Source organism: Lycium ferocissimum, chromosome 7 (assembly GCF_029784015.1).
Source record: "Lycium ferocissimum isolate CSIRO_LF1 chromosome 7, AGI_CSIRO_Lferr_CH_V1, whole genome shotgun sequence".
In the NCBI taxonomy this organism is placed as follows: domain Eukaryota; kingdom Viridiplantae; phylum Streptophyta; class Magnoliopsida; order Solanales; family Solanaceae; genus Lycium; species Lycium ferocissimum.
Window position 1 is genome coordinate 31,593,498 of NC_081348.1, and position 142,395 is coordinate 31,735,892.

At 34.2% G+C, this 142,395-nt stretch overlaps 14 protein-coding genes, 1 non-coding gene and 1 pseudogene across 20 annotated transcripts; 7 read left to right on the forward strand and 9 right to left on the reverse strand.

The window, feature by feature from the left end:
* Positions 1–1,524: 1,524 nt before the first annotated feature.
* LOC132064382 (rhodanese-like domain-containing protein 6) lies at positions 1,525–9,069 on the forward strand. The gene is made up of 9 exons (XM_059457338.1): positions 1,525–1,864; positions 2,572–2,733; positions 4,177–4,282; positions 4,426–4,624; positions 5,528–5,609; positions 6,042–6,124; positions 6,713–6,845; positions 7,564–7,726; positions 8,201–9,069. Exons 1-9 carry the CDS (start codon positions 1,688–1,690, stop codon positions 8,935–8,937), a joined length of 1,842 nt encoding a protein of 613 aa, XP_059313321.1. The 5' UTR covers positions 1,525–1,687; the 3' UTR covers positions 8,938–9,069.
* Positions 9,070–9,758: 689 nt separating this feature from the next.
* LOC132064383 (intermediate cleaving peptidase 55, mitochondrial) lies at positions 9,759–19,457 on the forward strand. The gene is made up of 14 exons (XM_059457339.1): positions 9,759–9,887; positions 10,160–10,234; positions 10,424–10,687; positions 10,889–10,981; positions 12,482–12,688; positions 13,555–13,658; positions 13,931–13,997; positions 14,110–14,217; positions 15,486–15,578; positions 16,341–16,431; positions 16,632–16,702; positions 18,198–18,253; positions 18,753–18,813; positions 19,009–19,457. Exons 1-14 carry the CDS (start codon positions 9,831–9,833, stop codon positions 19,108–19,110), a joined length of 1,449 nt encoding a protein of 482 aa, XP_059313322.1. The 5' UTR covers positions 9,759–9,830; the 3' UTR covers positions 19,111–19,457.
* Positions 19,458–28,751: 9,294 nt separating this feature from the next.
* LOC132064384 (uncharacterized) lies at positions 28,752–29,561 on the forward strand. The gene has a single exon (XM_059457340.1). It carries the CDS (start codon positions 28,839–28,841, stop codon positions 29,349–29,351), a length of 513 nt encoding a protein of 170 aa, XP_059313323.1. The 5' UTR covers positions 28,752–28,838; the 3' UTR covers positions 29,352–29,561.
* A 3,835-nt stretch (positions 29,562–33,396) lies between these two features.
* LOC132064385 (phenylacetaldehyde synthase-like) lies at positions 33,397–35,403 on the reverse strand. The gene is given in 1 exon segment (XM_059457341.1): positions 33,397–35,403. A coding segment is annotated over 1 exon segment (1,524 nt). The 5' UTR covers positions 35,180–35,403; the 3' UTR covers positions 33,397–33,655.
* A 6,803-nt stretch (positions 35,404–42,206) lies between these two features.
* Positions 42,207–48,655, reverse strand: LOC132064390 (protein AGENET DOMAIN (AGD)-CONTAINING P1). 3 transcript variants are annotated; one of them, XM_059457347.1, is made up of 5 exons: positions 47,891–48,655; positions 44,074–44,523; positions 43,819–43,917; positions 43,016–43,092; positions 42,207–42,503 (listed from the first exon to the last, which is right to left on the reverse strand). In XM_059457347.1, exons 1-3 carry the CDS (start codon positions 48,413–48,415, stop codon positions 43,888–43,890), a joined length of 1,005 nt encoding a protein of 334 aa, XP_059313330.1. In that variant the 5' UTR covers positions 48,416–48,655; the 3' UTR covers positions 42,207–42,503; positions 43,016–43,092; positions 43,819–43,887. The 3 variants fall into 3 exon arrangements, with proteins under 3 accessions (XP_059313330.1, XP_059313332.1, XP_059313331.1); XM_059457349.1 differs by lacking the exon at positions 43,819–43,917 and adding an exon at positions 42,691–42,723 and having other exon boundaries at positions 47,891–48,652; XM_059457348.1 differs by lacking the exon at positions 43,819–43,917 and having other exon boundaries at positions 47,891–48,651.
* Positions 48,656–52,779: 4,124 nt separating this feature from the next.
* On the forward strand, positions 52,780–55,802 carry LOC132064386 (pentatricopeptide repeat-containing protein At3g62890-like). Its single transcript, XM_059457342.1, has one exon. It carries the CDS (start codon positions 53,020–53,022, stop codon positions 55,405–55,407), a length of 2,388 nt encoding a protein of 795 aa, XP_059313325.1. The 5' UTR covers positions 52,780–53,019; the 3' UTR covers positions 55,408–55,802.
* Positions 55,803–56,364: 562 nt separating this feature from the next.
* LOC132064387 (putative pentatricopeptide repeat-containing protein At1g56570) lies at positions 56,365–61,676 on the reverse strand. The gene is made up of 3 exons (XM_059457343.1): positions 60,900–61,676; positions 58,653–60,561; positions 56,365–56,888 (listed from the first exon to the last, which is right to left on the reverse strand). Exons 1-2 carry the CDS (start codon positions 61,512–61,514, stop codon positions 59,350–59,352), a joined length of 1,827 nt encoding a protein of 608 aa, XP_059313326.1. The 5' UTR covers positions 61,515–61,676; the 3' UTR covers positions 56,365–56,888; positions 58,653–59,349.
* Positions 61,677–62,582: 906 nt separating this feature from the next.
* LOC132064388 (alkaline/neutral invertase A, mitochondrial-like) lies at positions 62,583–67,794 on the reverse strand. Its single transcript, XM_059457344.1, has 6 exons — positions 66,639–67,794; positions 65,739–65,898; positions 65,018–65,229; positions 64,093–64,586; positions 63,939–63,987; positions 62,583–63,203 (listed from the first exon to the last, which is right to left on the reverse strand). Exons 1-6 carry the CDS (start codon positions 67,335–67,337, stop codon positions 62,877–62,879), a joined length of 1,941 nt encoding a protein of 646 aa, XP_059313327.1. The 5' UTR covers positions 67,338–67,794; the 3' UTR covers positions 62,583–62,876.
* A 7,264-nt stretch (positions 67,795–75,058) lies between these two features.
* Positions 75,059–83,546, reverse strand: LOC132064389 (AP-3 complex subunit mu). Of its 2 annotated transcripts, none has more exons than XM_059457345.1 (8): positions 83,394–83,545; positions 83,146–83,245; positions 82,878–82,988; positions 81,505–81,594; positions 78,652–78,899; positions 76,561–76,770; positions 75,751–75,958; positions 75,059–75,571 (listed from the first exon to the last, which is right to left on the reverse strand). In XM_059457345.1, the coding sequence occupies exons 1-8, from the start codon at positions 83,426–83,428 to the stop codon at positions 75,326–75,328; spliced, it is 1,248 nt and encodes a 415-aa protein (XP_059313328.1). In that variant the 5' UTR covers positions 83,429–83,545; the 3' UTR covers positions 75,059–75,325. The 2 variants fall into 2 exon arrangements, with proteins under 2 accessions (XP_059313328.1, XP_059313329.1); XM_059457346.1 differs by having other exon boundaries at positions 75,466–75,604; positions 83,394–83,546.
* A 7,438-nt stretch (positions 83,547–90,984) lies between these two features.
* LOC132064391 (galactinol synthase 1-like) lies at positions 90,985–93,471 on the forward strand. Its single transcript, XM_059457350.1, has 3 exons — positions 90,985–91,435; positions 92,112–92,399; positions 92,828–93,471. The coding sequence occupies exons 1-3, from the start codon at positions 91,100–91,102 to the stop codon at positions 93,194–93,196; spliced, it is 993 nt and encodes a 330-aa protein (XP_059313333.1). The 5' UTR covers positions 90,985–91,099; the 3' UTR covers positions 93,197–93,471.
* A 91-nt stretch (positions 93,472–93,562) lies between these two features.
* Positions 93,563–100,903, reverse strand: LOC132064392 (uncharacterized). 3 transcript variants are annotated; one of them, XM_059457352.1, is made up of 5 exons: positions 100,753–100,903; positions 100,557–100,618; positions 100,105–100,254; positions 99,646–99,814; positions 93,563–93,955 (listed from the first exon to the last, which is right to left on the reverse strand). In XM_059457352.1, exons 3-5 carry the CDS (start codon positions 100,162–100,164, stop codon positions 93,759–93,761), a joined length of 426 nt encoding a protein of 141 aa, XP_059313335.1. In that variant the 5' UTR covers positions 100,165–100,254; positions 100,557–100,618; positions 100,753–100,903; the 3' UTR covers positions 93,563–93,758. The 3 variants fall into 3 exon arrangements, with proteins under 3 accessions (XP_059313335.1, XP_059313334.1, XP_059313336.1); XM_059457351.1 differs by having other exon boundaries at positions 100,105–100,273; XM_059457353.1 differs by having other exon boundaries at positions 100,557–100,855.
* TRNAF-GAA (transfer RNA phenylalanine (anticodon GAA)) lies at positions 100,725–100,797 on the reverse strand. The gene has a single exon. It is a non-coding gene; the product is annotated as a tRNA-Phe (tRNA).
* Positions 100,904–101,571: 668 nt separating the features above from the next.
* LOC132064394 (ABC transporter I family member 20) lies at positions 101,572–105,794 on the forward strand. The gene is made up of 7 exons (XM_059457354.1): positions 101,572–101,960; positions 102,834–102,967; positions 103,434–103,553; positions 104,346–104,441; positions 104,546–104,698; positions 104,792–104,869; positions 105,285–105,794. Exons 1-7 carry the CDS (start codon positions 101,792–101,794, stop codon positions 105,522–105,524), a joined length of 990 nt encoding a protein of 329 aa, XP_059313337.1. The 5' UTR covers positions 101,572–101,791; the 3' UTR covers positions 105,525–105,794.
* A 1,364-nt stretch (positions 105,795–107,158) lies between these two features.
* Positions 107,159–110,020, reverse strand: LOC132064395 (ADP-ribosylation factor 1-like). Its single transcript, XM_059457355.1, has 6 exons — positions 109,861–110,020; positions 108,607–108,677; positions 107,972–108,091; positions 107,711–107,829; positions 107,513–107,594; positions 107,159–107,433 (listed from the first exon to the last, which is right to left on the reverse strand). Exons 1-6 carry the CDS (start codon positions 110,006–110,008, stop codon positions 107,428–107,430), a joined length of 546 nt encoding a protein of 181 aa, XP_059313338.1. The 5' UTR covers positions 110,009–110,020; the 3' UTR covers positions 107,159–107,427.
* Positions 110,021–114,226: 4,206 nt separating this feature from the next.
* LOC132064396 (WAT1-related protein At1g09380-like) lies at positions 114,227–117,592 on the reverse strand. Its single transcript, XM_059457356.1, has 7 exons — positions 117,267–117,592; positions 116,245–116,307; positions 116,036–116,152; positions 115,503–115,755; positions 115,257–115,415; positions 114,832–114,983; positions 114,227–114,732 (listed from the first exon to the last, which is right to left on the reverse strand). Exons 1-7 carry the CDS (start codon positions 117,440–117,442, stop codon positions 114,531–114,533), a joined length of 1,122 nt encoding a protein of 373 aa, XP_059313339.1. The 5' UTR covers positions 117,443–117,592; the 3' UTR covers positions 114,227–114,530.
* Positions 117,593–130,021: 12,429 nt separating this feature from the next.
* LOC132062129 (WAT1-related protein At1g09380-like) lies at positions 130,022–142,044 on the forward strand (annotated as a pseudogene).
* The last annotated feature ends 351 nt before the right edge of the window (positions 142,045–142,395 follow it).

The following is a 142,395-nucleotide window of genomic DNA, read 5'->3' on the forward strand; positions in this document are numbered from 1 at the left end:
CGGCACTCAATGAATGAGGGAGAATAAATATGTGAGATTCTTCTCTGCTGCAAATGTTCTTGAAAGGTAAAGGGAGCCAACCCTCCCAAAGGAGGGGGTGTCCTATTTATAGTCCCCCCGCGTCCGTACAATGTGAACTAAATAAAATAATAATAACAAGGACAGCCAAACGGATTTGGTGGGATTAGGGGCGGCGGCGCCGTCGACACACGCGTATTTTTGGCGACGCCAGCTAACGACGCGTGGCTCGCGTGCGCGAAACCGACCAACGACCGCACGGACCGACGGCTACACGGAACAACGGCTACGGACCAAGCGCTAAACCTAGACAACGCGCCGTGCGGATCGACGGCTATCTGGGACCAACGACCATTCGGACCGACGATAAAGGTGGTGGACTGGTGTCCTTGCTCGGCTACGGTCTAGCGCCCTCCGGTTCGGTTCGAATGTCGCCGGGCACGTTCCTCTCTTCTTTCCCTCGGTCCTCATTTCATCGGTTTACGTTATATCCGGTATTGACCGTATACAAAATGAGGGAAGTAAAATGTGAATAGATTGAAGTGTGTCATACGAATACATTCTGTAAAGCAAAATATTTGTATTTGCATGCATGAATGGTATGTTCGGTTAAGGAGGAAAACAATTTTCAGTTGATGTTTTTAATTATCTCATGTTTGGTGGGTTAAAATTTTTGAAAAGTAAGTTCCTTTAAAATGAAAAAAATAGATCCAATGGAAATAGGGAAAACAAGTTCCTTAAAAATGAAAAAAATAGATCCAATGGAAATAGGGAAAACAAGTTTACAAGCAATATTTCATATTAATTGTCTCTTCCCTACTCTCGAACTCACACCACTCTCCACACCCACCCCACGACCCCATTGGCGGGTTGCTTTCTTTTGAAAAGATTTCACCCTTTCCGGCTTCTCCTACATGCTTCAATTGTCGATGCCCTGATTTTGAGTCTTAATCGAGTTATAAGAAAGGGAATCCTTTTAGCTGCGACAATAGATATAGACCTATCCACCCCACCTCCCACTACCCCTACCCCCCAACCCACCACCCCTTACCCCTCCACCCGACTACCTATCACCCACAACCCCTCACCCCATCATCCACTAAGAATTTTTTTCTATTTTTTATAATTTTTTTATAAAAGTAAAATAAAATATATAAAATAGAAATTTGGGGGTGTGAGGGTTGGTATGAATTTGGGTGGAGGTGGGGATGCTTGGACGTGGATATTTTTCGAAAAATGTTTTTCGCTAACCAATCGAACATGAGAAAATAAATTCACTTATTTTTTCAAAAACACATTTTCCATGAAAAACATTTTCCTCTATACCAAACACACCCGAAATATTGTTTCAAAAAAAAAAAAGAGTTTAGTGAACATAGCTTTTGGTCTATGGTTATGAGGATATTAGTTATGTTAAAAAGAAAAATTGAATCAACCAATCAAACGAATATTTATTTATGTGAAAAGAAAAAATGAAATCAAATATTTTATAGTAAGTTTTATACGCCGTTTATCAGCGTAAATCCCGAACCAAACATCTCCCAAGATCTGCAATGCTACAACAAAATACAGGGGGCTAATTCGCAATAAACCAAAGAAGAAGGACCTTGCAGGATCACGAACCACAAAGGGTTTAAGCAAATCACCAGAAGCGAGACTGAAAGCATCAATGGCGAATCAAGAAACAAAGCAAGAAAACCAAGAAGAAGATTATGGGGTGTTGTTATACTACAAGTACACTACTATTCTTGACCTTGAACAACTATTCAACTTCTATGAATCAAACTGCAACTCTCTTTCCCTTTTGGGTCGTGTTCGCCTCTCTCCCAATGGCGTCAACGTCACTGTAACTTCTCTCTCTTTCCCTCATTTAAATGGAACATGAAAACCCCATTTGTTCAAAACTGTGAATTTGTTGCATATCATTTGCATTGCATAAAAGACTTATGCTTCAATTTGTTTGACAGTGTTTAATATCTGGAGAGTTGAACAATTTTTTCTTTGAGCTGAATTTATCAGACATCTCTAAACTTTTAAGTATTGTGAGGTATGGAGTATCTTTTACTCAGTCTGGTTCAATTTGTTTGTCTTACTTTCCTTTTTAGTCTGTTTAAAATACAATGTGGCTTTCTTTTTTTGGCAACTCTTTAATTTCTACTTTCCACGTGACATGTTTAAGAAAGACGAGATTAAGGGGCATTTTGGTACATTCTACTCATCTTTAATTTAAGTTCACAAGAGTCAAAAGTTTTTTATTTTCTTAAACTCCGTGCCAAGTCAAAATCGACAAACAAATTGAAACGAACCTAGTATATAGTTTTTATATCAGTAGGAATCACTGTTCCTATTCCTATTCTCTCATAATTAGATATGATTTCGAACGTCACATTTCTTTTTGAATGGAAGGAGTATTATATAACCGGTAACATCTGTACGTGCACTCATGTGTTTTGCTTAACAAATAGTGTATAACGAAAAGTACAAAGTTTTCACATTTCAGTGTTATGAATGTCCTAGTGTGATGATTATGAAATATTAGGTGGTTTTCTGCAGGTCGGGGGCAAGTTATCAGCTTTGGAGGAGCACATTGCTGCAATGAAGTTGAATTCTTTGTTTGAAGGGACAGACTTCAAGCTTGCTTCTTGCCATGAACCATCAAACGATAGGGTTGCCAAGGAATGTGGATTTACCTCCCTCTCCATACGTATAGTTAAGGTTGGATTACTAATTTCCTATTGTTTTCTTTTTTCTGTGTTCATTTTGCAGAAATCTGGTTAGTTGTCTGAGCAGGTCATATTTATGGAAGTTTGTGTTGCATTAGTTGCAAAATAGTAAGTAAATTGAATGAAAACTTGCCCATGTTTTGACTTTTTCTATAAAAAGAAGTGTGGGTGCTACTTTCAGTATGATGGAATCAAAGCGACATGAATGTGTGGGATTTAATTGGAATTTTTTGATCCACAAAAAAAAAAAAAAAAGTGTGGGCAATCAGCATGATCTTGCTCAGCAATTGGAAATTGGGAGATTGCATGTAAATTGCTACTCACTGTTCCTGACTTGCACCCTCACGGTTGCATTTCACAAATTTAATAACTTAAATGATCAGTCAGTGAAGTCCACCTTTCGGTAGAAGTTCCTATCAGACTATGGATATACTACAACGTACAAGCTCCCAAGTCATTTGGAGTATTCTGAAGGTGAACTTGCATTTGTTTCTAATTTAGCAGTTAGAAATTTGAACTATAGGGAAGATTGATGTGCCCAAAAAGAAAAATAAATATCTGCAATGAATATGTAAATTGTATGTATTCATCGACCTATTAGTCTTGACACCTCTATTGATTTTTTTCCCAATCCATAAAAGTTGCTAAGGAATATAGGATCACAAAAAGCTATAGCGATCTCCGCCAAAGCCTTAGATGATTCTTCTTTGTGAAGACAACCCATTGGACCAATGTTCCGGAGAAATTGCACGTGAACTTTGCAAGGTATTGAGTTTGAACCACTGGGGAGTATGGCCTGCCCTTCTACCGTAGTCCAACTTAAATATCAGATTTTTGTTCGTGGCAGGATTCGAACACGTGACATGCACCTAATCCATACATGACGAACTGCATCTTTACCTTTGACCAATGCCCTTTGGGCATACCATTGTAACAATGTAGAAGTAGGCTATTGTGATGCTATTCTGTCCTGGTCCTAGCTTTGCTTAAATGCCATCGTGGGTCTTGGTATTTGATTAGCATCTTCTACATACTCATGATATTGCTGATATTTCGAACCAAAAGGAAAAACAATTAGGGTGTGCCTAACATTGGTGTTTGCTAAAGAAAGCGAAATGCTGCTAGCTTCGGCTATCCATTTAACATCGCAAGCAAAGCTTGGACATGATGGAGTGGACTTCTGTATGGACTATGGAGTGAAATTGACTATAATCAGGATGTTGAACTTGGTCTACTCTAATAAAGAGACAGATAGATTTTGAATAAAAAGCAATTGTGTAAGCATAAATAACAGGAAATGTGTTAGATTTTCTTCTACGAAGAGGAATATGGCTAGTGTTTGTTGAGTAATTGACTTGTGGTGAAGTTTGTTTGTCTTTATCGTTTTCTAGATTGCTTTCTTTCCAAGTGATGCTAACCTCACCTTCTCACTCAGGAATTGGTAACTTTAAGTTCCTGTCCCCTGCCAAGGTCACCTGAAATTTCAAATGCGGGGAAGCATCTCTCTGCAGCTGAATTCCACTCTGTCCTTCACAATGTTGGTTTGTACTCCACCTCTCTGATGAAGCTTAATCCATGCGCCTATAAGTTAACTATGATGGTTCTGATGTTCTCACATTGAGAATTGTAGGAGGAATCTGCATATTTCTCTAGCAGCTGTTTAATTCTCAGTTTCTTTTATTAGGGAATTCTCAAGACAAACTGATTCCAAGCAGTGATAGAGGAACAGTCCTGATTGATGCAAGGAATTTATATGAGACTAGAATCGGGAAGTTCTATCCTCCAAATGTGGAGACTTTGGATCCAGAAATCCGGCAATACAGTGACCTTCCTTCCTGGATAGATAATAACTCCGAGAAGTTGCGTGGGAACAATGTTCTTATGTAAGTGTTGTTTGACAACATTGTATCATTGTCGGGTGGTTAATAATTCTGATCAACCGCATGGAATATTTCTCTTATGTTCATTCTTGTGATTTTGTGATATTCCATTTTTATTCAATGGTATCTTGTGTATCTACATTGTGAAGAAACTGTATAGGGCTTACTTATGCTCAGTTAAAGCGTTGCTGTTTTCCTGCTTCACTATTTTGTTCCCTTTAAAATTTTCAATCTCCCATTGGCTTTATGTTACATTGCAGGCGATGATTTATTCTAAACTTCGAATCTGTGGCACTTTGCCTGCATGTTATTATACAGTAGTGAAGTAAAACCTTTGTTTCTTTTGTTGATAATATGTTAATATGTACAACTTCAACTATGAAGTGTTGGACATAGTGTCTGCTGTCTAGTTGCAACAACGTCCATGCTTCATTCCTCTTGCTAAGTATTTTCTTAAACATTGCTTTCTTCTTCTGTTTTCTTGGATATGGCTAAAACGGTACATTACAATCAGTAGATTTTGGTGCATGGAAAAGTTTCATTAGGAGGAAAAAATGGATGTAATTTCCAATGGATAGTGCAAAATGAATTTAATTCAGAATTAAGATGTAAAATAGCATTATGTTGATTCTTAACTATAAGATTATACTTGCATGCATTGTAATATGTTGGTAATCTAGATAATTTCTTTAGGAATATGAGGATTTGGGAGGAAAAAAATGGACGAGACATCACAGAGGACATTATGTTAAATGCATGACTCAGACTTAAAGATGTAAAATAGCAGCACATAGACTGTTAATTATCAGATTTAACACTGTATGAATAGCATGCATTCTAGTAGTGATCTACACTCCACTGTTGTCTGACCATCTGGGTTTCTTATCACTCGTTGATGTTTTTCAGGTATTGTACTGGAGGAATTAGATGCGAGATGGCATCAGCCTATATTAGGTCTAAAGGTGATGGCTTTGAAAATGTTTTCCAGGTAAACTTTTATATGAATCAGATCCTCTTAGTGCACTTGCTCGACATTGTTGGGCCTTTTCTGGCATTGGAAAGTTAAATTAAAATATGATCAATATTTTAATAACTGCTATTCTGTGGAATTTGGAATGTGAAATCTTATGTCAATGGTTAACTTAATAAAATTTTGTTTTGAAACCATGAAGTTGATCTTTTAAGCTTTGCCTGTTTGCCATGGTAAGACTGAGATTTCATAATGCCTAGATGGCTGTGTTTTGAAATATCCATGTTTTGCTTTCTAAAGAATTTCTTATGGGGAACAATCAGATTCATTTTAAATTCCGTCTTTAAGAAATTCCATTTCAAGATCATCGGTATCTTTGAACTGTGCGTAAATTCTGGTTTACGGACTAAATAATGTTGAATATTGACTCAAAGTATTTACTTTCCACAGCTTTATGGTGGGATCCAACGTTATCTGGAGCAATTTCCTGATGGTGGGTTTTTCAGAGGAAAGAATTTTGTCTTTGACCACAGGTATGGTCCTGTACTTCCATGCTTCTTAGTAAAGCCCTACTTGAATTCTTGGTTTCACTGATCCAGCATTCTTACTGATGTGATTACAACCTCATCAGTAATCTTTATCCAAAATATGTGTGTATCCAGGGGCCGCGCTAGCGTGCCTATTACGGGTTTGCCAAAACACAGTAACTTTGATGCAGATTCTGTATTTGTGTTTAAAAATCCACTTAATGTATATAATTTTTTTTTTTATCAAGAACCCATAGCGTTCTCTTTTTAAGATCTAGAACCCATAAACTCCAAATCCAGCTCCGCGTCTGTGTGTATCTGCACTTATTCTCACAGGAAATAACCACAAAATAACAAATAATGCTGGCTCTCCATTTTGGCACATTAAGCATATGTAGATCTTTAACTCGATTTGAGCTGTATATATATATATTTCCGAAGGATGCATATTACCAGATTCTTTTTTACTGTGTCAGTATCCATGCCATAATACTCATTTGGTAATGCTGTGCTGGGTGTTAGTTTACTTCCTTTGTACAGTATCCATAGGAGGCCTTCTAAATGTTTTGCCCTACATCTTTCTGGTTTTGGCAGGGTTTCAGTTGGAAGCTCAGATTCAAGAATTTTGGGTACTTGTCTTCTCTGTAGTTCTCCTTTCGATGATTACTCGTCACGGAGCCGGTGCACGTACTGTAGGATGCTTGTATTAGTCTGTGATAATTGCAGGGTGAGTATCACTAGGAAGATTGATCTTGCAACCCTCTTGATCGCATTAGATTAATTGGGTACCTAAAACTATTTGTTGGCTCAGAAATTCAATGCATTCCTTATCTTGTGAACAAATTTGAGAAAGAACTTTCAATTGTATTTGCTTAGACTCTCGTATGACCACTTCACCAAGTTTGAAGATTTTCAGGGCATGCATACCTAGTAAATATTTTTGGGTTGATTCTCCTAAGTAATTGATGACTAAGGGCCTATCTTCACTTCTACGTTTGTTTGGACTTCCAGCGAACTACCAGATATCTGCCTTTCAGTTAGAAGTACCTGATCTGTGGTGTGGGCTAACTAGTACTGCAGTTACCTCCCCATCCAAGTCTCGTTTAGTTTCATCTGCTTTATACTTTTATTATATGTCCCACAAAGAATGACCTGTTCCTTTAATAGAAATCAACTTTAGAAAAAAATCGAATTAATATAATAATATAAAGCTATATTGCTTTATATTATTTAGATTGATGTAACATCTATATACCCTTCTCAAATATTCAAAGTACCAAATTACATCATTAACATAATGGTCTTGTCTCAACCAATCTTGGAAGTCAACTCTGTCTGGTCAATTTGGGACCTGAGGAGTATTTCCTTTTCTATTGTTTTGTCATCTTTTCTTCACCTCTCTCTTCCTTTTGTAAATGTTTATCCTGTCTTGCCCTGTCTTGCAGGAGAAGGATTCTTCTTATGTTTGTGAACTGTGCCAGAAAAACAGCCAGTGTATTCAGCCAATTTCAACAACAGAGTTTGACAGCTCAGTGGAAATATCAGAAATCAGGGAGCTTGAAGCTGTCTCTAACTTGGATAGACTAGCACTACCTCCCTTGGTTTCAGGTAATAGTATGTTTCTACTTTCTAGTATTGATTTTTGAGTTGCAGGTTTCTCCTCTTTTTGGTATACCACTTGTATATGGCCAACATGGCCTTGTTAATATCAATGAAACTTTTTACTTGATTAAAAAAAAGTATTGACTTTCAAGTTCAGCTTTTCTTGCACTCTTTGAACTTTTGATCTAAGGGAGGCCGTGTGACTATAAAAAATAGTCGAGTGGATATCCACCCTATCAATTTTGATTTAAGCAATGCTGTTTGACAATCCAAAAATTCTATAGTAAACCATCTGACATTGTCCTGTTTCCTTTATTCCTCGTGGCTCAGTGTTTGGGATTGTTTCTCGAGTCCCATACTTTGTTGCAAGCATAAACATTTACAGGAAAATTAATTCAGAGATATGCTTTTAAAATACTTCTTTTCTCCCGCTTGGTGTTTCAAGGCACTCTTGACATTATGTTGAGGAATACACTGCAGGACCCAAGACATTACGAAAATTGAGAATTCTCTGCCTCCATGGGTTTCGCCAGAATGCTTCTGGTTTCAAAGGTAGAACTGCATCTTTAGCCAAGAAACTCAAGAGCATTGCTGAGCTTGTTTTTGTGGATGCACCCCATGAATTGTCTTTCATTTATCAAATTCGTCGAAACTGCGATTCTGCATCAGAAATGGAAAATAACCATCCACCAACGGAGAGTTGCAATAAAAAGTTCTCATGGTTAGTTGCACCTGACCACAAGGGGGAGAACGATTCTGATTGGAAGATAGCTGATGGTCCATTTGATCCTCTTCAGTACCAGAAACAAACTGAAGGTTTCGACAAATCAATTGCATATCTAAAAGCATTATATTCTAAAGCAGGCCCATTTGATGGGATATTGGGTTTTTCACAAGGAGCTGCAATGGCTGCTTTAGTTTGCCTGCATCAACAGAAGCTAAAAGGAGAGATGGAATTCAGATTTGCAATCCTCTGCTCCGGATTTCCTGTCAATATGAACAATTGTGAGCAGGGATCGATCAATGTTCCTTCGCTTCACATATTTGGCAACGACAAGGGTAAAGATAGGCAGATAGAGAACCAAGCTAGTAGACACCTTGCTTCTGTGTTTGAGAATGGCTGCTCTGTTGTTATTGAACATGACTTTGGTCATATAATTCCAACAAGAGCTCCATATATAGATCAGATAAAAGATTTCCTCCAGCGTTTTCTGTAAGTTAGCTTTGCCTAAGGTAACTCGGGCTTCTTGATATAAACCATCTTTTGCTGTAAAAGATGTGGGATTTTATGCTTAGCTTGTACCCGATGTTATAATTTGTAAACTATTAATCAGAGTCCCTTTTCCAAAGGTGCGTAATTTTGTTCGCAAGATCACATCATTCATCTACTAAGCAAAGTTGTAGTAGTTTATAAAAATGTTTCTTTTTTGTTAATTTAATGAGATTGGATAATGGGCCTGCCCCTTTATCATTCTCCACTGGAGTGTACCAGACTTTTGTCAACAATAAGGTTCAAACTTGTGACATGTGCTTAACTCACACATCATGTGTTGCGTTCTTACCACTAGACCAAAGTCTTAGTATACCATTACATTACCGTCAAGATCATATCGTCCTTTGATTTTTGAATCCTTAACCAAGTTTTTAGTTTGAAAGAAAAAGATTGTTACTTCAAAAAATACGTATAGAAGCAACCACGATTCATAGTAAATGGCTTGTATGCTTTTCTAGAATTTTGTGAAAAATGTATGAAAATTCTTTTCCTTCTTTCTTTCAATGACAAAATATGACAATAATAGTTTATATGTTGAAGTGAAAACTGATTTGTACTAAAATTAAGAATCAAAAGACAATTAAGTCAATATTTGAAATACCCTCGCCCAAAAGAAAAAGAAAAAGAAAGAAAAGGGGGTTTGGGGTTGCTGTTTCACCAAAAAGAAGGGAGCCAAATCTGAAATAGCCAATTAAGTGGGTGGGTGGTGCAAATATAAGAACTCGTAGGGACCTTAAACCCCAAAGGGAGAAAAGTCAAGAAACAAGAACCCCTAGTTCTGTACAAGACGAACACGAACAAGAAGACACACCAAGAGTAAAGGCAACAAGCAACAGCATGCAGGTTTTACGAAGAAACCCACTTAACAGAATCTCCTCAAGATTCCTTAATCAAGTTCGTTATCTTTTCTCTTCCTCTGAACCTTGTCTGTTTCAGTGCCAAATTAGAGCAAGCTTTTCACCCCATTTTTTCCCTGTTTGTAATTCTTTTTTCCGAGTACTTTAGTTTTGGTAATGCAGTAGAATATCCCCCCTTTCTTAGGTCAAACTATCATTTTTTTTTTTTTGTTTAAAGTTGATTTGTGATGTCTAAATTTACAAAGTCTTTTTTTTGTAATTCAATTTATTTGGGTTTGCTGCTGATATCTTATGAATTGGATGTGATAGGTAATCAAAACCAGTGCATATTCTACCAAGAAAATTTATGATGCTGGACAGCCGACTCCTGCCACTCACCCTCAGGTACTTCTACTGTTCTACACAGCATATGTAGCATTAGTATTTGGTAACATGAAAGTAGGGCTGTATGTAAGAATTGAATAAAATATAAAATCTTGTTTTGGTGGGATTCTTTTATTGTATGAGATATGCCCGCCTTTCTAGGGAACCCAGTTAGGAATTGTATGTAAAATTTTTGGTCATTTCATGCAGTTAATGAAGGAAGGGGAGATTACTCCTGGCATTACCAGTGAAGAATATATGCAGAGAAGGAAGAAATTATTGGAGTTTCTTCCGGAAAATAGTTTAGCTATTGTTTCAGCGGCTCCCACAAAAATGATGACTGATGTTGTACCTTACAATTTTAGGCAGGATGCTGACTATTTATACATCACCGGATGCCAACAACCTGGTGGTATCGCAGTTCTAGGGCATGACTGTGGTTTATGCATGTTCATGCCAGAACCAACCCTCCAGGTACTTCAGGAACCATTCACTTGCTTCGTTCTTGTTGACAGAAGCTGTTAATACGTGAAAAGCTTTGTCCTATTTATAGAACAAATTATCTCAATTTAGTGACATTTTCTTTAGGTTCAGCTGTTACTATGGTATTATGGTTAGTATACATTGTAGCAAGTTAAAGATTGCTTCCATTCTAAAAGTTAAAAGTATTTTTAGGATGTTCTTTGGCAAGGAGAAGTGGCTGGGGTTGATGCTGCTTTACAGATATTCAAGGCTGACCTTGCTTACCCTATTAGCAGATTGCCTGAGGTAATTGTTCTAAAGATCATATCTCCAACTGCAAATAAGTTTGAGATTCTTGTTAGAAGAAAATGCCTCTCACGCTGATAAGTATAACGGCATAGGGTAACATCCCTTCTGTTAGTCCTTTCAATAGGACAATAGGGTACTTTATCAGAAAGGGAATGGAAACCCTATTGTTACCTTTCTGAAACCAAAAAAATAAGGTAATGGAAACCCTATTTATCTTCTTTCCTCTGGATTATAGTTAGAGTATCGACCTAAGAAAAATGGCTTATAGATTCCTTTTTTTTTTTTTTTTTTTTTTTTTTTTTTGAGAAAGTAACAGTTGTATGTATTTGACTAAGTCAGTACATAGGTTGTACTGAAAACCATATTTACATCATAGCAAAAATCAGGAAACTAGTCCATAAAGAAATGGCAAGAATTGCATCAACAGTCAAAGAGAATCAATAGTCAATAGATTCTCTTTGACTATTGATGCAATTCTGAGAATCACCTCCTTCAAAACACCCTCTTTTTCTCTTCTCTTGCCTGGAAAAGAAATATTTTTCCTCCTTTAATATGTGTAAAAGGTATAGAGGGAACAAAATGGAGAGGCATGTCAAAGTTTTCACATATATAGGAGTCAGGCTTGCCTTATTACTATAACTTCATGTTTGATAGCACCTATCACTGGATGTAGCTTTTCCTCATAATATTGGAAATCAAGCAGGCATCATGTTAGGATGCGTTGAGAACAGAGACGAATCTAGGATTTTTGGAGCATGGGTTCACCACTAAAAAAAAAAAAAAGAAGAAGAAGAAAAAAATGTATTAAGCGGAATTGATCCCTAGTCCTCTAGGTAAATAACTTAACTTTCAACCAAGTGCACCATTTAGTCTTTTGTAGTATGTGTTCCGGTAGGTAGTATTATACTAATTTTAGAAAACATATACATAAAATACCTAGTTTTACGGCGAGACCATGTGTTCACGCGCTCCAAAAATAGAGCCTAAAACTGCCCCTGGTTGAAAATATAATATTATGAGCATGAAATTGAAGAGTGAAGGTTAACACTTTGCGCCAATGAAGTGGGCACTATTTTCCAAATGGAACTAGGATGATTTAGGCAGAGGGAATAGTTGTTGGTTGGCTGTATTTAGCTGTCAGGTTAATTGCTTAGACTACATAATGACAGTTAATATTTAAATTGACAACACAGAGTACAGCGAAGGAGATATATATATAACTGAGTGTTATTTGTAAAGAACCATATTATGGTGTAGGTTCTCTACTTATTGTATACCACATGCATGTGAGAGCTTAAATCCAGAAAAATCGATAAATTCTTACCTTATAAAAAAGACCAGGAAATGAAGATGTGATGCCCGTATCATCATTATCTCTATGTCGGCAAGGAAAGTATGTCAATTATTTTTCCTGTACATGGCTTCAGTGTAGTGACTTTATTTCACTTGCTCCATGTTACAATTTCTCTGTTCTCTAATTTTTGCGGGACTTGTCAGATGCTCTCCAGGATGATAGAAACTTCTTCCACTGTGTTCCATAATGTGAAGACAAGGATTTCATCTTACATGGAATTAGAGGCCTACAAAAAAGCAGTCAACAATTGCAAAGTGAAAGATTTCTCTGTTTACACTCATGAAGCCCGATTGGCGAAGTCTCCTGCAGAGCTTAAATTGATGAGAGATTCTGCATCAATAGCCTGCCAGGTAATGGTAATTCTTTCATTTTTGTCAGGTTTTTGGGTGAGAGTGGTAGTTCTTTCTCACGGAGGTTCATTTTCTGATTGGACACGGAAAAGTAGTCTCTGAGTGTACAGCCGACTTTACTTTTGTATGTATTTGTCTTCTTTTGAAGTTGATACTCTTCACACCGTTAACAGGTGACTAAGGTATTGAGATATCACCGAGCTTTTTTCAAAATTATAAAAAGCATTGTTTGCATATCAGCTGATAGCATCATAACTGAAATGTTTGTCATTTTGTTGTATGACAAATTTTCTTTAAAAGGTAAAATAGGTGTTTGCATTTCCCTTTATTTCCTCTTCTTTCATGTCAAGGGTGGTGTCTTCAGGTTGAAGATACTACATTCCGAAGATCCAGAAGCTATTCACAAAAGGAAAAAGGGTACAGATAAAAGGATAGATCACCAGTCTAAAATAAGACGGTTCTTAATATTCCAAAAAATTGGAGTCTGTACTTGCTTCTTGCTTATTTGCATCAACATATTTTTTTCTCTAATTGTGAAGGAACTGTTCTTGCATGTACAATCCTTTCTTTGATAATGTGCTTCTGTGTTAAGTGGGTCAGAAGCTCTAGACATGCTGAAAGAAAAAGATGTGTGTATACTACCCATTCGTCTAATTTCTCAATCATGATTTGCATGTTTACTTATGAGAGACTGGTCTGGAAAATGTTTCTTCCTATTCCTGAAATTTGTATGCAGTTGTCTAGCCATATAGTTGGGAGTTATATGGGAGTGTAGATATTTTCCTTTCACTAGTTCAGTCCTTATTTATACTGTATAAAAGATAAGTTTTTGTTTCTTGATGTTCTAATGTATATGTTTTTGGTAGGCGCTTATCCAGACCATGTTATACTCAAAGTTGTTTCCTGATGAAGGGATGCTGTCAGCCAAATTCGAATATGAATGCAGAGTTAGAGGTGCCCAAAGAATGGCGTAAGTTTTTTCTTGTATTATCTTTGGAATTTTGTATGTGGAGAGGGGAGCGACTCGCAATTTTTAAGTACTTTAATCAAACATGGGCTTCAGCAGAGTGAATCAAAATGCCTTTAAAGCCTCATGTCTAAACCTGCAATTGATTTTCTTTTTCCTATGTTCTCTGAGTTTCTGATAGTTTCATTGTTTTTTCCTGACTGTTTTCCTTTTTGGTCATACTTCTGGCGGAGATCATTTCAAGGATTATTCATTTTTCTTTTCTTGTTCCACAGGTTTAACCCTGTCGTTGGTGGCGGACCTAATGGAAGTGTCATTCATTATTCTCGTAATGACCAGAAAGTAAGTTTAGTATCTTCAAGCGCAGTTAGATTTGAATATCAAGCATATTAAATACTAGTATCTAATTTGTTGTTTTAACAGATTGAAGATGGGGACTTTCTTGTTTTAACAGATTGAAGATGGTAACCTTGTCTTGATGGATGTTGGATGCGAGCTCCACGGCTATGTCAGTGATCTTACTCGTACTTGGCCACCCTTTGGCAAATTTTCTCCTGTTCATGTAAGTATAAAATCCACGATTATCTTCAGTTTTTCCCCCTTGCAAACTTAGACTGTTGACATCTCCAAATGTTTTCAAGATTATGGTTATCAAGTACTTTACCACTAGGGCAATATATGATAGTCCCTGGTAAAGTGAAAAATTGAATGCGACTCTCTACTTGTTAACTTCTTTCATCAAATTTCGTAGTCAATGGAAAAAAATTACAGCTTAAACCATAACAGACACGTTCCAGATATTTTTAACCGTTCTATTATTTTTACTAGTTAAGCTCTCTAACCCTCGAGTTATCTTGCTGATAAATATTAAGAGCTTCTGATAATGGTTCTTTAACTGGCTTCATGTTTTACTAACAATTATAACCAACCTTTTTTTTTCTCATTGTGGAGAGATGTCCATGAATTTTCGAAAGATTTTCTTTTCATCCGTTTCACACTATGTGAAGATGCTGAAATTGTTTAGATCAAGGGTAGTAATGAAGAGGAGCTTATGCAGGTAAATATATAAATGGCTCTGCGTACCACCCATTGCTTCAATCCTGAGCTCTGAGTTTAGTGAAGTCCACCCAGAATAACTAGGTATATCTTCTCAGTCTGGATCCTGAGATTCTGCTTTCTATGTGTAGTAGATGTATCCATGGGCCCCTTTTCACTCTTAGCGCCGGTACTAACCTAGCACCCTGCAAGCAAACTTCTTACCTGGTCTGAATGTCTAGCTAGACTGTTTTGCTTAACTGTAGGCTTGCTCCAAATTTGTAACATCTATTGTCTATCACCAATTCTGAAGTGTGAAGCACCATTACCCTAGGAGAGAAAAAATCTGTCCAGGTTGTGTTTCTCTCATGAGAATTTGTCCATCATATGTCCATTGACAGCCAGTGAATTTTGGGCACTTAGGATGCAATGTTTGGGTGCCAAGACTTATCCACCTTGATTCAAATATGTTGGAACCCTTGCTACACATTGAAGGCTTTCAAAAGCTAGATATTGATTTCCAGCACTTCGATTGGTGGTATCAGTTCTGAATCTAAATTCCAGATCCTAAATGGCCTTGCTAATCTGGATGTGAAGAATGAGAATGATAATAAAATTCATCTTATTGAAATACAAAATCTTGATTTGACTTCTTCGCTACAGATTATGTTTGAGAAATAAATTCTTCCCTTGATACGGTTTTCGATTGCTAGTTTTCTGTAATATAATCTCTATACACATTTGTTGTTTCTGGAACTTGGTGATAAGCTCCAAGACTTGATCTGTTCCTTTCAGGAGGAACTTTATGATCTTATTTTGGAGACAAACAAGGAATGCGTGGAGATGTGCAGACCTGGCACAAGCATCCGAGAAATACACCACTACTCGGTACTATTTTAGTTAATCCATCTCGTAATTTCTTTTGGTTTATAATCCAGGGGTAGGTGGGACCAGGAATTTAATTTTATCCTCTTTTCTTGCCTTTCAACTTTCACAGTCTTAGACCCAGTTATATTGCCAAGTTACATTGGTATTCCAGTCTCAGTATTTTGGGTACAGTTTTTGAGACCATAATTTTTTTTCGTGTTTTGCATAATTGTCTAGTTACACTGACTTCCACCTCCTGTTGCGAATAGCAATGAAGCTTCGAGGTTTTCATTTGCATGAGCTGAGGGAAATGAGGCTTGATGATATTTTCGAAGTTATGGGCAAAGATTTAATTCCTTTTAAGACTTTTGAGTTTAGTGATGTTGGGGAGAGACAGATGCCTTTTGGTTGCCTCTCACTTGATCTGAAAATAGTATTTGTTCGCCCATTTCTTCATATATGATGAGCTGTAATGCTATGGTAAAGATAAGCCTGTAAGGTTAGAGGTGTCTAATTAATGTAGTGTGCTTTGTTAACTGATTCTCTATGAAGGGTAGCACTACTTGGATAATGCAAATAATGGTTTTACTTTATTACAGAAGGGTCATTCTTTGTGTTTGTTGTTAGGGAAGCTGTTAAAGGTCTTATTACTGTTCAAGATATGGGGATATATGATATACATTCTGTAGTGAGTAATTGCCCCACACCAGCATACTCTTTTCTTTAGATACTTTAAGGAGTGCCAAGGTCTCATTCTTGTTTTTCTTTTTTGATGTGGGATAGGTAGAAAAGCTGCGAAGAGGATACAAGGAGATTGGGATACTAAAAAATGATCGGCGTGGGAGATATGAAATGTTAAATCCTACGAATATAGGTTATTCCTTTTATCCGTTACTCTTCCGCTGCAGATATAAGAAAATGCATGCGCAATAGAAACAGAAACTTGCTCCCTTTTAATTGGCCTCTCAGTTGCTATTCCTATTGTGTTATTTGCTGAAAAGATAAATGATTTCTTGTTCCACTGTGAGTCTGCTACCATCTCTGAGTGAATTTGGTTTGTCAATATATTTCCAGGTCACTTTCTAGGAATGGACGTTCATGATTCTTCTACAATTGGATATGATCGACCTCTGAAACCTGGTGTAGTAAGTTTCCTCCCTTACTGATGATTGCTTTGATTTCTGAAAATAATTAGGGAACCGCAAGGTGTGCTGAAGAAATTGGTTGTCATTCTTTTGAAATCCTCCTCGCAATGAGCATCAGTGACTTGTTCATTTGAAAACAAATGAGATTTGCCATAATGCATCATTCTCTTTCAGCAATTCACGATGAGTTTTTCCCCAACGAATAGATCAAACATTCTCTCCTTGCTTCTTGACTGAATTAAAATATAAACCATGTAACCATGCTTATGCTTTTAGAGCCATATGGTCAAATTTCCCTTTTCCTTTCCCTTTCTCAGTTTTATAGAAATGCCAAGGATTAAAATAGAAAATTGCATGATGATATGTATGCATATTTTCTATACTGATTTTGTCATGTGATCCTCTTTGGTCCTATTGCGTCTAATTTCATCACTTCTATAGAAGGTAATTACATTTGGATAATAATGATTTTTTGAAACTCTGACGTTAATTAAGAAATGAAAAATATCTTTTGTTGGTCTCTAGGTTGTTTACATATCTTGTCAGTCTGGTTGCAGGATGCATTTGCATAATAATGATTTTTTGAAATCTCTGACGGTCTAATTAAGCAGAAAGATCAAAATATCTTTTGCTTTTCTCTCTAGGTTTGTTTTCTTTCTTGTATATCTTATCAGTCTGAGTTGCAGGGAATGTTTATTCCTGCGAAACATGTAATGTTATATGCAATTGCAACAAAAAAGATTTAGTAGCTCGTCCATCTTGATTTCAAGTTGGTAGTACAAACTGTTCTTATACTTCATGTATAATGCATTTCATGACAAGTACCTCACTCTTGAAAGTGATTGTGCTGGTTTGATGAGTCTTAATTTATTTTGTCCAACACACTTGCTTCCATGCAATCAGAAAAATCAATAAGTCATTAGAAAGAGTCCCATTGTTTTCCTTTTCCCTTTTTGTTAATATGGTACACTCATCTGATGCTATCATAATTAATAATTGGAATATGCTACGATCTGTTAAAATAGAAGAAGCAACCTGTCTGATATGACAAGAAAAACATACACAATATATAATGCTATGTGCAAAACTACTGAATGTAACTCCAATGATAAACTAATTGGTATAGGTGGTAGATTTAAGTTATTTATGCTTTAACTGAGGTCTATATTGCCAGTGATATCTGCATCTATGCATGTGTTTTTAGTCCAATTGTGAAACATGCTTTACCCTTTTCTGAAAAATGATGACAGAGACGCATATACCTCAGAATGATCAGATGAAATTAGACAAAGCTAATAGTCTTGGATAAAATTGCCTGGTCATTATTTAGACATTTGTAAGCTCCTGCTCTATCTGGTGGTTTCTACATTTAACCTTGATGAAGCGGTGATTGATAAGAGGAATTCCTGGCCACAAAAAAAGATGAGTCCTTTTGATGTTAGCTTCTAATTACTTGTGATTTCTGCAAGAGCCAATCATTGACTTTTATATGTAGGTCATCACAATTGAACCAGGAGTATACATCCCTTCGTGCTTTGATTGTCCAGAAAGGTATACTTGTTACTTCATCAAACTAATGTTCCTTTTGACATGCATTCAGATTACTGTATCTTTGATTATCCTCAAGCTCCTTAGAGATTCTCGTTTTATTAAACTGATTGTATCTGCCAAATTATGTTCTGATGGATGGACGAAGAGTTGCTCTTTTATGTACAAAAGATAGAGAGAAAACCGTATACCGATGTCTTTTCTAGGTTGGTCCTCAAAAGAAATATTCCATATAGAAATGGCACTTTCAGGTTGTCCCATTCAAGGGAAAATGGTTGCTTTTGTCATAAATATTGGGGAGAAAGAATAATTGCTCAGTTGAACTAAGTAGCTGTCAAATCTACATTTCTGTTGTCTGGCGATTCATCTGTAGTTAAGGAGTTACATTATTCTCTTACCCCCATTAAGGAAAAAAAGGCGCGCTTGTTTCTTTAAAATTCTTTATTTTATACTCACTTCTATATGCTTAATCTCATCGTCTATAATCACTTCTGTCATTCAGGTTCCGAGGCATTGGGATTAGGATCGAAGATGAAGTCCTTATTACAGAATCAGGTTATGAGGTATGTTTACAGAAATCACTCAATTGGTTTTAGTACCAGTCCATATTACTTCTGACCCTATGATCATGTCCGAAACTTATTAGCACTCACTGCCTAATTAAGTTGGTTTTATAGCATTGCAAGTAGAGGTCAGATACTCAATGAATCTTTAGCCATAGGTCTGACCATTACAATTTTCTACCTCACTGGATACAGGTACTCACTGCTTCCATACCAAAGGAAATTAAACACCTTGAGTCCTTGTTGAACAACTTTGGCAGTGGAAGGGGAACAGAGACTAGAGCTGCTCTCAGTTAATTTTAAAATCTCCGAGCTTCGACACCATCAATCAAATAACAACTCCGGAATCCGAGCTTCCATACCGTAGGCTGTCTACATCACACCCCTTGGGGTGCGGCCCTTCCCCGAATCCTACTAACACGGGATGCTTTGTGCACCGGACTGCCGTTTTAATCTGAGCGATTATCATGCTTGTCTTCTTCAGAACTTTATGTGCGCTCCTTGTTCTTTCCAGAGCCTCTACTCTAATAGCTAGAACGTGTTGAAATTTGATGTTTTTAGTGTTGAATAATAATTTATGTTATTAGTTATGATTTTCTAATAAGAACAGTTGCATTGAATTATACTCCTAGAGAGTAAGTAGCTTGAGTTGAAGGGTCATTTGGAAGCATTTCTTTGTCATACAGTTGTCTTCTTGCAAAATATTACTGCCAATATTTTCAAAATAACATAGTTATATGTACATTTTAAAAATGTCAAATTTATTCTTTTATAAAAATTATTACATAAGGTTCATAATAAACCCCAAAAACTACCAAGAATTGGTAATTTTGTCGTCCTAATTTTGCTTTAGGGATATATATTACCCTAAAAGAATAATCATTTTTTTCAATCCTCATTTATTGATAAATTTTTTTCTATTTTTGGTTCTTCCATTCAAATTGTAAGTGGGTGTGAAAATTTGTTTACTTAATCATTTCCTTATATTTATACTTTAACCGGGAAGTGTTTAAAAAAAAATTGTACTAAAATGATTTTTAGTTATAATTTTAAAAATGAGATCTAAAACTAAGGTTAAAAATGGATTTAACCAAAAGATAAACCCTTAACACAAAATAATGTGACAATAAAATCAAAACAGATTTGTTTTTATCTATAAATAAAATCACACGCTCACAAATTCACAAAAGTATGAAAATATTTTTCGATTTACGATTTTTGCAAGTTGTAATTATCCTACTTTATCATCTTAGTTTAGGATATCGAATCACTTGTGTCCCTTTGAGATTTGCTAATTTTTCTACTTAACTTTCTTCCTCATAAATAAAGTTTTCGTTAAAAATCATCTAATTGTGTGATGAAGAAACTTTAATAATTATAAAACTTATTAATAAGATATCATTAACCCAAATACATTAAATAAGTTATCCGTGTATAATTGTATATGGATTAGTTGGGAAAATGATTTGAATGAGTAATAAATCATTTTATTAAGGGTAAAAGAGGAAGTTTTAAGCTAGATTATTTCTAAATATAGAAATTTTTCTTTTTACCATTAAAAAATATGTGAAAATTGTAAAAATAGCGAATAATTTAATAAAAGATTATATTTTTATATTTTAAAAGCCCGGGCCTTTCATAACTAGTCATAGTTATATGTACACATTGGATTCTTTTATAAAGTAAGGTTCATAATAAACCCCTAAAACTACCAAGAATTGGTAATTTCTTCCTCCTAATTTTGCTTTAGGGATAATAGCACATTCAATCCTCATTTATTGATAAATTCTATTTTTGATTCTTCCATTCAAATTGTATTTTTATTTCAAGGAAGGGGAGTTGGCACATTAACTAGCTATCAACAAAAAAAAAAAAAAATTGAAAGCATGTCAGGCGGGTAATTGTTTGGCTACTACTGGTTAAATGTAATATAGGAGTCCTGGCTCCCTCAGGATTTCTATCGCTATTTTTAGCACGGTAATAAATATTCATCCATATTTGTTCAACAGACCTCCTTTTATAGCCAGTGTACCAACTGAGCTATTACTTCCTTGGACAAATAACCTCTCATTTTTTACTAGGAAAATGATTAAATCTGCTCATGTACTGTATACAATTGAGCAAGTTTGTCTTGGTGTTAAACTTTTCATCTAATATTACTCTCTTCGTTAAAGAAAGTCTTCTATTTTGCCGTTGTTTCCTAATAGAGATTTTAAACTATAGTAAAAAAGTCAAGGGTAAATGTGGACTTCTTTCTCAAACAATTTGGACACTAGGAATCTACTCATTCAACGTTGCAACTCCACTAATGATAAGTACGAAATAATTTGCTAGAGACAAGAATATGAATGAACTAAAAGTATATCGGAGATATTTCTTAAACCTTTTTCCTTTTGACTATCTTTTAATCAAGATAAATGTGTCGTGCAGTAATAGCCAGTTTTAAAAAATCTGAAATTGAAGACAAATCTTTTTAACTTCTCACTTTTAAGTAAGATCTTATCATTTTCTTTCTCTGCATCAAAATTAATTAATTAATTAAGATTGTACTTTGGACAAAGCAAGCAGGTATTTTGAAATGCTTAATGGTCCTATTTAGTGACATTATAGCAGTGATCAAACTTAATAATTAGGGGTCATACTAAACTTTCTCAATTCTTCTGTAGGATTCTTTGTAAAATGTTAATAACTAACTGATATGTTCAAGGAGATAAAACTGGAGTTGTAATTAATTTGGACAAATATAGGTTATTAAATATCTTTCTCAAGTGTGGTGCAAAAATCTTGAAAGATAGGTATCTAATATTGGACCGGAGGTAGTAGTATTTCATAAGTGTGGCTAGCCTCATACACTGCAATTTTCATAGGATAGCTGAACCACAATTATTAAACATGTAGAGACGTAGTCTTTCATTATTTTCTTTTGCTTCATAGTATAGACAAACTATAATATATACGAACGTCACCACTAGGTAGTAGAGATCGAATTTAACGTTTTAATTAATGAGGCTCCCTTATAATACGCATTTGATTTCTCTTGCCTACCTTTCATAGAAATGTTATTTTCGCATTAAGATACATGGTAACCTTTGTCTCTCCTGGCCTCTCTTGCATGCTATGTGTAAATTAAAGACCACCGCTTATCTTTTGTATGCTTTGTTAAAATAGCAAAAACGTGCTTGTTATATAGTATTCTTTTCTAGGATCAGTGTTTGAAGGTTGATTTATTCTTTGAAGTGGTTTTAATTGAATTATAAGGTTGGAAACTATTTCATATCAATGACATTATAATATCTATGTACTACTACTATATGCAATAGTTAGAGAACATAAGATGAAGGAAAATGAAAAAGAGAAAACCATATGTTAAACCAAAACCTCAAACATCTTTGTAGTATAAAACAATTTCGTGAACTTAACATTTTTTTCCCAAAAGTACAAGAGGAGAGGTGTAAAAAATTATTAGCACCTCCCTGGTAGGCCTACTTAGATTAGGGTTCTAAACCTCATTGATTATACCACCCTCTAATGTGTAATCTACATTCTTTTAATTAGAATTCGGTCGGATGAGAATCATTGATTCTCTTTGCTGTTAATTTCTAATCCATTTTGTTCAGCTAGTGCCCAGTAAATGCATAAATGTGTCTTTATATAAATTCCTAATAGTTAACCATGATTAACTAATAGTACTTTCTCCGTCTCAAATCATTTGTCATGTTTCTCTTTTACATGTCCCTTGAAAAAACATTAATTAGGAGTTTTTATAGAAAAAAAAATTACCCTTATTTGTGTCTTAAAATATAATCTCTCTTTATTGAATACTTACTCTATTCATGTGTTATAGTTAAGGTGTTTGTAGTCTTCAAGAACAATTACTACGAAGGATAAAATGAAAAAAATAATTATTTTTATCTTGAACCTCTAAAATAATAAATAATTAGATAACTATTTTTAGAAATCATCACAAATAATTTGAGGCGAAGGGAGTATACATCTTCACTTCACTTTAATCACTTTAACTGTATTAAATTAATATTCAAAACATTTGATATAACACACCTCGGCTTTGAGGGGTCTATGACCCCGGACTTATTTTTTGGGTATTATTTTCTAGCTTGGAGGTCACAGATGTTTTGATTTGGTTCATAAAATTAAAATCGTGGGGTCATTTTCATTATTTTGGTTTCCAAAATTTGAAATCCAAAATTCTCTCTCATAATTTGCTGCTTCTGAGGATTTTAAAGATGGGGAATCATAGTTAAACTAACTTTAAACATGCGGTGGATTTTGACCAGCCGAAATATAGATTGATCTTTCCAACTTTTAGACTACAAAATGGATGGTTCTTGTTCTTTGTCGATTTGTACGCATAAAGTTTATTTTTTTCCATATTATATAGGATTTATGGAATTGTCGTATGAATTTCTAGGGTTTGTTAAAAAATTATGGGTTTTTCCTAGTTTAAATTGGGGTTATTTGGGGTTAAGAGATGTGTAATCTTATGTCGTGTAGTATTACTGTTGTAATTGCGTCCAATTTATTTTCAAAAATGTGATTTTATACCCTTTTGGCCTTGTTTGTAGTATATATATATATATATATATATATTTGATGTGTGTGTGGGTTAGTATTGTTGTTGACCATATTGTATATATGTGTATATAAATTTATATTCTTGAATTGTAATTTTATATATTTTGTATTAGTAACATTGATATATATATATATTAAGGTTTTGGATGTTAAGTAATGGCCAACATATAGGGTGGACAAATATACTAAGAATATATTGATGTGGATAGGTTGTCCTTTTTTTGAACTAAGGGATTATATTAAAGAACTTATACTAAACTTGTTCATTTTGTGTTAGGATACCTAATAGTGATAGTGTTGTAGAAATCCAACTTAGGGACATTTTCGAAATTTCACAAACTTTTGAAAATGGGGATACTATTGAAATAAATATATATGGTTGATAATTTAGATATGTATATATATACTTATATAACTTATATATATCTTTGTTTGTTAATAAAGAACTATATATACTTAAATGGGTTTTAAGCTTTTAATGTATTAATTATAACTTAAATAAATATATATGTTTAAGTTATATGTATATATATATACTTATATAACTTATATATATATGTTTAAGTTATAGGTATCTTTATATACTTATATATATATATATATATATATATATATATATATATATATATATATATATATATATATGAAAGGATATGTAATATATGTTTAAATTTTTTTGATTTTTTGACAAGCTTGAAAGGTAAGGTTTTGGGGATGAGCGGTGTATGTCGATTCCGATGCATATAGTGTTGATATATGAGTCGAAAGGAGGGCTAGGAGAAGGATAATTTTTGACAAAGCTGTTGAAAAAGTGATGTGGGAGTTGGGGATGGTTTTTGAGGATGTGAATGAGTTTAGGGATCTTTGTTACAAAATATGCACTTCAAGGGGTGTGCAATTAGATTTGTCATGGTAAAGGTAGGGTGAGGTGTAGGGATATATATATATATCTTGACAAGAAGACTATGATTTTATTCTATATCCTAAACATATGTGTCAAGACTACTAGAAATTACATGTGCAATGCTTTCTTGTCTAAACATTACAAGAATAGAATTTTAGGACCATTAGGATTTTCAAGTTTCCATTGATTGGGAAGAACTTAATATACATGTTGGAAAAACTCTGATCAGCTAAAGTACTCCAATCTTTGGTGATCATGTGTTAGAGTTTGGAAGACAATTTGACTATAGGGATGAAATGTTGAGGACTAATCTGAAGTACTTGTGTTGTTAAATGACTGCGAAAAGTGGTAGGTTGGTGTTTGAAAGTTTTTATATTTGCTTTGATGCTTTGAAAAAATGCTTTTTAAATTGACTAAAGTAGGAAATTATTGGTTTGGATTTGATCAAAGGAATAACACTTAATAGGACGGTATTGGTCTTGTTGCTAAAGATGCTAATAATCATGTTCTTTGGGCTATAGTGGAATATGAGAATAAGAACACTTGGACATGGTTTTTGAAATTGTTGATACGGGAATGGGAGATTTGTTAAACTGTAGTACATGCAATAATTAAACACACATTTTTTTCTTCATTTGACGTGTCATTTTTCTATATAAAATTTCTCAAAATATTAATTATTACTCTAATTGTTTTTTCCTACGTTTGTGCTTATTAAAATTGTATTTCATAAAAAGATCGGGAGAAAAATACGCTTTGTATATATAGATATATATACTGGTATATATAAAGATAAGTGTATAATTAGATGATTATTAAATTAATTATCGGTTATTTTACCTAAATAATTTTCTCATACAGTACATATACTGGGATTGTTTGAACGTCAAAAACCATTTCTAGTCGCTTGAAGAGATTAGAGTTAAGGTAATGGGCGGTGGTTGATTAGTCGTGTAAAATTAACAACCATTGGTGTATTATATGCACAAGTTCATACATTTTTCATGTTTAATGAGAGTACCAAGTTTTTGATGCACTCTTAACAAATTGAAAAAATTTCACACCAAATAAAAAGTCTTGTTTAACCTTGATCAACCATGTGCTAAATGGTTTGAAAATGCAACAAGTTATGCACCAAACCCAAGGGTCAACTCTCATATTCCCATCTATATATTAGACCAGCCTCTTTTACCGATCCATCTCATTCCACAACATTTCTTTCATTACAAATATTGGGAGACCAAAAAACCTCTCAAGCTTCAATTTTCCAGTAATGAAAAAAAACTCTCTAGTGACAGATGAGATATTTGGGATTTACAACATACAACTGAATATTTGTTGGATTGATATTTGCGAAGAGTTTACTAACTCCAATTGTTTTGCTTTGTTAACTGACAGTGGCTTGCCAAAGTAGGATAATTGATCTTTGCAAGACATGCTAGAATGTCGGCTATGTCAAGGAAACAGGCTTTGTTTGAGGTGGAATAAGAAATAAACTGAGAGATGAGGGTAAATAAAATTGGAAAAAAAGTGTCCAATATGCAACTGAAGTCACAGCCTATGTTGGTAGTTGGTACAAGATCAATGTAACTTACTGGGGTCAAAGCCAAAGAGCTACTAAAGTAGTTGTGCTTAGATGTTTGTTTTGTGACATTATGATCCACCAACTGGGAAAATCCATGAAGACTCCAACAAACTTTATTGGACTTTCCCTATATCAGCTTTTGATTGATGAGCCCAAAAAAGAAGTCAAAGAAGAGGTCAAAGAAGAAGTTGAAAAGAGTTGCTGCTGTTGCTGCAGTGGAAGTGAAAGAGGTGTAAGAAAAAATGCTTGGACCAATCTAATTATTCTAATCTTTGCTTATTATTGAGGAAAAAAAAGTTTTATTTTGATCAAAAAAAGTAATGTTGTACCAAATTAAGTTGAGGATGATGATCATCTATCCATCTTGATGTACTCATCAAGTGGCTAATTATATCATCTCTTCCTTGAATTTAGTGACATTATTAATAAACTTCATTAAATCAAGAGTTTATTTTCGTGAGTCTTGGTCATATTTCCTTATCATGATGCTTATTTGGGAATCTCTCTTAATTTATGCTTAATTTCAATTTTATGTATTTCGTATATTACTATGACCTTCCTAGTTTGTAGTGTTCATGTAGAATGAGTGAATTTCAACCAAAAAAAAAAAGTCAAATGATTATTCAACTTGATCAATTTATCGAAATCGCTTTTCTTAAAGATTGTTCTTTATCAATAAACTCACATAACTAGATCAGTGGTTTCTCTAAAAAATCAATCACGCCGGAGTCAAAAGAAACCACCGAAACCTAGTTTAATACAGTTGGTGCCATTGAGACTGAAATCAATCTAACGGATTCGGAAAATGATAAGTCAAGCTGATGAAAAGAGCCTGAGACACACTGCATTGTGAAAGATTGATCATGAAATTGATCAACCAGTGTTTTCAGAAAATGTGCTGTCCGATTTCTAGAAAGTCTCTCAGATTTCAAAACTTAGACCATGAAAAACAAGAAAGGATTCCTAACGTCCACTAATAAAATGGAAAAGTAGTTCTTACTGAACATTAACTGCACTGAAAGACATTTTCCAAGATCTCCTAAATCTAAACAGTAAACTGATTTTACTTCAAAAATAAAAAAAAAAAATTTCTCAACTTTTCAATATGAAAATTTCCCTACGCTTTTTTCCAAGAGATTGTTCCAAATACCAAAACAAAACAAGATAAAAATGTCAAATTTGGCTAAATTGTTGATCCATTGATCTCAATTTCGCAGGAAAATCACACTAGATTGTTCTTCCATCTCCTTCTAGTAGTGGCACTTCTAAGAAGATTAATCTTCCATTTCAATCTCTTTCAACATCTCTAGAACTTCCACATCCTTCTTCCATCTCCTTAATTTTCTTTCTTTATGATGACAAAAAAATTCATTTGTTCACCAACTTTGGAATAATGTATATCTTTCACTGAAAAATCCCTCCATCAAAAAGTCAAAAAAAAAAATTTCTCCATTTTTCAAAAGTAAAAAATGCCCCACTAAGAAAAATTCTCTTCACTCATCTCTCACCTTCCATACAAAGCTTATTCTCCAATCTTGTGCTTCCATGGGAATGAGGGGAAAAATTATCCATCTTGGGTAAACAACGTCCATAAAAGAAATTTACCATTTGATGTCGTGGAAGAAGAGAAGAAATCTAGCCGTTTGTCCGTTATCTTGATACTGTATTGTTTCTCCATATAGTTTTTATCATCTCTTCTAGTATTTTGAAGAGAACTTGCTTAATCTTTCATTTGACAAGAGCTGTCAGCTTCAGTTGTTGTTATGATGTATGTGTTTTGATCTTTAATTTATTAATATGATTTGATATAAATATCGAGTGCGAGATAGTATTTATCGGGTTAGCTAGCATGGAGGGTGCAGATGTTTTGATTTTATTCTTGGTGTGAATGTGGTGGTTGACATTGATTGGTCTGATGAGTTATAATTTCTTAAAATTTATACAAAAAGATGGGGTGCAAATTGGGATTCTTCCAGCAGAAATATAGGTAAACCCTTTCCAACTACTCACATTACATATGCATGGTTGCTAGGAGCCTAGAGTATTGGTTACTCCTTCCAACTGCATTTTTAATTCTGCATTAAATGTATACAACCCCTTCATTTTAAAATTCAATTTTTAGCACACCCTTCCATGGTCCCATATTGTATATAATGCTCTGATCATCCTTTTAATCTTGAGGACTGACCAAACTAATTGCCTTCACACAATTTGGGGAAAAAGGACAAAGAAGTATTTGTTAAACTGTAGTACTCAATAATTAAACACACATTTTCAGATTCTAAACTCTGATATGTTATTTTCTCTATCAAACTAAAATATTAATTATTACTCTAATTGTTTTCTAATAAACAATTTTTTGATTGGTATACATAATTAAACACACATTTTTCAGAACGCATTTATATATAAATATATATATAGTATATATAAAGATATAGATGTGTATGTATTAGATATATATGTTTAAATAAAGAAAATATAATTAGATGATTACTAAATTAATTTTCGGTTATTTTACCTAAATAATTTTCTCATACAGTACATATATTGGGATTGTTTGAACGTCAAAATTTTTTCTAGTCATCCCTTAATAGAATTGAGCCTTTCAATTGAGCAGTGGTTGATTAGTCGTGTAAAATTAACAACCATTGGTGTATTATATGCACAAGTTCATACATTTTTCATGTTTAATGAGAGTACCAAGTTTTTGATGTACCCTTAATAAAATTGAAAAAATTTCACACCAAATAAAAAGTCTTGTTTAACCTTGATATCATAATGGCATTTGAGAAATTTGACCCAAACCCAAGGGTCAACTCTCATATTCCCATCTATATATTAGAAGCCCTTTTACCGATCCATCTCATTCCACAACATTTCTTTCATTACAAATATTGTAAGCCAAAATCCAAGTTCAATTTTCCAGTGCAAAAAAAAAAAATGTCTCTAGTGACAGATGAGATCAGGGCCAGTGCAACTGAATTCTACACTGGAAATGATATCTGCCAAGAGAAATCCAAGTTCTTGTTAACTGAAATGGGCCTCCCTAATGGCCTACTCCCTTTGCAAGACATGCTAGAATGTGGCTATGTCAAGGAAACAGGCTTTGTTTGGCTCAAATCCAAGAAAAAAACTGAGCACAAGTTTGAGAAAATTGGGAAATTCGTCCAATATGCAACTGAAGTCACAGCCTATGTTGAGCTCCACAAGATCAAGAAACTTACTGGGGTCAAAGCCAAAGAGCTACTAATGTGGCTCACACCTAATGAAATTTGCGTTGATGATCCACCAACTGGGAAAATCCATTTCAAGACTCCAACTGGACTTTCTAGGACTTTCCCTGTATCAGCTTTTGAACTTGATGAGCCCAAAAAAGAAGTCAAAGAAGAGGTCAAAGAAGAAGTCAAAGAAAAGAGTGCTGCTGTTGCTGCAGTGGAAGTGAAAGAGGTGTAAGAAAAATGCTTGGCCTAATCTAATTATTCTAATCTTTGCTTATTATTGAGGAAAAAAAAGTTTTATTTTGATCAAAAAAGTTGTTGTACTACTTAAGTTGAGGATGATGATCATCTATCCATCTTGATGTACTCATCAAGTGGCTAATTATATCATCTCTTCCTTGAATTTAGTGACATTATTAATAAACTTCATTAAATCAAGAGTTTATTTTCGTGAGTCTTGGTCATATTTCCTTATCATGATGCTTATTTGGGAATCTCTTAATTTATGCTTAATTTCAATTTTATGTATTTCGTTGATTACTATGACCTTCCTAGTTTGTAGTGTTCATGTAGAATGAGTGAATTTCTCAAATGGTTATTCAACTTGATCAATTTATCTAAATCGCTTTTCTTTGTTCTTTATCAATAAAGTCACATAACTAGATCAGTGGTTTCTCTAAAAATCAATCACGCCGGAAAGTCAAAAGAAACCACCGAAAAACTGCCTTGTTTAATAACTTGCTGCCATTGAGACTGAAACTAGCTCGTAAGACTCGGAAATGAAGTGAAGTCAAGCTGATGAAAAGAGCCTGAGAGTTCTGCATCTGAAAGATTGATCTCAGAAATTGATCAACCAGTATTGCAGAAAATAGCTGTCCGATTACAGAAAGTCTCTCAGATTGGAAATAGACCATGAATTCAAGAAAGAACGCCACTAAAAAAATCACTAGTTTCCCACTGAAAAATGTTCGGATTTTCCACACAACTATTCAAAAAAAAAATATACATGTATTATTTTACATGGAAAAATTAAAAAAAAAAAAATTTCTCAACTTTTCAATATATGATGGGTTAAAGTTTTCGGTGAGATTGTTCCGAAAATGAGGTTTTATATTTTATAGCACAAATTTACCATTAATGTCGGTGGGAAAACCTAGCTCTGTTTCTAGTAGTGGAACTAGAAGATAAAGTTAATCTTCCATTTGACAAGAGCTTCAGCTTCAGTTCTTGTTGATGATGTGATCCCTTAATTATAATTTACGGATGTGAAAAAGAAATACCACATGCAGAATGTAAACTACGTTACTATGAGAAGTTGTCATTTCTACTAATAGAATTATTTATGTTAATGATGTACGTAAGAAGAGTACATTTTCCTTTGGTTTTATAAAGAGTAGGTTATTAATAGCAGTTTTTTGGTGGCTTTATTTAAGATTTTGGTATGATTCGGGGGATGGTAGGTGTTGGAGTAGCCTAAATGGCATAAATTGTGGACCAAAATATCAACGTATATGGAATGGGTTGTGCCTACGCAATAAACCAAAATGGGTTAATCGGTAATGTATATATTGTATTTTTAAAAAATATATGTATTTAAAAAAAAAAAATAAAGGGGGAAATCTTATACCAACACGATTTAATTAATAATTTTGGCAAATATTTTACACACTTTTATATATTATCCCATGTACAAAAAATTCAATAATATATATAAGTTTAATAATGAGTATATACACTAAAATATATAATTATACACGAAAATATGAACGTATTTAGCTAAACATTTAATCACTATATGACAATAAAAAATATAATTATACAATATTATACATACAAATACATTATACAAATATTGTATAAAAAAAGGTATAAAAAATATAATTATATAATATTATAAACAAACTATTCAAAAATTATACATTATTATACACATGATATACAACATTACAAAACTATTTTTTTCACAACAATGTTTAAATTAACTGGATATTGAATAAGGAAATAACAGTACATTTAACTGAAGCTGTAATTATTCCAAAAAGAAATACCACATGCAGAATGTAAAGTACGCTGCTATGAGAAGTCATGTCTACTAGTAATAGAATTATTTATGTTAATAAAGTACGTAAGAAGAGTAAATTTTCCTTTGGTTTTATAAAGAGTAAGTTATTAATAACAGTTTTTCGGTTGCTGTATTTAAGTTTTTGGCGTGATTCAGGGCGGATCTAGATTTCTTATTCAAACATGTTTTATTTAGATTAATATATGTATTAAAATATTCAAAATATCTATAAATATTTTGTGAACCCAAATATGAAAGTATAAAAGGTAAACTTTATACTCCACGAATCCGCTATAATTGATTTTAGAAAACAATTGAATAGTTAAGTGACATTATTGATACAAAAAAAAAAAAAAGTTTTGATAAATTATCGAAGTTGAATATACATTTTGAGATAATGAAATATCTGTCATTTGTCTACCATTCAAATTATTAGTGTAAGGAACTTTTTTAAAATTTACAATATTTTACTAATTTAATATATTGATTTTTTATAAATGGATTTATATTGTAAATTATAATTTATCAATCATCTAATGTTTACTTCTTATATAGTTTTGCATGTCATCTCCATTAATAACAATATTTGCCCTTTAAATATTATTTGGGTAGGAAAAAATTATCCAAAAATTATTTAATTTTGTTTCTTAAATTCATAAAACGATTTAAATTTAATTCTCAAATATATGCATAGTTCACTAATTAATAATTAAAAATAGTTCAAAACCGAAATTTTGAAAAAATAATATAAATCATACACTTTAATAGTACTATAAATTTACTCCTATATAAGAAACGAAAAAAAGTAAGAAACACTGTAGACGATAATAACTTTTTTTTAAAAAAAGATGTAAGTACTATACTAATAAAAATCTCAAATACATGCATACTTCACTAATTAATAATTAAAAATAGTTCAAAACTGAAATCTTGAAAAAATAATATTAATCATACACTTTATATTAAACAGAAAAGTGGTGTATAGTAGAGTGCTATAAATTTACTCCTATTTAAGAAATGAAAAAACAATAAGAAAGAACTGTAGAAGATAAAAAAATGTAAGTACTATACTAATAAAAACTTCTAAGAATACAGCTTCAACCACTATTTCCTCATAACTCACCCAGCACTATATTGAAATAAGGAAATAGAGTACAAATCACTACATTTTTTTCTAGAAAGATAAAAAAGAGATATTATATATCCTCATTGTCAAAAATGGGAATGAGTGCAAACAAATGCACCATTTTCTCAATCATCTCTTCCTTGTTCATAATTTTTCAATACATGTAAACAACATATAGTCAATGGACCAAATATGTAATATAAAATCTCGAAATACTAATTTAGAAAATTCAAGTATATCATTACCGTAACAACAACTAAAAGTAGGACATAATTAACAGAAAAGATCAGATATGTCTAATTAATTATGATGTACGATCGAAGAAACCAAGCATATTTAATTGAATTATTGTAGTTCTCAACTCTTTTTTAAATTTTGGTCCAAATTTGCTACCAAATCTTTTAGGCTCCATGTTTGACACAAGGAATCATAAAGACTTTGGGTCGTTTGGTATGACGGATGGTTCAGAATGGAAGAACTCTTTATTTATAGATTACTATATGTATTAAAATATTCACCAAATATCTATAAATATTTGAATGTGAACCCAATTATTATTATATATTAACTTGAAGTTGATAAAGGAACCTATAAACTTTGAATCCTGAATATCCGCTTCGTAATTGACTTTTAGAAAACAATTGAATAGTTAAGTGACATTATTGATACAAAACAAAGAAAAATATTTTACTAGATAAATCTATCGAATTGAATGACCATTTGAGAAATTTTACTCATTTAGGTACTCATTCACTAGGCTTTTGTGTTTTAGAAAAGGAAACTCTACTTATTAAACTAATCCAAACAATTTTATACTAGTATTAATTAAAGGTAGCTATCATGGTGCTGAATTGTTGTAAAACTTATTTCTTATGCAAATGGAATAGTACAAAAGTAAATATTACACATGAGGGTTATTAAAAGCTTTTAAGATCAATCAATATGAAATAAACTATTCAACATTGAATGGATAAAATGAGTGAATTAGAAGAAAAATAGTTTTACAATGATCATATAAACCAAACATGGGTGAAGCTCGTGGTCACTTTATTGGCATTTTAAAATATTTTCATGCATATATAATACAATTTAGTAAAACTTATGTGCTTAGCAAATGGAATAGTACAAAAGTAAATATTATACACTGTTGCAATAAGGTGCTGACCACCGTATCGCTGCCTCAAAACTGAACAAGGCTTTCTTTTCTTTATATTGGAATCTAAAAACAAAAAGGTTGTAAAAGTTTACCCTAGTTTTTGAATAAATAACTACACTAATAGTGTAAAAATCGTCCACACTAAGTAAAAATCGTCCACACTATGAGTGTATATAATTCAAATCCTAAAAGAAATCAGAGCGAGCCCTGATTTAGTAGGGCGTTGGTATGGTCTTGTATCATTTTCCAAGCTATGTCAACATGCCTATAATCTGTAAGAGAAGCACCAATGGCAAATCGAATAATATAAGTGCCTCCAACAACTCCATGAGTCAAATAGAGTTGACTAGATGAATTAATAGATTCCACCAACTTAGTGTTAAACTTGTTCACTTCTTCCTCATGATCAAATTTGGTTGAAATTACTGATGGGGAAATCCTAAAACACACCATAGCAAATTTTCAAGGCACAAAGATTTCAAACCTTGTGTCCATAGCTATAAGCCCTTCAAAATGCTTGGCCATGTTCACATGACTTCTTATCAAGTTTCTGAGATTAGTTACCCCATAACTTCTCAAAACTAACCATAGCTTCAGTGCTCTAAATCTCCTGCTCAATGCGATTTGCCAGTCCTTATAATCAATCACTTGATTTAACTCTGTGGCCTTGTTTCTTAAGCACTCAGGATTAGTCGATAAAGCTTTTGTAAGTGCACTTGGATCCTTAACCCAAAGGCAGCAACAATCCAACGTGGAAAAGAACCATTTGTGTGCATTGAGACTGAAAGAATTTGCATTTTCAACACCATCAAGAAAGCGCTGAAACTCAGGGCAAATACAAGCACTTCCTGCATAGGCTGCATCCACATGTACCCAAATGCCAAATTCCTTAGCAATTTCACAGAGAGCACGCAATGGATCAACAGAAGTTGTTGAAGTTGTCCCAATGGTCACGCACAAGAATAAGGGAACCTTCCCTTCTTTAATGTCATTCAAGATTGCTAAACGTAGCGATTTTGGGTACAAGGTAAACTCATCAACCTTTGTTGTTGGGATAACTCGAAAATTCTCGGGGTCTATCCCAGCTATGTGGGCAGCTTTCTTGAGAGAAAAATGTGTCTGATCAGATGCATAAACCACCAATTTGCCAAAATTCTCTCTACCAAATTTCCTCAGCATTTGGTCTCTAGCTGCCACTATAGTGCACAACATGGCTTCACAAGTTGTACCTTGTAGTACACCTCCACCACCACCAGAGAATAGGAAATGATTGGGAAGATTTAGCATTTTCCCAAACCAATCCATCACAATGCTCTCAAGTTCAGTGGCAGCAGGGGATGATATCCAATTGAACCCTACAACATTAAATCCAACGCTTAACATTTCACCTAGGAATCCAGCAGTACTTCCCGAAGAAGGAAAATAAGCAAAAAAATTAGGACTTTGCCAATGAGTTATCCCTGGAATAATATCCCTTTTGACATCTTGAAGAATTTTTTCGAGTGGCTCGGGGTCACTAGGGGCAGAATTTGGTACAAGTTTTTGGAGATAGCCTGGATTGACTTGGCTACAAACTGGATATTGTTCAATGTTTTGGTAGTAATCAGCAAGGAAATTCACAATCCTGTGACCTTGCCTTCTAAATTCTTCAGGATCCAAAGGGTTTATGTTGTTGAAAATTTGGTCATCAAGTTCATGGTTGATGTTGAGGGTACCCATTGTTTCAATTTGTGTGTGTTGTCCTCCCAGAAAAAGTAATGGTTGGTTTTATAGACGTAAAGAACTAAATTATTTTGCCATAAATGTTCTTGCAGCTTGAGATTATTTTTGCGGCCTATAGTTGGCCATGTATCTATCTCTTGAAGAAGTTGGTTTTAAGTATGTGCCAATGGAGCCCGCAGTTTAATGGTCACCCACTAACTAATTAGTTCACTTCTAATTATGATGTGTTTGAATGTTCAGCTTTCAATTTCTCTCGAGGATATGTAATAACCCCATCGAGATGCAAATCTTTTTGAGTTGTGTGGAATCAATAATCCTAAATTGTTATACTGTAACAAAGATGATTACCTTTGAGGATCAATAATAAAGAAGTGCCTGTCGATCGGTACTAGTTGTGACTTGTGACAGATATAACCAATAACATTAATTTAAACTACGGGTTCTATCTCTTCTTCAACTTATTTGGCTTGCAGGGAAATTAATAAATGGGGCAGAATTTTGAGATGACGGATCAAGTTAACATATTTATTACAGAAGAAAAATAAATTAATAATCGTAATAAAAAAAATACTTCTAAGAATTTTCATTCAATATAAATATTGCTGGGGAACTCTTAGAGAGTGGATGTGTCGAGAACGCACAATTTCTGCTGCCCTGAAAAGGTTGAGTTTGGTAAGAAATTTTTAAAAAATAGTGCAGAGGATTCCAATAGTGTAGAATAGAAAAGAAGAAAGATAGATTACGTTTGACAAGAACAGAAAAAAGAAAAGAAAAAAAAGGTCAAATATACACCTATACTTTTATAAATTGGCTATTTTGATCCTCCGTTACAAGTTGGGGCCAAATCTACCCCTCTCGTTACAAGTTAGGGCCAAATATAACCCTATCGTTAGCAAAGTTTCAAAAATACCCTCATTTCTAACATATTCCCACATTAGCAAGCCTAGTAATTAGAATTGGGTGACATAGACGCCACATGGAATTTAACTTATTATATTTGGTGTCTACGTGAAATTTTTTTAATAAACAATCTTTTAAAAAATCTAGAAAAAATGGCTTTTATTAAAAATCTGAAACTTTTTTGATTTTATAAAACCCGTTTTTAAAAAATATATTCTCGAAAATTGGATTTTTTCTGAAAAACTGTGAAGTATTTTTTTTTTTAAAAGTGTCCTAAATATCTTTTTTTTTTTTTAAATCTGGATTAATTTTTAAAAATTTTGAAAAAACTTATTTAAAAAAAATCATTTTCCAGATTTTTTAATTAAAAAATCCAATTTTCTAGATTTTTTTTTAAGAACGGGGTTTTATAAAAAAAAAAAATCAGATTTTTAATAAAAGCCATTTTTTCTAGATTTATTTATTTAAAAAATAATTTTTCAAATTGTTACTAAAAAGTTTGTCACATAGGCACCACATATAATAAATTAAATGTCGTGTGGCGTCCATGTCACTTAATTCCAATGACTAGGCTTGCTTATGTGGGAACATATTAGAAATGAGTATTTTTAAAACTTTACTAAAGATAGGGGTATATCTGGCTCCAACTTGTAACGGGAGGGGTAGATTTGGCCCCAACTTGTAATGGAGGGTAAAAATAGCCAATTTATGAAAATAGAGGGGTTGTTTTAACCCTTTTCCCGAAAAAAAAAATGGTTTAGACTCAAGTAGATGTCCTAATTAAATATTCATCACGTAACAATTATTAATTGGTACGTAACTCATTAAGACATGAGCAATGATCAGTCTTCTTGTTGGAAAACACCAACACGTACACTGTTTTGTTTATACTTCATCAATCTGCCACGTTTCTTGTTGTCCCAGAATTGAGCAACTTCCTGAATTGGACTACTCTTGGTTGTTGAGAAGTAATGTTAATCACTTAATTGCGTGATAGTTCAATTTGACTTAATTTTCGGGATGCAACGTTTAGCTAATTTGGGCTAAGCTCTCGTAATTAATCAAGATGTAATGATCAAAGTTGTTAGCTGGTGAGATTTAATATATTGGTAGCCTGTCATTTTTCAATCGATATGCATTATTAGCAAGTAATTTTCTTGGTTATAATTGTTCTATTGACTCCTGAGTTCACGTCTTCAAAGAGAGAAATTTAAACATGATATGACATACGAAAGAAAAACGTCATACTCATTTTCAGTAATAATCTCAATGGCTATATATATGAGTGTCAAATGGGATTGAAATGAAATTTCAATTAAAATGGTGAAGTAAATGGTTAGCAACATTAACATTAAAAAGTTACTTTGATCAAATGGGTTGGGTTGAAATGGGCTAAAAATGGGTTGGGTCATGACCCGCCCAACTTGACCCAATTTTTTTGAAGGGTCTATTTTCTAGAAAAACATTTTCCGTGGTAAATATTTTCGAGAAAAACATTTTTCGTGAAAAATATTTCCCTTCATATTAAACAAATTTTCGTGAAAAATATTTCCCTTCATATTAAACATACCACAAACTTACAAAATACATAATACAAGAAAAGTGTATATATAAAAAAAAATAAAGTAACTCAAGCAATAAACACAAATTTAAGTAAATCTTAAAAATGGGCTAGAATTTGGCTAAGTTGGAGATTTTTTTTGTGCGGATTGCCCTTCATTTGGGGTGGTCTTTAATTTTTTCCCTTCAAATTGGTGGTCTTTAAGTTTTGCCCCTAAATGCACCCCGAGGTGTGGGATCAAACCCACCCTCGGTGTTAAAAAAAAAAAAAAAATCACAAGGCGAAGTTGGAAAATTCGCCCGAGGTAGAATTTTGCAACCGCCATGCAAGTTTTATTTTATTTGGGCCTTAAGCGAATTTGCATGGGCACGGCACTCGCCCATGCAAATCGCCTTGGCGAAATGATGCCTCGTGCCATGTAAATTTTGCTGAAGGATGAATTTAAAGACCACCATTTTCGAGGGGTAAAATTAAAGACTACCCCCAACGAAGGGTAATCAAATTGCCCGTTATATCACTTTAAATAAATTTATGTTGGATTGAAATTAAAATCAGCCCAATATAAAAATATCTTAAGCCCAACCCATAAAATTTTGGACGGGTTGGACGGACCATCACCTTTTGGGCCAAATTTTGACACCCCTACCTATATATCAAGCTCAAGTCACGTTATACTCATTTTTAGTAATAATCTCAATGGCTATATATCAAGCTCAAGTCAACCAGCTGTCGAGAAAGATACTACTTTTAAATACTTGGTTTCAAATTGTACTCCGATCCCTTCTATTTTAAAAATTAGTCATTTTTCAAATTTACCCTTATTGTTTCAATAAATTAAGTATTAATTAAGTGAGATATTTAATGCTAGATAAAAAGTAATTTAGATAAATGTTCTTATGATTAAAACTATTAAATATCTTCGTTAAGGAGTGTAAAAACTTAAAAGACACATAACTTGACCGGAAATAGGGCAAAAACATAGAGTTCAGAGCCTAAAAGGCACTATTTTGAAGCCAAAAAATCAAAAGAGATTGTGGGATTTGGGATAAACCAAAAGGGATTTATCGCATACCCCTCTACGACTTGCAGCAACTTTAACGACCCACAGCAAACGACGTTTGATCTGTGGGCCCCCTTTTTTTTCTTCTAAATTTTCTTTATAACTCGTGGTCCACTCCACGAGTCTTTTTGGATTGGTATACTCCTTGATACGGTTCTTTTTTAAAGAAATTAATTAATAACTCGTGGAGACCAACACAAGTTACAACTTAATTATAACTCGTGTCTTCTTCATTCTTGTGCTCTTTACTTTCTCGATTTTCTTTTTTTTTTTTTATTTAAAATAGAAAGAATCTTCCCCGTATTTCATATGTGGAAACATATAATCTACTCTAGTTGTTAGAAATTTCAAATAGTTTCAAAAAAATAAAGTAGATATTGTGTTTTAAATATACATGTATCTATTTTAATAGTTTATAAGTCGTGTACAAGGCTACGAGTTGCAAATATATCCCTCAACTTTGCGACTGAAACCAGATATACTCTTCGCCAAAAAATATACTCCTGTCGTTACACAAATGACGCAAATATATCTTTTTCACTGACGGAAACTTTTAAAAAAATTCATTTAGCTTGTTTTTAAATTAAACAAATGTCACGTGGCTTTAAAAAATTAGTCTACCCATTTTTTAAATGAACATGACAGTTTTTCGAAAACGTCCCTTCTAAATATTTTATAAAAAAATGTAAGTCTGTCCTAGTACACGACTTATTAAATATGTTTTTTAAAACGGGAAAAGATGCAAATATATCTCTCGTTAAAAAAGTGATGTATCTATACCCCTGCCGTTTAACAAATTTGAAAATATACCCCTTGCGCTGATGAATTTTTAAAAAATAAATCATTTAGCTTATCTTTTAATTAAAAAAATGTCACGTGGCTTTAGAAAAATAAGTCTACCCATATCGTTTGAGTGGAATTACTACGTGGCAACTTTTCTTTGAGTGGGTTGTCTGTTTCGTTTAAAAAAGTATCTCTGTGGCTTTTAAAAAAAATAAGTCTATCTATTCTTTAAATGAACTAGACCCGACCCACTAGGAAAAAAAAATTACCACATGGCTTTAAAAAAGGGCAACTTACACAAATGACTACACTTTGGGTTTTTTTAAGGCATAGCTACACTTTTGTTAATTACATTTCATAGCTACAGTAACGTGTATTCAAATTCGACTGTATTCCAATTCGGTTGTATTTCGTTGTATTCAATTCGGATGTATTCAATTTGGTTGTATTCATTCGCAACAACTTTTACACTGTATTCAACTTATTGTATTTAAATTCAGTTGTATTCAAACAACATAAATGCAAAAAAAATACAAGGATATTCAGCTGTATTCCAAAATTCACTGTATTCATTTGTGTATAAAAAATCTCCTTCGAAATACAAGCGAAAAATACATAAAGAAACACTCTATTTTACACTAAATAAATAACGAATACACTGAAATACACTCAGATCTGAGATACCAGAATTATTGCTATGTTGATGGATTGTAATACTCCTAATTCTTTACAAATGGCTGCTGGTTCAAGACTTTTCCTCGCTCTTCTCTGCCTTAATTTGGTCCTTTCGCAATTGCTTTTGCCAATTGTTTCATCGCCCTTATTCTCTACAAATACTCCGTTGGAGAAGATGACCAGCAGCGGCTGGCCGACGGAGAAGAGAGAGTTGAGGGAGGAGAGAGAAGGGGTTGAAGGAAAAGATTGATACATTGGAATAAGAGGAGATGGGTTTTAAATTAGTTACCTTGTGTAATTGAAATATAACATTTAGCTCCCACATGTAATTAAACTAAAGTGTAGTTACTAAATATATATATCTTTATATGTTCTCTACACTATGTAAAATTCCCTTAAAAAAAATAAGTCTATTAAAAAAATGGGTAGACTTATTTTTTTAAAGCCACGTGACATTTTTTAATTAAAAACAAGCTAAATAATTTTTTAAAAAGTTTTCGTCAGCGAAAATGATATATTTGCGTCATTTGTGTAACGGCAGGAGTATATATATGCACCATTTTTCACGAGGAGTATATATGCTATCAACCGCAAAGTTGAAGGGTATATTTGCACCTTTTCCCTTAAAAGAATAATTGCAACTCGTAGGCTTGTACACGACTTATAAGCTAATAAAATAGATACTTGTATATTTAAAACACAATATTTACTTTCTTTTTTAAACTATTTGAAATTTCTAACAACTAGAGTAGAGTACATGTTTCCACATATTAAATACGGGGAAGATTCTTTCCTTTTAAAATTAAAAAAAAAATAAAAAAATAGAGAGAGTAAAGAGTAAAAGAACGAAGAAGACATGAGTTATAATTAAGTTGTAACTCGCGTTGGTCTCCACGAGTTATCAGTTAATTTCTAAAAAAGAATTGTAGCAAGCAATATACCAATCCAAAAAAAATGTTGTAACTCGTGGAGTGGTCCACGAGTTATAAAGAAAATTTAGAAGAAAAAACGGGAGCCACAGATCAAATGTCATTTGGTGTGGATCGTTAAAGTCATAAAGGGGTATGCGATAAACCCTTTTTGGTTTATCCCAAATTCCACAACCTCCTTTAATTTTTTGGCTCCAAAACAGTGCCTTAGGCTCCAGACTCCAAAAACATACATCCAATTCCTTTAGTTATTTGTTAGCTTCATATATGTTTAAGAAAATAAAAACGGCACGTATGCAAAATAATTTTTAACAGATAAATTGATAATTTATTTTTCTCTTATCTTTTAAAACTAATACACAACTATCTTGCGTGCAGGGACATAGATAAATGAAGTCCAGTCTTGCTACTCAACACTTCGCACGAGGGGAAAAAACCTTACTCACACCGAATGTTTACATCTACTTATTGAATTAGGGTAAACATCGATATTTTTTCTTCACTAAGCATTCAACTCCATCAACAGGCTGACATATATAGGGTAGTATAATCTCCTTGGCGCAGTCTGACACCTACGATAAGTGCACGATTCATAAGATTATTTTGATGATAAACTTACATGATAGTACTGAAAATGTCAATAATACTACCGTCCCACAAAGATTAGAAGATTCAGGAAATTAAGAACAAAAGAATAAAAGAATTACAAAATTTCTGTAACTGGCGGAAAGTGCATGAAGATAGCAGTGTTATCAAAAGCGAAAAGCGCAAAAAAGCTCTAAGGTCAGCTGGGGCTTTAAGCGCAAAGCGCAAATAAAGCGTGGGTTTTAATGAAAGAAGGCGCAATGGTGCAAAAATAAAAATACATATATGTTTAGCCCAAGACTAATAATAATAAGCATGAATAACAAATATATGGACTAACAAATTGTAAAAACATAACGATAAAGTGAAATATCAATTATCTAGTGTCATCTCTTCAAGAGAGGCTCATTGGCAAAGAAAAGTATGTCTTGGAGCCTTGATAATGACACTGAAGCGCACATAAAGCGAGGCGAAGCGCTTAACATGTTTTGAGCCTCACTTCAGGGCTTAAGCGCGCCTTTGACAACACTGGAAGATAGTTCTTTAATGATTAAAGTTGACAACAACTAAAGTTATGCATAGGCTTGGCTTACACTACACACACAATTGAAATTAACACAACAATATTGAGACATGGAAAGACCTTAGGTTTCTCTCGAGGAGTAATACAGAGTTCATTTTCATATTCTTGAAGGCCTATATTTTAAATCCAAGAAGGCACATCCTATATATGTAATACAAATTACTATTTTCATGGAAGGCATTCATTGATTGGGTTGAGGCTCCCAACAAGTTACAATCCTAAACAAACTGCAGAATCTGTCAAACCTACAGACAAAAATAAATGAGAGATTAGATATGGCTAAACTAGAAAACATACATAATAAAGAGCTGTCAATGCGAACAGTCTACACATGAAACACTAAATTAGCCCAAAAGTTGCACAAACATTGTAAAAAAATGCATGTAGTAAAGACACATTGTGACAGACTCGGATAAAAGTAAAAGAACCAACCTTACTAGGCTTACGAACCAAGACTTGAGGAAGCTATTGAAACAATGAAATGAAGTATGAAACGTGGTTAGTCTCTCTACAGTTTGAAGAGAAAATTAGAATTTCACACTAAGAAAACTGTTGGAATCAACAATAGCGGAAGACCAATTTTTAGCCCATAAGAAATAAAGCACTAGGAATATACTATTGCCACCAAAATGAGAATTTCCCTGCTTCTCAGACAGGAAGACAGTATGTACCTAACGTACATTTCTATCACACCACAAACAGCACAACTTCAGTACAACATGAATGATGAACAAACGATTAAGACAAAAGCATATACCATTCAGAAGCTACATTACAAATCCTGATTGCAGATCTCCCAACGTTGCAATTTCTCGAAGATCACAACTTCAATGCCTGGACAAATCAAGTATGTCAATATTGGTCAACTGAATGTAAGATACACAACTAAGATGTATGTTGATAGCTTTAAAATAATGATGTTAGCTAAGGAGTTCATATGTGCAGCAAAGTATTAGTCCAGTTCACATACAAGTACCAAACATCTCTTAGAAAATGTGAGTCATGGTATTGTGCCATACCAAATTTCTACAAACTCTCATGATATTGAAGTGTATTACAAAAACTCCTAAGGCTAGCAGCTATCAGCTAGAGCAAGGAGAAGTAACCAAATGTGAATGAACGAGCACCATACTGAACAGGAGCTATGCAGTCTATGACAGCTAGCTCTGGATCCTGTTGGAGTCTCTTTAGCATCACATATAGTGTGCTGATCCAGAAATTGGCGCAAAAGCATCTAGGATTGTACTAAGATAATGAATTCCCTTCAAATAACAAAATGTATGATTCACAACAATGACGGAGTTCATATTGGGTTTCATTCTATTTGGTTACAGAGGAAAGAACCAAAAGTTTCTCAGCCCAATTGCTGAAATCTTGCTAGATAGTCACTAGCAAGCACTAACCTTAAGCAGGAAGAGTTTGCCTATGCACTTTGCCTTTATATCAATTCCGGTGAGACTGAAACTAAACACTACTTAGACTATTTGAGAGAAGGATGGTCATGTCTGGGTCAAGGGGATGGGTGGCCTAAACCCTGTTCCTCCAGTTAGAGCTATCTACCTTCTGTTGTTTGTCTCTCCACACACATTACAGTATCACAGTGTTTAGCCAAGCTGGGGTTCAGAAGGTCTATGAGTACACACAGGAATCAAACACAACCTGCAAACTACTTTCCAGTTTATTAGCAAGTATGTCACATAACAATACAGGAATCACTATAGAAGATCTTTTCCCAGGAGCGAAATGCATGCTCTTCCATGCCAAAAAAATAAATCTAATTCATGAATTTTTGAATTCAGTCATTCAGAAAACTACCTGGGAAGCTCTGACCCATTTGCCGTTAATCCAGTCCAGATGCAGCCTTATATCAGCATGTTTAAACTCCAACTCCTCGTTGTTCCCCTTAAAGTAAACCTTGTATCTCTGACCTTTAAGTACTTTAGAAATCACACCCACCCACCAGCCATCATTGTGCTGAGCATCAACTTCTTCGAGGACTTTGAAGCTTTTAAAAGGTCCAATATCAGGTGGAGGTGGTCGTACATGCAAACGATCAGTTTCTTCTTGCAAAAAATCTGTATCGTCATTGTTTCTTAGGTTGTGATACTCAATCAGGTAGTTACCATTATCTAAAAGCTTAACAACAGTTGCAGCAAACCAAGCACCCTCAAAACCTTCTTCATCACTGCTGACCTCGACTAATGACCCTACACTAAAATTTTCTGCAGCTTCGTTGTTGGGTCTAATTTCAGTAGGTACAAGTTTCTGTATTTCATGCCGAAGCCAAAATAAGTGGGAGAGAAAAGAAACAAATCAAAAAGTGAAACACATAAACAGAATTGAGAGAAAGTCTAAAACTTGAAAAATGCAATGCCCTATTTAAATAACTGCTTCGTTATGTGTTATCTCATACAGACATGTATAATCATGAAAAGAAATGGAAAATATAGATATATCTCAGATGAACTTAAGAAGTGCCAGATTTGCTCATCAGTTAAATGTAATAATAGAAACATGCTTCCAACTCCCATTTTGTTCCTGGGTATGTGTGTTTAGGTGCATCCATGCCGCAGCTAGATTGGTCACAAGAGATGATTGAAGCTTGGCTTAGAATAATTATTTCATCAATGACAATGCTATTTATATCTCCTATACTCTTGCATAGTCATCCCTTACTACTTGTTTTCAATAGTATTCCACCTGATTGGTCAAGAGGATTTGAGTAATGATGCAGAATCTCTGTCAGACACACTTGAATCCATGTTGATTTGATGTGAAGCTGGATCTTTTTGTAAATAATCAAGCACAATTCGGGCTGCTTATAATATAATTACCCTTTTCTCAACAAGTATTCCACCTGATTGGTCAAGAGGATTTGAATAATGATGCAGAATCTCTGTCAGACACAATTGAATCCATGTTGATTTGATGTGAAGCTGGATCTTTTTGTAAATAATCAAGCACAATTCGGGCTGCTTTTATTATACTTAACCTTTTCTCAACAAGAAAAAAGATTATGCTCAATTGGGAAGGCTTTCTTTTTCAGGAGTTATCTCCACTCTATCTAGTGGAGGAAAGAACCTATGTCACACAGACACAAGTGTATGTATGTATTCATGCAACATGTACAGGTGTACAAATAGTGACAACGGATTCATTTAACTTAACGAGTTTTGGTACAATTAAAGGATTTAATGAATTATCCATCCCTATAACTTACCTATTTGAGACGAGTACATCAAGACGAATGAGGAGTTCTAATGTAGGATGCTATATGTTGGAAAAGGTTTCCATATTAGGGGATGAACTATGAAGGTCAATATTCTTTTTAGAAACAAAAAAAATGGAGAAAGTAGATAGTAAGCTTATCATAAGCAATATTGGACTGTTGACTACATAACCTAAACTTCTTTCAAGTTTGCAGCATGAGTTTGCTTAGCTGGGTTGAGAAAGGTGCGAAACCAGCAAGTAGACTTCTTTGAGCTTCCAAGTTTCCCTTGATCAGCTGAAAATAAGAACACCCTATTCCAAGAAGTGTAAACTGATTCTACAATATGCTGTTCAATGCTCCTATATCTACAAAGTTCCAATGCATATTCACATGTCCTCCCCCTCAAGCCCTCAAATCAACTATCCCAAGAAATGCAACACATCTAAAATGTATGTGTTGATGTATTGTAGAAAAACAATAGATCAAAGACAAAAAAATGACAATCGATCAGTCAAATATGCCTCAATCTTAGACATAGTTGTGGCTAACTATATAAATATTATGAATAATGCTCTATTCAGGCAATTTTCATTTCAATACTAAATAATTTGTCTTTATTGAAAACTAGAAGTTCTCGAAATCTCATACTTATCCCTACACTGATACACGAGTCTCTAGCCGAAGTAAAGGGATTCCTAACAAGCACAAGACTTGGTGTAAGTGTAACAAGAAAAAGTATGCTTTAATCAACAGTATTATAATGATTCTGACTCAATGCTATATTATTATCCTTTAATACCACAACTTGTATTACCTATCTTTCTATCCTTTTTGATTAAACTTAGTCTTGGGTAAATATAATCCTTTTCAAGGTAATTACTGATTTTGTTGACTTCCCCGCTAACAAGCCTATGTTCCAACTATATATCTGAAACCAACTCTCTAGGACTAACTTCTTCACCATCATCCGCCCAATAAGATGCAGGTATCCTCCCCCTGTAGCACAATATCTAGGAACAGATGTTATGGAACTACTTTTATACCCACACCAGATCATGTTTGGGGACCCTGGAAGATTTCTTTCTTTTGGTAATTGAGGCTGCAAATTTACAATCTTGAATAACCAATAAGCTATTCGCAAAAACATAACCATCTAGAAAGAGTACTTTCTGGTCTAATTTTCTCAGCTTCATGCGAGGTAAATGAAGAGCTAAAACACATTGGTAACACTGTGGTATGCAGTGGCGGAACCAGGATTTCCGCCGAGGGGGTTCAAAATATAAAAAAGTAAACATACGAAGAAGCCTAAGGGGGTTCAACATCTACTATATATACATAAAAAAATAATTTTAACCTTGTAAAAACAGTGTTTTTTTCCGCCGAGGAGGTTCAGATGAACACCCTCGGCTCTATGTGGCTCCGCCACTGATGGTATGTGATAAAAATCCTAAAGATCTATCCGTTCTTTCTAAAGACCTTTCTGCTATGATTTTTATAGAGAGAGATGCAAGCAGCAAGGTAGAAAATATGAATGAAAATCTGTCTCATATAAATTTTATCAATTATAAGCCTTTATATGGGCACATAAACAAAGTAGTAGACTCCTCCTCCAACACCTAAAGTATTAGACTCTTTTTTTTTTTTTTTTTTGATGAAGTAAAGTATTAGACTCTTACTAAAACTAAGAAACGGAATATTCTACTAAATCAACTATAGCGTCCTTTAACTAAACAACTAATTATTCTAGAAAACCAGTAACAGATGCAAACATCAACACCTTCCGAATGGGATTTAGGAGATCCAAAAGAAAAGAAAGAAGCCAGATAATGTTTCATATTAACTCCATAACATCCTTCAAACATGACTTTGCAAGTTCTCTAACACAATTTCTTGATCAATTAGGAAAAAGATTTCTTTCTTTTGGTCATTGAAACTGCAAATTCACATGCTTTAGATATCCAATAAGCTATTCACAAGAACATAACCATCAGGAAGGAGTATTTTCCAGTCTAATTTTCTCAGCTTCATACAAGGTAAATGGAGAGCTAAAACACATCGACAACCCTATGGTATGTGATAAAAATCCTATTAAATCAACTATTAGACTACTCCTATAACTAAACAACTAATTATTCTAGAAATCCAGTAACAGATGCAACATCCAACACCATAGGAAACCCAAAAGAAAAGTAAGAAGACAGATAATGTTTCATATTAACTCCATAACATCCTTCAAGAATGACTTCCCAAGTACATTCTCTTGATCAATTAGCAAGTTTTCTCTATGACCAGTCATAAGAACCACATTTCTTGGAATTAGACGCTAGCGAGGTGCTTTCCACGTAAAAATACTGTGTTGTTACTTTATTATTCACCAGCTCATCAAGACACAAGAATATCGGAGAGGAAAAAGGAACATACCGCCTTATCTTCATTTTCTTGGCCTTCTCCTACTTCGTTAAACGGTGGGGTCCACTCGCCATTAGCCCACTCGCGATGTATACGCATCTGTGACTCATCAAATTCAAGCTGATCTCTTGTTCCTCTAAAGAACACAGAATACCTCCCATTACCCAACACTTCCATAACCACACCTTCCCACCACCCATCATTGTAATTAGCATCCACTTCTTCACTAACCTTAAACTTCCTTTTCTTTTCAGGTGGTGGTCGTGGTCGTAGTTGAATTAAACTCATAGTTTCTTTCAATGGTTTTTTCCCTTTTTTATCAGCCATTAGTGTTTTGTACTCAACCAAGACACGTAGCTTCTTGTTACTTTCGTCGTCATCGTTGTTGTTTCTTCTTTGTTTCTTGAGAATGGGGCGTATGACTCTTCCTTCATACCACGCCCCTCGAAAGCCTTCTTCGTCACTGCTGATTTCAATTTCTGTGCCATTTGTGAAGTAAGTGTTGAGTAACTCCGTTTCATCTTGGTCTTTTACCATGATTCTTGAATTTGAAAAGATTGTTTGGCGGTTATGAGATTTGAATGAATTTATCTTTGTTGGATTTTGGCGGAGAGAAGATAGGAATTTGGTGAATTATTCACAAAGAGGGGGCTCTACTTGTTGGAAATTGCGGAAAGTATTTTTTTTGGGTTTTGGGGTTTTTCAAGACTAGCTAGGAAGAAGAACGAAGGAGGCTTTTTGAGGTAGGGGTTTTGTAGGAGTTGGGTCTAATTCATAGATAACTTGACCCACCCATATTTATTTACAACAACAACAAACCTGGTGTAATTTCACAGGTGGGAGTCTGGAGAGGGTGGAGTGTATGAAGACTTTATCTCTATTGGGAAGTAGAGAGATTCTTATCGATAGACCCTCAGCTCAAAGAGCCACCCGTATTTATTTACAAAGAACAATACACTTGATGTAATTTCATAGGTGGAGTCTGAGGAGGGTGGAGTCTATGTAGACCTATCACTGCCTTGGAAGGTAGAGAGGTTGTTTCTAATAGACCCTCGGCTCAAAGATCCACCCGTATTTATTTGTTCGAAATTGTTGGGGCTGAATTTCTAAGATTTCACCATTATTAAAGAGATGAAGAAGATGAAATGAACTTGGATTTGGAGTCAATTGAAATTCATTTACATCGATTTTGAACTAAAAATCACAGCTTCAGACGAATGAGGCATTGTTATCTTTTTAATTAATTCAGTCATAAAACGTGAAGTATTAAAAGAACTGAGTACGAACAAGTGATTTCTAATTATTTTGATTAACTCGAATAGGTGAGTTATTTACTATTAGGGCCATGAGGTTCAATGATTAAGTATCACATATTTTATTAAAGCCCTACATGTGTTATCTCATAATTCGGTTAAAAGGAGAGGTATTTTTAACTCCAAAATTAATGTTAATTGAAATTGGGTCTAATAAGTAGGAGGGGTAATTTCTTTTTTTTGCGCGGAGTGCCTTCTTTTTTTCGGTCTTTATATTTTGCCCCTCATTTATGTCTTCTTTAAATTTTGCCTCTTCACTGTTTAATGAAAGTTTTTGACGAAATTATCCTTACCCCATTAAAATCCTTTTTATTTCGTCATTTGCCCCCTTTTTTTTTTTTGCTTCTTCTTTCCTCCTCTGTTTTGTGTTTGTCTCATATGTTCTAAAACGTAGGTACGAATTTGGATCTTTTGCTCGTTTCAATATTTGTTTTTATGTTAAATTGTTATTTGTTGAATTAATATCTTTGTCTTCATCGTTTTTTATATTTAATTGATCCTTTTTTATTTAAAATGATAATGTCTTGTTATAGTGTCGTATGATTTTTTGAACTTTAGTTTCATTCCCCATGTATATATTTTAGTTTTTTGAATGTCGTATTATGAATGTCGTAATATGTTTTAGTTGATTTTGATATGCGTTTTGGTTTTCTCTTTGTTGAATCATTGAAGTTTTGCCTGTGAACTGTTTGTTTTATGTTGTTGCTTCTTGTTTTTATTTAATAATCTGGTTTTTGTGAAGAATGTGTTTGTTTGAGGCAACATATGCAGGTCCGTGAGTTATTGATTTTTGAAATCGAAGTTATCTTGGGATTAGCATAAAGTTATGCTTGTTCCGCATAACTTCATGAATTAAGTTAATTTATGTGTGCTTGGTTTTATGGTGTTTTCTTGTTAATAATTTTGATTTTTATGCAATCTTATGTGTTTTTGGTGTTGTTTTGTTAATAATGTTTTGTTTTGATTATGAAAAATGAAAGTTTGCCTCTCACGGCATACTTTGTAATTTTTTAAAGTGAACTTCTTTTTAACACTTGTGTATTTTTTTGTTTTGGTTATGAAAAATGAAAGTTTGCCTCTCACGGCATACTTTGTAATTTTTTAAAGTGAACTAACTTGTCTAATTCTTAACACTTGTGTATTTTTTTGTTTTGGTTATGAAAAATGAATACTTTGTAATTTTTAAAAGTGAACTTCCCCCTCACTTGTCTAATTCTTAACACTTGTGTATTTTTTTGTTTTTTATGAAAAATGAAAGTTTGCCTCTCCACGGCATACTTTGTAATTTTTTAAAGTGAACTTCTGTCCTCCCGTGAGACTTGTCTAATTCTTAACACTTGTGTATTTTTTTGTTTTGGTTATGAAAAATGAAAGTTTGCCTCTCACGCATACTTTGTAATTTTTTAAAGTGAACTTCTGCCCCCTCTCCGGACTTGTCTAATTCTTAACACTTGTGTATTTTTTTATTTTGCTTATGAAAATGAAAGTTTGCCGTAACATACTTTGATACTTTGTTCTTTTGTAAAGAGAACTTCGCCTCCTCCCATGCAGACTTGTCTAAATCTTAACACTTGTGTACTTTTTTATTTTGCTTATGAAAATGAAAGTTGCCTCTAACAAAGATACTTTGTTCTTTTGTAAAGTGAACTTCGCCTCCTCGGGCATACTTTTCTAGTTCTTAACACTTGCGTAAATTTTTGTTTTGCTCATGAAAATGAAAGTTTGCCTCTAACAAAGATACTTGCCTCTAACAAAGATACTTTGTTCTTTTGTAAAGTGAAATTCCGCTCTCCTCCGCATACTTGTCTAATTCTTAACACTTGTGTAATTTTTTATTTTGCTTATGAAAATGAAAGTTGCCTATAACAAAGATACTTTGTTCTTTTGTAAAGTGAACTTCACTCCTCCGACATACTTTTTTAGTTCTTAACACTTGCGTAAATTTTTATTTTGCTCATAAAAATGAAAGTTTGCCGCTAACAAAGATACTTTGTTCTTTTCTAATGTAAACTTCGCCTCCTCCGGCATACTTGTCTAATTCTTAATACTTGTGTATTTTTTTTTTTTGCTTATGAAAATGAAATTTGCCTCTAACAAGATACTTTGTTCTTTTGTAAAGTAAACTTCTTCGCCTCCGACATACTTGTTCGAACTTTGCACGATTATTTTTTGTCAACCGAAGTTACTATAATTTCAAGTCTAAGTCATTGAGCATTGTATACTAATCAAATGGAACGTATAAACTAATAAAAATCGAACAAAGCAATAAATTTGATCAATTCTATGTTGTTGAGTAAAATTATGATTCGCAATGTTGAATCTCAACCGCATATCGCTTGTTTAGTTCATAGAAGATGATTTGTTGTTATTTTCAAATATTAACAAATCTAAACTTAATAAAGCATGAAATTGAGTTGAATTACATTCAATTGAAACGCTATATATTATATATTTTATCTTTTTTCGATGTTGTAGCAAAGAAATCAATGGAGATTTCTCCGTGAAATATTGGAACGATGGAACGATTGAAGGTTTGTTGTTGAAATGATGGATAGGTTTAATTGGATGTTTGGGGTTCATTACGACTTTTAGATTTTTATATGTTATGGGTAGGGATAGTAAAGTCTTTTTCTTATTATCTTTTAGCTTAGAAGGGCAAATATTAAAGACCACGCATTACGGGGGCAAAAATTAAAGACCAGCGCATTTGAAGGGCATTCGCGCCAATTGCCCGGGTAATTTTAGGGAAAATTATGATGGGTGTCTCTAGACCCATCTAGTTTGCCATTTTTGGCCCAACTACACTCAACTTACCCGCTTTGGCCCAATTTGGCTACAGTTACAGTAATTTACATCCAACGTTCACAAACAATAAGCTTCCAAAAGTAGGAGGGGGCATTTTTAAGCCATAAATTTATGTTAAAATAATTATCTTTTTCTCTTTTACCCCTCCTAGGAGCTGCCTCTCCCCAAGAGCTCCCTCTTTTTGCTCCCTTGGTAACTCGAACTTACAACTTTCAATGTGGAGGTGGAGGGTGCTTACTATCTGAGCAAACCCCTTTTGTCACATTAAGGACAATTATCGTCCAATAGTAAAAGGAGCAACCCCTATTGTCACGTTAAGGACAAATTTGAACCATTTTCAATACGGATTTTCGACCCTTTTTTGATTTCTAAATTATTGGAATCTCAATTTTAAAGTAATTGGCTACTCCCTCCGTTCCATAATAAGTGGTGTTTTAGGCTTTTCATTTTGTTACAAAATAAGTGGTGCTTTAAGATTTTAAGAAGAAATTGATCTTATTCTTCCAAAATTACCCTTATTTACAAAATAAAGAATCATTAAACAACTTTTCTTTTCTAAGCATTTAATTAGGGGTAAGTTAGTAAAAACACTCCTAATTTTCTAAGAGTGAGCACTTTCTTTAGGGGTATGCATAAGCAAAAAAATCACTTATTATGAAACGGAGGGAGTATTATTTTAGGTAACATTTGTTTCATTTTTTATTTTATTTTTCTGGTTGAAAGTAGTAGTATTTGTTTCATACATGAGACAAAATTGAGGGTGACTAAAATATCCTACCAAAAAATGATGCAAGTGAATGCAATTTAAATTTCTATAGCCCCCCCGCTCACAAATCACAATAACAAAACAAGAAAGGCGCGAAAACCAAACTGGAAAAAACCCAAACACAAATCTCCGATCATCGGACCCAATGCTCCGGCGATATCTCCGGTCATCTCCTCCCTAAATTTTTCCACTATTTTTAACAATCCCTAGCTCATTTCATTACTTTATTTACTTTTTATAAACAAGGACATAACTATATGAATTTGACAAAAGTATGTGCCTTTTCACCCTTCAAGTCAAATCTTGTTCAAAACCCCACCTCAAAAACAACCATTAACCTCTCAATCTTGGAGTTTCTTCTACTAAAATGTCAAAATTACAAACATTTTGGGCAAATTCTTACACAAATGATCTCCACTGGTTTCATCAAAGATACATATGCTGCAAGTAGGATTCTCAAGTTTTCCACTGACTCACTTTTTGTTCATGTTAATTACTCTCATAAAATCTTTGATTACATTGAAAACCCAAATGGATTTATTTGTAATACTATGATGAGAGCTTATTTACAGCGAAATCAGCCTAAAAATACGATCTTTTTGTATAAATCAATGTTGAAAAATAATGTATGTATTGATAATTATACGTTTCCGCTTTTGGTTCAAGCTAGCACAGTTAGATTGTCTGAAACGGAGGGAAAAGAGTTTCATAATCATGTTATTAAAATGGGATTTGGGTTGGATGTTTATGTAAAGAACACTTTGATTAACATGTATGCTGTTTGTGAAAACATGGTTGATGCAAGAAAGGTGTTTGATGGAAGTCCTGTTTTGGATTCGGTTTCGTGGAATTCGATATTGGCAGGATATGTTCAGGTTGGTAATGTTGAAGAAGCAAAAGTGATTTTCGATAAGATGCCTATGAAGAATGTAATTGCATCCAATTCTATGATTGTATTGTTGGGTAGGTCTGGTAGGATGAGTGAGGCTTGTCAATTATTCGATGAAATGATGGAGAAAGATGTGGTTTCTTGGACTGCTTTAATTTCTTGCTATGAGCAACATGGGATGTACACACAGGCCCTGGATTTATTTATGCAAATGTGTGCGAATGGCATTTCTATAGATGAGGTTGTTGCGGTAAGTGTGCTGTCTGCATGTGCACACTTGATGGTTGTTCAGAGTGGGGAATCAGTGCATGGATTGGTAATAAGAGTTGGTTTTGAATCTTATGTTAACCTTCAAAATGCTTTAATCCATATGTACTCTACCTGTGGAGATGTAATGGCTGCACAAAGATTGTTTGATACGAGTAGTCATCTAGACCAGATATCTTGGAATTCAATGATCTCTGGCTACTTGAAATGTGGCTCTGTGGATAAGGCTAGAAAATTATTCGATTCCATGCCCGAGAAGGATGTTGTGTCATGGACTACAGTGATTTCTGGTTATGCACAACATGATCATTTCTCGGAGACTTTGGCACTATTTCAGGAGATGCTGCATGAGGAAAATAAGCCTGACGAAACTACTTTGGTTAGTGTTCTTTCGGCTTGCACCCACTTGTCTGCCCTTGATCAAGGAAAATGGATTCACGCTTACATACGAAAGAATGGGCTCAAAGTGAATATCATTCTTGGTACAACTCTTGTTGACATGTACATGAAATGTGGATGTGTGGAGAATGCATTGGAAGTCTTCAATGGAATGGAAGAAAAAGGGGTTTCTACTTGGAATGCTTTAATTCTTGGATTGGCCATGAATGGACAGGTGGAAAGATCACTAGACATGTTTCAGGAGATGAAGGAATGTGGTGTAACCCCTAATGAGGTTACTTTTGTTGCAGTTCTTGGTGCCTGTCGACATATGGGCCTAGTAGATGAGGGGCGCTCCTACTTTGATGCTATGACCAGATATTACAATGTTGAACCTAATATCAAGCACTATGGGTGCATGGTTGATCTACTTGCGCGTGCAGGGTTGCTCAAAGAAGCTGAGACGCTTATTGACAGTATGCCTATAGCTCCTGATGTTGCCACTTGGGGTGCTCTTCTTGGAGCTTGCAGAAAACATGGTAATAGTGAAATGGGAGAGAGGGTTGGAACGAAGCTCCTTGAACTTCAGCCAGATCATGATGGATTTCATGTGTTACTGTCCAATATATATGCTTCAAGAGGTAATTGGGATAGTGTTCTGGATATTAGAGGAGCAATGACACGGCAGGGTGTCGTTAAAGTTCCTGGCTGCAGTATGATTGAAGCAAATGGTGCTGCTCATGAGTTCTTGGCAGGAGACAAGTCTCATCCCCAGATAAATGAAATTGAAGAAATGCTGGCTGAAATGGAAAAGCGGTTGAAAGTAATGGGCTATGCTCCAGGCACAGATGAGGTTTTACTTGATATTGATGAGGAAGAAAAAGAATGTACCCTGTTTAGACATAGTGAAAAGCTTGCAATTGCTTATGGGCTCATTTCCATTGCTCCTCCAACTCCTATAAGAATAATCAAGAACTTACGAATATGTAGTGATTGTCATACAGCAGCAAAACTAATATCAAAAGCGTTTAATCGGGAAATAGTGGTTAGAGATAGGCACCGGTTTCATCATTTTAAGAATGGCTCTTGTTCCTGCATGGAATTTTGGTAGCTAATACTCTGTTGTTGGCCTGTAAAGAACTATTATCAAGGTTGTTCAACTTTAATGCCTCAATCTTCCTTGCAACATTAACTGGCTAGTGGTCATCATTCATGTATGAACCCTGCACAGGCTCCAACAAGGCTATCATCTCCATTATGGCCAAACCTGCATGCTAATTCAATCTTCATTTTGTTGAACCTGACGTTGGATATGGATAGTAAGGCAAGGGCTCTGATGCTTACACTGCTTTTTGGCTCTAAAGCTCTTTTGGTCTTTCACCCCTCGTGTTCTCATTTTCTACCGGATCTCTTCACATATTTCAGATTGTACCATATGATAATCTTAATTAGATTTTGGACTGTAACATAAAAGGAACTCATAATCAAAATTGAAATTTTTGGCCACTCACTCTACCAGGTACTTGTATATTGTTGCTATGTTGTAGTCACAACTGCAGTGCAATACTACATCACACTGCAGGGACTGGAATAAGTCGTATGTATCTAATAGTGCACTTGAAGGGGCCGCCACCTAAAGTGCAGTGGAAGCTTGTCTTTATAAGCAGCTTCTTTACGTATTTAATCAAAGCATTTACCCCATTCTTGAAGCTTTATTGAAGCAGAACAGGTGAATAAGATTTAGTATACTGCTGTTATAATGGGTTTAAACCTTTTCAACATTTAATATAGACATGCCTATTTCAATTTGGGTACTCAAAGCTAGCTTCACTTACCAGCACTTGTTCACAGAAGAAATAGGACTTCTTTGGAGTAGTCTGTTTTATATAACAATGCAAGTTGGTTACTTTAAGTTCTTGAACCAGAAGAAACTTCTCTGCATTCAAGTCATATAGTTCTTTTGGCACAATTTTTGGTGCTACTCAGCTAACCATGTAGTTTGTCACTTGTCAGTAATCGAAGAAGAATTGACCTGTTTCATTGTTTGTTTTCCTGGTTTCTTTACAGTTGATGGACAAAATGAATTATAGATCTGATTTCCTTACTGAATTGGAGAGACAACCAGAGGCTGTTCATTTTCAGCATACGGAACTAGGGTGACATCTCTATGTTATTTTTGCAATACATCGAAGAATTTCTGTAGTAGTTCATGAACAAGTTTATGCATATAGGGCAGAAGCAAATGGGTTGGGGCTATCAGTGGAATTATACGGCCAAATGTACCAGCAATACTCTTGTAAAACTGCCATGCAACATGATATTCTTATTTCTCAGAATCACTTTTTTCTCTCTAGATAGAGAATGTTATAAAGCAGCAAGAAGGTTTCATGATCTTAAGCTTGTATTGATGACATTTTGCTCCCTTTGTAGTTGTATGATGTATATTATCAACTAGGAGAACGAACTTGAAATTGTACATCTCTACCCAAGGGGCACAAGACTCAAAACTTGAACACTAGCATAGTATCATCTGTTCTGTTTTGTTGTTTCACCGCAGCCTATGATTTTCGTGAATGTCACTTATGTGCCCACCTATCTAGGTGTTGACTTTTGATGTTACAATTTTTCCCAAGACAATGGACTATTGCAACACTGGTTCAGAAACATAGCCATTCAACAATACCCTCCAGACCACTCAATCTTAACCACCGATGTAAATGTGTTTCACCTCCTAAAGAATGGTTATTTTAGTATATGGAACTGAGACTTAGCAATACCACTTCAGCAATTTTCTTCCCAGAATGGCAAAGACAGCAGATGCAGATGCGAATCTGCTCTTAAGAAATACAAGTTCAAGAAGATCATAGAGTTATTCAATCTTCCCATAATAACAATGTCCCCTCGCCGGATCTTCCAAGAGCATTTTAGAACTCAGAAAATTCACTATACTCCAAGTTCAGAATAATCAAGAGCTTGATTTCCATGAACTTCACATGTAGTTATGTACTGCATCATGGCAAAGAATGACTTTACTTGGTTAGGTAACCTACTAGGTCCAGTATCAACTATTGAACAAAAGTGATTGCTTATCCTCCCTCAACTTTCTTTAACAGATCTCTTTTTGTACAGAAGGCAATGTGGCTTCTGAAGCAAATGAATCTATCTTCTTTTGCATCACAACTGCACCAAAAGAATAAATGATTATACCAACATAGACAACAGAATCAATCATTGCTGTTATTTTCAAGTATCTTCTAAGTCATGTATAAAGAAGTCCAAATCTATATCGATATAGATTTTTACTTCATCAACACAACCTGCAGTGATTGGAATAATTATTAAGTATCTAATAATGCACTTGATATAGACTAAGGGGCCGCCACCTAAAGTGCAATGGAAGCTTGTCTCTATAAGCAGCTTCTTTGCGTATTTAATCGAAGCATTTACCTCATTCTTGAAGCTGAACAGGTGAATAAGATTTTGCATACTGCTGTTATAATGGGTTTAACCTTTTCAACATTTAATATACACATGCCTATTTCAATTTGGAAACTCAACGCTAGCTTCACGTACCAGCATTTCATTCACAGAAGAAATAGCACTTCTTTGGAGTATTCTGTTTTATATAACAACGCAAGTTGGCTACTTAAGTTCTTGAACCAGAAGTAACTTCTCTACATTCAAGTCATATAGTTCTTGTGGCACAATTTTTGATGCTACTCAGCTAACCATGTAGGTTGTCACTTGTCAGTAATAGAAGAAGAATTGACCCGTTTCATTGTTTGCTTTCCTGGTTTCTTTACAGTTGATGGACAAAATGATTTGTAGACCTGATTTCCTTAGACTGAATTGCAGAGACAACCAGAGGCTGTTCATTTTCAGCATACGGAACTAGGGTGACATGTCTATGTTATTTTTGCAATATGTTGAAGAATTTCTGTAGTAGTTAATAAACAAGTTTATGCATATATGGTGGAAGCAAATGGGTTAGGGCTATCAGTGGAATTATACGGCCAAATGTACCAGCAATACTCTTGTAAAACTCATGATGTTCTTATTTCTCAGAATCACTTTTTTTCTCTCTGGATAAGATAAGAGAATGCTACAAAGCAGCAAGAAGGTTTCATGACCTCCAGCTTGTATTTGTGATATTTTGCTCCCTTTGTAGTTGTATGATGTATTTTATCAACTGGGAGAACGAACTTGAAATTGTACATCTCTGCCCAAGGGGCACAAGACTCAACCTTGAACACTAGCATAGATAATCTGTTCTGTTTTGTTGTATCACCGCAGCATATGATTTACATGAATGTCACTTATGTGCCCACCTATCTAAGTTGTCACTTATGTGCCCACCTATCTAAGTGTCAACCGGTGCATGTCGTGAATGATACATTTTTCACAAGACAATGGACTATTGGAACTGACTGGTTCAGAAACATAGCCATTCAACAATACTCTCCAGACCACTAAGGACCCAATCTTAACCACCAATTTACAAGTAGAATGTGTTTCACCTCCTAAAGAATGGTTATTTTAGTATATGGAACTGAGACTTAGCAATACCACTTCAGCAATTTTCTTCCCAGAATAGCAAAGACAGCAGATGTGAATCTGCTCTTAAGAAATACAAATTCAAGAAGATCATAGAGTTATTCAATCTTCCCATAATAACAATGTCCCCTCGCCGGATCTTCCAAGAGCATTTTAGAACTCAGCAAATTCACTACACCCAAGTTCAGAATAATCAAGAGCTTGGTTTCCATGAACTTCACATGTAACGTACTACATCATGGCAAAGAATGACTTTACTTGGTTAGGTAACCTACTAGGTCCTTTTCTCACAGTATCAACTATTGAACAAAAGTGATTCCTTATCCTCCCTCAACTTTCTTTAACAGATCTCTTTTTGTATAGAATGCAATGTGGCTTCTGAAGCAAATGAATCTATCTTCTTTTGCATCTAATTGAATTCAACTGCACCAAAAGAATAAATGAATTATACCAACATAGACAACAGCAAGTCACTTTTGACCCTCATTGCTGTTACTTTTCAAGTTCCATCTTCTAAGTCATGTATAAAGAAGTCCAAATCAGGAATATATCGTGCGTCTCTCATATGTTCGACCAGCATTTTTACAACTTCATCAACACAATCCATATGTGAACCCATCTTATCTCCAGCAACGAAACTATAATTCTGATTCTTTAACTCCACCGAACTTCTCCCAGCCTCTTTCTTGGTAGTCATCCTTCTCATCAACTTCCTCATTTTTGCAGAGTCACCCCATTTACCATCAGCTGCATAGATATTTGACAAAACTACATAGGTTGCTGCAATTTTTGGTTTCAAAGCCAACACCTTTCTTATAGCCAGCTTGCCCAAATCTGGATGATTGTGTGCTTTACATGCTCCTAGGAATGCTCCCCAAACAGATTCATCGGGATCAAATGGCATACTCTCTATCAACTTAAAAGCCTCCTCAACTCGTCCAGCACGTCCTAGCAAATCTACTAAGCTCCCAAATATCTCCAGATCTGGAGCTATTTTGTAATCACCAACCATTGAGATAAAATACCTTAACCCTTTGTCCACAAACCCAGCATGGCTACATGCATTTAAAACTGCCACAAATGCTATCCTATCTGGCCTGACTTTAAATTTAACCATCTCTTCAAAAAAGTCAACAGCTTCATTTCCATATCCATGGCTTCCATAACCAATCATCATTGAGGTCCACGAAACCAGATTTTTCTTGGGCATTTCATCAAAAATTCTACGTGCACTTGCAATATTTCCAGACTTTGCGTACATGTCTATTAAGGCGTTGTCCAACTCCAAGTTCCCTCCGACGCCTCTCTTTATGATTCTTCCATGAATCTGCTCTCCACAACTCAAAATTGCCAAATTGGCCACAGCTGCTATAATGCTGGAAAATGTGAAGCAATTGGGGCTGAGACCTTCTGACTCCATACTCGAGTATGTGCTGATAGATTCATATGGATCAGATTTCTCATATCCAGCAATCAAAGTGTTCCACGTGATTGAATCCCTTTGAATCATTTCATCGAAGCATTGCTTTGCATCATTTAAGCTGCTACACCTACAATACATATCTAAAATAGAATTCATTACGGGTAGATTAAAATCCAACCCATGTTTGACTATTGCAGCATGAAGTTGCTTCCCATATGTACATGAATGGACCGAGGCACAGGCTCTAACCGCAATTGAAAAGGTAAATGGGTTTGATTCACCCTCTTCCTGTCCATCAAAAAAACAAAAACAAAAAAACATGAAAAGTTAGAACAAAATAGCCATTCAATTGCGTCGACAACTTATTTTTATTGCAGCAACTAGGTAAGGCTTTCACCAGGTCCAAGCACTGATTTACATGTTTATGAGTATCACTTTTTTGAATTTTAAGAGGTAGCTTTCAAATTAAACTACAAGAAATACCAGCCCAATACATTTTCAAGTCATAAAGGACTTGCTGCAAGTAACTTCATTCTTTAGAGTAAATGATAAGAGTCTACCAACAGATGACACTAAATTTTGTACGCGTTAACAGGCCTTCTGCCCGAAAATATCTAAATACGTACCAATAACATTCTTCTGAAAACATTAAGTGCCATATAGCCATCACCACGATGAGTATATCCTGCGATTAAAGTAGTCCAAGACACATCATTTTTCCCTCTTATCTCATGAAAAACCGCATACGCTTCATCCATATCAACGCAACACGTCGCATAAACATCCAAGAGTGCATTGGAAACATAAAGACTCCCACTCATGCCTTGCTTAAGTACCAAACCATGAACTAAAGCTCCACGAGACGAAGAGTTTATCCCTTTACAAGCCTTCAATATACAAGATAATGTGAACTCATTGGGGCTCACATTTGTACACCTCATCATCTCACAGAAAACTACCCAAGCACGTCCATGAAGATTGCATGAAGTGTAACCAGAAATCATGGTTGTCCAAGCAACAACATCTCTTTCAGGCATTTCATCGAACAGTGTACGTGCTTCTCTAATTAGACCCCTTTCGAAGTAGGATTTGAGGAGACCAGTGGCTAATATTGAAGGGGGTTTTGGTAAAAATGGTGGGTTTAAATTGGGTGGGTTGATTGCAGCACAAAGGAGAGAGTTTCTAATTGTTTGAGGAATTTGAGTATAATGAGTTTGGGATACTAGTTTTCTTGCATTCATTGCTTAAATATAGTATTAGAAACATAAACTTAGGATTAACATAAATGGGTTTAACGAATGTGCGTTGATTACGGAAAGAAGGAGTCTTTGATTCATTATGTATAGCAGTATATAAATGTATAAAGATGTGTCTCATTTGTCCAGTCGCAACTGGTATTTGTCTCTCCTATAGGTCCAGCAGTCCAGCATGCACTTGGTGGTAATGTTACTTTATTGTGAATTTTAACTCTTTTTTTGGAGTAAGATTTTGCTTATTTTTTCCTTTTTAGGTTTGGGAAACAACTTTTCTTAAAATGAAGAGTGAAAAAACACCTCTTAATCATAAAGTCAAAACAATCAAAATGAACGATAAGATGTTTGAATACATTTAGGTGGAATACATTTAGTCAAAACACCTCTTATACATGTTTGAATAAGATGTTTGAATTATGATATGTGTCAATTGAGCATTTGCACATATGAAAAAGTATTAATATTAGACACTTTCAACTAATATTTTGAACACACTTTTGTGCGTGATTGAATACTTGCACGCATGACAATATATTCATAATTAGACATTTGCAACTAAAATTTTAAAAAAAACTTCTAAACGCTATCTCAAGCATTAGTACGTAGACATACCACATCCTTTAATACACATCCCAACTACAATACTCTCTTTTTGGCTGTCGACGTTAATGTTAAAGGGGATGCCTCCATTCATTCAAGAAGTAAAGGAGCTATTTTTGTTTTCAAACTCAAAAGGTTAAAGGGGTAAATGCATTTTTTTTCTAATTTTTACCAATATTATTAAACTGACAATGAAGATGAAAACTGGAAAAGTTTTGAAGCAAAAATAAAGCCTAGTCGTGTCACCCCTTTGTCCTGGTGACAGGTCGTGCCGAAGGGTTATTGGTTTAAATATATGAATTTGCATATGAATAATTGGTGATTTACAAGAACAAACAAACAATGACTGAGCTAATATAAAGACTAAGGAACCAGCATATACAGATTAAGAAGAAGTGACCACAAGTATCATTCATAGAGAAACATAAAAACTCTCCTGTTGCATCTTACGCAAAGTTTAAGAAACAAATACAAACATGCCAATCATCATAGTATAATATGTATATACAGATTAATTCCTGTAGATACCTGTTATGAAGGTATCAAAATTACGTGGTTTCATTTCCTAATTTGATGAACTAATACAACTGACTGGCTTACAAAATAATGGTAATTCCATAATGCTATGTGAGAAAATATTCTCCTTTTGTTTAAAGTCTTGAGGTTGAAAAACCCTCCAGACATACCCTTATCCTAACTATTTTCTGTACATGTAAAATGTGTTAAACCTCTGAAAGAATGATGGTTAACTCATACAAGAATCTGAGATTTGGCCGCACCGCGTGAGCACTTTTTCCTTCCAGATTTCTTAAGAGCACAGACACAAATCTCAAGAAGATCATAGTCTTCTTCCCAGAATAACAATGAAGCCTGCTCTGGATTTTCCAACAGCATTTTAGATGTCAGAAAACCAGCTATAGTCCATGTTTGGTACAGCCGGGCTTGCTTTCCTGTAAATTTGCCATACCTTGTATCATAATATTCAGGCCACTGATCCACCCGAAGCTTTTTCTCAGCTAAATCGACTGCCTTCTTAGCAAGATCAATCTTATTCATCTTGATGCATGCCAGTGTGAACTGAACGGACAGAAAGAGCAACATCATAAAACAGTACAGCTGGGGCAAACTAGCGATGTTTGTTACAATAGCTTTCGGCTAACATTACTTTATCATCTTAAACAACAATTCAGAAACCAACAAACTGATCAAAAATACGGAGCAGACAGTAAGAGGCGAAAGTTAATGTGTACGGCCTTATGGAATTCTGTACAAGTTTCCACATCCATTTATAAAGAATCATTATAGATTTCAGTCATTTTAAATTGAGCATTCAGCTGCTACATCATCTTAAATTAATCAAAAGGAGGGAAAGAGAACTTTTAATTTGGTTCTTTCTTTTCATTCAAGAAATTTAAGTTGCTTCTTCAGTCTGCCAAATGGGTACATAATACGGAGAAATGGAGAATTTTGGGCTTTTCATATAAATCTGTGGTTAAATTTACTATGACAAAACTAAGATCACTGTTCCAATTTCCTATTTATCCAGGACAATTGCAATTGTAATGAAAAGATAAAAACGTTTAAAAGCATACTGGATTACTGCTCAGCCCCCTAGCACTCCAAAGACAATAAAAATACAGGCAGAGAGAGATAAAATAATTGCATTGTAGTCACAGTATCTAAGGGAAAGCAGTCAAATGGAACTTGAGTTAAAAACATAAAATCATTTCAACTTCTGATCGCAGAAAGAAAGAGAGATCATTAAGGAAGAGAAAATCATCAATCAACCACGAGAAGAGAATGTGACCTTACCTGCCAGAGAAGAGTTGGCCAAGAACCCCCATTATGATATGACCAAGGTCTGCAACAGTCAAATTGGAAAACTTAGTAACTTGATACCTTATATGCCCAAAAATAACACACATACATAATATATATTATATAGCGAGAGAGAGAGAGAGCTCACGTGTTCTTAGGGTCACTACCAGTGATTATACGCCACTCTTCATTTTCCAGAGCTGGGTAACATATCTTAAGGGGCATAAGACCCACAAGATCGTCCCACTTAGCTTCGACCAGATTCAGGATTGACTCATTCTGTTTTGGGGTACCCAAAGATGACACAATGGACCACAGATTTCCAAGAGTGAAGAATCTAAAGTCCATGTGGGCAGGCTGTAAATTGCCAATAAGATAACCACCTTCCTCAGGAATCCAATCCATCAACCAATGAGGGATTTGTTCAGGGTAGATGTTAAACTTGTTAGTGGCTTCAGTGGAATACTCCTCTGTCTTATATCGGTATATTTCATTGATCTTCTTCATATCAACCCAATAATATTCTCTAATGTGAAATGACAAAGCACTAAGTCTGTTGTTTATGGCATTCACCAAATTCTTGGATCCTTCATCCATAGAAAGCATCTCACGGGAGCATCTAAGTGCTGAGTAAAATAACGCCTGCAACATCAAACATGTCAAGCCAGAAAAGATCAAACAGAGAATCATAGAAGGATAACAATGATAGCATTTCAGATCACTCCCTGAGAATGTGCAACACAGATATATAGAATAAATTATTAACATAGAATAAAATTATTAAGCTTATGCCATCCGCTCCTACAGTGTAATTAAGGAAAGATCAAGTTCCACAGATCCCTCCAAAAGTTCATAGAGTTCATCTATCACCAAATTCTGATTCACTGTGATATCCTATCATAAGCAGCTTCTATCATAAAAGTATATACCAATGTCAACATACCATGTCATGTCAAGAGAAGACTCACAAGATGAACTTGAAATGTGTATTAAACTCAAAAAAACGGAACTGGCTATGCCACTTGCAACATTCAAAGAAAAATTTCAAAGAAAAATTGGCAATATCAACTTACTTGAATCTCAAGCGGATGTCCATGAATACCCATCCTTCTATCTATCATGCAGGAACCATCAGTGACTAGCAAAGACGGAAACATATCAAACCCATCAGATAGGCACAGGTTTATTATCAGCTTTATGCCAGTCTGCACATCCACTCTTTCTTGTAATCCATAGTCACCGGTGATCTTCCCATAAGCTCTCAACAAGATAATCCACCACAAGCCTGAAAAGTTCACAATTTTAGATTTTTCAGTATCTATTTGATGGATGGAACTTTAACAAACTTTTGTGAAGATTCCTTTCTTGACCAATTTTCTTTTCTTACATTCTTCTGATATTATTGAGTCATTTATTTACTATAAACGTGAAATACTTCCTTTTCACTAGTGATAAACACTTACGGCATTTAACCTAGATACTCTCTTCTTACATTTTTTAGAAAGGTAAGTATGAATACTCCCTTCTTACATTCAGCAGCCAATTTTCTATTTTGATCCAGTCCATATTTGCATCCACTATGCACTTTGTAAAGGTGTACATTTGTAACAGTATGTTGCACCAAAAGGGAAAGTTCTAACATATTTTGTACAGTAAGTGAAAATCTGAGAAATTCAACTATTAAAAAGTAACTAATAGTTCCCGTTCTATCATTAGTTAATAAACAATATGTTTGAATTCTCCCCTAAATAACCAGCCATTAAGGGAACGAAGGAAATGAAAAGTACCACTTACCTGAGTCAACAGGTGCTACACGGCCAATAGCTGACTCCCCAAAATCTGGGTCTAGAACTTCTTCATATTTGTTATCATCGAGAGGCACTGCTCTAACTTTAAAACTTGCAGGCATCAATCCTTGCCCTGGACTGTAACAGTCCACAGTTTTCTCCCAACTCTAAAATTACAGAAACCAACAGCAGTCAACTCTTTTACTCAAACACAGAGAAAGTGAGAAGGAACAAAATGAATCCAACCAAAAAATTAAAAAAAAAAAAAAAAAAAGTTTCTCCCGATAATTGGTTTTTGACTAAATCTGAAGATGCATCAACAGAAGATCTCAACTTATGACATATGTATAACAGCAACCTAAGAAACTGTTTTCTTTGGAGGCCAAAAAGGACCTGTCTCTAAAAACACAAGAAAATTACCATCTCATGCTGATGCTACCAGATGAAGGAATATGGTCGACTCGAATTTTACAACATAATCACGAGACTCCTTTTTAAAAGATCAATTCTCCGCCAAATAAGGAGTCAAAGAAAAATATCAGAAAAACAAATCCTACTTAGTCCCGATCTCACACTTACCTTGTATATTGGAAATAACCCAAAAAGTTCAGCCAGCCTCCCAACCCCTTTCTCCAAAAAACAGAAAGCATTATAATTTCCAAGTATAATAAATATCACTGGTGCACATGAGACCTTTCTTGTGTTTTACTGTTTGGGCAAAGGCGTTATAAGCAATCATAATTATGTGAACCTAAATCTACCACAACAGCATATCCAATTGGTATTCTGTTTTTTCCAAATGAAGTCATTTGCAAAATGTTTCAATCACATTCCAATTATAATACCAGAAGCAATAAATTACCAAAGCAAAAGATATAATAGGAAATAACATAAAAGCAAACATTACCTGCAGTTGCAGGGTATGAAGCAGAAAATTCCTAACAATGTCTTTCTCCCCCTTGAGTAAAAAAGCAAGTCCAGATGGAATAAAATCCCTAATAAAAACTTGATCATAATTCAAGGGCAACTTATCATTAGGATCATTAGCAGCAAGTGTCCCTATAGGACTCCCACAATATGTAACTACAGCATTCTCCAACAACTTCCAAGCATCCTTTACCGCTTGCGATTCCTCTTTAACACTCTCAACTTTCTCATCATTATTCACATTTTTATGACCATGTTCATCTAAATCAACTTTTTCTACACCCAATGGTTTCACATTATTCAAACCACCTTGAACATAAATTCTCTCAAAATTCTTATCATTAACACGTGTTTTTTCAGCCGAAGTTGAATAATTCTTCCTAAAATCAGATGCAACACTAGCAATTACATGGAAACCTCTCTTTTTTAAGGCCCCACCAATAGGATTAATAATACCATTATTACAATTACTTGAGAAAACCCTAGATTGACCCCAAGATGAAATTGGCCCTAATAGGGTCCGATTAATACGTGGGTAGCTATAAAAATCACATTTTTGCTTGAAATTCAAACGAAAATTCGATGAATTTGTGTGGAATGAATTATGGGTCTTCTTAAATTGAAGACCCAGAAAAGAATTGCTCCTACATGGGAGTAGAATTCGACAACAAGGTGTCATGGTTATCAAATTGATTGATTTATATGAATATTTTTATCCGAAATTTGGCAAATGAAATGTTTGTAATAAAGTAGTTAGAATGTTTGTTGTTGATGATGTAATAATGGATTGTGTAATGAATAGATTCTTGTGATGAATGATATTTGTTGGATCTGCAAACATATAGGGAAAGAGAAAATTTTGGGATAAGATAAAAAGAGAAAAGCAATGATTTGTGTAAACTTTGAAGATCTTTGGAAAGTGGAAATGGCTAATTTCTGATGAACAGCGCTATTTATAGACGCCTGCCTTGTGATGGAAGAAATTCAATTTTCTTTTTTGACCACTAGAAATATGACTTTGGAAAAACCACCAATTAAAACAATGTGAAGAATAAAAAAAACATATTTCCCTTCGATGAGAAAAACATTATTTAATGAAATGCAATGTAAATACGTAGTGTTCTTTTCTTCTTCTTCTTCTTCTTTTTTTTTTTTTTTTTTTTCCATTTTTGCATGCATTAGTTAGTTGTAAAAGACAAACTACTTCCTCCATTTCAAATTATTTATCGTGGTTACTAAATTGTATCAAATTATTTATCGTTGTAGAAGTTCAAGGCATAATTAATTATTTTTCTTCATTTTACCTTAGCAAAATTTTGTCATTAATGGAGATGAAATATAAGTAGAGTAAATATTTAATGTAGAGAGATTATAACGTAGACATAAATAAAAATAAAGTAGATTAAATATCAATCCTAATTAATATTTCTTAATATTTCTGAAGGGACTGTCTAAAACAAAAAAGCCATAGATAATTAGAGCTGAATGGAGCATTTCTCTTTCGAAGAGAAAAATGTTATTTAATGAAATGCAATGCAAATAAGTTTATAAGTAGTTTTCTTTTTTTCATTTTTGCGTGCATTAGTTAGTTGTAAAAGACAAAACTAACGATTTCATTTCGTGGTGCATTTATGAACAGAGAATAACATAACAAGGTGAGAACATTAATTTCATTCTATTAATGTAAAAAAGTTTAGTCTATAAGTAGCTAAATTATTAGATAGTTAGCTTTGAACACTTTTACAGTTTACTTTCAAATAAATATATATGCTAGTATTATTTAGTTATAGCGGTTCGTTTGATTGAGGTAGGTTGGTCAAATGCCAGTCACAAGCCCTAATTTGAATCGTGACGGATATCTTGAACCACTTCGCTAAGACCATACATTCATTTCTACTTTCAAAATTACTGTATAATATATGCACATATAAGAGAACAATAAGAACTAACAAAGCATTGACAGCCCCATCAATTGGGATGGGGGGGGGGGGGGGTAGGGAAAGAAAAGCATGGCAGACCTACTTTCGGAGTTCATACTTTGGCAGAATTAGCAAGAACTTACAGGTTACAGCCAACAAATTAGCCAACTCAACTTTCTTGACACAAAACCATTACTTTATTTATGGGAAGAAAAGAAGTAAAGCGTACAACTTAGAGAACGACTGTGATTAAAAGAAGAGAAAATGTTCACGACACAAAACCAAAACATGAAGTTTAATTTCTTGTTTTGCACTGTTAAGCAAAGTTAATTCATATTTACAAAGCATTGACAACCCCATCAATTAAGGGAAACCGGGAAAGAAAAAAAGACATGGTAGGCCTTATTTCCCAAATTTATATTTACTTGATAGAACTAGACAGAACGTCAGAACCTATATTACTTTATTTATTTCTCCAGAATTAGTTTATACTTATGGAAATTCTATACTTTACAGCTAACAAATTAACCAACTCGATTCTATTGCTATAAAATCGTTTTTTCATCCGAAAAAGAGAAGTAAAACGTTCAATTTAGAGAGACTATGCTTAAAAGAAAATGTTCACGACAAAATATCAAATCAAACCAAACCAAACCATAAAGATTAATTTCTTGTGTTGTATCTGTTTAGTAAAGTTAATTCACCTCTCTCATGATAATGCAAATGAAAACTACATATACTATTTCTCTATTCCACTTAGAACTCAATATAAGTGCTAGGGACTATGTGCTGCCCCCACCCCCCGCGCACACACACACCATACCAAAAAAAAGGGAGAAAAAATAAAGTGAGGAAAAAGGGGAAGGATCAAAGGAGACTAAAAAGGGACTTTTAACTTATTTGGCTACTCGGCCGATTATCACAACCGCTAGCTAAATATGCTTTAATTATGTATATTTTACTACTTAATATAAGAGGCTATGACTCTATGAGGATGCTTTTGTCGTCCTCACGGGGTTATAAATGTCATTTTGTAGAGTTGATTTTCTTGAAGAGCGTGCACTTTGTGTTGATGAGTTAATTGCACATTTTTTTGCATATAATTATGAAAAAGCCAGCAGCCTTTTAGTTAGGTCCTTTCGTCCCACATTTGAAAAGTAGCACGTATTGCCCAATTTAAGATTATTTAATGTTGATTCGTTGATGCTGCTTCACGTGGCTTTGTTGTTGCCTATTCTTATGTTTTGTTAGCATTCCTTTTCTTTGACGCTGCTATACTTTTTCTTAATCTTTGCCCCTAACTTCATCCGGGTTATTGTATTATATTTTATAACGATATATAAGAGAGAATGGAGAGTTTTTTTTAGTCCTCACAGGGCTATAATTGTCATTTACTAGAGCTGAATATGGATTTCAAAATTTTTATGTTTCCACGTGGCTGCAATAGTCACCTTTGCCTTGGATATTCCCACTTTTATCCTCATTAATTTCTTAAGACCACCCTCACTTGGACCTTCATAATTGGTGCATTCTTTGACTTTTTGTAATCTCTTGTTGGTCTTGTCTATTATATGTGCTTACATCTGTTCTAAAATTAGTTTTAGGTATAGTTTTAAAAAGAATTATTTTATGTATTTGAATTATTACTCCTTCTGTCCTAATGTATATGATACCGTTGAAATTTTAAAATTCAAACTTCTAAATGTTGAATGTGAATCCGAATATAGAAGCTTTAAGTTTTTTGAAATAAAATTTATATATTTGAAAACGCCGTAAAAAGTACTATAAATCATAATAATTAATAACTTAAAATATTTAAAAGGCAGATAAAGAAATTTCGGTCAAAGAAACACTTGATTGACTCTCGAAATTTCAATTATGGCACATAAATTGGGACGGATGGAATATTTATTACTATTCTTAGAAAATATTAAGTAATCCCTTTAAATATTGCACATGATAAATCTGTCGAATTCTTATATGATGAGCTTGCTATTAGTAATGACTTTAAGATAGCTAATTAGATTAGTGAATGTAGTTTTGTGTTGTTTATTGATTTCAGTTTAAAGCCGGTGTTTGTATTTGTTTTTTTTTCTCAAAATGTCTAGGAAAAAGAATGAACAAACAAACTTGGTTCTGAGCTTTAGAATTAGTTGAGAGATAATTTCAATAGCAGTAAAAATACCCAAAGAAAAAAGAAAATAAAGAAGAAGATTTATAAACAAAATGATCTTTGTCAGTAGACTCCTACTTAGCGCGGTATTGTTTCAATTATGTAAGCATTTCTCGAATACCAAAATATCATTTTATGGTAATTTGGTTAGTCATACCGATTTAATTTAGGAAAAAAATGATTGAAATTAATCCGAAATGTAGTAAAGGCCGGTCGAATTATTGAAGATTATATTATCAAAAGCTCTGTAAAACAAAAAGAGTTTTTTTATATCCTACATTTGCATTTGTTTGGAAATAAAAAAAAAACTCTAAAATAAGAAAATTTTATTTTTAATTGCAAATACTTTTGTATGATTAATTTTTAGGAATTTGTAGAAGACTGCTCTTTAAATAACTTAATGCCATAAAGAATGGACTAAAAAATAATTTAATAATTTAATTTTTAATGTTACTTTGGGCCCGGGCTTATCATGGACCAAATCACACTAGTATATTTCTACTATATTAGAAGCACCGGTTGGGGTGCTTTTTCGTCGTCCGTTGTGGACCCCCCCATAAAAAATAAAAAAAAATTTGGGCCCCATATTAATCAAGCCCTAAAAAAAAAAAATGTGGTTAAACAACATCGAGTATTAAAAAAAAGTGGAACCCACCGCATCCAAACTCAACGGAAAAAAAAGTAGACCCCATATTAACAAAATCAAGCAATATTGAAAAAAAGTTAATCCCATATTTAAAAAACAAACACTGTTAAAAAAAATGTGGGCCCCATATTAAACACGATGCGTATTCGTAGCAAACACTAATATAATAAAGTTTTAAATACGGAGCACAAACTGCAATGTTATATTAATCGTGTTTTGAACATAGTATCCCATATTGACAAAATCAAGCAATATATATAAAAAAAAAAATGAATCCCATGTAAAAAAAAAAAAAGTGCAGACTTTGTATTCTTAGCAAACACTAATATAATAAAGTTTTAGATACGGAGCACAAATTACAATGTTATATCAATCGCATTTTGAACATAGTATATAATAATTTGGGCTTCATATTAAACAGGCCCATAAAAAAAAATTGTGGGCCCCATATATATTGACCCCATACTAAACAACATCAAGCAATATATAAAAAAAAAAAAAAAAGTGAAACCCACCATCTCCAAACTCACGGTAAAAAAAGTGGACCCCATATTAACAAAATCAAGCAATATAAATAAAAAAAAGTGAACCCCATATTAAAAAAAATAATTTCAAAAAAGACTTTGTATTCGTAGTAAACACTAATGTAAAAAAAAAAAAAAAGTGCATCCCATATTAAAAAATCAAACAATATTCATATAATTTCCAAAGTATCTCATTAAGTCAATAATGATGGATTTATTATCGCGTACGAATCAATCCATTAGTGGGAGCAAATGAAATTATTGTACAGTAACATACTTAAAATACTTATATATTAAAATAAGATAGAATTTAATTACTTTTTCATTTTTTCCTTACTCTAATAAATGTGAAAATAATTGTGCAAGCAATATATATATAAAAAAAAAGTGAATCCCATATTAAGAAAATAAACAATGTCAAAAAAGATTTTGTATTTGTAGTAAACACTAATGTCCAAAAAAAAAAAAGTGCACCCCATATTAAAAAAATCAAACAATATTCATATAATTTCCAAAGTATCTCATTAAGTCAATAATGATGGATTCATTACGCTGCGTATCAACCCATTAGTGGGAGCAAATGAAATTATTGTACAAGAATATACTTAAAATACTTATATATTAAAATAAGATAGAATTTAATTACTTTTTCATTTTTTCCTTACTCTAATAAATGTGAAAATAATTGTGGGCTCCATATTAAACACCATGCATATTTGTAGCAAACACTAATAGAATAAAGTTTTAAATATAGATCTAACTTCAATATTATATTAATCGTATTTTGAACATAGTATCCCATATTGACAAAATCAAGCAATGTATATAAAAAAAAAAAGTGAATCCCATATTAAAAAAATAAATAATGTCAAAAAAAAAAGTGCAGACTTTGTATTCTTAGCAAACACTAATATAGTAAAATTTTAGATACGGAAAGATAAATTACAATGTTATATCAATCGTGTTTTGAATATAGTATATATATATATATATTATATACATAAAAATAATGCAAACTAATAATGTCCAAAAGGGTGGGCCCCATACTAAACGACACCAAGCAATATAAAAATAAAAAAAAAAAAAAAAAGAAGAAACTATATAATGCTTCATCGTCCGTTGTCTCTTAAAAAAAATGGTGGGCTCCATACTAAATAACACCAAACAATAAAAAAAAAGGAAGAAAAAAAAAGTGAAACTCACCACATCCAAACTCACGGGAAAAAAAAAGTAGACCCCATAGTAACAGAATCAAGCAACATTAAAAAAAAAATGTGAATCCCACATTAATAAAACAAACAATGTGAAAAAACAAATGCTTAGAAAATCAAACAATTAAATCAATAACAATGGACTCTTTAGAATAAGGAAAAAAATCAATTTCTACTTTGTTTCATTTTAAACATGTAAAATTAATTTAATAATTTAAATTAGAATTATCTAAATCAAAATTTGATAAAAAATAATAAGTATTTTACACCGATAAATTAATCGAATTAAAATTGAAAGTATCAACTGATGCTTAAACATTGTATTGTTTTATCTCAAAGAGAGGAAAATAGTTTCTTTTTAAACAGATCTTCTTTTTTAAAAAATATTAATAAATTTACCGATTTTGTATTCGTAGCAAACATTAATATAATAAAGTTTTAGATACGAAAGACAAACTACAACGTTATATTAATCGTGTTTTGAACATAGTATATATATATATATATATATATATATATATATATATATATATATATATATATATATATATATATATATATATATATTCATAATCTATATACATATAGATTATAATGCGCGCACGGCATACGCGGTCTAGATATATATACAGCACAGACCGTCAATTTTGAAAAGCAAGTTGCCAAATTTGTACAACTTCTCACAATTTGCAGGAGTGTAGTTGGATATTTAAGATAAGAACTGGTGACCTGTAAATAAGTAATTTTCAATCCACTTCTTTTTTAAATGGAAAAATAAATTCTCCAACCAAATAAAATCTCACCACGTGTGCAACAACTGTACCATTAAAATTATAATGGGGTCAAATGTGTGGAAAATGTGGCCCCTCCAAGACATGACTTGTACGCCAAAAGCAATGAAGGGAACAATCAACTTCAACAAAAATAGACTAGTGCTAACCAACAAATTTAGAGTTGTTATCCACAATTACCACAAAGGCAATACTATGGCCCAGATAGGAATTCAATTCATGTCCACTCATAATTTGCAACAATGAAGAAAATGTGTGAAAAGAAGGATGATTTTTTTTTGCTAAACGATACATAGCACTTTTTGTAGTAAATCCATTTGTATTGGCAAATAGCTATCTAGCTTTCATTTGCCGACCGTAAGTTGGTGCTTTTTGGTTCTCTTTTTGCACTTTTTCTTCTTCATGTCACACCATTGTAATGACAGATTGGCCTTTTCCGGTGCAACTTGGATAAGGAGAAAACACAGTTTGGATTCATGTATTTGAATTGTGAGGCAAATGGGCAATTTGGGTTAAATTTGAGTAGCTCAAATGGTCCAAATATGAAGGTCAAGATAGGCTAAAATATTTGGGAGGGTCATTAACCCACCCAAATTTGAACGGGTCTGGCGGATCATACTTTCATAGACTAATTTTGATATAAACAATTTTATCCTGGCCACTGGCCAAGAAACAGGCAGAAAAGAGCTGTCCTTAAAAGGAATTTCCAGAGACAACTACTCTATCTTATCGTCAATTGGACATAATTTTCATTAAATGATGGGTCATCCAGATGAAATTATAAACAATTGCTCTACAAATTACCCTTCAAAAACATTTGATAAAATTAGAAAGAGACAAACAAGATAAATATGGTCCCAACGTAATCTGTCTGCGTGTAATAAGATTTTGGTATACTCTCAAAATCGCTAAAAGTGTAGCTGACACAGCAAAAGAGTTCAATTTCCAAAGAAGTGATGTTAACTTTGAATCATTTGTCCTCTGAAATCTAGACAAGCTTCCAACAAATCTTGCTAGCTCCAATATTATTACATTATCAAGTTGGGAAGCGAAGGGGAAACCAAATGATTCCAACTTGACTTTTCTACAGGTACAAATTTAGGCCAAAGAAAATAATGCGGATATTGAACACAAGCAAGGCCAAAAATCCATGTTGCATAATCTGGTTTATAGAGCATATGAATCATTGATCAATCCAAAGCATGTTTCAATTAATGAATTTGGTGTGACAATTATACAGAAAAATCTCTTTCTGAAATAGTACGATATTTCTTTAAATTGGATAAAAAACCATGTAAGAGTAAGATTCTAATACTGGTATCTATCATACAGAAAACTGTTTTAACACCCTGGTCTCAAGCAACACCAAAACTGTGAAATTCAAGATCAAGAAACCATAATATTTATGACCTGACTTCATATTCCCCAGCCCTGGTTAGAGCTCGAAACCCTTTATAAGGCCGCGTAGGTAGATTCTTGAAATCAAGTCTTTCTATTTTCAAACCTGAGAGTGCAACACCCATAATTTTGAATCCCACAAGAAATGTAGGGAATACATGAAGCCGCTCTACACCTGTTTCCAACACTAATGTTCCAGTCATTGAAGGAGTTTTGTCTTTCGGCATCCGACCAATGGACCACGTGCAGGTCTGCACCAATAAATCAACATGTCAGGATTCAACCTGAAAATTTTGTGTCACATAATTCCAAAATGGAATCAGACTGATTTTTTTTTTCTTTTTCAAAAGACTAAGTTTGGCATGACACATCCATTAAGAAAGGGCACAAAGGATAAGCAACTCTGTAAAAGAGAGGAAGTACCAAGTACCTTGTTGGAAAGGATGTTTACTGTTCCATAATTTGATGTAAGATCCGCAGATAAAACGCGACGAGGGAGTTGAAATTGCACGCTTATATCATCAATTGGCTTCCCAGGATCATTGCGTATCCCAACTAACAAGCTAATACGACATGTCCCTGAGTCTGAAGTAATTTGTGGCTTTACATATACTGGGGTACTCTTCAACTTCTTTATTCTGCATGGCATAGTTTAGAGGGGAGGAAAGAACTTTAGACAAGATAAAAGCAGCAAACAAGTGAAATCTTTAATGCACTCCTTCAGTGAAAACTGACATGCTATGGATTTACGGTTTGGCATTTCCTGTTTTTTCATATTTGTTGGATGCACCTTGTACTTTCAAAATCTACTCATAACCCCATAAAAGATGGACTCACTGCCACTACTTGTTGTGGACATATCTTATTAGATGACAGTTATCGAAAAAAGACATGCATTTCCTTCTATGCATAGAGTGCATTTATGAACAGTTCAGCTTTCGTTATGCATTTATTGACTGTTCAAATTTCGATATTGGAGGGAGCACGTTCCGCAGCCCGGAATTTGGCCGGAGTTCCAATATTGACCCAAATATTTCCATTTCCTCAGAAAAGGTAAATTTTTTCCTGGGTTTCACCTTCCTTACCAAGAAAAGAAGGGATTAGTCTTTTGGGTTTCAATATCAGAGGGAATAAAGGGTAGATAACTGTGAGCAGAAGATTTGAATATTCTTTACATAAAGTCAAAACCACCAAATTTTGATCTGGAGTGAAGCCAACTGCAATAGTTAACACCACAAACCTGTAGCTCATGAGCTTAAATTGTCCATCAGGAGGAACAAAAGACAGAATTTGGTTTGATTCCCACGGTCGTAGCCGAACGCAAGGATGGAATCTCACATCGTTCAAGATGGAAGTATTTGCAAATGAAAGGGTAAGATCAGGAAGACCAGAAAGATGTGAATTCACTTGAACTTCGCCACAGACCTCACATTTCACCAGAACCCCGTCTCTGAGAAGCATAAAACAAATAGAATGAGAAGCTTTTAGGTCATTGGCTATTCCTGTAAAACCCTAGTTCAAGCATATAAAACCAAATAAGCAAAAGATGATATGGAATTCAATGGTCAAGCGTATTCAAACTATGAACCCCGGATGTAGAAAAGCAATCCATTATTCAGCAATATAGCTTCATGAGTGAAGAATGAAATAGAATCAATTTGATTACAGCAAAGAGAAGAATATGGCATGACCTTACTGTCCTGCAAATATCACAGAACATACAAGAAAAGGAATTCCTTTTCCTTTCAACGAAACACATGCAAGGAAATAAATTCATTTTCCTTTATTTTACTTCACTGCAGCCTTCTCAAGAAGTTCAATTGTAGCAACTTTCTTGCCAATCCAGAGAAGTCTTGGAGTTAAATTCTTTCTACAAATATTAGGGGTTCATTTTTTTTTTTTTTTTGATGACATGGGAACCCGCAGCCGCTACCCTTCGGGTGCGCACAAGGTAAACCCAGCTCCTGTGCAATAGCTAGCAAATCACACAGGAGAGGTAACCCGCACTAGGCAAGCCCGGTGCGGCGAGGCTCGACCCGGAAGGCAAATCCGCCTGTCGTAGGCAGGGGGTTTCGAACCTGAGACCTCCATTATGAAAGCCCCATGCTCAACCAACTGAGCCACCCTTGCGGGTTTAGGGGTTCATTTTTATAATCTAACAGATTGAAAGAAAGACATTTGGTCGTCAAACAGTAAAAAGAATGACACTTTATATACTTTGATAACACACATACATGTACGTGAGTATGTAAACTATAATGCACTTCAATTCTCAAGGATGCTGCCAAATTCCCTTGAAGAAGGCCTTTGCACTGGTGTACAAAAGCATGCTTGCTGTGCAGGAACTGCATCTCTTTGTATGTGCCAAGCAGCAGATCGTAACTTTAAGGTTCCTACTGACTCCATATCAAAATAGTTTTCTCTATGCATAATGGAGACAAACCGAGATTACATTCCAACAGGAACCTAAAAGCAATCACAACGTAATGGAGCATGCATTGTGATTCTTAAACGATATCATTAAGATGAAGTAGTCTGGTAATATCCCTTTTCATTACAGCTATAGAATTCAACTTGTTCTGTCAGTAGAAGACATAACAAGTAATGGTTGACCTCCTTATGGGATGAGTAATGATTATAACTTTTTGATGGACTCAAAAGGGAGCATGTGGAAACAAGGTACCCTTTACTGAAATGGAAAAAAAAACAAGGTAGATTACGATATTTGTTATTATCTCCGTCCTATTTTATGTGGCACAATTTGTGCATTTCAGAAGGTAATTTCACAGAAATATTATATTCACCCTAGTAAAATAGAATACTAAACTAATTAAAAAATTACTTTGATAGAAAAAACATGACATCAAAGTTAAATTTGATTGGTTAGATGAATTTGAACTCTCGAAAATGGTATACTATAATATAATAATAGAAGAGCGGTACATTTTGAGATATTCCCAAATAGAAAGAAAGTCATATAAGTTGAAATAGAGCAATGAATTCATAGGTAACATATAAAGTACAAAGCATACCTTCAAAAATTTACGCCATCCTTTTAAGATCTCATTGTTTAAACGAAACAGGTTCTTGAAATCTTAAACTCTAGATGTTCTTTTATGAAATCTTAACCTCTGGGTTATATCCTTTATTGCTTCAAAGTAGTATATCATTATGTTTACCCTTCACCTCTTGTGATAAAATGGGTGACGTCATGTCAAACTAGAAAAATTGATGATAAATATAAAATTTGAAGATATTATTAGGTAAATTCTCACAATATTGAGAAATAAGGAGCTGTAAATGGAGGTTTAAGTAATAGTAAGACATAGACCTATTTATAGTTGCATCCATTTCTTCAACTAAATCGACATAAACTTCATTGCTTGTATGCTTCAGGTCCGTTTTTCTCCAAGGAACACAAGATCCTGTTGCACCTGGAAGTGTGTTGCTCATGTTGGAAGTGCTACCAGTGACAACACTCATTACTTTGCTTACAATGTTTGGAGGAGCTATCATCTCCCTTAGTATATTCGGTTCTGTAGTAAGAGGGAAACCATTGTCTATCATCTCATCCAAAAGCTGCACATCAAACAAATGTAAGGCCATAGTCAATTTGAAGTCCATCAGAATCAAATTTTATTAACTAAAAGAAAACGATTTTGAGAACGTTTCTAGAACAATTTGGGAATTATATAATATTCTTTAAGCATGTTTTTCACAAAATAATATTAAAGATACCTAAGAAATTATATGATAACATTGATTAAGAAAAAGCTATGCAATACATTTGTATCTACGCATCAAGTGAAGGTTTACACATGACCAAAGTATGTGCTATAACATGTTGGAGTAATAAGCATATCTGGATCCAGTGAAAATTTGTATTAGTTCACTTCCATATACTAGTACGGGCATGTTGCTAACTTTTTAGAATTTTATTTTATATCTTGTTGATTAACTATGTCATCAGTTTTATAAAGGTTTCAATCAAAAACATTGAAAAACATGGTTTGTTTCAGTAGTTTCCAAGGAAAAGTTGCAACAGTTTCGTAAAAATGCCATAATTTTGAAACTACGATCAAATTTGTTGGTTTGTGGAATGATTCTGGAGGATCAGTGGAAACATTAATCCACTTAAATCACATATAACTTAGATCCATCTCAAACAAAAACAAATGGGTAAAACAAAAGAATGTAACAAGCACATAGAAAAAAAAAGACAAAATCACTAGGTGATTTCTTCCTATCTGCCTAAGTCGGTTACCGGTACTTGTGTTGATGCGGAGTAGCAGGTACCTGGTGGAATAATTGAGGTGCGCAAGCTGGACCGACACTGTTACCCCTCCCCCGCCCCCCCCCCCCCAAAAAACCAAAAAAAAAGGAACAAATGGAAAATGAAAAAAAAAAGAGAATGCAACAAGCACATACTTTCTCTCCCTCTCTCATCTCTTATCAATCCATTGCACTTTGGCTTCACCATCAATCCTCTTTGAAAGTGTAATGAACCATGGTTTCCAGTTTTTTAAGCAAGAAGAGAGTGGGAGATCTAATACCGGTATACCATAGGATACACATTAAAGATCCTTAAGACATAATAGCCCTAATTACAGGAACCATGGATATGGACAAGACCATCTGCACCTTAAGTGGTCTGTAAAGGTATGCATGTTTTACAACTTTTTTTTTTTTTTTTTTGGCTAAGTATGACAGAAATAGGTGATTTGGGAAGAGTGCCTCGACCGAGTGCAGCTTTAGAGTGATGAGGAAACTATGGCATGAGCCATTATGGGATTACTAGTAAATGAAGAGTTGACGACTGTAGAACCAGAGAGGAGAAGGGAGAGCAATGAAGACAAGTTTAAACTTTATAATGGGAAGTGTTTGTTGTCTTTATGGCATAGGCAGAAAGCAGTTGACAGGGCTAAAGCAATAACGTGTTAAATATATTTCATATCATATAAAGGAAGAGAGAGAGAGAGAGAGAGAGAGAGAGAGAGAGAGAAAGAGAATATGCTCAGTATTGAACTGTGAATTATCAAAATAGAACACACATACATTCATCAATGGAACTCTGAAAGTTGAATTGGATGAACTGGCCTATTGTTTTTACTTTTCAGCTAATTGACTTCGAATTTTCACAGTAGGCAGCGCAGAAATGTGTTGACTTTCAAAGGGAGGGTTGGGAAAAAAAGTGGGGGGAGGGAGAGGGAGGGTGGGGGGGCGGGGGTTTGCTTTGGAATACAATTCTAATGACTATGTGAAATCCATCAATGAAATGAAACGGGACTCTAATGTTTTATCTTCTCTTAATTGGCTGGTTTGAGGAAGAAAATGTCAAAAGCTACTGATAACAACTTATTAAGGATCAAGTCAGGAAACCAAGCTCTACATTAGCATTGTTTTCTGGACTGGTGTAATCAAGAGATATTCTTTTTTAATCAGGGTAATCAAGAGATATTCTTTGAAGTCTTAAAGGACCAGCAGATACTTCAAGCTTCAGTAAATGGACTGTCTCACATCAGGTCGGGGTTTTGGAAGGAAAAAAAAAAAAAAGCCAATGTTTTGCAGTGTTCAGCTTGTTTGCAGTGACCTAGTGTGTTTGGCCTAAAAAGATGAGAGAGCATTTTAGGATCTTTACCAGCCAGAAATTGGCAGGGTGGTTTTTCTTTTTTCGTTTTTTGGCTCTCCTAGAATCAAGAGTAGAACTGGCTACTTTGTGCATCATAAATTTCATGGTAACAGCCTCTACAGTTGCACTGATAGTTGGTCAACTGGTAACTTTGGCCAAAAGCCAACAAGTTCTCGGGTGGTTAAAACTAAAAGTAACACAAAAACAGTACAGGACTGTCTCAATAGTATAAGTTAATAGCCAACATTTAATTGCAATCTGGAAAAATGTGAATAAACACTTAGTAGGAAAAGAATTGACAAGAAAAAAGAAAGAAAAAGAAAAGACAACTGAGAAATTCAACCAAATCACTCTATAGAATCTGAAGGTACATTGGTGTAGAACTGTTTAGCGCAGCTTGCTTAACGACTTCTTAGTTTGATGGTTTTAGAAAAACGTCAACTTAACCCGGTTTGCGTCATTCTAAGCTTCCTAACAAAAATATCTTTTGCAGCTAAAAATTCCACCAAAAAAAAAAAAAAAAAAAAAAAAAAAAAGCTTCAAGATGTCTAATACCTCATATACAATTATAAAATTGTCCTTTATCAAATCTTCATTCAACCCTCCAAGATATTCTGACAGGACATCAGCTACTCTGCACAGGAACTAGAAATTAAATAGTCAGATGATCAATAAAAGCCATTATTTGCAGAGATGATCGCAGTTTTAAAGTTAATAAGCAAAGTATAGTAGCCTCCCTATGTTCACCTAGCAGTATTTGGAACTAGAACTTCGCCGCATCAATTCAATGAATCAGTTAGCAGTAAAAATTTAACTGCCGGGTACAAGAACTTCCAATAGTATGACCGGATTCTTACAGATCTAATCATTTAACCAAGAAGAGATACCCACAAAGCCTAGAAAACATGGCAGAGGAACAGAAGGAATAACTTATCACAGCCAAAACTTAGAAAACAATAATCTCTCTGATGCCAGATTTTATCAAATACAAAGGGCACACCCGGTGACAGCAATCTAAGCTTGTAATAAACTCTGTACTACGACAAACACGTCTGACCTACATCTAACAATTGCAGATGGAAAGGCTCTATACTTTATTTTGATTGCCTTTTGATAACCAATTACTATAATATACTAGTGTATATTAGCTAGAGAGTCACACGCTAAAAGGACTTCTCTTTTGATAATTAAAAAATTCCTTGTGAGTTGGCTGGTCCAATCCCAGATAGCACACAGGTCAAATCTGGAGGAGTATCTGCCATGCTACTCTACTTCCACTTAAATGCCATGCTCATATTCAGTCGCAAGGTTCAAACTCATGAGATGCACTCTATCCACACATCTGTGTTGCATCCTTATAATTGAAGGAAAGCTCTAGCGCAGGGGCGGAGCCAGGGGGTGCAAAGGGGTTCACCATACCCACTTCGCAGGAAAATTACATTGTATATACAAGGTTAAAATTATTATTTTTATGTAAATATAGTACACGTTGAATCCCTGTGGCTTCTTGTGTGTTTCTTTCCTTATATTTTGAATCCCCTTACTGAAATCTTGACTCCGCCACTGCCCTAGGCCAAAAGGTCATGTTTTTAAGCAGAAATCCCTTCAATATCCTTCGGACATTCTAATCATCCAGAAAATTATCAGATTCACATTAAAAGCAATTTAAGCAGTATGCTAGGATGTTCAAGTTTCTAATTGATAAGAATTACAAGTGGCATCTCCATTTAGCCGTCCAACAAACATCCTACCAGTTACACCTACAAATAGGACATACTGACCTTCTTAACATATCATGGACAGGTGTGTGATAGTTCGAAAACAATTCCATTAAACCCATCTTGTGTCATAAACTTATTCAAGAATAGATAAATCTAGCAGCAACAACATAATAACCAAGCAAGAGGTGAAACCAACAAGTGAATTACCTCAATTGCCATTAAAGGTGGCATTTCCACTTGGGTGCAAGCCAAGAAAGTGACTCCTTCACGATTAACTTGGAAAAGGTAATGGGTTGGTGAAGCAATTACTGGTATATGCTGTAACAAGCAAACATAACAAAAGCTTCAAACTTGGGCAACCAAAAATGCAAATGCTACGTAAACTCAAGATCAAGAATCTTGTTTTTCCCAATATCATGAGTTATATAGCAACTTTTTAATTATAACATTCAAACAGTTACTGTTATGTCCCTACCTTGAAGGAATCACCTTGAGCAATTGACTGATCCCAAAACCAAGAACATATTGACCTATCAACCCAATGGCCAGTAAGCTGTTTTTCTAGCATTACCTCCCTACAGTGACACAGATCTTTAGTAACAAACTTAAAAATCAAATACCCAGTGATTCAATCCAAATAAATACAAAATTCACTGCAAAAAAAATCCAAATTTATTATTTATTTTTTCCAAAAAACAGAAGATAAAAGAAGGGAAGGGATACCCGGAATCGGAGAGAAGAAAAATGCATTGCAACATGTCACTCTCTTTGCTCTGAAATTGGTAAAGAAATTTCAGGGTATATACATACAGGTAAGTATAATGAAAAAGAAGAATATGCCCCAGTGCCTTTCTAAAAGAATTGGAAGTTAACAAGGATTTTTCTTTTTCTCATTGACATACAATTTATTATTTTCAGGCAAGATCTAGTAGCTCAGGTGGTTGGCTACTTGAACTTTCACGTTATTAGCTCAGGTGGTTGGCTACCTGAACTTTCACCTTATTGATAAGGGTTCGAATCCCACGTTGTAATCCCCTTCTCATTTCCCGTTTCCCTACCCTATGTAATAAAAAAATAATTTTAAAAAAAAATTACTTTCATACTTTGGCATAATTTACATATATATACATTCAACTAGTCCAATTTTTTTAAACTTAGAGGGTCAAAGATGTCTCTTGCTGTTATCAATTAGATCCAATTGCTTAACGGGAAAAAAATGGATTAAAAAATAGGGAAAATTAATTTTTATATCTATTTTTAAAAATATTTACACCACATCGTTCATACTTTGTGTATAAACACTTGATTTTCAACATATTTGTGTATAAAGTTCTTTTATACCCCTTTTTTAAAGGAACTATAATACGTACAGTTTTAATTAAATAAATGACAATTATTTATTGATCTACGTGACCCCAATCATAAATAACCCGACTCATCCGTGTTTACCCAAAATAATTGGAAACCATTTGCATACAATGACAATGGGACCGACTTCACCAGCCTATAAACTTTCGAATTTAACAGCCAACGGACTTCAAATAAAAACAACTCAAAAATTATTACTAATCTATATAACAACTAAAGAGTTTAGCAAAATTTAATGATTATAATTCGAATTTCTAGAAATGATGTTTTAAAAGAAAAAATGCCTCAAAATCGGGGATTCGAAGACACCTAATTGGTACTCGCAATAAATTTCAAGTTTAAAGCTCAACTCAAATGATCATTCAACAACAACTATTAATATAAATAGGACTAATAATGATTTCTCAGCCTAAACAAATATTAAAAAAAAAAAATCAAATTTCGGATTTGTTCGTACTTAGTTTCTTCGATGCTTCATGTTTTGTTACTAAATGAATTCAAAAGACAATAATTTTTTCTTTAGCAGAGGCTACGGATTTTGGTTCAAAATAGGTGCATAACAAATAGAATTGGATGGGTTAGATGTTTATGGGTTAAGTCTAACATTCATGTGAGCCAATAAATTAATATCACACATGTAATTAAACTCTCACTTATGTCATCTCATAATTCTATTAAAAGGGATATCATTTCAACCATAAAGGACAATGGGAGTTCAATAGGTGGGACAGAACTAACTTAACATGAAAATTAACATTAAGAACAACTGAGGTCCAATAGGTGAAAGAATGACGTATAAATTTATTTTTAATTTGTTGGGGACATTTGTGACCTCTTTCCGTGTTTTAAATTACACTCCTCAATTGTTAAAGTACATTACTCATATGGTCACTCAACTATTCAAAATTACTTAATAAAGTCACTTTTTTTTTTTTTTGTAACAGAAAAATTACTTAACTATGTCTATTTTACTTAGAAGGTCACTCCACCAGTCAAATACCCAATTTTACTTTCTTATTAATATATATTATGAACTTAATTATAGAACAAATAAATCTAATTTATAAAGTAAAAAGTGAAAGATAATTTTCAATCATGGTGTAATAATAAAACGATTGATTAACAAGTTGATGTAGTTAGAAGCAAGCATTGAGATCTAATTATTAAAACGGAAAAGGGCCAAATATACCCTTGTACTATCGAAAAAGGATCAAATATATCCCTCGTTATACTTTGGGTTCAAATATACCCCTGCTCTTATACTTTCGGTTCAATATACCCCTCCTTCATTATATTTGTCCAAGTTGCAGACCAAATTTGATGTGACACTGACACTCGGTGAGGTGGACACCACGTGCCATGCTACCTCACCGCTCCAACCCATTTGCCGTCAATGGAAGATTCAAATTTCACCAATTTGTTCTCTGTTAAAAAAGCTACTGATATCAACCTATCTCTGGATGATAATTGGTCATTCAAGATGAATTTCTCCGAGAGATAGTCTCCTGGGTTAACAAAGCTGGAGGATTCGATCATGAAAGAATTTGTAACCGGAGTTTCTTGCTGAGGATTAAGAAGAAGGATAAGGCAGAATTCTCCGACCATATCTTCAAAGAGATATTCATACCGTCTCAGATGATATCGACCAACGAAGAATAGAATTGAAATTGTTTATAAAAATGGGTCTTCGGAAAATTCAATAAACCATTCTTCTTGAAAAGCTTGGCCTTCAGACTTTCATCAATCTCTCTACCGGTTTCTACAATAGGTTCTTCCTTCTCATGGCCCGAATCAAAAATAAAGTTATGCTCAAAAGAATTGTGTTTACTTTATGGGTTTTCAGTTTCTTTAAATGGGTATCAACAAAATTGGTTATAGTTTGGGATTTTGATTGAATTTAATTATTTTTCTATTGTGTACCTCTTTCTATTTTTTTTTCTTTCTTGAATTTTGATATGAAGATCAGCGAGCTTGATGTTTTGTTGCTTGAAGAATTGAGCTTATCTGGGTGTAAAGGAGCACAAAAACTGTTTCCTCGAGCGGAGGAGATTTTCCATAGCAGCGCAACCATGAGCCTGGTGGCGATCGAAGAGTTGAAGTTGCTTCACCGGAGCTCCCCAAGCAGCGCTTTGAAGTCCGTCATCAGACACCTGGAGGGAAGAGAGGGCTAAATGGGTTGGGATGGTGAATAGGCATGTCACGTGGTGTCCACCTCACCGAATTGTTATGCCACATCAAATTTAGTGTCTAACTTGGACAAGTATAACGGAGCAGGGGTATATTTGAATCGAAAGTATAACGACAGGAGTATATTTGAACTCAAAATATAACGAGGGGTATATTTATCCCTTTTTCGGCAATATAAGGCTATATTTGGCCCTTTTCCGTTATTCAAATCTCACACTAAAGGGCCATTGTCAAATTAAAGGAGTGCACATAGAAGATTGACACCAAACTCAACGAGCTATTCACGACTTCTAGTTCCTGACAACGGAACTTTAAAAGCGAAGTAGGAAATAGATAACGATAGAAATAAAATACGAAAATATGGAAGTATATGAAAATATCAAATACTATTTTTAATATAGGGTTAAGACATTATTTTACACAATAAAATACGTGTCACTCAGCCAATCCAAATGAAAACCTGAAAAAATGACGATGAGAGGAAATGAAAAGGACGTCGAATTCCTAAATTACGGTATCATCTACAAGTGCAACCGGTTAAACTGCCCAAAATCAGGTAATATGCTACTTTTATGAGTATATCCTTTCAAAAAGAATATTCCAAACACAATGTTTCTTTGTTTTTCTTCAATTTTTAAAACTTAATTTGTCCATATAAGGAAGGGCAATCGTGTTAAGACATGCAGCTCGAGTGATCTGATTAGAGTAATATGCTACTTTTATGAGTTATATCCTTTCAAAAAGAGTATTCCAAACGCAATGTTTCTTTCTTTTCCTTCAACTTTTTTAACTTAATTTGTCTATATATAGAAGGGCAATTGTGTTGAGACATGCAGCTCGAGTGATAACTGTACAAAATAAATGATGGTTTACATCCTTTCAAAAAGAGTATTCCAGACGTGACGTTTCTTTCTTTTTCTTCAATTTTAAACTTAGAGCCCGTTTGGATTGGCTTATAAGTTGCTTATAAGCTGTTTTCAGCTTTTTTGAGTGTTTGGGTACTTACTTACGATCACTTTGTGCTTAAAATAAGCCCAAAAAATTAATTGGGCCCGTTTGGCTTAGCTTATCTAAAGCAGCTTATAAACTGAAAATAACTTATAAGCCAAAAAAAATAAGTTGGCCTACCCCAACTTATTTTTTTTTGACTTATAAGCTGCTTTTTTTAAGCCCATCCAAACAGGCTCTTAATTTGTTCATATATAAAAGAGCAGAGTATTCCAGACGTGACGTTTCTTTCTTTTTCTTCAATTTTAAATTTAATTTGTTCATATATAAAAGAGCAATTGTGTTAAGACATGCAGCTTGAGTGATCCGGTTAAACCGCACAGAATATGATAATATGCTACGTTTATGAGTTATATCCTTTCAATAGGGCCGACTTTAGGGGGAAGCCACTAAAGCAATTGCTTTAGGCCCCCCAAACTGAAGGCCCCAAAATTTTATTTTACATATTATAAGATTATTAACAAAAGAGACTAGATTTTATATTTCTTTTCTTGAAATGTAAAAGGTTATTGAATAAATAATTCAAATTTTATACTCTTTACGTTCCCATTTATGTAACATTCTTTTCTCTTTAGTCAGTCCCAAAAAGAATAACATTTTTTCATATTCAATAAAAATCTAATTTAAACTTTTCGTTTTAACCTTCATGAGATGATTTATAGGTTAAAAAAATTATATATATAACTTGTTTTGGACCACAATTTTGAAGAATCTTTCTTTTTCTCTTAATTTTGCGCCCATTCAAACATATTCACATGAATTAGACAATAGTAAACATATGCAATATATAAAAAATGAACAAATCGATGACGACTTTGATAATTTAAAACAGATGAAGTCTCTCGTAGAGTTGATTATTTCTTATAGATAGTGGATTAAACCTTTGTTTTTATTTCAAAATATATTTGCATTATTCTAAATGTATGAAGTTTTTTTGACATCTACTTAGTGGGTACAAAATTGAGATTATTAGATTATGAGAATTCATAAAAGAGTATCATAACCGCCAATATATGTTTCTTATACAAATATTTATTTAAATTTGAGTGGGTAGAGTTACTAGATATATCTAATGATGGAAGGTAGCATGTAACTGAGTGAATATTAATCAAGATAGGTACAAGATGATCCATATACCATCTTCACAGACTAAAAAAAGAGAAAATTAGAATAAAATTACACAAAACTTTATTAAATAAATTTAAGGTTATTAAATAAATTTAAGGCCTCTTATAAAAGTTTAGCTTTAGGCTCCCGATTTCGTTGAGCTGGCCTTGTCTTTCAAAAAGAGTGTTCCAATCTCAACATCTCTTTCTTTTTCTTCCAATTTTTTAAAAAAAATCAATTTGTCTATATAATGAAGGGCAACTGTTGGGACGTGCAGCTCACGCGGTCTGATTAAACCGCACAAAATAAGGTAAAATGTTACTTTTACGAGTTATATAATTTCAAAAAGAGTATTCCAAACACGACGTTTCTTTCTTTTTCTTCAATTTTTAAAACTTAATTTGTCCATATATAGAAGGGCAATTGTGTTGAGACATGCAACTCGAGTTTAAACTTCGCAATATAGGCTAATATGCTACTTTTTATGAGTTATATCCTTTCAAAAAGAGTATTCGAAATGCAGCGTTTCTTTCCTTTTCTTCAATTTTTTAAACTTAATTTGTTCATATATAGAAGGACAAGTGTTGAAACATGCAACTCGAATGATCCGGTTAAGCTGCACAAAATAGGGTAATATGCTACTTTTATGAGTTATATCCTTTCAAAAAGAGTATTCCAAACGCAATGTTTCTTTCTTTTTCTTCAAATTTTTAAAATTAATTTGTCCATATAAGGAAGGGCAACTGTTGAGACGTGCAACTCGCGTGATCCAATTAAACCGCACAAAATAAGGTAATATGCTACTTTTACGAGTTATTTCCGTACAAAAAGAATATTCTAAATGCGACGTTTTTTTTCTTTTTCTTCAATTTTTTAAACTTACAGTATAGGGAATAGCAATTGTACTGTTGAGACATGCAACTCGAGTGATCCGATTAAACTGCATAAAATAGAGTAAATGCACTACAATATTTATGAGTTATATCCTTTCAAAAAGAGTATTCCAAATGCAATGTTTCTTTCTTTTTCTTCAATTTTTTAAACTTAATTTGTCCATATAAGAAAGGGCAACTGTGCTGAGACAAGTAGCTAGCTTGAGTGATCTGATTAAACTACACAAAACAAGAAAATACACTACTTTTATGAGTTATACCTTTTTAAAAAGTATTCCTAACGCAACATTTCTTTTTTGTTTCTTCAATTCTTTAAAATTAATTTATTCAGATAAGGAAGGACAACTATGTTGAGACAAATTCAATTCCAACAAGAGTTGATAAATTGGTTTGAGAATGATTTTTCAGCCTCAAGAATTAAACAAATTTAAAAACTTTCCATAAACTTCAGATTTGTTTGTACTTAATTAGTTCCTTCGATGCTTCATCTTTTGCAATTGAATGATTTTGAAAGACAACAATGGCTTCCTTATTTGAGCCTGCGATTTTTGGTTCAAGTTCAGTACATAACATATAAATTTAGATGGGCCAGATTATTTATGATGGAGTCTAATATCTACGTAAAATACGATATAGTTAATTAAGAGAAAGAGGTCCAAACATACCTTGTACAAAATAATTAGAACAAATATATCATCCGTTAAAAAGTAGCCTATTTTTACCTCCGGCCACAAATGGCTCAGATATATATGCCCTTTTCGGTGGACGGATGTGAAAAGTTGATTTTTCTAAATTAAATTCACGCCGCTTTTATTTTAATAAACAAATCAGAAAAATAATTTTAAAATCAATTTTTTTCACTTCCGTTAGCCAAAGTATCTGAGCTATTTGTTAAAAACGAGAATATAAATAGATCTAGTTCGATTGTTTTAATTTTCCCTTTGGCCAAAAAGGGCATATCCGATTAAACTCCACAAAATGGGTATACGCTCGCAAAATTTCTTTATTTTTCTTCGATATTAACGTTGAGGTCAGATTAAATTTGTATTTGTGCCGAAAAATCTCACGTTTGAGATAAACGCTCCTTAACAAGGTGAACTCGAACCCAAAACTTCTAATAAAGATGAAGAAGTATTTGTCACTACACCATTGTTAGTTTCGTTCTTTTTCTTCGTTTCTTACTAAGCTTACTTTGTCCATATATAAGGAAGGACAACTGTTGTAACTTGCAGGCTGCAGCTACGTACGTACTGATCAATACTCTGTGAGATATAGGCGGACATATTATTTGTACGAGCTATTTCTCTTTTTCATCTACTCATCAAGAGTAGAAGCCACTTGTATCATCCTTGTTTTTCTGTAGTTTAGTCAATATATAATTGCATGTAATTATGATTCCTGGACCGTTTTCTCTATCCCCAACGAACTCGATATCACTGCATCTAGTCTTAAAAATTAACCCCCAAAGACAAAGGATTTACATATATACAACAGGAACAAAGTAGAACTATATATAACTCCAAAACCTTCTGTTCGAAAGCAAATTGAGAGGTACATTACATTTCAGCCGCGTGTCGATTCATAGTACGAGAGATACACGTAGTACGCATGCCATTAAAAATGGCATTGCTGGCTGACACGTGGCTTTTCACAATCACAATTGTTAACTCTCAACGATTACATGTTTTTTGGTCGGTTAAATATTTCCGTATGACAGTATCTCACTGTCCATGCAAAAAATATAAATAAACATAGATACTGTTCCATGCAAGTACTATATATGTAGCCATAACCAAAGTGGAAATTCTCAATTCTCATATTATAATTCCAACTTCAAAGGCTTAATTAATTTTGTTACCTGAAAAAATGGCTCCAAACCTTGTGGGTGAGACAAAAAAATCTACTAATACTCAAAAGGGCATAGAATTAGGGAGGTCATGTGCTTATGTGACATTCTTAGCGGGTAATGGTGATTATGTGAAAGGGGTGGTGGGTTTAGCAAAGGGATTAATAAAAGCCAAATCTATGTATCCTTTGGTGGTGGCGATTTTACCCGATGTGCCGGAGGAACACCGGATACTACTAAGGAGTCATGGTTGTATAGTGAGGGAGATAGAGCCACTTGCACCTTCAATGGACTCATCGGATAAATATGCTAGATCATATTATGTTCTCAACTACTCCAAACTTCGGATTTGGCAGGTAATTAAGTTTTCTTATAACTTTTGTGTTACTCGTTCTGCATGTCCCATGACTTGCTCAACTTCAAGTTCATAATGTTTTCAGAATGCATGATAAGTCTACCATAAATATAGTATGAGTTGTTCCACTTCAGATTAAGTACTGTTCGGCCTTACTATTTATGTCCATATTTAATCTTATTTGTTTTAGAAAAATAATTACTCCCTCCACCTCATTTGATGTGCAAAAATTGACAAAAAATTAAAAGAAAAAGGCCAAAATACTCTGAACTATTGAAATAGGTGAACTTTATCCTCAGCTGTGTTTTTTTATATTTGAACGGTTAGTTAACTAACTCAAAAATGTCCTCCCTCCAACCATTCAAGTAGCTCAATTTTTTATTTTTTTTTCTACAAACGATTGCTCAACCCCCACAAAACAATGAAAAAAGGTCATATTGGAAATAGGTGAACTTATCCTCCGTTGTGTTTTTACGATTTTGGCCCAAAATTACCTTAGCTGTTAGTTAACTAGCTGAAAAATGTTAGCCAACTATCCAAGTAGCTCAAAAATATATTTTCTACAAGCGATTGCTCAATCCCACCAAAACAATGAAAAAAAGTCAATTTTACCCCTAAATCTTGATTCTAAAGTAACTAAGCTGATTGTTTTGATCTCGACCCTTTGGTATTTGCAGTTTGTGGAGTACAGTAAGATGGTATACTTGGACGGAGACATGCAAGTTTTTGAGAACATAGACCATCTTTTCGACTTTCCTGACAAATATTTCTATGCCGTGGCCGACTGCATATGTGACATGTATGGGCAGCCATGTCCTGAGGTTCTGCCGTGGCCCAAAGAGTTGGGCTCAAGGCCACCTATCTACTTCAACGCAGGCATGTTTGTCTTTCAGCCGAATCTCTCCATTTATGTCCGTCTCTTGAACACCCTCAAAGTTACCCCACCCACCCAATTTGCCGAACAGGTATAATTTTAACCCCCGTACGTGTAAGGTAGTATGCCTCTATATAGGCAGTTATGTATATACTAATACTATTGCTAGTTTTTATATGAGTTTTAAGTTGTGTATAATATTTTTACCTGGTAGGTTAAATTACATCCACTAGCAAGTAATTAATGTTCTTAACAAACAAGACTTGATAACTTAACTAAGAGATTACCTACTAGCACTTGCTGTATACTAAATTGTTAATATGTATAACATAAACTCAAAATGAGCATAACCAATCCTGTCAAAGTACGCGTTTGCAATTATAGTTTTGGTAGCGCGTTTTGAATGTAGCGCAACTTTGAGCCCCTTCCCATAGCTAACAAAGACATGTTTTCTTCTTATATCACATTCTCATGTATACTTCAGCATATATATCGGTTCCAACCATTTCCTTTTTGTAGGACTTTCTGAACATGTTCTTTAAAGACAAGTACAAGCCAATTCCTTATGTATACAATTTATTGCTGGCCATGCTATGGCGCCACCCGGAGAAAATCAACGTCAACAAAGCGAAAGCAGTCCACTACTGTTCGCCAGGAGCTAAGCCGTGGAAATACACTGGCAAGGAAGAACATATGGATCGAGAAGATATCAAAATGCTAGTGAAGAAATGGTGGGACATTTATAATGATCAGACACTGCATCACAAGCAGGGTTCTCTTCGGATTGCTGGAGCTGAGGGTCAAGTGGAAGCAAACAGATTAAAGGCTGCAGCCTTTTCTGATACAAACATCAGTACCTTATGTCTTACTAACCCATCAGCTGCTTAGCTAATATATCTGGAAGCTTCAAGTGAACGATATCCTCTTTTATGTTAGTTGGAGAAACACTGCCACTTGTTTATTTCTTGGCAGGTTTTGTTTTAATTTGGTGACTAATAAGGCAAGGTTTTTTGTTCATCTGCCACTTATATAGGTGTGTCCTGGAATCTTAGTGGTCATTAGGAAGTTCATCGAGAGCATATATATGCAGCATATATATAATGTATCAGCAACCACCGGTCCTCGACTGTGTGAAGCTACCATGTTCCTTTTTTGTTTTTGAGGATCTTCCCATCTATGTAAATAGTTTGTATAGTTATAGAAGTTTCCTCGTCAACTAAAGTTTGTTTCATGAAATAGAATTGAGAGGCTTAATGACTGAAGAGCATCAACCCTGACAGTGTTGCATAACAAATCCTAACTGAGGGGTTGCTGTTCTCAAAATGATTTTTTCAAGAGTCCAGTAACAACAAAGAAAAAACACATCACAGATGTCCTAATGGGACCTGTCCAACAAAATTTACCATATTATAGATCAACCAACATCTTATGGCTTATGAACTTGAGAAGCTCATCTTCCCAATAGGGCAACCCGATCTTTCTGGACTGCCTGTGACAAATTTAAGTCGAAGAGCTCACACCGTATAGGCATTTCCATTTCATAGAAGGGATTCTTCAAGACGTAATCAGTGTATAATTCGTAGATGTACTTCAACAGACTCTCCATATGCAGAGTACCAGGTTCACAGACCACAAAGAATTTTGTTCCTGCAATTAAATCAATTCAATTCTTCTATTAGTTGAAGTATGCCCTAAACTGACACAGTGATTGAAGGGAAAAAGATAAGCTTGAATATCATCAAGTTAAATGTTCCACGGAACTCATAAGTCAGGCACTAGTTTGACTGAAGCACAAAAACATTAGAACCGTCTTTTAAATATTTACCAAGTGGCTTGCCATGCATTATTGATTAGTCTTTCGCCATTTCTGTTGCATTATCATTTTGTGTGTCTTTTCTAGTCCACTACCATTTCATGACTGAACTATACAAGCAAACAGCTTCCATCTTTGCCAAATACGTTGTCCTGTTTTCAAATATTTCACTTCATTTCAACTTAGTATTACCTAAGGGACAAACTTATTTATGTGAGTTATAGTCTCAACAGAGGAATCCAAGAAGAATATGATCCACACAAGGCTAAAAATCAGCTTTGTTGGAGACCCACAAAATCTTCCAGCTCTTTGTGTGTGTAGCGCCTTCTTTGGGATATTTTCTTAGTTTTTGGTAGATCTAGGCAACATAGAATGGAGGAGTTCACAAATATATAATCTCATTCTTTTTATTGATCTGTCCAAAAAGGGTGTTGGTATATTTATAGTTTGAAGAGTCCCCTACAATGCACTTCGAATAAATCAACCGCCAAGCAATAGTAGAAGCGTAGAACGTTGTGTAGTTGTGTTTCTAAGACTATCAGTCTACTATCCTTCAAGTAATACACCACCTAAATTTCAAGTATAACACCAAAGTATTTGTTAAGGGCTACGAAGAACCCCAGTAGTCATCTTACTTGATAGAATATGTTATGCACTCTTGACTTGTTAGCATTAAAGCAGACAATTTCAATGAAACAGGGACCCAGTAAATGTTTCAGATTGTTTTAGGAAAGTCACTTCTGGTATTAAAATGTAGCGATTTGGTAATCCGAAACTGCCTATGAACAACACGACAATACAACTTTAGACCCTGGGAAATATACAGGGAGTAAGCTATAAGATTGTTTTATTAATAACTTAGACTTGGAGCACGGGGACATGGTTCTTGAATCATTTACATATATTTACCTGGAAGATGTCATCCCTTACATATGAAAAAAAAAAGAGAAGAAGATATTGGGTGCTTGTTTACAACATACATCTGAACACTGAACAGCAGTATCCATATACCAAGGAGTCACCAACAATCCACTTCAACGAAACACCAGCAGTAGAATGTTGTGAAAATATTATCTCTAGCAGTGACTCCAGTCAGTCTAATGTTTTGGGAACTTCACCCCCAACTTGTATACCTCAATCAATAACAAAAGATATCTTCCTTATCTTTCCAAGAAACTATAGAAGTTCTCATTAAGTGCTGGGATGAACCTATATAGTCTTTCTTGACTGAATATGCCATGACACTCTTAGCATGTTAGCCCTTATATGTAAGGTTTTTTAGCCTGTCCTGTTAGCCTTAAGGGCAAATAGCACTTTTAGTCCCTGTGTTAATGCTATATTCTGATTTTAGTCCTTGTGTTATCAATTTACCACTATCGACCAATTATATTATGCGGGTGATTTTGATCCTTCAACTAACAGATCCTAAGAAAGTTAACCAACAGTTAACTCCATCCAGGGACAATTGTGGTACCGTATTAATTTTTTGGTGCTAGTTGACGAGCAACCTCCACCAACTGTTTGTTTCTTCAATTAAAAAAAATATTTTGCCAATTTTAAATCCTACAATATTCTCACATCGATATTTTATTTAATATCTGCATAGCTTTTCTTCATTGAGCTTTCTTGAGAAGAGTTCTCACATGGGTTTAAGAAGTAATCCTTCTTAGGCTTCCTACTGAATATGTACTTGTGAAGTGTAACACTGTTACCTTGAACAGGTGATTGCTTACGTCTCTCGAATGTTTGCCATCTCTAAATATTTTTTAAGATCCTTCTACTAGCAAAAACAATGGTTGGATACTTGTCGTGTAGTTTTTTTCGTCATAAAAAAGTACTTCCTGCTCCCGTTTTTCCTCTCAATATTTGTTGGGATTATATTGTCATAATATCTAAGAATTTTTCTGGCAATAGTCGTAACTCGTAACATGAGTTGTTACCTTAATCGGAAAGCATAGGCCACTGTTTAGAGGCATGGCCTTTAAGTAGTGGTTCTTCACCTATAAAATTTAGTACCATAATTGCCCATCAGCGGAGTTAACTGTCTGTTAATTTTTTTGGGATCTGTTAGTTGAAGGATCAAAATCACCCCCATAATACAATTGAAGGTCAATAGTGATAAGTCGGATAACAGAAGGACTAAAATTAGAATATAGCGTTAACACAAGGACTAAAAGTGCTATTTGCCCTAGCCTTAAAGCAGACAACTTTGGCGGAAAATGGATATACTACTGTACTCAACAGTAAAATTATCCATCATCATAAATGGCTCTCCTAAGGGTTTCTTCGCCACTCAAAAGGGCTTAAGACAGGGCGACCTCTGTCTCCCTTCTTATTCACTTTGGTCATGGAAGGCTTGAGCAGGATGCTTGTAACAGCTGGACAACACAGGTGGAGAAATCAGGGGGAGCTGGAAATCACTCATCTTCTATATGCCGATGATTCGTTAATCTTCTGCGAACCAGAAAGGGAGCAAATTTATCACCTAAAACTGATTCTTTTGCTCTTTGAAGCAGTGTCCGGTCTCCATATAAACTTCGCAAAGAGTGTTCTTTATCCGGTCAATGAAATCCCCAACATCCATGAAGTCGCAGACATCATGGGCTGTAAAGTTGGAGTCTTTCCAGCTAAATATCTAGGCCTACCCCTTGGATCCAAAGCAAAAGCTGTAACAATATTGAATGATATAGTAGAACGCTGTGAAAAGAAATTGTCTAGCTGGAAAAGGAAGTATCTTTCCTTGGGAGGCAGAGTTGTTTTGATCAATAGCGTGCTCGATTCATTACCCACCTACACTATGTCCTTGTTTCCTTTACCTGCCGATGTAGCTAAAAGACTGGATACAATTCGAAGGGATTTTTTGTGGGAAGGTAACAAGGAACATAAAGCTTTTCATCTGGTGAAATGGGAGGTAGCATCCCAAGACAGGAAAGCTGGGGCCTCGGGATAAAAAATCTGAAGCGTCAAAACATCAGCTTGATGCAAAAGTGGCTCTGGAGGTTTAGTCAAGAGGAAGAAACACTATGGAGGACTGTTACTAGTGCAAAATATGGTCTCCTTAATCCCTGGATTACCAAACTACCATCTTCTTCTGGTACGTCTGGTATATGGCGACACATCAGAGTACATTGGCATTCTTTCTATTCAAACTCAGCTCTCAAAGTTGGAAATGGTAGGAAGATAAAGTTCTGGTCAGATATTTGGCTCGGGCACTCTCCATTAAAAGAGCAATTTCCAGTATTATTTAACATGGCACAACATCACGATGCCACTATCTCAGATTATTGGTCAGAGCATAGCTGGAACTTCACTTTTAGACGCAATATGAATGACTGGGAGTTTGATAGTGTGTCCTCTCTATTGCTTAAGCTTCATGGACAAAGCCTGGTCCAGTCAAAAGCTGATACTTTAATATGGAATAGAGATGCAAAGGGGAAATTCAAGGTCAAAATCTGTTACCAGAACTTGATGAGATCATCCAACAACATTCCCAACTGGCCTTGGAGAATAATTTGAAGAAATAAGGCACCTTTGAAGGTCGATTGTTTTTTGTGGCTGGTGGCGCATGGGGCAGTTTTAACTCATGACAATCTTCAGAAAAGAGGGATTACAATCTGCAGCAGATGTCCATTGTGAGAAGGAAGGGAAGAGTGTCAATCACCTTTCTTACATTGCCCCTACACCTAACAAATGTGGTATCTTCTCTTAAATACTTTGGGAGTCAGTGGGTGATGCCTAAGACTACAGTTGAGCTTCTGCAATGCTGGCATGTGGAAGGAATGGGAAAAGGCAAATGACGAACATGGAACACACTGCCTGCTGCCATCTGACAGTGTATTTGGAAGGAAAGGAACTTATGAACTTTTGATAGCAAGAATCTGTAATTAGTTTGAAGCACAGATGCTTTTATTTACTGTTTTTTTGGTGCAACATGGCAATAGCTAATGATGCAGAAGCCATGGTTGACTTTTTGAGTTCATTACACAACTTGTAATGAGGCTTTCCTCTGTAAATTCTTGCCAGCAGCTTTGCTGCTTATCACTACAGAATACCTTTTACCAATTAAAAAAAAAAAGATATGGAAATTGAAAGTTCAACATGTGCATGCCACAACTAATTATATAATAGATCAAGCAATTTGATCGAGCCTAATCAGTCAATCTTCCCTTTTTAAGCAATACTATTAGCTTATAACCAAAAAAAGAGGATACTACACTTTTTTATTATTACTATTAGCCTATATTTTCTCTACTCTTTCACTTTGTGTTGCCCATTGGACTTGTGTACGTAGAAGGAACTTTTGAACAAATTCAGCATATCACTTAACAAGTAGTACCAAGAGGAACCGGGGGTTAGCGTCCTTTAACAAAGCCCCATAGAGAATCAAAATGATTAGCCAGGTTAAAATCTTAAATATCCATGAGAGTATATAGATTTGAAGAACAATACAGTATAAACACTGATGTGCATATGACAATTATACTGATAAAATTTAATCATTTCATTAACTTTAATTAGGGACACCTTTCAAAGGCAGACTGGAACAAATAAAAATAACACAAATCCCCTTTCACCAAGTTATGCTAAATATTCAGGGATCACCGTATGCCTTTTGAGTTTCTTTTGTCCAAACAAATGAGAAATTTGCAGGCCCAGCAACTTATGTGATGTTTCCTGTATATAGCCAGGAGCTGTTTCGTGCAACAAGAGCATGTGTATCCTTATAATCTTCAATAAGTCCTTTTGATGTTTTTGCCTAGTTTAGTTTCGTCTATCATTTACCCTAAATGTGGGGATCTGCCACACTGGTGTATAAAATCTCAAGAAGGTGTTATGAGATGCTGATTCATTGCACTAGGACGGTTGGGCACATTTTTCTTGGCTTTTAGAGGTAAAGAAACTAAGATATCACATCAGTGCTGAGACGATCTAACCACTCCATCACCTGTCTGACAGAGAGATTTAGATTCTAATTGCTTTTCATCCTCTAGTCTCTTGGACCATAATTCTAGCTTTTCTGAATAGAGAAGTTGGAAATTTCTTAGTTCCATGATTTAAATTGGAGTGAAATTAAACATATCAAAGTAAATGAAATGGAGAATTGATGCCTGAGCCACTTAAAGATTCTGCTCCATATTTCCTGACATAGAAGTCGAATATCAAGCACTTCAGCAGGAAATCGTTGATCATATTGAGCTTCTTAGATTGAGTCTAAAGTACCATTTAGGTTACGTTTCCCCTTTTCCAGCGTATGGACTAAATTCTTATAATTTTTGTGCCAAAGATTTCAGATTTAAGTTTGTAACCTTGTTGCTACTAAGTAAGCTTTAGCTCCTTTCTAGGTTATAGCTGAGCACATAAAACTACACGTTTGCTTCTCAAAAAGATAAACCGTACAATTTATAACACAACAATATGATGAGAAAGATGTCAAAAAATAAAGCTAATAAAAATCTCAAAATGAAAAAGATGCTTCTCAAAAATAGATAAGATAAAGAGAAAACGGTGGAGATGTAAGAATTACCGGTAAGAGATTGGAAGCAATGGAGATCAAACGTATCAGCTTGAAGGAGTTCAATACCGGCACAACCATTAACTGGGGACAACTGCTGAGAGATAGCATGCATAGAATGCCACAGACTAGCCAATCTCAAACTATCATTTGTGTCCATTTTCCCAGCAGACCCATAATCCTAAGGATTTTTACACACCCATTAAAACCACAAACAAAAAAAAATAAAAAAAATAAAAAGGGCAGCCCCTCCCGCTACAAGCGGGGTCAAGGGAAGGGCCGGATCACAGGGGTCTATTGTACGTGGCTTTACCCTGCATTTCTGCAAGAGGCTGTTTCCACAGCTAGAACCCGTGACCTCCTGGTCACATGACAACAACCTTACCAGTTACGCCAAGGCTCCCCTTCTAAAACCACAAATAAGAACAAAATAAAAAATCTAAGCTGAAAAGTGGGGGAATTTGAATTCACCTTGCAGAAGATAAGCCCTCCTGATTTATTGATGATGTAAAGGCTGTAAATAGCTGCCATTTATATTCAAATCCCTTCTCTTTCTTGGCCTTGATCTGAATGGATTCAGTTCACAAGCTTAGTAAATGATTGAAGGTCTCAGGCTATTTTCTGCGGAACAGTCAAAGTATTGCATTTGATACAAATTTCTCAGAAGAACCAAAGAGAAAAAAGTCTTTGTTGATCTATAATTTGCACAGTCGATCTCAGTGGGTTTAGTTCACAAGTTAAGCAAGTGAAGATTAAAGGCAATTTTTCCAGGAAACAATCAGAAATAATATTGCACTTTATACAACTCACCCAAAAAAAAAAAAAAAAAATAACAACAACTGCTATGCCTCTATCCCAATCTAGTTGGGCTTAGCTATAAAAATCCTAAAATAGCCAAGAAGATATGCATAAAAAGAGTTTACCTGAAAAGATAATAGATGTAAGAGCTCCTCCTGATCAGCGACGAATCGGGCAGGTTGAAGGTCTGTGTTTGGAAAAAGAAAATGGAGAAATCTGAAAAGAGAGTAAAAATATTTTTGGAGAGAAATAGGACAGGGTTTTTGAAGCAAAAAAAAAAAGTACAAAAGGAATGCGGTGAACGTGGATCGAACACGTGACCTTCAGATCTTCAGTCTGACGCTCTCCCAACTGAGCTATCCCCGCTTGTTGACAAATGGGGTTCTTAAAATTAATTATAGCATCCTTTGTCCAGTATGAGGGAGACTTATGATCGTCGAAAAAATTATACGAGTATTATATAAGGTACAAAACAAATTGTTTTTTATACTTAAATAGTAAATCTTTTGACACTTCGAATATTTACTTTTTCTTTTTCTATATATATTTTCAATCTCCTAATTCTATCACCGTTTAATAGGAGTAAATTTTACGGCAAGAAGAAACCTTAAACAAACTAAAAGAAACGGAAAGGAGCTAATTCGAAAGAGAATAGGAAAAAGAAAGAAAAATAAATGTTAAAAGGAAAATAATATTTAAAATTTGAAGTTTATGGTGATTTCAAATAATACTATATAGGAATAATTTGTGGATAGAATTTAGTTATTGAATTTGGGTGAATTCATAAATCATAATAATAATACTTTTAATATGCCTAAGAGGGAGGTCGAAGTTTAGTTTAATTTGCCTTTTAATAATTATACCTCAAAAATAGAAATAAATGAGATCTTTTGGTCGCTTACAATTTGAACAAAAGAAAATAAACTTCTCAAATCTCTTACGTGAGAAAATAAAGATGTCTTAAAAAAAAGTCATAAAATTAAAAAAAAAATTGTGAAGGAGTAATTTTTAAAAAAAAAAATTTATAACCCTTTTGCTAGAATTTTTTTTATTTTTTTTACGCATAAAAATCTGAAAAATGCACGAGATTTATGTCATTTACTCGTGTTCAGTGACATCAATTTTTTGAATGACTTCACGAGTCGGTGGGGTTTCAGGTTTGGTGGTTGAAGCGTTGAAGGGGGGAAAGTATATATACGTGGGAAATAAGTGAAGAGCGTGGTCATGTCTGATTCTTGTCCTCACATTCACATTCCTTCTCTCTTTTCTAATTATTATAAAACCAGACTCATAAGCTGAATTAGTACAGAACCTGAATTAGTAATCTACTCTACTTCTCTATTGCATTTCATCAAAGGTTATGGCGGTGAAAGAGGAGAAGAAGCCATCAGTGGAGATCAATAAGCTGAGATTCACCTACCCTGGTATTGATGGACATCCACCACCTGGATCTACCCCTTTGATCGATGATTTCTCACTTACCCTTTATCCTGGTGATCGCTGCCTTCTTGTTGGATCTAATGGCGCAGGTTACACTCTATTCCTCTTTACTATAATCAAGAATTCATAAGGCTTGTTTAAACTTGTTTCTCTTTTCTGCTATCTCCAATTTCCCAAATTTAAGGAGCATTTGGTATAGATGAAAATGTCATTTTTTTCGTGGAAAATTTCATTCTTGGATATCATTTTGTAGATCATGTTTCAGCGGTTAGATTAGATATAAAAGTTGGTGACAGAGGGTAATTGTACAATGTACGACATATGATATAGATAGTGTTCTGACATACTTTCAATTTATGTGTCTTAATTTCTTTTTGTCTATTTAATAAAGGATTCCACTTTCTAATTTTAGTAACTCTTTGATTACAATATCGTAATTGTACAATGTACGAGATACGATATAGATAGTGTTCTGACATACTTTCAATTTATGTGTCTTAATTTCTTTTTGTCTATTTAATAAAGGATTCCACTTTCTAATTTTAGTAACTGTTTGATTACAATATCTCAAATGGCATGTGTTTAAGACTGCAAGATTCAAAGGTCACTTTGTTACATTATACATATCTTTAGGCACATGATTCCGTTTATTAAACTCCATGTCTTTCAAACTAAGACACACGAAATGAAACCAAGTATCAAGTATTAAAGGTTGACAGCACTTTTTAAATGTCTATTGAATTAAGCATATGGAGTAAGAATTGTGATATTTGTAGTACAGGAAAAATGACTTGCATCCATAAGGGAGAGAATGTCATCTTGCTCATTTTGCTAGAGAATTTAGGAACATAGCTAACCAAATACAGAGTAAACATTTTTACTGCCGAATACACCCTTAATAGGAGGTTTGATTGAGATCTGAGAGACATCTAATGTTGGGAAAATGCACCTACTTTTGACAGGGAAGACTACAATTCTGAAGATATTGGGAGGAAAGCACATGGTAGAACCAGACATGGTCAGAGTGCTTGGAAGATCCGCATTTCATGACACTGCTTTAACGGCTTCTGGAGACCTCAGTTATCTTGGTGGAGAGGTTTCTCTTCTCTTGCTTTGTTTCTCGATTATCTTTTTATGGTTTATTATATTTTGAGGACTGTTTGCTTCTTCAGTTTTGTTAAATGCATGTGTCGGAATTTGGCAGCTGTCATCTTATGTACAATTCAATAAATTCCAGCAGAACTAAGTGCCCTTCTGTTTTATTTATAAAGGGTACGACTTGCTAAGTTGAAGTTCTATTTGGAATCAGCTTTAAAATTCAATCTTTGCAACATGGTTTCTCTCATTTACTTGTTCCTAGTTTTTACATGTAATATGGTACTTTACAAGAAGATTTTAGTTATAAAAGTAATATGCTATAACAGTGCTAACATCTTGTCTACGCTTGATGAACCTATCTCCTGGAAAGATAAATGTGCCACATCTTTTAAATGAACTTGTGAATTCAGAAATTGCTTACCAAAGGAAAAAAGCTAAGTTCTTTTGTGCTTTTTGTATTGCAGTGGAGGAGAGAAGTTGCATTTGCTGGATTTGAGGTGCCTATTCAAATGGATGTTTCTGCTGAGAAAATGATTTTTGGGGTTCCAGGAACTGATCCACAAAGACGAGATGAACTAATTAAGGTACGGATAAAAATGAACAATTGTTATCTGCCTGGAATTTATGGAAATCCCATGGGGCTTTGTTCTGCTGGATTTTTTATTGTTATAACTATGCCTTTTCAAACTACAACAACTCAAATTGAATGTACCATATATTCCTTGCTCTGTAACAAAGCCCACCCATAAATGTGATACATTGGCACGTCCTTGAAAATAATAAAAGCACATGTGTGGAATAAAAGAATGGTCCAGTGCATTGTTTGAGGGATATTTAACTCTGAAACGCTCTATCAAACTGAAAAGAGAAATGGCCCTCTTGGTAATTGGTATACTTTGTTCTCATCTTTATTTCACAGTAGTCGAGAACATCGATTGGCGTATATCAATTTATGCTGCTATTCTTTGTGATTTTATTTCCAATATCCTCAAAGCATAACAGCGCTAAACCTATGAACATTTGAGATTTTTCTGCTAGTATTTTGGGGTAAACTGATGAAGGTGTAGACCATATGCTGGAAACACTATCTCTCTTTTTTTCTTCTTACTTATTTTCCAGGCTTAATCAGGATTCTGTCTTTCATGACAAGTAGAGTGCTCTAACTTTGTACTATGATAAACATTGCTAATGGGAATAAATAATACACACACGCATGCACGGAAACTGGGGAAGGAAGTTTAGACCTCTTAACTTTTTCAGTGGGTGTTACCTTTTACAGTAATTTATCTTTAATAAAGCTGATTGTGATGAACTCATCTAATATGCAAACAACTAAATAGACGTATGTTAATATTCTTAATTTTATGTCGATGCAGGTTCTTGGTATCGATCTGTCCTGGAGAATGCACAAATCATCTGATGGGCAAAGAAGAAGAGTGCAGATATGTATGGGTCTTCTGAAACCATTCAAGGTATATCTGCAAATAGTTTCACCATGTAAAAACGCAGCTACCTTTTAACTGTTACAAATTACTTGAAGACAATGTTGACATAAGATAGCCCCCTGTTTGTCTAGGTACTTCTCCTTGATGAGATTACAGTTGATCTAGATGTTCTTGCAAGGGCTGATCTTTTGAAATTTCTGAGCAAAGAATGTGACGAGCGAGGGGCTACAATAATTTATGCAACACACATTTTTGATGGTCTTGAGAATTGGCCTTCTCATATAGTAAGATCTGATTCTTACTTACCTCTTGCTTTATCTTTGAATCTTCTTAAGAAATTAATGAAGAAGTGGTTAACATAGTTGTATTATTTGCAGATATATGTGGCTCATGGGAAGCTGCAATTAGCAATGCCAATGGACAAGGTAAAGGAGACCAGCAATTTGTCACTAATGGTAAGTTCTGATGTATTTAGAAATTGTAAGATCCAAAATAGAACCTCATTTAGGTTTTACTGAAAGTTCAAACATATTTCCTCTCCTACTGCTTAGCTAGAGGTCACATCGATAGACAGGGGTGGAGCCACATAGGGCCGAGGGGATCCGAACCCCCTTCAGCTGGAAAAAACCACTGTTTAAACATGGTTAAAATTATTTTTTATGTACATATAGCAGATGTTAAACCCCCTTTGGCTTCTTCGTATGTTTACCTTTTTATAGTTTGAACCTCCTTAGTGAAAATCCTGGTTCCACCACTGTCGATAGATGATTTGATTTCGGCTAATACCTGGACATTACGGCTGAAGCATATGACATAATGTGACATTTTTCTGATATGAACTTTGCATGGTTGTTCTACCTGGAAATGCAGAGGACAGTAGAGAGTTGGCTGAGGAAAGAAAGAGACGAGGAGAGGAAACGAAGGAAAGAGAGAAAGGCAAAGGGCCTTCCAGAGTATGAAAAGCAAGTTGAGGGCACTCGAGTGGTTGGGGGAGATCCAGCTCGTGCTGCTGGTCGTCCATTAAACAATGGTTGGGCTGGTGGAACGCTACATTCTACTATTGCTGGTGAAGAAAATTTTGTCTTAAGCTCGAACCGTGTTCTCAGATAAACAGAACTGATGCATACTTCTTTGGAACTGGTGTCAACTTATTTTACCATTTCATTCTTACTGATCAGATGATCGTGAAACTAGGGCTACTAAAGTTTTCAGATTGTAGAATAGAATTATCTGGAATATTTGTTTGGTTTGTATACGTATCTCCTATTCTCTATATATTCTTGTGTGAAGAAAAGTTGTGGTTTTATAGATTGATTAAAGATCAAATTGTTGCAAACTGAAGATCTTGTTGATATTTCTCTATGCATCTCCTTTCTTTAACACATCGCCGTGGAAAAGAAAGCAGACATGATTTCACAACTTGATTAGAGCTCGAGCACAAATGTCTTTCCAGGTTGAGATCAAAGTCTCATGCTTCTATAGAACAGCCCTACGATATTGTGTTAATTCCAAAATTAGGTAGCAAGTCAATCAAAAGTCAAAATTAGGTAGCAAGTCAATCAAAAGTTTAAACGATGGAGAAGAATGAAAATGGGTATTAAGGATGAGCAGAAGTAACTAGTAAGACAATATACATTGCCCGATATAGTATAAGAAAATGAAGCTAATTTGTGATTTGACTGCACTGTAGTATCTAAATGCAGGCAATTCAGAATATTCGGAATTAGTGTTTTAAGGAAAGTAATATGATGGATGAAAGAATTAACACTTAACTAAAGTAAGATGCTTGAAATGAAAGTGTTGCGTGCCGTGGCATGGGAAGAATCCTGTCGAAGTGCTGACAAACTTTGACAAGCTTTATAAAATGGTGGTATAACAATCAACGGTATATGAGTAAATATTAGGTCTTAGAAGTCCAACATATATATAAGAAGACTGTAGTACCAAAATTGATGTTAAAAGCTCGATTTGCATAGTACAGCATTATCAATGATCACACGCGTCAAAGGTCAAAGGTGCAATTAACACGTAAAAGGGGAAAACTGAGAGGCTGCATGAGATGATTTGATGTGTAACATACACCTCCAAGCGCATAGGTCTGCATATGTAACGCCATGTATAATGTATTGAAGGTGCTAAAATGGAACAAACTAAAGCTAAAATCACGTGGATATAAATGATACGCTAATTCAGAATCGAACTAGTTTAGACCAACGGTAGATAATTGTTGGCACAATCAGTTTACAGTTGGGGAAAAGCTACTCAAGTTCCTAAAGATTGTATAACTGTGTAGACATAGGTGAGATATTTTTCAGTGACATAGCAAACCCAAACTGAATTGGAGTGTGACTCTAGGGGGAAAAGCTTTTTGTTGTTAACAGTAGAAACAAGCGTGCCATGCTTAATTGCTTCGTGAAATGTTAGACTACTCAATCTGAAACAGACCCCAGGTCCTAGATTTCCTAGCCAATGGATGTACCAAAATTTCTGCAAATTGCTTAAAGAGAATAAAGCCACAACAAAAGCTACAAACCATTCCTACCACTTGACAGTTACATTGAGCTAAACTCTGAAAGCTTAAGCATTATTGAACCTCAATTTATTATATAGTTCTCATAGACCTCGCAGGGCCTAAACATCTCAACCGTTCCTATTGAATTTTGTTTAGTAGATAATTAGCACAAGAAAAAGTAAAGACCTGCTCACCAGCAGTAAAGAAGCAGCACTATAACCAACCAATGACGGGGAGAGAACCTTAGTCTTAATTAAAACCAAACGTCGACAGAAGAGTAACTGAGAATATGTAAAGCAATAGTGCAAAATATTACATGAATTCAACCTAAAGTTACTGTAAAGTACCATTCTTTTAAAAGAAAGGCCAAATGTACTGATAAACAATAGCGATAAGAGGATCTGTCTTGAGGAAGAAAGATCAGCAGGTACATAAGTGCTCTAGACATTGTTGAAGTCTATATTGACAAAAATATAGCTGCAAAAATCATGGATCTCGAGTTCAACCCTGCAATAACAAGGACGTTGGAAAATTAGAGCCAATTAAAGTGACAGATAAAACCTAATATGATAATGCTCTCCCAAACCTTGTTTGCAATGTTGTTAGAGAGCCAGTCAAGCCCCTCATACAACCCTTCTCCAGAAGTAGCACATGTGCTCTGAATGTACCTGTAAAACAAAGTCATAGATTCAGTATTTGGTAGCACATTGAAAGCCATGTCAATCTCCAGCCGACACCTATACTTGAATATGTTGCAAATAAAGAAACACCATATAGTACATACCAGTGACGTTGACGGAGGGAGTGCAGACCGAGCTTGTCAGTAATCTCAGCAGCATTCATAGCATTTGGAAGATCTTGTTTGTTAGCAAACACAAGCAGCACAGCATCTCTCAGTTCATCCTATGCATACATTGGCAAAATTCATTCAAAATAGGATACAAGTTAAACAAACCAACTCCAAGCATGTTGCTAAACCAGTCATAGACACACCCAAAACATAATATAGTCTTAGCCGAAAGAAAGAGAGGTGTGAGTTGCATACCTCATTCAACATGCGGTGCAGCTCTTCTCTAGCCTCAACAACACGATCACGATCATTACTGTCAACCACAAAGATAAGTCCTTGTGTGTTTTGGAAGTAATGCCTCCACAATGGTCTGATCTGGAAGTACAGAAATTTGACAAGGAACAACACACAACAAAAAGTATGTCAATTTCCAGAAAAAGTGAAGTCAGAGTATCTAAAGGTCAAACTCCATACACACGTCTTAAGAAGACTACATAGAAGAAAAATAATCCTTGTCCATTCATCTAATAGAATTCAGCAGAACTACAGATAAGTCATTACTTGATAGCACAGAGAAAGCTAGCATTCAATGATACAGAACAACAAGCATTTCTTGGTTTTATGTTTCTGTTATTTTGGTGAGTAGGAACATCTAGCAAAAAATCAGAAAAATCGGTCTGATGAATCTGAAGCACTAGTAGGAGAAAGAAAATATAATTCCAAAACCAGATATGCTCCTCCTTTAACTTGAAACTAGAAGTAAGGTCAGTATGAAGTCAGCCAAAATCAAAGTAGAAGAACTTGCAATGTATCTTCACTTGTTTAAGAACTAATGTCAGCTATTGCAGAGAGCATAGCACTTTGGTATATGGCATTAAGCCATTAAGTACCTTGTCCTGACCCCCAACATCCCAGACAGTGAAACTGATGTTCTTGTATTCAACAGTCTCCACATTGAATCCTGATAAAGAAAGAGTTATTGCGGATCAGCACAACAAAGACAAACGTGTGTCTGCAGCACAACAACCATACTGCTAAAAACAGAGGGCATAATCTTAATGCTTATCTGTTTGCAGCAGTAATTGGATTTAGAATATTAAATATATATTGAAAAAGAACATAAGCCAAATTTCAGTAACAATTTAAAAAAGTGAGCCAGTCATTCATGTAAAAGTGAGCATCTCTCTCCTTCTCTTCCCCTCGATGGGGATATGTGTACAGGTACACTGATGCATCACCTCACCCTTCCCCAGAATATATCAGCAGATAGTTTTCAAATTCCTCAACATCTATATAATCACAGCAGAGTGAATAACTTGTTCAAGTTATATCTTTTAACCTTATGAGAAAGTGTTTGCTATATTGCTTGTTTGAAGCTAAGGTCTGTTTTACGGTTTTGCAACTGGTAGTATAGGGTTAGCCCTGAAGTTCAACAGTGCTGGTTTTTATTTGCCACTAGGCTCTGATGAGATGATGTCAGTCTACAGAAAGGAGTATGCAGAAAGAAGTACTGGTTTTTATTTGCCACTAGGCTCTGATGAGATGATGTCAGTCTGCAGAAAGGAGTATTAGCAACTAATTGTTGCGCAGATGATACTTTTGATTATTGACTTGTCTAGCTTGGAGCTCTATTGGTGGTCGAAACCAGTGTGTTTACTATGTGGTATTCTAATGGAGGTTATTGCAAAGAAACTCTGTAGTAAGAGATATGGCAATGGACATTTTGGGGATGGCATGTGTCTTGCACATGATTGTTCCGTTAATCTTATAACAGTGTGTAATGTAATGATGAAGCCTGCTCATTTTGGGAAATTTTAGGAATGTTTTTGTATTTACATTGATACTCTGAGGATGCAATTTAACTTGCAGGCTATGTTGCTCAGACTCTTCAAAAATATCGACAGGTGCGTGTCGGATCCTCCAAAAGTAGTGTATTTTTGGAGGATCCGACACGGGTGCGGCAGCATTTTTGGAGAGTCCGAGCAACTTAGCTTGCGGGTATAAATTCAGGATGTTTTTGGCAAAAACTAGAATAGCTGCAGAAATTACTCATAACAATGTTAATATTATAGCCGGACAAGATCAGTCACACAAGCAATAATACGACTATAGACCATTCAAATAGTACACAAAACATAACTTACCAATGGTAGGAATAGTGGTAACAATCTCTCCCAGCTTGAGCTTGTACAATATGGTAGTTTTACCAGCTGCATCGAGACCAACCATCAGAATACGCATCTCCTTCTTGGCAAACAGCCGACTGAAAAGCTTTCCGAATGATAAACCCATCTTTTTCAATGCCTGTAGGACCAAAAATAAGACTCAAATCACCACACAACTTACATTCACCCCCAAGCTCAGATCATCTATTCTATTTTATCAAGAGGTTACATAAATCCACAATCATTGGAAAATGAGAACAAAGCTGCGATCTCAAGCCAACAGAAAATCCCAATTATGGTGTGGTACTCTAAAACATATTTTTCAGCCTTCATTTTCATTGTATCCAAAAAGCAAAACTTGGAACCATGTTTAAAGATTTTGATCTCAAATTCCAATAGTCCTTTATTAATCTAGAGATCCATATAAATAAATCTAAGAATCAAGGACCCTGTATTTAAATCTGATCCTAGGGCATTGACATAACTAATAATCCGGATCCATTAATAAAAAGAACAACAATCCAAATCCAAATCCAAAAAGTTAGACACCAATCAAGAATGCATACCAAGATCAAATCAATAGAAATACAAAGAATAAACATGAATATCAAACAAAGATCAAAACTTTATCAAAAACCCAGATCCAAGAAGACTAAATCCAGATCTCCAATTCCATAAACATTCTCAATCAACAAAAAGATACATACATGACCTTTGTCAAATTAATTGTTAACAACCAAAAGATGTGTGTGTGTGTGTGATGTAATTAAAGGAAATGGAGAAAGAGAGATCTTACAGTGATGAACAACAAATCAAGAAACTTGAGAGAGAAAGAGAGAGGGGCAGATCTAGAAAAAGACTGCCCTTTGGAATTTGTTGACACAAGAAATGAGTTGTGAGATGTTCTCTTCTTGTTTTAGAGCATACAGTTGGAAATATCTGCTACGTTTTTTAATGTGAGCCCCTATTAAATTTTGACTATTTTGAATTTTCAAAAAATTGAGAAAAGAAATTCAAAAGTTTAAGTCTCGTAAAATGTGCGAGGTGGAATTGGATTCTTTAAAAACTTTATGGGTGACAAATGAAATTCTAGATTCTTCATAAACACTTTTCTATTTTGATCCGTTAGGTAATTAAGCCTGATTAATTTGAATTTGCTTCGTGTGGGATTCAGAAGTGATTTCAGTGTTTTCATTTCCAAAACTCAAGTCTTCTATGATTGAAAGTTCGCATTCATCTCATCATACTCTTTAGTAGTTGAAATATTTTACTTAATCCATTTGTCCCATATTAATTGTCTTGTTTTGCTTTCCAAGAGTCAAGTTCAAAATTAAATTGGATCAAATTAATTTAATATTTTAAAATTATAATTTGGATATTCTAAAACTACACGAAACGTACAACAAGTTGCAATTCTTCTCATATCAATATGGTAAAAAAATATATCTCAAAATGTTGGTTAAGTTTATATAGTTTAACTTTTAAAAAAAGAAAGTAGAAAAGTAATATGGGATGGAGGGAGTATCATATAGCTAGTTAGGCGTTTGGCCATAGAAACAGAAAAAAAAAAAATCATTTTTTTTGGAATTTTCGAAGTTGGAGTTGGAATTGAAATTGTGTTTGGCCATAGTTTTTGCAAATAATATATTGTTGTAGGAATGTACTTTTTCTTAAAAAAATGAAATATGATTTATACCCCAAATTTTTAAAAATTAGTAAAACCACTCAAAGCAATTAATAAACATAACCAATGTGTAAACACTGCCCCATCAACCCCACCTTGCACTTGTACTCCATACAAAACCCAACAAGAGCTAAACCAAATAGCTGTAAAAATAAACACTTTGAGGGTCCTTATTATAAAAATAAAAACTTTTAGGTAAAAATTGAAAACAGAAAAATAAAAGTAAAGGTCCAAAACAAAAAGTGAAAAACAAGGTTTTGGTTATTATTCAAATTCCAAATACAACTTCAAATTTTTATGCCCAAACACTAATTTTTGAAAAAAGTGAAAAAAAAATCCGAAGAAAAGTGAATAATTCTCATGGCCAAACGGGTCCCAGGTTTAAATTTTTTTCTTTTTTATCTGTTTTGATATTGCTCTTTCTTGAGCCGAGTATCTATCAAAAACAACCTTTCTACCTACCAAGATAGGGGTAAGGTCTGCATATACTCTACCCTCTAGACCCCCTTATAAAATTACACCATGCATGTTATTGTTGTTATTGTTGAATAGCTAGATTTAAAATAAAAGCTTGAAACAGGCTCAACTGCCTGAATGGAATCCCAGGAAGTTGAGGGTGCGGGATGTAAAATCGATGCTAGTATCATGTGTCTTTTAAGATTAGATGACATATGCCCGTGCGCACTTTGGATTATAGTGTATCTATGTGTATGTATTTGTGTTTTGGTAGTGATAATATATATATTTTATATTGCTAATAAACATACATAAGTTTGCACTGTTTTTATGCATATATATATATATATTCAAAACACGATTAATATAACATTGTAGTTTGTGCTCCGTATCCAAAACTTTATTATATTAGTGTTTGCTACGAATACAAAATTTGCAAAAATTTATTAATACTTTTTAAAAGAGAAGACTTGTTTAAAAGGAAACTATTTTCCTCTCTTTGAGATAAAACATTAGTACTATTTAAGCATCAATTGATACTTTGAATTTTAATTCGATTAATTTAAAGGTGTAAAATATTCCATTGTTAATGTATGTAGATTGGACCTAAACAATACTTATTATTTTTTATCAAATTTTGATTTAAATAATTCTAGTTCAAATTATTAAATTAATTTTACATGTTTAAAACAAAACAAAGTAGAAATTTGATTTTCTATTTAAACGAAGAACTACTATTTTTTAATTTGTATATATATATATATATATATATATATATATTAGTAAACATAACAAATAAATGACATGGCGGAATAGCAAATACAACAGTTAAATATCTAGATTAGATCTCAGACTAATTTACTTTATTTATCATTTGATCTCCATTTAATATTATTTTTTCTTTTACGACATTAATCTCTTTTCACATTTATTAGAGTAAGGAATATATATATATATATATAGAGAGTATGTATGTATCTATTTTAGTAAACATAACAAATAAATAACATGGCGGAATAGCAAATACAATGATTAAATAAATAGATTAGATCTCGGTAATATAAGAAAAGAAATGAATTGTATGGTTTGACTACTTAACTCTTTTGAAGAAAAAGCAATAATATGGAGTCCATATTTTTTCTTGCATAATGATTTCATTCTCCCAATTAATGGGTTGATACGCGTGTGGTAATGAATCCACCATTATTGACTTAATGGGGATACTTTGGGAATTATATGGATATTGCTTGATTTTTTAATATAGGTTCACGTTTTTTTAATATTGCTTATTTTTTTAATATGGGGTCCACTTTTTCTTTTATATTGCTTTATTTTTTAATATGGGATCCACTTTTTTTACATGAGTTTGGAGGTAGTGGGGTCCACCTTTTTTAAATATATATGTGTATATATATATATATATATATATATATATATATATATATATATATATATATTAGACATGGTGGAATAGCGAATATAACAGTTAAATATCTAGATTAGATCTCAAGCTAATATAAGAAAAGAAAGAAAATTGTATAGTTTGGCTACTTAATCTTGTGAAGAAAAGCAATAATATAGAGTCCACGTTTTTTGTTGTACAATGATTTCATTTGCTCCCACTAATGGGTTGATACGCATGCGGCAATAAATCCACCATTATTGACTTAACGGGGATATTTTGGGAATTACATGGATATTACTTGATTTTTTAATTTGGGGTCCACGTTTTTTTTAATATTGCTTGATTTTTTAATATGGAGTCCACTTTTTATTTTATTTTTTATTTTTTTTAACATGAGTTTGGAGGTGGTGTGGTTGAGTTGGAGGTCGACGATGAAACCACCTCCACTCATGCTTCTAATATAGTATATATATATTCGGCTCTTCTTTTTAATGTATCAAGTTAGATCTAAGAAAAATCTTATTCTATTTGTGAACCATGTCGACATTTTTAGACATATATGTGGGTAAGCATATCAGAAGATTTTTTGAGTGTTTTAACTCTTGTCATCAATCAATCATTGTCACTATGAATGATCTTACTCCGTTTGTAGACATAAGTCCCAAATTATACATAGGTCATGTGTCATTAATATGTACATTTATAAGTGTTTATGTGCGTTCTGCGTATTTAATTCATCATTTGACCACATTTCCTATTACGTTAACATTAACAATTTTAAATAAATTTTGAAACTAGTAAAAGAATAACACAAGTTTATTAGTTCCTTTTATATTTAAAGTTTGGCAAAAATACAAAAGAAAAACAAAAAGGAGAACACAATACATTTTTCTTAACTTCTCTTTGACGGGGTGGATGCATCTTTTGAAAATAAAAGTATATAGGGCAGGCTATCTATCTAATTTGAATGAGAAAGCAATGGCAGTGATGCAATGATACAGAAAAGTTTTTAAGCTTGGTCAGCTAAATACTATTCTTCTACAACTACTTGATAAAGAAAATTAAGACCATGCATTTTAATCGTGCTCCTTTTTAATTCCTTTCTCATTGTTTAATGGCATGAACAATAATGCTTCCTTGCTGATGCCCTTCACATAACTGCATTTCCATGTCCTTTTTCTGCTTCTCTTTTTCACTAATCTCTTGAACACCAATTTCTTCATCAAATTTGACTGGCTTCAACTCGTTATTTTTTCCCCACAGTACTCCATAAAGTCCCAAAACTATCAAAACTGACCCTACCACCCTGAAATTTTTCAAACATACATTTAATTAATTAAGGATGAGATATTCAGAGAGGTCAAATAGTGATGATTAATATATACTATAGTCTTAATTAACTTACGTTCCGATGTAGATTTTCTCTTGAAGCAAAGCCCAACTGAGAGCAGCCACAATAACTAGCAATAAGGGATTGAATACAGAAACATAGAGAGGACCTTTTCTTTCTATACACCACGACATTAAGCAGTAAGCTAATGCAGTGCACACCACTCCCTGTAATTTATAGGTAAATGTTAGTTTCGAACTTTGTATAAAATGTTCAGGAATATGGATTAAACTTATATATACCGAAAATGTGAGTAACTTTTTTGTATTCTTAATGTAATTTAACCAATTGTATCAGATGATCTTCTTACTTTCGAGAAAACTAGTTTCACTTATTTCGATTTACCTATAGTTATCCCGTAAGTAATTTAATAGTAAAACGGTTTTTTATATTGTCAGTGCAAATTAATCTATATACTATAATAATTGATGAAGACGTACCGCATAGATGGCAGAGACAGCTCTGATGCTATGGCTCAAGGACCAATCAGATATGTTATGGTCAAAGCAAAAGCCAACGATCAAACACTGAAAACTGGCCATTAGACACATCAATGCTGAGCTAGAATAGGGAGCTGGATACACCATGCTTACTCTTGCCTGACCAACAAAATTAACATATCAAAATTCAATTTACCAATAGAAAATAAGAAGTAAACTAGAATACTGATTTGATATTATTTTCACCTGAAGGATGGACCAAATTCCCCAAGAAACAGCACTAACTATGAGGAGAAAAGGGCCAAAGATGAAATTTCCATGGTTGCTGGTGCTTTTATTTTCTGTCATGTCTTGTGCATATTTCCAGTGGATGTTGGGTTGATCTATTGGAACTATAGATCCGTGGTAAAATGACAATAACATAGCACCTCCTACACATAATATGGTTCCTAACATCTTTGCTTGCCCTGCTTTAGTCCCAAGTCCCATTCTTTCAAGTCTGCCAAAAACATAAAAAAGCAAAAAGGTGAAAAGCTAGATTTTTAATATTATTCACAGTGGATTTTGTTATATATATATGACACGCAGTTATTATTTTTACAGGATCAGTGTAATTTAACATATTATAGCATGTTCTTCATCATTTTTATCAGGTTAATTACCTTATAAATTAATGTTTATATAAAGTTTAAACTCATTTGGGGCTTTGTTTTTCACGACTTCAAATGGTATAGAAATGGAAACTTTTGAGATGATAATAAGAAGGAATGATTAATTACCCAAAAGGGATAGCTAGAAGGAAAGTGACAGCTGGGGTTAGATTTGACAAAGCACATGCAATAGTTGGAGTGGTATTCTTGAGGCCAACAAAGTATGTTATCTGGTTCATACTAACCCTGCAAAATTAATTGAGCCTTTCATCAGGAATTTTTTAACTTCAAAGCAAATATTGTGCATCTAAGAAATAGAAGTTGAAGAAGAGACTCACCCAAAAATAGAGCACAAGAAAATCTGGAAAAGGATGGAGGGAGTCAACTTTGGCCTTGTTTTTCTGCACAAGTACGTAAAACCCACTTCATATGTTAAATGAAGAACATAAAAAATCTTTCACAAACTTCATCTAAATAATTTACTAACAGGAAATTTTTTAGATAAGAATTCCCTTAAAGGACGTTCTAATGTCAAATGCCAAATTTGTATAACTAAATAAGTTAGGTGTATATTTATTTTTTACTATAGTAGTGCTATATCAGTTTCCTAGAGTTATGTGATTACATTTTTGCTAAACTAGGCTGCATGACAAAAAGATTGGAATACCAAAGACTGTTAATCAACGTAATACCCAAGACAAAGAGAGAATTACTAGCTGATGTCGTACAAGTAATTAAACTATATCAATATGTACTGTACTTTATTAATTTTCTAGAATGACCAGAAGGAAGTTCTTCTGTCATTTTTTTTAAGTGAAGAAGTGTATACATGCTAATAGCAGGTAAATTAAATGTGTTTCCTCCAAGGTTTGAGGCTTCTGTAATGCTCCTATATATAGCCTTGTTTTGAATTTGTTTATATTCTTTCTCTTTTACGCAATGAAAAAGACGCATGCCTTTTCCTTAAGAAATAAAATCATACTAACAAATCAAGAAAAGAAAAGAAAGTGCAAGATTCGAGGCATAAAAGAAGGTGCGAATGAAGAAGCAAGCTGGTAAGCCATGAGTATATTGTGAACCCTTGCATGGTTCCAAAGATTAATAAAATAGTAGTCATGAAAAAATCACCCGACTGATGCATGAAAAATCACATCAAATTAACCAACCAAAGCATCCTAACCAAAGAAGTACATAAAAAATTACAGTATTATTCGTTGTGGAGTAAACACTATGCTTGCATTTAAGCTATTGTAAAAATCTTGGAACAAGAGTTGAAAGATCATAGAAGCCATTCATGGTACTGTGCGCAGTAGTACTTTACAGACTGTAGGTTATTTAATTTATGGCCTCAATATCGTACCTTTCCAAGAAATAAGCGAAGGGTGCAATTGCAATGGTAGCAAATATTTGCCTGTAAGCCACATGAACAAAAGGGTTCATACCAGAATCCATAGCAAGCTTCGAAATAATGTTCATCCCTGCATAGCCTAACTGCACGATCACCATTGTCAAGAATGGCAACAAGTCACTTCCCATATTGTAATATTCTAATTTCTTCTTCTCCTCCAAATTCACAACTTCTTGAGAAAACAAGAAGAATGAAAATGAAGAAAGAAGAGAAATGAAAGAAAGGGAAATGTAAGAAAAAGGGTTTTATAATGAGAGCGAGAGAAGTGTTTGTTATGTGTGATATTTATATATACAAGAAAGAAATTAAAGATATAGAGAGAAGGGTTTTGTGAACTTCAAGAAATGACCTGTACTATAATGGGAAAAAAAAAAACAAAGAAAAGCCGTCAATAAAACCGTCAATGGGTTGGGGGTGGGGTTACTTGTAAGACATGGTAGCTTATTTTCATGCATAGAACTTGCCATTAAATTCTTGCATAAGATCAAGAATATTGAGGAGAATAAAGTAGCTTTCAGTTAATAGTATCTTTAGTGATTGCCAGCTTTGGCGTCTTTAACAGAAGCTTGCAGCAACCAAATTCTATTACATTTTGCCATGTCAGCTGCTTGCCTGCTTCCACTAAAAGCATTTTTCGGGTATGTCAGCAAAAGCATGGAGAGTACATTTGACGGTTTCATTCCCATTTTGGTTTGGAATTGTGTATCATTTCACAGATATCCTAATTTTACATTATGGGGGTTTTCAATTGAACTTATCTCATATACTGGCACAAGGTAAAAAGTATTTATACTAGTACTAATTTACGTATTAATATCGATTATACTAAGGTTATCGACAAAACGAACTGTCTAAGTCACTTTTTTTTTTACAAGTATAACAACTAATTACCTATTTTAATTTGTTTTTCATATTACTAATTGGACTTATTATGAATATAAGTACTTATAGCTATGTCTAAATTAATCTAAGACTTAATATAATTATTATTTACCTTCAGAGTCTACAAACTAAACTCATATTTTCATCTATATATATCACCAAAGTGGGTTTTCCCTTTTTTTTTTTTTTTTTTTTTTTTTTTTTTTTCACTTTTCATTTTGGGGGAGTATAATGAGGTGGTGAAAGTATGGTTGTTCTGTCTTCAAGAATCATAGGAATGAAATATATTGGCTTATCTATAAAAGGACATATGATTGGGTTTTATTGAATAATTTAGAGGATATGGAAATTGTTATGACAATGAATCAATGATGATATAAGCCACAGTTATAAATGAAGAAAACCGACGCATCCTTTAGGGGGATTATTGCACACGTATCTTTTCAATCATTCATGAAAGATAGTAGAAATTATATTGTCACGAGATCAGAGGGTAGCACATTGATGAAAGATCCACGTTCAAACGAACTAAAGTTAACAATTCCTCCTTTTGAAAAAGAAGATATTTACGAGGGAATAGTAACTTATAAGACTAATTAAAAAGCAGTCCAGTGCACAAAGCATCCCACGTTAGCAGGATCAGGGGAAGGACGCACTCCAAGGAATGTGATATAGACAACCTACCCTAATGCAAAGTTTATTGGCTACTTCCATGGCTCGATTAAAGACTATCGATTAACTTATAATTAACATTAGTAACTTATAAGACTATCTGACTTAAAAACATTTGAAAAAGAGAAAATGCATTAGTAACTTATGACTATCGATTTAAAACCAGTTGAAAAAAGAGAACAATGGTACATATGTAACGGCATTTTTTTTTTAATAAATTAAAATTAATAAATACCTTAATTGCTGATATCTCTTTTAGGCTCCAATCTACTTTCCCTAACAGCAAGTGCCTGGTTCATGTGTAACGGCATAAAGATACAACAATATAGTACAATATTTTGGAAGACATAGTCAATCACCTAAAAAAAGTCACAAAAATATTTCCTCCAAGGCAAAGTGCGCATAAAGCTCTATCTTGCCCGCGATTGACTCGAAGCATTTCGAAATCAGAATTTTCACCAAAGAAGTTAAAATATAAAAAAGACAATGATATTCAAGCCACTGATTTCGTGACTATACTCTCAAATAAAGTGATGCCCAATTTTTCTGGCAAAGAGCGATTTTTTCTTTATGGATCTTATGCGGCATGAATTTGGATACGAGGCAATTCATATCATATGGTTATACCTAAAAAAAAGTCCCAATACTCTCTTTATTAAATATTGATTTTATTATAAAGTTTAAATAATTTGAAAGAAAAAAGAAGAATTGAAGAAATTGTAAATGTAGTAGTTCACTTGGAGACGAAGGTTCACCAAAGTGGTAGGCTTATGTATCCCATTTCACATTATTCAGGTGAGGGATAGTTCTCTCGTGTGAACTACGCTTTGAAATCAAAACAGCTATTGTTTGTTCTTATCATGATTTAATTCTATTCTACTAAAACTAAAAGAAGCCGTAAACAGCAACCAGATCGATTAATGATCAATTCAATCTGTACTTCCTACCATGCAATAATTAGAAGTAACAATTATTATAACATATCGTCTAACAATACGTTTTGAGAAATTTAATAGGAATTCAGATTTATGTGAAACTCATCAACCAAAGAAAAAAAACGTATCTCATAGCAATACCAATGATCATATAAATTATTGGGTAATTAATTTGGGAAGCAACCATGCATGACAATTCAGATTGGGACCCTCCTATATACCTTCCTGTCCCCCAATTCTTTTCCCGGTGGCAACAATTTTTATTTGTCAATGTTTATGATAAGAAACTCTGACTTTGAATCCAACCTGTGACTCAGCTTGCAATGTGCGTCTAGGTTTTGTTTACGTTTCTTATGATTATATTTCCTATGATTTTTAGTACCTCCCTATCTAAGCTTATTAAGAAAAGCTGGTAAAATAAGTCACAGAAAGAACGCGTTATTAAAATCTTAGAAAATAAAATTTGGGAAACAAGTATTTCATAGTGGGGCCTCGTGTCTGATTGATCAAAAGTGTTCCAGAGATCAAAACTAGTTGACCGATTCAGAAGAGGGAAGAGTTAGGATTTGAAATTTATGAGTTCGGGATTTTGGTTCTTTAAAATTGTTGGATTCTAAATTAATAATTTGTACACGTTCAATTTTTTTTTGATATACAAATACAAGGTTTTTGCCAAAATTACTAGGTTCGACCGAACCGGTAATATAAGTTCTAGCTCCATCCCCGGAAGGAGTCCGCAACTTAAATGACCCAAAAAGTATCCAAAGGTACCAAAATAACCCAGTAAAAAAAAAGTGACCGAACTAACCTTTGCACACTAAATTAGTGAGCAATGGGACCAAGCGCAACTTTGCGGTTAAGTCTGTAAGCGCTAATTTAATGGGCGATATTCTTTTGGGGTTTAATAAAAACCCTACCAAATCTTCATTTTTCGAAGTTACTCTTCTTCACCTTCTATTTTCACTTTTCAACATACTTTAGCCTCCTTTCCCCCTCTCTCCCGCCCCCCAAACCCAAAATCACCAAGTATCGGAAAGCTTTGAAACGTCGAATTTTGCTATAGATCCCGATGTTTGTGAATGTGGTCGTTATTGTAATCTAAAAACATCAAGGAAAGATAATCGGAGGCCTTTTTCAAAGGCGTTGTAAAGTGCAGTAAGTGTTTTTATAATTTTTTAGGCTTTAAATTTTTTTTTCACATTATCTACATATTTTCTTTTAAAAGCTTGATTTTCTTGTAATGTTTATAGGATATGGGCGGTTGCAAATATTTTCGTTGGGAAGATATATTCACAATGTGATGGATAAAACGGTGGCGGCAAAGATTAAAAAGCCACTTGTTGATAGAATCAACTTGTGTTATCTCGGGATTGTGATGAAGAAGTTTGACTTAAATTTAAGCTTATGCAAGCTAAAGAAATGATTGACCTTTTGGAGGTCTTGCTAAAAGAATCAAAAAAACAAAGTTTCTCAAAATTTATGGCTAACCTGGAGAAAGAATCTCAACTATGAAAAAAATGCTTTGAAAGAAAATATTGGATGGTTAGACAAATTTTGAAAGATTATTTGTGCTATGTTGTTGTTGTTTATTATTTCTATGTATTTTGTTTATTAAGTTTAATGTTTCTATGTATTTTCTATTTGTTTTGTTATTTTTATGTACTTTGTTTTTACTAGTTGCACGTTTTCATTTATTATGTAATCCTCACCCTTTACGTACTAATTTATATTATTTTATTTTTAAATTGTTAATTGTTGAACTTTTTATGTATTATTAACTCTAAGAAGATTATTTAAATTAATAATAGACTATAACAATCAAAGCAAATTAAAAACATACTAAAAATATTCAAATTGGTGACTTCATCATAAACTAAAAATACAAATTAACCGCATTTTACCAAGAGTCTTCGAAACTTAAATTACCCAAAATCTAAAAGATACTGAACCAAAATAACCCCCGCCATCATCGGAACAAAAGTCATGTGTCGTTTTGAAACAATATTTTGAGTTTCTTAAGACATATTTTTTTCGTTATTGTAGATGTTAATTTTCTACTTGTTGATGATCTTGTTCTTTTTATAATTTTTAGGCTTTAAATCTTTTTCACGTCTTGCTAGCATTATGTTGTTTTCTTTTCTAATCCTTTATATGGCATGGCGGTTGCTCGGGATTTTCATTGGGAAGATAGCATTCGAGGATAAAACATGGTTATTGAGTACCTTATTGATAGGATTTGACCATTGAGATTTTCAAGTCACGAACGAACGTTTTGATTCGGCATGCCGATGTGATTGATTCTCGGCGTAACCCACAAAGAAAAATTTCTCGTGGATAACCTTAGAATATTTCACGCGAAAAGTCATCATTATGCTCTATAAATTTTGGAAGATTCAAATTGTGCTATGTTGTTGGAATCATTGTTTATCAAGAAAATTTCTTGGTATTTTCTATTTATTTTGTTATTTTTATGTACTATTGTTTTTATTATTCGAATCCTTTGAAAGGAATAAATACTAATCTACATTATTTTACTCGAAATTGAATATGTTGTACTTTTTATGTAATAACAAATGAAAGGCTTAAATTATATAGATAGAAACCCAAACCCAAATTAAACATTATGCAAATTGGTGACTTACTTTATTATAAAAAAATATTAATCTTAAATTACCCAAAATCTAAGACGTCTCACATCGTATGAATCTCGCTATCGTCCTCGGATGCGAATTTTACGTAACCATATCTTTTTTCCATATTAATTTTCTACCCTTAGATGAACGTATTTTCGGCCAACTTTAGTTCTCTTTCTTGCTAGCATTATGTTGCAAAATCTTTTCTAATCCTTTGTGGAGTTTCGCGAGGCATTGACATAGCATGTTTTTTGAGCGTTTAAGCCCTAATGACCTCGAGTTTTGTTTAAGTGCGGACGTTCCGATTCGACACGCCGATGCCTATTCTTGGCGTAACCCGCTCTCGTGTTATTGTATTGTCGCAAAAGTGAATGCATTGTTTGGGTTATTTGAGTATTTAAAATCATCATCTAATTCCCATCATGTCCTACCCGTTGTTTCGAATATGTCTTGTGGGGTAAAACATGTAATAGAATATGTTGTAAATAACAATATCGATATAATTGGGTATACAATGACATGATAACTCGTTTTTTAATGTGAATGCTAGTTGTTCGTCAATCATGTTATATACTACAACGTCCTCCGATTGATTTGACAAGAGAAACTTGTATTCAGAGGCATTGACCTGCGACATTTAAATGCAAGTTTTGTTCAAAATAAGAGTTTTCTCTCAGAATGACATGCTTGATTTGATTTAAAATCATCATCCCCATGTCCTACCCATTTACATTATTTGACCGCATGTAATAGACACTAACTTGTATTCGTGAATGCATTTAAATGCAAAATATATATTAGCCATAGATGACAACGAACTTATATTGTCAACATTTTTATGACACATGACATGCTTGATGTAACAACACGATCTTTTGCATTATTTGTCCGCTTTTATGACATTAACTTGTATTGCGCAACATTTAAATCGCGCGATATATGAGACACACACATAGATGACACGCATGCTTGATGTCAATCCGCATTATTTGTCTTTTTTATGACACTAGCTATGCTTGATGTGATAATACAACACTCCATTATTTGCAATGCTTTTTTTTTATGACACTAACTTGTATTGCATAATATTTAAATGCGTAATATATGAGCCATAGATGACACACTATGCTTGTCCGCTTTTTATGACACACTTTGCTTGATGTGACAACACAATACTCCATTATTTGACCGCTTTTTATGACACTAACTTGTATTGCGCAACATTTAAATGCGTAATATATGAGCCATAGATGACACACTATGCTTGTCCGCTTTTTATGACACACTATGCTTGATATGACAACACAATACTACATTCTTTGTCCGCTTTTTATGACACTAACTTGTACTGCGCAACTTTTTATGACACACTAACTTTTTTATGACACGCTTTGCAACATTTAAATCCGCAATATACGAGCCTTGAGATGACAACACAATGTTGTATTATTGACCGCTTTTTATGACACACTTTGCTTGATGTGACAACACAATGCTGCATTATTTCAAATATCTTATCCTATTGCGCAACATTTTCATGCGCAATAGGGTTCCAACCTTTTTAAAATGTTCACTTTTATGCTCATATTTTGCCTATTTAATATGAATGTTGGATCAGGTAAAAACTCATCCATTTCATAAGTAAGTCTTTTAAGTTCTTGAAAAAACTAAAACTTCAAAGAAAAAATGTCTTCTCCTTCTTTAACCGTTAAGGTTTCTCTATTTTGGGATGGAGATATACTTGATGACAATAATACCATTCGTTATAGTATCAAACCAAAAGCCCATGTAAAGTTTTCAACAACCTTAAATTACGAAACATTAGTCACTTACCTACATAAAAAAATGAACTTTGATCCCACAGAGTATGGATTATCTGTAATTGGCAGATATCCACACAGCGTTTCACAAGGCTTAGTGCTTTATGGTGTGTGGAATATCAATGATGATGACTCTTTGAGGGAGTATTTGAGGGCGCCTGAAGAATATAGGGATTTAGTCGCCATTTATGTTCTTGAAATGTATATAGAAAAGATACCTGAAGAAGTCCCTCAGGTCCAGCCTACTCATGATAACACTTATGGGGACTTTAGTTCTTATGGACACATTTTGAGTGGTCAAGTCCCGCTGGAAACTCTAAGCCAGCAATTTAATCAAACTTACACTGAAAATTGGAAAATATTCGTTTTTAAATTATTATTTTGTGTAGTAGCACGTGTTTATTTTACTTATTGGTAAATATCCATTTTTGGTATCTTTGTAGGGGTTACACACCTGATATGAGTAATATTGGGCAAAACTCTCAGTTCGGTGGAGTTTAAAATTATTCACAAAACTCGCCAGCGGTACCAAATGATGATTTTGGGCAATCCACTCATTTCAATGGAGATGATCTTTCTCCAAACCATGTCAATATAGATCAATATCGGTAGGTTCATCACCTTGATATTAAATAATCCATGTATATTTGAGGTTGATATTTAAAATATGTTACTTTTCGTGTAGGAAGAGACCTTTCTTACATGGTGATGATTATCCAAATTATTGTGAGACATCATCAAGTGATAGCAAACTGAATAATGCAGAAGAAATCGATGATGATGATGAAGACGAAGAGGTCGATGTTCAATCTGGTAGGCAGCAAGCAAATTTAATAGCATTGATGAAAAGTCTGCTGCCGCAAAACCCAACTCCCGAAAGCCCAATGCAATGGAATTTTGACAATATTCCATAACTAGACAATCTTAAAGGTCGTGCTGATATCTTTGTCTTCACCAGAGAAGATGATCAATGTCGTCAAAAAATGTGGAAAGAATTAGCTGATCTTATAAAAGATGATTGCTACCTTGAAAAATGGATGGTGATCGGATAAAAAAGGCATTGCAAAGGTCAATCAAAATTTATTGTTACAAGGAAATTCGGGAGTATAGGCTTGATGATTCAACTAGAAAAATATGGAGACTAGTTTGTAGATGACAATACAAGACTGTGCGTAGATGCTTCGGGGAATTGAAAAGCCCGATGGTATGTGGGTTATCACAAAATTCCACAAACGTCACACTTGTGATATGAGAGAGAATCAAGCAGATCATTTTAATTTAAATATAAATATGATTGCTCAAGTGATACTTAAAGACTTTGCCGAAACCCCAAAGAAACCTATTCGACCTAGTTCATTATAATTCTTACATCAATTAAATTGTCATTGCTAAGTGTTGTTTGTTTAAACTTGTGCAGGATCCCCATCAAAGATTGCATTAGGAACGTTAAGATAGTACATTCAAAAACACTAAGCAAGAGAAAGGAATATCTTGGGCAGAGACGCGCGTTTGAGATGATTTATGGAAATTGGGAGGGCTCTTTCAAGACATTGCGAGGTATATGGCGGCTCAAAAATTCAATGATGGAACTGTTGTAGAGTGGAGGTTTCTGGCCGGTAATATTTTCAACTATGTGTTTTGGGCATTCGAACCATCTATTGATGGTTTTGCTCACTGTCGGCAAGTCATATCCATATATGGCATGCATGTATATGGTGTATACGACATCAAGCTACTGATTGCAGTAGGAATGGATGCCAATGGGTCGACATTCCCTCTTGCTTTCGCAATTGCCGCTAACGAGAGCAACGACACATGTGGATGTTTTTGACATATTTGAGGCAATATATTATTAAGGATCGTATGGGCATATGAGTGCTATCTGATCGACATCAAGGCATAATGCACAACATGTCTACTTTGGAGGGGTGGCAACCTCCCTTTGCTTACTATCGCTATTGTTTAAGGCACATTAAGGCAAATTTTCAAACGAAGTTTGGAAATGGCACACTCAACAAATTGATGTGGGCGGCTGCGATGGAGCATCAACAAAAAAAATGGCGTGTGAGGATGGAGACGATCAAGGCAGTGAGTCTAGAAGCATATTCTTGGTTGAAGAAAATCAAAATTGAAAAATGGACGTTACATGCTGATGAAGGCAGGAGATGAGGGATTCTTACAACAAACAGCTCGGAGTTATTCAACGGTTTGTTAAAATCTGCTCAGGGACTACCCCTTACTGAAATGGTAAGAATGACTTTCATGCAAGTTGTGGAGTAGTTTGTGACAAGAACCAAGCAAGCCAGAGCCATATTAGCAGAGGGTGGGAGATGGATGCCAAAACCTTTAAAAACGATGGAGCATCACAGGCAAAAATATCAGCTACACAAGATGACCGAGTATAGCCTGGTTGAATGTGTGTATGAAGTTAGAACAGGTTATTACCAGGGTAAGGGAGGAAACATACATACCGTTTATGAGGGCACGAAAACGTGCAGTTGTGGTAAGTGGCAAACATACCACATGCCGTGTTCTCATGCGTCAAATGTTTTGAGTCAATGGGAAAAAGGGTATCAAGTTATGTGGCATCGGAATACAACGTCAAAAGTTACTCTAAAGCGTATGCCGTCCGCTTTTACCCACTTGGTGATTATGCTTATTGGCCAAACGAGTCATTTTCAATGGTTGCTAGCAAGGAGTATATCCGTAAAATTCGGGTTAACGCACGAACTCCGATTCACAATTAAATGGATGTCAATGATAGGATATACTCTCGTAGATGCTCTACGTGTAAGGAGTTTGGCCATGATAAGCTTTTGTGTAGCCTACGAGGCCGTGGCGGTGCAAGTACGTCTTGTAGTAAAAGAGCCTCCCGTACTTGACGTATTGTTTTAAATATTTTGTTATTGTAAATAATGATGTATTATTTGGTTATTGCAATGAATTGTTTTGAACCTTTCGTATTGGATGAATTATTTTTTAATATAATATTTTTATTTGTACATTTGGAAAAAAGTAATGCCTTGACTAAAAAATAAAACACTTAAAACAAAACCTTATAAAATAAAAGACTTAAACCTAAACATAACAAGATTCATACAAACAAAAACTTACTTCGGGGCACTTTGCAACCCCTAACACGACTATCCAAAAGTTTAGGTAAACTTGACGTAATGAGCCGATATTGTTGTCCGCAAAAAAAGATATCAAATTCTATATAAAATATTAATATTTCGGAGTTTTGAAACATGACTTATCTTGCGTCAAAGTATTAAAAAAATATGAATTTGAGAGCTTTAAAATTGTGTGGAAAAAAATACTACCCTTTGCGAATTAAATTAGTGCAGTTTTGTCCTATTGCACACTAATTTAGTGCGCAAAGATTAGTTCGGTCACTTTTTTTTTCTGGGTTATTTTGGTACCTTTAGTCACTTTTTGGTTAAGTTGTGGACTCCCTCGGAAGAGGGTAGCCCTTCTCTAACTTTTCGTTTTAATTTACTTTGTCTTTATTATGACTTTTCTTGTTGTTGTTGTTGTTACTAGAATCATCATATTTTCGGAGGAGAGGAGTCTTTTGCTCTTTTTCCCCCTTTTCATGATGATTAAATGATAAAAAGAGCGGCTAACAATTTATAGGTGGTGCTTGGGTTCTAGTTGGCGGACCATGATTATGATTTATGCATATTGCTCCTTAAGTTTTTCTTTTCTCTTCTCTGCATGAAATGTTCAAAGTGATAGTATTTTGGATACAATTCACTATTAGAAATAGAGATTTTTCTCATCGATATTCGGTGGGAAATTTGTGCTATAAAACATGATTTTTCCACCTATTCCCACCGAACCAGTTCACTGGGAAAACACATGGTGAAAACAGGTTCCCATTGAAATGCTGGGATACTTCTTAATTTTTCTGTGTGAAAACACTAAAGTACTATTTAGGTGTTTCCTACTTATATTCAGTGGGAAATAGCCAGTGAACATTTTTCAGTGGACAAAAAGGACTTTTTTTGTAGTGATTACATACAATACACAAGATTATGATTCAAACACGACGCGAGGCAAAATAACTATCATATTCATTGTTACCGTAAGAAATTGAAAGTAGACAACTCGAATTCATTAGAACTGACTATTTATATTGAACACTAAACTGGAATTACAAGGTAGTATTTAGTAATGATATAGTAACTAAATTGATCAACAGAAGCTAAGAAGATAGGGGATGCAGATTAGACTGCTATAGAGTTGGGATGAGGAAATAAGAGTATAGAATATAGATGAGAGAGAGAACACTGCCTATCACAATAGGCATACCTTGTTCTTTCAAACCCATAGTGCTTTTTAACCCATTACTAATTCAGCTCAATCTCAAATAAAACTCTCCAGCATTTTACTTATCTCAATAATCTTAATTGGATCAGTCTTATTTATCACTTCTATCCCGTAGACCCTTACAGAATCAACCTGATTCACAACAGTTACCTTGTCAACTCACTCATTGGGTCGAAATCACATGAAAATACAAAATGCAAAATCAATGCTTTAGAGCTAGGAGTGCTAGGAGTTAAGTTATTAGGAGAAGTAAGTTCATAGCATAAAATCTTGATTGAAAACATTGTTTGAGCAAAATTCTGTGATAAGAAAGTAAATGCGGCCCAAAACGTACAGAATGGGCCTGCCCAAAGCAGTCGGCCCTCTTCTGTTATACATATCTAATCATGATTCCAGCACTATATTCTCCCAATTGGTCCAACCCAATGCAATTTGACCCATATGACATTTGACGGAATGTAAGAGAAATTACAAAAGCCCAGAAGACTTTTTTGAGCCTGATCTGTGATTAGAATGAGTAGCATATGACACAAATTGGCTGGACCAACACAACGAAACAGAGCAGGGCCTTAGCAATGTACAAACTTACCATGGTAATTAATGTAGTAAATGTTATTACTTTATTAAACACTTAATATTGGTAAATTAAATTGATTTGATGTAAAGACATAGTGATTGTAAGTATTTACCTTCATCAAATTTGTGCTCATCAAGTGCGTTAGAATCTTGGGAAATTGACACATAAGTGCAAGTCTTACATGGAATTGGTTAGAATATTACTCCATTGTTTATGGGCCTATTAACCTCACCCTTCTATGGCCCATTAAATAAGTCACGATTCACAGAAAGATACCTCCATTCCAATTTAAATAAATTTTACACTTTTTTATGGTACAAAATGAATGAATTTTTCAAAATCCAAAAATGTATTAATTAATTATTTTCAAAATTATTCATATCATTAATGATTACCTTTAGTTTTAAGAAATGTTCGCAAAGAAGCAAAAGGATAATATTGACAAAATATCCTTTAATTAATATGTTTAATTAGCTTTCTTATGTGGTGTCTCGAATCCCCAAAAATTCATTTAGTTTGGGATGGAGGGAGTAGGAAATAGGCAATACCGGATTATATATGCATGCTTGCTGAAAGTGAGCACTGAAATATACGTGCTTGCATCAGCTAATGACATGAATTAGATGTGCCGAACCCATATAACAACTAGTACATCTGTTTAACTTTAACTTTTCCCATTGATTGGTTCTTTGGTTTGAGTGTTAAAAAAATGTACTAATAAACTAATTGATGAAAAGCCAGTCTAAAACTTACGAATTGAATATTCAAACTTTCCTTCAATGAGTGCACATGTTTTTCTTGTTTGCCTGCTGTTTTATTCATCTAACAAACTAAAGCTCCCATCTTTGTAGCTACACATGTCTTTCCTAATTGTTTATCATCTATAAAAACTCATACTTCTAGCTACTCATCAGTCAATCACTATGTATGCCCAGTCACCTTCGACACCCTACCCCATACTTCTCTCTTTAAAACTAAGTATACAACATTGTCATGTATATACCATAGTTTCTTGTAAACCTACTCTTTTTCTTGTTTGAGGAAATTGATTGGATATTAAAATGGGCAAAGAAGATTTATTGCCTTTGTTTCTGATGGTGCTGGTGCAATTAGGTGCTGCTGGAACAGCTATCATATCCAAGGTTATAATGGATGATGGGATGAACCCATATATCCACTTGTCTTATCGCCAGATTGTTGCAACTATTTCTATTGCACCCTTTGCTTATTTCTTCGAGAGGTAATCTTAAGTACTCAATATTTATGTTTCTAATATCATGATTTCTGCAGTTTCGTTTAGTTCTCGTGATACAAGTTATCTCACTTATTTTACCAAATCGGATGATAATTTATTGAACGATAGTCTGATCAAGTAGAGATACTAATTTCTCGATTTTATACAGTTTCACCTTTTCTTATTGCTTCATAAGATCGACATGGGAAAAAAAATTATAAGTATTTTTATTGTCTTGAAATGGAAAAAATTGCAACATGCTATTTTGGATCTCAGAATAAACTTTTAAAATGAGTCCATTTTTAATTTACTCTAAAAACTGATTAAGCTAACACTTGCAAAGTAACATAAGGATATAAATTAACTAAGAATTAAGTTGTATATACCTACAACATAAAGATTTTACACTATTATCGAATTTTAACATCTGATAGCAGGCTAGTTGCCATCATTTCATCAGATTTATTATCAATATTTATCAAAATGTTTTTACCTGTAACTACTTATGTAAATATTTTTTACATTGTTAATGCACATAGAACTTAACTCATAAACTAATCATAGTTTAAAACACTTGTTACTTACTTTCTAAAAAAGGGAATTCGTATTCTAATAAATTGAAAACATTCAAAATGTAATGTTCACATCAAATTCTAAATAAGTCAAATTCTCAGACTTTAGAATCGTTTTTGAGACAATAGTCAGGCTTCAGCACATGCATACAGCTGCGCAATGCACACGACCACATGCAAGAAGTAGAATAAAAATATAATAGTCTAGTAGCTTAGCTTTTACAATATCCCTTTCTTGTAATTAAATGATTTCTTATGGTCAAATACAATTTAGATTAAAAAAAATGATTATATAAAAATCTCTTATCAATATATATTTATTTTATTTACTGATCTATGTTACTTTTATGATCTTCTGGGAAAAAGTACACATAATTAGTGAATCATTATAAAATCCACTGAATCTTCCAAAGTAGAGTGTTTTCTTTTCATATATCAAAGCTTCTTTGCGAACAAGGAACTTTTATTAAAGGCTTAAAGGGAGCTTCTCTTTCCATATTTTTCCTGATGACATCAGAAATTTGTGCAATATAAGAAGCTTTTCCAGTAATGCCCCCTTTTTCTTCATTTTTTAAGTCTGTTTTTTGGTGCCGTCGAGTCACCGCCCCCACCAGTTTCTTTATACTACTCCCTCCGTCTCAATTTTTTTTTTTAAAATTTTACACGCCCTTTAAGAAATATTAATTAAAAGGGATATTTGACTACTTTTATCCTTATTTATGTCTAAGTTAATAATCTCTATCTACTCTTTCCCTTCACTATTACTTGTCCAGTGTTCCAAAAATAGATTTTCACTTTTACTTGTCACTTTTAACATATCAAGAGAATACAATTTTATTTTTCCTGTTTTACCCATTGTATTAATTACTCACTTCAAATCATTTTTTAAATCCAATAAAAATATGTACTAATTAATATGGGCACATTGGTAAATTATGCACTTCATTTATTATTTCTTAAACGGTTGTGAAAATTCCAAATGGATAAGTAAAATCTGAAGGAAGTGATAGATGTTTCTTTCTTTTTCATGTGTCATCTCCGTTAATATCAAAATTCTACTAAGGGTAAATTGGAGAAAAAATAATTAATTGTGCCTTAAACTTTTAAAACGACAGATAATTTGAGATAACTATTTCTGATAAACACGACAATAATTTGAGACGGGGGAGTATTTCTTTTACCAATAAAAGCTTGTGTAACCTGTACTTTATATCTATTGGTGTGATTTCAGAATGCTTGTCCTTTTCTTTGTTCCATCTTTTGTAATCCTAGACTAGAAATATCAAATTAAATAATAAATATATATAAATATTGTATTTTCAGGATTACTGAACATTTCGTGTTTCACCACAGGGAAACAAGACTTAAATTGACAGAGTCAACACTTTTCCTAATTTTCTTGTGTTCTATTTTCGGGTAAGCAATCACTTTCCACCATCTATATTATTCCTTGTTTTCACAATATGGTCAAAACTTTTGAAACAAATCACATAAAGACAAAAATTCGATAAGACTTACTGGAGTATAATTTTCAGGGTATCTGGAATGCAAATGACATATCTTATCGGATTAAAGAATTCCACAGCAACTATTACAACTGCCCTCGCTAACTTCCTTCTTGCCGTTCTATCAAGGTAATTTTACACAATCAAATCACTTAAACAGGCTCTTAAATTTTTTTATTATTCGTATCTTTCTTTAATAAGTACTCCATTGATCATTAGTAACCTCGAAAAGTGATTAAGTAATAACGTCATAACAAGTCAATTGCATTTCTTTTATTTAAATCCAGTTTTTATACTCCTTTGAGCAAATATGAAAATTTGAAAAATACGTCTAATTTTAAAAGGTTTTATTTTATCAAGGCTTGAAAAGGTAGGGCTGAGAACTAAAGCAGGGCAAGCCAAGGTGACGGGGACACTATTGTGCATTTGTGGAGCTATGTTGCTGTCATTATATCACGGGAAAGTGGTTATTGGACAATTGAAGATTCACTGGAAATATTCAGATCATACAAGCAAAAATATTGAGGCTAATAACAGCCATGGTAACTTCTTCTTGGGGCCCTTTATGGTCATAATCAGCTCTATTGTTTACTCTTTATGGCTAATCATACAAGTAATATTTTTGGCATCTCAATCTTCTTTAATTATACAGTTTTTCAGTCCTATTTTTGTTTAGATAATTTTCTCATGTTTTTTTTTCTGTTCTTAATGTTATTTTGGGGTTAGCCGAGAGTGAACGAAAGGTATGCAGCTCCATACACCAGTACAACTTTGATGTGCTTCATGGCAAGCTTGGAGTGTGGAATTATTGCCCTTTGTGTTAATCATGACAAAAATGCATGGTCTTTGAACCGCATCAGAGCTATTTCAGTTCTTTATAACGTAAGGTCATATATATGTATTCTCACCTTATATATACTTATTTTTACTGAATTTAAGTTATATATAGGTCTATTTTTATTGAATTTAAGTTATATAAGTCTAACATGTCATCCAAAGTATATCTACAAGCTTCTTTAAAATGAAGGATATGTAATCTCGAAAATAAGACAAGTTACCTGCTACAACGTATAGGATAGCCTGATATTACAGTGCAAACATTTGTGATGTCACTTATTTTTCTATTATCACTCGATAGAGATGCGCACGGGCCCAATACTAAGATCTACACATCAATGCTGGCCGTGGATTTTTATTCCTTCAACTTAACGATATTAATATGATATAACACAAGGAATGAAAATTCCAGATGTCTGTGTCATGTTCATGCTTGGACATGTCTTCAACTGAATCACATTTGCCTTTCAACAGAGCTAACCCAAAGAAGGCCTCGCCAACCAAAATCAGCTTCATAGATTGAAATCTCGTCTAACTGCTACATATGAACTCAACACCATTGGTAGTGCTTTCACTACAATGGACATTATGATTCTTTGATTCATATAATATAAGCGTAAAGGCTCCAATAGATTTATGTTCACCAGTTATAGTTAAGTTAAAAGTAACATAGTATAGGGAATAAACTACAAAAAGAAATATTTATAGCTTTTCCCAATAGCTAGCATTCTCTAAACTTTTTGTGATTAAAGAAATAATTTTTGCATCTACAATAATACATTTACCAGAAATGTGAAACCAAAAGCAGCTTTCAGATGTCTTCTTAAAGAGAGACGAACTATCGGGCACCTTCAGAACAATATTATTATTTAACCAGCCATCAAGAGCAGTAAATACTCTCATCTTCCATGAGACAAACTTAGCCTTCACTTGATAGATCGATCATTTACCCTGATGTGTATAATGAGCTTCCTCTTTATTTTCCTTCTAAACTCCTTGAGATAGGTATTAGAACCTGTCAAATGACAGGAAAAAGCCAAGCAAGATATCTTATTATCAAGTATTTGCAGAAATTAGAATGGAAAAGTGCATTTTAACTCCAAAACTAACCTGCATGAGAGACCTCTCCAATCTGTTAACGACAAGAGAAATACTATAAGAATTAATCTTCCCTTGCACCACATAATCAACTCTAGTTTGATTACCGGTGCTAAAAGTCGATTCCCCAGTTCAGCATGAGCAAAAATGTTTTCCCCGACGTTTTTGTAGCCACGGAACAGTAGTGAATGCCCGCACTATTCTCAAATCTTGGGTCCTCATATATTTGTTAAGGCAATGGCCTAAGTGGCATACAGGTTCTAATAAGTTTGATTTACCACTCTCAATACCTTCAATCATAAAAGAGAGGAACAGACGTAATTGAGTGCCATAAAACTCAAATAACCAGCAAGCGGTTGAGATAGAGGTAATTTATATCAGCAGCCAGTATCGGGAATGAAGAGCCTTAAACGAATATCAAGAGATCTACTGCTACGTAGGAGGACAGATTAAAAAAAGATTTCAAGAGCTTACAGGTTTTAGCAAATTTTACAGAGCCCAATTTTTGCGCCCTGTCATCCTTTGACAATCCCTTTTCAACTTTGACAGCTCATTTACATCTTCTATCTCTAATGACACATAACTCCATTTGGGAGTTTCAAAATCCAAAGTGTTGCTTGATTCATCATATCAAATGTGCTGGAGCTACAATACCCAGCTTAGTAGCCAACTTTTGCCATCACAGAAACCACATACAGGGAGATATTGAAATACCTTCAAAAATCAAGTAAACACCAATCATCAACTAAAGAAGCCTGAAATTGAGAGAAGTGCCAAAATGGAAATTAGAGAGTTCTCTCGTAGTTAATTGCAAACTTGTAGACTGTTTTAAATGAAAGATTAGAGGAAAATGTGTCAGCATCTTAATTGGTTTGGCTAGTGATTCGAGTAAACTAACATGTCATTGTTTGATAAACTTACCGCGATTGTCGCAGCAGCTATTTCAGATATCTTTTCTACATTTCTCAATGAAGAAAGCAAATAGAGACTCAAAATGTTAACACCATGTACATAACTGGTGAAAGCTTAAAACTTCATTTTTCAAAGTGTAAGTAACCAAGTTAATAATAGTAAAGCTAAGAACTCCATTTTCTCTATGGCAAGTAAATCACAATAGTAAGCAGTATAAAATGCAGGGTACTTTAGGATGCTATGTTGTCAAAAGATGTTGCTAGGTTCCAGGTATGACACACACATAGAATTAAATTTTAAGGGAGATCTTCAACTAAGGCGCGTAAAAAGAATGGAGAAAAGCATTGAACTAAAATATCATACAATGGACAGGAAGAGGTGACTGGTGACCCTATTTCTGTGATTGTCTTTTTGATCTCCACTTTCATCTCCTTCCTGTGTATAGTATTACAAAGATGGCTACTTATTTGAAACTTATGTTCAAGTCGGGTGGCCTAATCTCTTATGCCATAACTTCTTTTACTGGTGCGCTTTAACTATGAAGCAAAATTTCGTTCAATAATTAACTCCCATCAGTAAAATAATACTACTTTAGTCACATTGAAGTCTGCATTTGCATAACCATTCGAGTACTTTATGAAATTATACAGCAGGTCTAAAAACAAAAGTAAAATGACAGCAGATTTAATTTTCTAGCCTTAAATGTTACATTTTTAACTTCATGGGTTCTCTTTTTGTGTAATCAATCATTAGCCTCATTTTCAATCCTTCAGATTACAAAAGGAGACGGATAAAAATATGACCACAACATACAGTTAAAAACACACATCTCATTATGATAGCTTTTGGCATTCAAAATTCTTTTTACCTGCTTGCTTCTCCTACATCATATAAATAAATGTTACTGCTCCATGCACTTTTACTTGTAATAGCAGTTACGTATCTAATAAATTCATTTGGAATAAATTTATAAATTCGTGCAAAACTTACGTCATGTAAAGAGTAAATAGAATAGAAAGAGAACAGTCAAGTCAGTGGCAAGGGTGTTCAAATTCATATGATTTGTATAATATGTAATATATGTCTGTAATACATAATAATTGACATGTCTATACGGTATAATTTTTCGGCGAAGGGTGTTCGGAAAACCCTTGTCGGGCTGTGGCTCCGCCACTGAGTTAAGTTAGAGAGATCAAAACAGAAAAAACAGAGCAGTGTTGTAGTACCAAGATTCAGCCAATTACAGTATGGTAAATGACCTTGCTTATGTAATCTAATATTCTTTAACATAAGTGGACCTTGCTTGAACTTGAAGGAGAATCTAGGTTAGTGAATAGAACATGAAATTGTAAGCACCCCAGCATTACAACTCATGTTCTGACTAACAGCATGCCTGTTGAAGAATGAGTGTACTAAGGCAATTGTGAATACACAACTAAGATGCTATAAATGAAAAGGTGATTTACTTGATCTTTCTTTCAACTTCTTTCTCAATCTCATCCCATCCTTGTAAGTTGTAACTGACGAAGACAACCAGCTTACAGGATCTGCTTACATGATCCTTATCCTTACAGAGTGTCTCACTGAAAAAAATTAAAAAAGAAACTAAAAACATATTAAATGACAAATGATGACTCCTTTATATCACTTGGATTATCCTAGAATTTGGGTGCATAAATTAATACACTTTCTCTATCGACCAAAAAGCAAAAAAAAAGAACATGAAACTCCCTCCCCTGTTAAGAAGCTCTTCTCCAATCATTTTTACACCATTATTTAATAACTACAATTATCTGGCCGATGATCAATCCTGTAAAATACAACAGTATATTAAAGTTCCATAATTAAATTTTGTATGACTGGAAAGAATATAGCATACTCTATCCCTAATGTCATGAAACTCGCTTCTTAGGTTGTAAGCTCAAATAGCCGTTAGAGTCGGTTATGAATCATATCTGTTAAAAATTCCAAAATGGAAAGAACCAACTAAGCTTCAACACGGTACAAAGTTAGAGTGAACTATATAAATCAAACCATTCTCCTTTTGGGCCAATATTGCTTTCCTTATAAATCATTTTCATTTTATTGCAAGTTAAGGATTTTCTATCAAAGAGCCAAAATGGATGCATGTAATGTAAATCTTCTGAGGATCTCGGAATAACCAAAAAGAAATCAAGCACTCCTGAATACTTAAATGGCACAACCAGCTGGCAAAAATTATGATAACACATCCAAATAACAGCCCTAATATTGTGAAAAATCGATGTACTGTTTCATGGCTATATTACTAATTTAATAAGATTTGCAGTTTTTAATGCTATAAGTTTTTTGGTTATTGATTGTACATAATACCTCATTTAAAAAGTAACGTGTGTGTCCACATATTATAGAAATGTATGTTGAGATTTAGATATGATGATAAATTGATTAAGCTAAAAAAGCAAAATTAGAATGCATATGTTTTAGGGAGAGAGAACCTGCAAGGGACGACTTTAGGAAGTTATCAGCAATTTGTGCAACCATTTGAAAGGTGCATCGTCATGATCAAAAGAATCTACGCTCTCCCTCTGTTCTCTTCTTTCTTTTAGCGTCAAGAAAAAGGGAGGAAGACCGAAAATGGAGACTCACTCAGACAAAGAAGCAAATTGGGTGAAGCAATAAAATTAACATTCACATTTATAAGAAAATAAAACTTCGCTAAATTTGAACAATCAGCAAAAGAATATACCTCAAAAACCTATTTTGGAGTTGAACTCAGAAAATTTAATCACCGATGATGAAATTACCGAGTCTATCTGAGCTTCAAAAAGAACCAGCGAAAAGCAGAACAAAATTAGGGAAAGAATAGACACAATATGTAAGGGTAAGGGATAGTCGGAATAGTCAAACACATTTTACTAAGTAGCTAAGTAAAAACTATGACGTGTAGGTATAATTACTACAGGACACGTGCTCGCTATTTATACACAACAGGGACACATGTCAGCACATGTTTACCTTTTTTAAATGACCAAATTAATTACCTCTGCAATCTCTCTTGTTCAATTTTTATTATTTTTGGTGCAATAGAGAAGTGCAGTGGTCGTCCCACACCCAACTCCCATTTCTATATAGTAGACAGAGAGACCATAGAGCAGTATTGACTTACTTTCTTTCTGAGCCTCCAATGCAAGATCTTCATGATTTGTTGTGTGTCCATGGAACAATAATGTCATATTCACAACATGCATGTACAACTTCATGAACTTTGTCAAGCTGTTGTGAAACAGTTAAGCATTCACAGTTACTTTCTTTGCCAGATTCAGAATATGCATTACTTGTGTGTGTCCCTCTTTAAAATTCATTTTCATGTTACATCGCTGTATTAAGATATTAGAATATAAGAATCCCTTGATGCTTACTCGCTGAAATGTAGGTCCTGCAAGCACTTGGAATACTTTATCTGGATGTGTATTCTGAATATCTTAATCACAACATATATTCTTATCGTCACTCAGCACTCCGAGAAGTGCTGGTAGAGCCAATTGGAAAGCTCCCAGCAACCAGGACCACTCGAGGACATTGGTAGACCATAATTATTTAGATAAAAGAAAAGAAGATCTTACAGTTGTGATTAAAAATAAAGTCTAATTAATAAATAAAACTTGTAAAATAAATTCACCTAAACAATGAGTAAATCTCACAAAGTATGCTTGCACAGCGAAAATACCACGTATTTTGCACGGAGAATACTTCGAGTAATAAAGCAGTAATCCAAATTAATTTTTTTTTGGCCTGAAACATCTTATATAGACAGGATAGCACGCACTGCAAGAACCATGTCAACATAATGCGTAAAAGTCACGAATTGCTAAAGCAAATAAAAGTATTAACCCAAGAAAAAGTTGAAATTATAAGTTGTACAACGTGGGAGTAGAAATTCAGCGACGGGTGAAGAAACTATTGACATCCAGTAAGTTGAAACACGATCAAATAAATTATTTTGTATTATACTGAAAAGGAATAAAGGAACATATAATAACTAAAAAGATTTTAAGCTTCAAGGATTTATATTAATGCTTAGAGCATGGCTAGACCATCCTAAAAGGTTAAACTCTTCAGTTTTCTAGAACTTTACTAAAATGAGACTTAAATACAATTAAAACTTCAGCATAATCAATTCACGATGAAGAATTGTAGTAAACTCTTTCAATAATATGTGCAGTCTATTCTTCCTAGCTACTGTAAAAGATTTATTAGCATCAAGACTACTTCCTGAAAGCATATCAAATACTAAAGAGTACAAAGAATCAAAATCGACTAATCATGAATATCTCCCTTAAAAAAGTATATAAGAGTGAACAAACATCAAAGGCCTTCTTTTCTTCTCTGGACACATGTTCCTCAATTCGATGTGTGATGTATTACATCTACCCAAAAGTGGGTAGTTCTATTTGATAAGAGTGTGAGTGTCTGGGTACATGTAGTTCTTATGGTAAATCGTAATTCCGCAATTGGATCTACACCTGCTATGGTGGTGCCTTACCCGCTGTGGCAGTATCCTGAGAAATGTGTATCTTGCACCATGGCGATGGATGGACCGCCACGACGGTACTGCCATGGCGACTCTTTTGAGTGACGGGACCAGAACCTAATAAATGCTAAGTTGAAACCCTTTTCGTTCCCTCATTCCCAATATTATTCCTCCCAAGCACTTTGGAGGCGATTTGAGGTGATTCTAGTCAGATTGTGAGAGAGGGTAAGTCTCCAACCTAATCTTCTTCCATTTCCTTTTCCTTAACATGATTCCATGGTAGAAATTCATGAAACTTGAGATAGAAAATGGATTTTAATGGTTTCTTCATTAAAAAAAAATGGGTTTAAGCCTCTCTTGATGAGTTATAATTGATGGATTTAGCTAAATTAAGCATGGAATTGGTTAGATTAATGTTGTTAGGCTTGAATTTACGCATTTATTGTGATGAAATTGAAGAGGGAAAGTTGGGCTTTATGAGAGATTCCTAAAATGGGTTTTAGAAGAGAAAGTAAAAATCAGTTGATTTAGGCATATCATCAAACACCATTGGTGCAGCAGAGGGCAATCCTGATTAGTATTGACATGCATGTGAAAATCCAGCAAGAAAATGTACAAAACAACATAGGCCTAAATACTAACCCAAATTCCTTTAGCAATAACAGAATGCCTTTGAAATGAAAGAAAGAACACAGAAAATCTCAACAGAACTGAACAAAACAAAACACATAACAGAGAAATACTGAACTCAAATTGAGAAACCAAGCAAGAGGAAAAGAATTCAACCTGAAGTCAAGAAAAAAGAGCAGACAGTTGAAAGCAACCAACACCAAAGCACACTCACAACATTGAGCAAACAGTTGAAGGAGAAATCAGTAGAAGTTGAGAACTTGGGTAAAAATTCTTGAAGATTCACATACAAAGTAGAAGAAATCTGAAAAGAGAATAAAAACTAAGAGCATCTCAGAAAGAAAAACTGGAACCAAAGCAGAGAATTTTATTGAAAGGATGAGCAGAATTTTTTGAAAGTGAAGAGCAGATTGTAAAAAGGAAAGGACCTGTATATGTCTCTGTATTCCTCCCTTTGCTATTTAGTCATTTCTGCCTTTATCAGTTGGATATTGCTTGGCGAGAAGCTATATGTTGGCACGTAAATTGAAATTCAAACAAAAATTACGAATAAAGATCAATCATTTAAAAAGTAGTACAATACATTAATGAAATCATTAATAGAATGATGTGTCTTCTTTTTTTTTCTTTTTTTTTGCCTTTTACATGTGTACTTAATTTGACCAGAATTTGTTGAGAATAAACCCGCCACATAAATAATATTCACGGTATTTACAGTGGAATAATAATGTAGCACCGTGATATAGTTAATCAACAAGAATAAAAAAAAAAGCGATAATGACACCAAGATGTTTACGTGGAAACCCAAAAGGGAAACACCACAGGCCGAGAGGATCAACTAATATCACTATAGCAAGGATTTTACACTTTGTAGGTCTAGGTAAAATACTCCAAAGACCACTACACACTCAAAAGAAATTACCCTCTTTTAAGATTTTCCACCTCACTACAATATCACTCACACTCTCTATTTTTTCTCACAGATTATTTTCTTATTTGTGAATGCCTCATTCTTCTTTCTCTCTTTGTTGGCGTGTCTTCCATCTAGAAGAATGGCTCTCCGTTTATAGGAGATCAAACTCGGCCCTCCAAGAACAACAAGAAGAAGAAGAAGAAGAAGAAAAAAGACCAAAATTTGTAATCCACAAATTCTGCTTTGGCTCCAAGAATTTATCTTTGGCTCCAAGTATTTTCCTTTGGCTCCAAGTTCAATTTTTAGCCAACTAAATTGGCACATGCCAATTACCACCAAATGGGATGGACTTCATCAATCTCCCCTTGATCCCCATTCACTCCAAGGAGGTAACGCCGGACTTCTAGTTTGAGTGCATGCTGACAAATTCCTTGCACAGATCGAACTTGTATTTTGGTACCACCTTGGTCAGCATATCTGAAGGATTCTCACTTGTAGGGATGTCCGACTGCGTAAAGATTCGTCCTCATCTTTTCCCGAATCGGTTATATCTTACATCGACGTGCTTCGTCTTTGCATGGTACATGGAGTTTTTGCTTAAGTCTATGCACTTTGACCGTCTACAAGATGACATACTCCTCCCCGATGCAATCCAAGCTCTTTGAAGGAACCGTTTCGGCCATATCATCTCCTCGCCGGCTTCGGCGGTGGCAATGTACTTTTCCTCGATATCGAGGCGACACCTTGCAACTTCGACTCATGATATAGCTCCCCTAAAAAGTAAACGGATATCCAAAAGGTAGTGGATTTTCTCGTGATCAAGATCACCTCGCCATATCTACATCCGTATATCCCGTCGAGATAGATCCGATCCTCCAAAACATAAACTCAGCCTCCGCTGGTACCTCTCAAGTACTCGAGTATCCACTTGACTGGCTTCCTAATGTTCTTTTTCGAGATTTTCAAGAAACACCGCTAACAACACCGCTACATGACGATGTCCCGAGTCTAGTGTA

What these genes read in the sequence shown, in the direction of transcription:
- LOC132064382 (XM_059457338.1), top strand. Translation starts at nt 1,688, where the DNA reads ATGGCGAATCAAGAAACAAAGCAAGAAAACCAAGAAGAAGATTATGGG. An exon ending in GCTTTGAAAATGTTTTCCAG is followed by an intron (nt 5,610 to 6,041) that starts GTAAACTTTTAT and finishes TACTTTCCACAG; the next exon opens with CTTTATGGTGGGATCCAACG. An exon ending in ACTACCTCCCTTGGTTTCAG is followed by an intron (nt 7,727 to 8,200) that starts GTAATAGTATGT and finishes AATACACTGCAG; the next exon opens with GACCCAAGACATTACGAAAA.
- LOC132064383 (XM_059457339.1), top strand. Translation starts at nt 9,831, where the DNA reads ATGCAGGTTTTACGAAGAAACCCACTTAACAGAATCTCCTCAAGATTC. An exon ending in GAGAAATACACCACTACTCG is followed by an intron (nt 15,579 to 16,340) that starts GTACTATTTTAG and finishes GATGTGGGATAG; the next exon opens with GTAGAAAAGCTGCGAAGAGG. An exon ending in GACCTCTGAAACCTGGTGTA is followed by an intron (nt 16,703 to 18,197) that starts GTAAGTTTCCTC and finishes TTTTATATGTAG; the next exon opens with GTCATCACAATTGAACCAGG.
- LOC132064384 (XM_059457340.1), top strand. Translation starts at nt 28,839, where the DNA reads ATGTCTCTAGTGACAGATGAGATCAGGGCCAGTGCAACTGAATTCTAC.
- LOC132064390 (XM_059457347.1), bottom strand. Translation starts at nt 48,415, where the DNA reads ATGGTAAAAGACCAAGATGAAACGGAGTTACTCAACACTTACTTCACA. An exon ending in AAGAAAATGAAGATAAGGCG is followed by an intron (nt 44,524 to 47,890) that starts GTATGTTCCTTT and finishes CATGAAATACAG; the next exon opens with AAACTTGTACCTACTGAAAT. An exon ending in AATGGGTCAGAGCTTCCCAG is followed by an intron (nt 43,918 to 44,073) that starts GTAGTTTTCTGA and finishes AGTAGTTTGCAG; the next exon opens with GTTGTGTTTGATTCCTGTGT.
- LOC132064386 (XM_059457342.1), top strand. Translation starts at nt 53,020, where the DNA reads ATGAATTTGACAAAAGTATGTGCCTTTTCACCCTTCAAGTCAAATCTT.
- LOC132064387 (XM_059457343.1), bottom strand. Translation starts at nt 61,514, where the DNA reads ATGAATGCAAGAAAACTAGTATCCCAAACTCATTATACTCAAATTCCT. An exon ending in TTTTCAGAAGAATGTTATTG is followed by an intron (nt 60,562 to 60,899) that starts GTACGTATTTAG and finishes TTTGATGGACAG; the next exon opens with GAAGAGGGTGAATCAAACCC.
- LOC132064388 (XM_059457344.1), bottom strand. Translation starts at nt 67,337, where the DNA reads ATGACACCTTGTTGTCGAATTCTACTCCCATGTAGGAGCAATTCTTTT. An exon ending in TTCATACCCTGCAACTGCAG is followed by an intron (nt 65,899 to 66,638) that starts GTAATGTTTGCT and finishes CTGTAATTTTAG; the next exon opens with AGTTGGGAGAAAACTGTGGA. An exon ending in TGTAGCACCTGTTGACTCAG is followed by an intron (nt 65,230 to 65,738) that starts GTAAGTGGTACT and finishes TGAACTTTTCAG; the next exon opens with GCTTGTGGTGGATTATCTTG.
- LOC132064389 (XM_059457345.1), bottom strand. Translation starts at nt 83,428, where the DNA reads ATGTTGCAATGCATTTTTCTTCTCTCCGATTCCGG. An exon ending in CTCAAGGTGATTCCTTCAAG is followed by an intron (nt 82,989 to 83,145) that starts GTAGGGACATAA and finishes TGCTTGTTACAG; the next exon opens with CATATACCAGTAATTGCTTC. An exon ending in CACCTTTAATGGCAATTGAG is followed by an intron (nt 81,595 to 82,877) that starts GTAATTCACTTG and finishes TTTAATTTCTAG; the next exon opens with TTCCTGTGCAGAGTAGCTGA.
- LOC132064391 (XM_059457350.1), top strand. Translation starts at nt 91,100, where the DNA reads ATGGCTCCAAACCTTGTGGGTGAGACAAAAAAATCTACTAATACTCAA. An exon ending in CCAAACTTCGGATTTGGCAG is followed by an intron (nt 91,436 to 92,111) that starts GTAATTAAGTTT and finishes TGGTATTTGCAG; the next exon opens with TTTGTGGAGTACAGTAAGAT. An exon ending in CCACCCAATTTGCCGAACAG is followed by an intron (nt 92,400 to 92,827) that starts GTATAATTTTAA and finishes TCCTTTTTGTAG; the next exon opens with GACTTTCTGAACATGTTCTT.
- LOC132064392 (XM_059457352.1), bottom strand. Translation starts at nt 100,164, where the DNA reads ATGGCAGCTATTTACAGCCTTTACATCATCAATAAATCAGGAGGGCTT. An exon ending in GAGGGCTTATCTTCTGCAAG is followed by an intron (nt 99,815 to 100,104) that starts GTGAATTCAAAT and finishes AAAAATCCTTAG; the next exon opens with GATTATGGGTCTGCTGGGAA. An exon ending in TTGCTTCCAATCTCTTACCG is followed by an intron (nt 93,956 to 99,645) that starts GTAATTCTTACA and finishes ATTTAATTGCAG; the next exon opens with GAACAAAATTCTTTGTGGTC.
- LOC132064394 (XM_059457354.1), top strand. Translation starts at nt 101,792, where the DNA reads ATGGCGGTGAAAGAGGAGAAGAAGCCATCAGTGGAGATCAATAAGCTG. An exon ending in TCAGTTATCTTGGTGGAGAG is followed by an intron (nt 102,968 to 103,433) that starts GTTTCTCTTCTC and finishes TTTGTATTGCAG; the next exon opens with TGGAGGAGAGAAGTTGCATT. An exon ending in CCAGCAATTTGTCACTAATG is followed by an intron (nt 104,870 to 105,284) that starts GTAAGTTCTGAT and finishes CTGGAAATGCAG; the next exon opens with AGGACAGTAGAGAGTTGGCT.
- LOC132064395 (XM_059457355.1), bottom strand. Translation starts at nt 110,008, where the DNA reads ATGGGTTTATCATTCGGAAAGCTTTTCAGTCGGCTGTTTGCCAAGAAG. An exon ending in TACCACTATTCCTACCATTG is followed by an intron (nt 108,678 to 109,860) that starts GTAAGTTATGTT and finishes TTTCTTTATCAG; the next exon opens with GATTCAATGTGGAGACTGTT. An exon ending in ATGTTGGGGGTCAGGACAAG is followed by an intron (nt 108,092 to 108,606) that starts GTACTTAATGGC and finishes CTGTACTTCCAG; the next exon opens with ATCAGACCATTGTGGAGGCA.
- LOC132064396 (XM_059457356.1), bottom strand. Translation starts at nt 117,442, where the DNA reads ATGGGAAGTGACTTGTTGCCATTCTTGACAATGGTGATCGTGCAGTTA. An exon ending in TTCGCTTATTTCTTGGAAAG is followed by an intron (nt 116,308 to 117,266) that starts GTACGATATTGA and finishes GTACTTGTGCAG; the next exon opens with AAAAACAAGGCCAAAGTTGA. An exon ending in CTTCTAGCTATCCCTTTTGG is followed by an intron (nt 115,756 to 116,035) that starts GTAATTAATCAT and finishes TGTTTTTGGCAG; the next exon opens with ACTTGAAAGAATGGGACTTG.